General features: G+C 33.2%; 7 protein-coding genes, 2 long non-coding RNA genes and 4 pseudogenes across 11 annotated transcripts; 12 read left to right on the plus strand and 1 right to left on the minus strand.

Moving 5' to 3' along the window:
• Positions 1–6152: 6152 nt before the first annotated feature.
• Positions 6153–7954, plus strand: LOC125419820 (UDP-glucose flavonoid 3-O-glucosyltransferase 7). The gene has a single exon (XM_048466323.2). It carries the CDS (start codon positions 6251–6253, stop codon positions 7706–7708), a length of 1458 nt encoding a protein of 485 aa, XP_048322280.2. The 5' UTR covers positions 6153–6250; the 3' UTR covers positions 7709–7954.
• A 1134-nt stretch (positions 7955–9088) lies between these two features.
• On the plus strand, positions 9089–10114 carry LOC132799389 (UDP-glycosyltransferase 73B5-like; annotated as a pseudogene).
• A 1342-nt stretch (positions 10115–11456) lies between these two features.
• Positions 11457–13221, plus strand: LOC107427038 (probable UDP-glucosyl transferase 73B6). Its single transcript, XM_016037372.4, has one exon. It carries the CDS (start codon positions 11617–11619, stop codon positions 13075–13077), a length of 1461 nt encoding a protein of 486 aa, XP_015892858.3. The 5' UTR covers positions 11457–11616; the 3' UTR covers positions 13078–13221.
• A 1729-nt stretch (positions 13222–14950) lies between these two features.
• Positions 14951–24056, plus strand: LOC107427032 (scopoletin glucosyltransferase-like; annotated as a pseudogene).
• Positions 24057–24538: 482 nt separating this feature from the next.
• On the plus strand, positions 24539–26015 carry LOC125419822 (scopoletin glucosyltransferase-like; annotated as a pseudogene).
• A 10335-nt stretch (positions 26016–36350) lies between these two features.
• LOC125419821 (UDP-glucose flavonoid 3-O-glucosyltransferase 7) lies at positions 36351–44853 on the plus strand. The gene is made up of 2 exons (XM_048466324.2): positions 36351–36810; positions 43843–44853. The coding sequence occupies exons 1-2, from the start codon at positions 36351–36353 to the stop codon at positions 44712–44714; spliced, it is 1332 nt and encodes a 443-aa protein (XP_048322281.2). The 3' UTR covers positions 44715–44853.
• Positions 44854–45431: 578 nt separating this feature from the next.
• Positions 45432–47097, plus strand: LOC132799482 (uncharacterized). The gene is made up of 2 exons (XR_009634130.1): positions 45432–46025; positions 46139–47097. It is a non-coding gene; the product is annotated as an uncharacterized LOC132799482 (long non-coding RNA).
• Positions 47098–55301: 8204 nt separating this feature from the next.
• LOC107403293 (UDP-glucose flavonoid 3-O-glucosyltransferase 7) lies at positions 55302–57211 on the plus strand. The gene has a single exon (XM_016010164.4). The coding sequence runs from the start codon at positions 55443–55445 to the stop codon at positions 56919–56921; it is 1479 nt and encodes a 492-aa protein (XP_015865650.3). The 5' UTR covers positions 55302–55442; the 3' UTR covers positions 56922–57211.
• A 588-nt stretch (positions 57212–57799) lies between these two features.
• Positions 57800–58666, plus strand: LOC125424318 (uncharacterized). Its single transcript, XR_007243131.2, has 2 exons — positions 57800–58060; positions 58390–58666. It is a non-coding gene; the product is annotated as an uncharacterized LOC125424318 (long non-coding RNA).
• A 12550-nt stretch (positions 58667–71216) lies between these two features.
• Positions 71217–73130, minus strand: LOC107403290 (alcohol acyl transferase 1 allele RGa-like; annotated as a pseudogene).
• A 33352-nt stretch (positions 73131–106482) lies between these two features.
• LOC107403296 (UDP-glucose flavonoid 3-O-glucosyltransferase 7-like) lies at positions 106483–108913 on the plus strand. The gene has a single exon (XM_016010169.4). It carries the CDS (start codon positions 107022–107024, stop codon positions 108483–108485), a length of 1464 nt encoding a protein of 487 aa, XP_015865655.2. The 5' UTR covers positions 106483–107021; the 3' UTR covers positions 108486–108913.
• A 1165-nt stretch (positions 108914–110078) lies between these two features.
• Positions 110079–112179, plus strand: LOC107403294 (scopoletin glucosyltransferase-like). Of its 3 annotated transcripts, none has more exons than XM_016010168.4 (2): positions 110079–110210; positions 110478–112179. In XM_016010168.4, the coding sequence occupies exon 2, from the start codon at positions 110484–110486 to the stop codon at positions 111942–111944; it is 1461 nt and encodes a 486-aa protein (XP_015865654.3). In that variant the 5' UTR covers positions 110079–110210; positions 110478–110483; the 3' UTR covers positions 111945–112179. The 3 variants fall into 3 exon arrangements, with proteins under 3 accessions (XP_015865654.3, XP_015865653.3, XP_015865652.3); XM_016010167.4 differs by lacking the exon at positions 110079–110210 and adding an exon at positions 110226–110383; XM_016010166.4 differs by lacking the exon at positions 110079–110210 and adding an exon at positions 110240–110394.
• Positions 112180–116295: 4116 nt separating this feature from the next.
• LOC107426971 (scopoletin glucosyltransferase) lies at positions 116296–118544 on the plus strand. The gene has a single exon (XM_016037295.4). The coding sequence runs from the start codon at positions 116994–116996 to the stop codon at positions 118452–118454; it is 1461 nt and encodes a 486-aa protein (XP_015892781.3). The 5' UTR covers positions 116296–116993; the 3' UTR covers positions 118455–118544.
• Positions 118545–144179: the final 25635 nt, after the last annotated feature.

The raw sequence follows: 144179 nt of genomic DNA on the forward strand, positions 1-144179 counted from the left end.
TGAATGTGGTGACTCATTAATTGTTGTTTATTTATTAATAATTATTATGTGCTTTATTACTTTAATTTTTTTTTTGAGGTGTTATAATCTTGTAGAAAATTTGCGTAGTAAGGAGAAGGAATAAAATGGTTATACATTTGAAGTGTGTTTTTTGTGCATAGATTTCTAGAACAAGTTCTATTATAAAAGAAGATACTGGTAAATTTTCTATATAACTTTCAGAGTTTTTACTAATCAGAGCTAACCTAGGATTCTAATAAGGTTCCACGGAGAGGTCTGAGAGCTTATCTTACAAGCACTAGGGGTCTTTTTATTTATTTATTTAGGACTTAAAGAGTAGCTAAACATGGAGTCAGGTGCTTTTTTTTCTTCTTTTTATTTTATTTTATTTTTTTAATTTTACCGTGACAACATTTATTGGGGCTTCAAAAATGCCACGAAACACTCTCTAAATCATTTTGTTCATCATTTTGAACTTACCGGTTCCTGAGACAGAGCATTGGTGCTTTTCATAAACTGGTACTATCCATTTCATATGTTTCTCTTTTATCTTTCAAATTATAATTAAATCATTCACCACTAAGAATAGGAGGCAAAAAAAAGTATGCATACATAGTGGTTCTCTTTTTCTTTTTTTTAATCTTTTTGGAAAAACATGGTTTAATAAGCGTGGTAAGTGACCATTTTGAGGTTTAATGTAGAGTATATGCTCAAAACATTTAGCTAGATTTTTTTTTTCCCCCGTTCCTTGGACAGCACTTATTTGAAGTTAAAAAATGCTACCAAACACGCTCTAACTCATTTTGCTCATTGTTCTAAGATAGAAAAGTTGTGCTTTTCATGAAGGGGACTATATATTCCTATGTTTCTCTGTATTTTTCAAATTATAATTAAAGCATTTCCCATTAAAAACAAGGGGCCCAAAAAAAAAAAAAGTATGTGGACATGGTGCTTTTCTTTATTTTTGTTGGGAAAACATCACTTGATAACTATGATAGATGACCATTTTGAGGCTTAATACATAGTATATGCTCAAATGATGCTTGGGTGAATAAAAATTGATACCTAAACTATGCTAGTATGCCCGTGTATGTTTAAAGAGTTTTAATAATAAGTATAATAGTTAAAAGAAATGTTTTATAATGTCTGAGATTTATGGTTGAACGATTTCATAATTATTGTTGAAATGTTTTAATAGTAATTATGATGGAAAAATGTTTGTAACAATCGAAAAAAGTCAAAACGTATTTTTTTTTTTAATGTTTATAGTTAATCATTTTTAGGTTAATTATTGAACATTTTGGAATTAATGGCCTACTGTCTTGGGTCTATATTTTCCAACGCTCCCGTGGGACACTTAGCACCTCTTTTGCTAAGTAAGTCTTGTCCAGAAGCTAACACAATGTGGAAGCTAAAAATAGTAAAGTAGAATATGAAGTAGGAGAGCTTGAAAGAGTTTGAGAGAGTTTGAGGAATGTAGAGAATGCTTGTATTACGGGAAGTTTGGTTACATGATTGATTACAAATGAGGGGCCAACCCTTTATATAGAGGGCTTGGCACGTATCACAAGAATACAACATTTTAGATGATATACACATGACACGATCCTAAATAAGGTTCTAGATAATTCTCCTAGATATTTATGTAGACTATTCTAGAAAACTACCTTACTACATAATCCTAGAATATTCTAGAAAGGCTTGTTACTACATAAGTCTAGGTTGTTCTCCAATGTTCTTGAACCTTCCTAAGCTTAGGTTGTTTTCCATGGTTCTAGAACCTTTTGGACCCATCTTGAATGAAAAGTGTAGAATTTTCTATCTAAGCCTCGAGAAAGCCTTTTTTTTGTGCATGGTTCATGACATTGCGGTGAAATTGTTTTCTACACAAAGTCTATAAGTTCGCTTCATTTTTTCAATTGAGATACAGCAATAAATCAAATTCTTTTATTTGTTTATTTATGTTTTCATTTCTTCATAATTTTCTTAAAAGCTTTATGCTTTCTAGTGTCATAGAGTTCATGCAAATTTTCAAGCTCAACGTAGAAAAGCTTCAAATGTGCATACCATTTGCTTTTAATCATCCTTTGTATTTTAAAAAATAATGTTATTAGTTAATCTGTTTTAAAAATATTATATAAAACACATCTTAGATCCTAAGACATTAATATGTAATTTTTGATTTATTTTTCTAGATTGTTATTTTGTTAATTGTAATATATTTTTTAAATTATTATTTTTTATTAGAGTTGGTGATTCGAATTCTTATTGACCTCAACCTAAAAAGTTCATGGTGTGACTTGTTTGGTAAAATTGATTTTGTGAGAAAATTTGGTGCTTTGTGGTGGTAGCGGGGGTCGAGGGCTGATAAACCTTAGACCGTAGCTCATCATTGAACTCGACAGGGATGCGGGGGCAGTGCCCCGCGGTATGGACCTGTACAGTTTTAAGGTTTATTCCGTACAATATATTTTTATGTTTTTGGGGGGTTTTCGGATATATTGAGTTTTAGCCGTTTTATTTGCTCATCTTTTTTACCAATCTTGATCAATAACATTTTATTTTATTTTTTGTCCATGGTTTTTTTTTATCAAACATTTTCCACATAAATCTGTATGTTTTGTTTCCATTCTCTTTTTTCTATTGCTATTGTTTTGTCTTATTTTAATAACATTTTTAAATGTTGCCAAAGATAAACGTGTAAACTTCGAAAATGCAACAAATCTTATAAAAATAATTCTTCTTGCATTTCTAGAAGCAAAATTACGAAATAAACTCCTATAATCAATACTTATCTAGAAAATTTATTTTTAGAAGTGTTTCCCAATAAAAAAAAAAAAAATCTCTTATAGGACCATTTCCTACTAAAAAATCTCTAGATTTTATATTAAGATTATCTCAAATTCTTGAACCACAAATATTAGAGGGAATGGACCTACAATCAATTCAATCATTTAAGTTTTCAATTTTATTATTTTCATGACGCACAACATCAACATCTTCATCTGTATCATTTTAAAGAAGTCCTAAATTTTTTTTTTTTTTTTTTGGTAATCTAGTTGATGGTCATTATTAAATCTTCTATTGAATTTTCAGCTATAGACTAAATTTTAGGTTTTTTAGCTCCTTGCACTATGCTATTTTTATAAAAAAAAAATTATTTTATTTATTTATGGACAAAATGATAGAAAATAAAAAATAAAAAAAAAGCTATCGACCACTTGATAATCATAAAGAGATATAAAAGAAAAAAAAAATATATATATATATATATATATTATGATGTGAATTGTTCATATATACAGATCGTATAAAAAAATCAACACATTTTAAAAAAATAAACATCAATCAATTTTGTAACATACATATATATATATATATATATATATATAAAAGTACACAATAAAATTAATATTTTTTTTAAAAAACTATATATATATACATAATCTACGATTTTTTAGACGATTTCAGTATTATGAAGAAATTACGGAGAAAGGGGAAGATAAATTGCACGGACTCTGACATTGATTAAGACTTGATATGATGGATAGATGGGTGGTATGACACATGCCACGTGGATGGGTAAAAGAAAAGCTATATTTTTAGTTTTTATTTTTTATTTTTCTATGTTTTTGCCTCAAAGCTAGAATTTTTATTTATTTATTTTTTGATACAAGGCTTGGAAACGCAAAATTCCCTTCTTCCTACCTTTTTTATTTTTTATTTTTTTTTTTCAATTGTTGGTAAAGGCACCGTTTGCGCTCTAAGCCTAAGTTTAGGTTTATTTCCTTTGTACTTTAAAGTATTTATTTCAAATTCAAAATTGAAATGGGTTAATTATACTATATATATTTTAAGATTTTTTTAATTACAATCAGATATTTTTAATATTTTTATAATTATATTATATATTTTTAAAAAAAATTTTAATTACAATCAGATATTTTTATAATTTTATTGCATGCTTTTGAGATTTTTTTTTTAATTATAATCAGATATTTTCATGTTTCTATAATTACATCTTTTTCCCTTCTAATAAAATTTTATCCATAAAAAATATACTCTTTTTTTTATGTGACAGTTAAAATTTTATTAATTGTCCATTGTATATATTAATTAAATGTGGATTTTGATTGATTTGAAAAATAAAATTTTTTTAATATAAAAAGGTTGAAGTTTAACGGATAGTAAGTATAAGAATAATTACCAATTTTTAACGGTACCCTTTGGAATGTTTAAAACATAATTTTTATGTTTTCTCATTTTTATCTTTTTTTTTTAATTTGTTTTCAAAGCTTGTTTTTGAAAATGAATGGTCAAACAAATTTGGTCATTCTTGTTTGGCCAAATTTAAATCGTCCTTTGGAGTTGTTCATGGAAAAATTTTAGGAAATTAGCCAAATATGAAAAGATAATACTAACATGTATTTTGCAATAAATGGATGTGGGATTTTAGGACTAAGATCCTTAATTATACATATATATATATATATAAAGTTTCTTTTCTGTATATAACTATTAAAAGTTACGCATGCTATCCATGACTATAGAATAAAAATGTTTCTTGTACTTTACGATATTTAATATCATATATAACCAGTTCTACCAAAAAACAATTAAAGGAAAAAAAAAAAAACAGCTACAAGCTAGAATCACCAGGAAATACATAATTTATAAAAATATATAATATTACCAAGATAACCCCTGTTGTAGTTGTTGAAAACATGAAGTCCACCAATCCCCCAGTGCACATATCACAAGTTTGGCCATTCATTTTCAAAAACAAGTTTTGAAAACAAATTTAAAAAAAAAAAATTAGAAAACGTACAAATTATATTTTAAACATTCTAGAGGATGCTATTAAAAATTGATAGTTATTCTTGTACTTACTATCCTTTGGGCTTCAACCTTTTCAAATTAAAAAAAAAAAACTTTATTTTTCAAATCAATCAAAATCCACGTTTAATTAATATATACAAGGGATAATTAATAAAATTTTAATTGCTACATAAGAAAAAGAGTACATTTTTATTGATAAAATTTTGTCAGAAGGAAAGTAGATATAATTATGAAAACATAAAAGTACCCTATTGTAATCAGGAAAAAAATTCGAGAATGTGCAATATAATTATAGAAACATAAATATATGTGATTGTAATTAAGGAAAACTTCGAGAATGTGCAATATAATTATAGAAACATAAATATATCTGATTGTAATTAAGGAAAACTTCGAAGATGTGCAATGTAATTATGGAAACATTGAAGGTATCTAATTATAATTAAGAGAAACCTCGAAGATGCACAGTATAATAACCCAAATTGAAATATACCAAAATTTTTTCACACATTAAAATTTATAAAATATATTATAAATACAAAAAATTTTATCATATTTATTAAATTTCAATATCATACATGTTACAAATATACATCATTTACTATATTTTTTTTTTCTTGTTTACGTGCTATCTAATCAATATTATTATCCTAATTGTAATTTTGATGATTAATTTTTACCATTTTAAACATTTCAAATACAAGTTTCTATATTTTTAATAAAATATATAATTTTTTTTTTCAAAATTTCTGTTGGTATGAATATTTTTGTAGTTCCAGATTTTTAATATTCTATCAATGTCATATTGTTTTCCTTAAGCAAAACCAACAACACAATATTAAAAATCTCAAATCCAAGCTAAAAAAAAAGAAAACCAATAAAAAATCTTGGCCCATAATTACATTTAACAAAATCAGCATGATTCCATTAATTTTCAAACTCTGAAAACCTGTATCAAACCTGGATTTAATCCATAGAAACAAAATAACATTTCCATTTCATTTCCTTCTTCCCATTAGCTGTTCATCACTACACCAGCTGCGCATAAATAAAATCAATAATATTACTCGAATAATTTATTTAGTTATCTTTGTTATTGTTATTTTGTTCTATCCTATTGCTTACAATTTGTTAGAAGAAATAATGGCTTCCTCCCTTAATTTAACAGCAGAGAATATTATGTTTGTAAAGGCATATGCAAAAATTATCTATAAATTTAAAAAAAAAAAAAAAAAATTAGAAACCAGTAGTATATCATTATACCATTATTAAAGTGAGATGCCAGTTTGTCAGTAACAGAAGTAAAACAAGAAAGGTCCACCACAGTTTGACCACGATTCAAACCTCTGGTGGCCTGCAAGCCTGAAATTACACCTCCTTCATTGATTGGCAAAGTTTTGCAAAACACCAAATGGAAAAAACCCAACAGCTTCACATTTTCTTCTTTCCTTTCATGGCTCAAGGCCATATCATACCCACCATAGACATGGTCAAGCTTTTTGCTTCTCGAGGTCACAAAGCAACCATTATCACCACCCCTTACTATGTTCTTCTTCTCTCCAAAACCATCCAAAAAACCAGCGTTTATGGTTCTTTGATCAATGTTCTAACGTTGGAATTTCCTTGTGCCGAGAACGGATTGCCACAATGGTGTCAAAGCCTTGACATGGCTTCCACACCTGATCTGCTATCCAAATTCTTCAAAGCTACTACAACTCTTGGCACAAAACTTGACCAGCTCTTACAACAACACCGTCCCGATTGCCTTGTAGCTGACATGCTCTTTCCCTGGGCTACAGATGTCGCAGCACGGTATGGGATTCCGAGGTTGATCTTCCACGGAACCTGTTTCTTCGCTCTGTGTGCTACCGTGTGTGTGTATCGTTATGCACCTCACAAGGATGTTACTTCTGATTGTGATCCTTTCCTCATTCCTAATTTACCTGGTGAGATTAGCTTAACTAGAAGCCAATTACCAGATTTTGATACGGATGATGTGGAAACCCAATTTGTGAAATTGTTCAGAGAAATTAATGAAACAAACGAGAGGAGCTATGGGGTCCTGGTTAATAGCTTCTACGAGCTCGAACGGGTTTATGCTGATCATTACAGGAAGGGATTGGGATTTAAGTCATGGCACATTGGCCCGCTGTTCTTATACAATAAGATGGATGAAGAAGACAGAGCGAACAGGGGAATGGAACCCTCCATTGATGAACACGAATGCATGAATTGGCTTAATTCCAAGAAACCAAATTCAGTTATTTATGTATGTTTTGGAAGCTTGGCAGATTTCGACGATGCTCAGCTACTGGAGATTGCACATGGTCTTGAAGCTTCAGGGCAGGAATTCATTTGGGTTGTGAAGAAAGGAAAGCATGAAGGTGTTAAAGCAGAGTGGTTGCCCGTAGGATTTGAGAAGAGAATGGAAGGAAAGGGACTGATTATAAGAGGTTGGGCACCCCAAATGCTGATCCTTCAACATGAAGCTATGGGTGGATTTGTAACACATTGTGGATGGAACTCAACGCTGGAAGGTATTTGTGCAGGGTTGCCAATGGTCACATGGCCAGTCTTGGCCGACCAGTTTTACAATGAGAAGCTGATCACTCAAATACTTGGAATCGGTGTCAGTATCGATAATCGGCGATGGAGTATGTTTATGGTTGACTGTATGAAGAGGGAAGCCACAGAGAATGCTGTGAGTCGTCTTATGGTAGGTGAGGAAGCAGAGGAAATGAGAAGCAGAGCTAGGGCCCTTGGGGAAATGGCAAAAGGGGCTGTTGAAGAAGGTGGGTCTTCTTGCTCAGACTTAAATGCCTTAATTGAAGAATTAAAACAACGTAAGATGGTCCCTGATTCAAGCTAGACTATATGTATGTGTGCTTTCAATGTTTTTTCTTTTGGAATTTTATGTGCTTTCAAGGCAGTTTTATAAGAAATTAGAGGTTTGTTTGGTTGGAGGAATAACCTGGAACAATAACATTAAAATGCCTCTAATTTCTAATTTTATTTCATGTGGTAACAATATTGGAAACAGTATATATTGTCGAACAATGCTGGTTGCTCAACATTATAAACCTAAATTATAAGAGATTTGGATTGGGAGTTTTTATCTAATATCCATTTTAACTGGGACACATGCTCGTGTTGGGTACCAATGTCATTTATCCAACCAAAAAAAAAAAAAAAAAATATTTATCTTTTGTTTTTGCTTTTAAAAAAATTTCTAATTTTTGTTTTATCATTCTTATTCATTTCTAATTCAATATGAAAAACAATATTGAATAAGAAAAAATATAGCAATCAACACATAAAGTCTATTCTAAAAACTTTTCATATTCTATTTAGCTGCTTGAATTTTCAAGTAACCCAAGGAGAAAGTAGCTGCATTGAAGAAGCTATGGATACGGGATTTAGGTTTGTGGGTTTTACCCTTTAAAATGTGGGTTTTACCCTTTAAAATTTATGTATGTTACTAATACAGTTCAAAATTACCATTTTAATTGAAAGGTATAATATCAATATGATCCATGTTTGTTTGGTTTTATTATTATTATTTTTTTTTCAGATATTGGGTGGAGGATTCTTGTCACTGTAGGCTGTCACAGTACCAATATAAATATTAATTCAGAAACCAAAAAGTAATTACTATAGACAGTAAGATGTCAAAAAACAAAAAATAAAAAATAAAATAAGAAAAAAAGGTCCACACTCCATAGCATTTACAAAGCTTTTGGGAGACCTGCAATTTTGCTACTGCTTCACCTTCGTTGAGTAGCAACTTCAGAAAGAGACAAAATGGAAAGTAGAACACATCACTTTCAATATTCTTCTTCCCCTTCATGGCTCAAGGCCATGTCATACGCACCATAGACATGGTCAAGCTATTCGCTTCTTGAGGTTTGAAAGCAACCATTACTACTACTCCTTGCCATGTCCCTCTTTTCTCCAAAACATCGGCGTTTAAGATTCTTTCATCAATGTTCTAACGTTCGAATTTCCATGCGTGGAGAACGGATTGCATGCGAGAGCCTTCACATGGCCCTCTTCCCCTGATCTGCAATCCAAATTCTACAAGGCTACTGCCATGCTTGCTCCACAACTTGAACGGCTTCTACAACAACACCGTCCCGACTGCCTTGTGGCCGACATGCTCTTTCCTTAGGATACCCACGTTGCGGCTCGACATGGGATTCCTGGGTTGATTTTCCATACAACCTGTTTTTTTCTCTATGTGTGTTTCCTTATGCTTGTATCTTTTCAAAAGACCGTCTCTTCTGATTCAAATTCGTCCCTCATTCTCTGTTTGCCAGGTGATAACATCACGTTCACAAAAACCCAATCACCAGAAATTCTTAGAGAGGACAATGAGGAATCGGAATTGTTAAAACTCTACAACGAAATTCCAGAAGTGGTGAAGAGAAGCTAAGGAATTCTGATTAACAGCTTCTACGTGCTCGAACCGGTTTATGCTGATCATTACAGGGAGGAATTGGGAATTAAGGCATGGCACATTGGGCCTCTGTTATTATGCAATAACCTTGCCGGAGCAAACGGGGGAATAGAACCCTCCATTGATGAACAAGAATTCATGAATTGGCTTGATTTGAAGAAACCCAATTTAAGTTGTTTATGTTTGTTTTGGAAGTTTGGCAGATTTTGACGATGCTTAGCTATTGGAGATTGCATTTAGTCCTGAAGCTTCAGGGCAGGAATTCATTTGGGTTGTGAAGAAAGAAGAGCAAGGAGGTGTTAAAGCAGACTGGTTGCCTGAATGAAGGAAAGGGACTGATCATAAGAGGTTGGGCACTTGCGCAGGGTTGCCAATGGTCACATGGCCAGTCTGGGCTGAGCAATTTTACAATGAGAAGCTGATCACTCAAAATACTTGGAATGGGGTTCGGTGTCGGTAACCAGCGGAAGAGTATAATTATGGGGGACTTGTGAAGAGGGAAGCCATAGAGAAAGCTGTGAGGCCATTTATGGAGAGTGAGGAAGCAGAGCCAGAGTTCTTGGGGAAATGGCAAGAAAGGCTGTCGAAGAAGGTGGGTCTTCAGAATGACTTGAGCGCCTTAATTGAAGAATTGAAACTACGTAGGATGGTCCGTCATTCAAGTTAGAAGAGTTCTGTTATTTTATTGACTAGGCTTGCTTTTCTATATATATATTGTTTCGTTCTGAGTTTTACAAGTCAATTCCACTGAAAAGGTCGTTTTAACAATGTCATGAAATGATTGTGGGTTGAAGAAGGTCTTTGGTGACTTTTCTAATATTTTATTTATTCATATACCTTCATATTTGTAATGCAAATGTTTGAGCATAGTTTAGAGATTAATTGTGCCACAAATCCCCAAGAAAAAGTATGAAATTATGGTTTTTTTTTTTTTTTTTTTTTGGTAATTAGCGGCATTGCCGCTCGGTTACATTCGAACCTCGACATGGATAGGAAAGCAAGCATGGCACTTGCCAGCATTGCTGCGACTTCAGCCGCGTATAAAAAATACGAATGAGATATGTATAATTTATAGTTTAATAATCATTCAATTATTATATGTAATTTGAGAATTTTTTTTTTAAAATAATTACACTTTAGTATCATTTAAAATCCTTTTATTTTGTTTTGAGGCTTTAAAATCAATTTCATTATAATGGTATCCCGATTTTCAAAATATTTACAATTGATCCAATTCTATTAAAATATTTACAATTGATCCAATTCTATAAATAATATTTTTCTATTTATGAGAGCATGTGAACTGCTCTTGGTGAGTTGAAAAGAAAAAAGAGGTTAAAAAGAAGACCGAAAACAGGGCCTGTTCTTTCAGGTTTTTTCAAGAACAGGGCTGTGTGTTTATGCTTGTAATAATCTTCTTTATCAATAAAAATTGGCCGTTGGATGCAGATTCTCATTGTGATAATCGAACAACGCTACATCTTTGTGTTTTGCTAGCTTCTTTTCATAATATATCTGTTGATATATGTTGATGGTTTCTTTGATACACTGCTGGATATGGTTTTATATTGTCTATCACGTTTGTTAGCTAGTGGAAGAGCAGATCTGATTTTCATCTATATATGCTAGTATTTGCTTGTAGTTGTTGCTGGTTTGGTGATTTTATTCAATTAGAATCAAATTTGTTCACGTCAATAAATTACTTGAAGCTTAACAAATTTTAAATTAATGATGAAATTCTTACTAATTTAGCTCAGGTTGAGGGTCAAACAAGCAATGAAGCCATTCCTTGTCCCTTAAGAAAGTAGAGTTAATAAAATAAGTGATTAGGAATTTAAAATGCTGAACAGAAGAAATGTCTTCGACCACGTTGATTGACTTGGTTAATAGCATTTTGGGTTTTGGAAAACTGATCCATATGTACTGGAATTAAAATTTTTTGTATAACTTTGATTTAGGCATGTCAGTCTATGAATTGATGGATTATATAAATAAATACATAATAGAGGTTGTGATATTATTTTTTATTGAAGGGTGCTCGTTATTAATAAAACCTATAAATAGACAAATGATCAAGTTGTTAAGCCTTAAGGTTCTATCCGAGAAGGTAGTATCTAAAGTGGTTGAGTAAGAGGCCTATTAAATCCATTTTGGTGACATTAGCCTAGCAACGAAGAAAATGCAAGAAAGATCTTAAATTAAAATTTATTTAATATGTGCCTTGCCTCCCAAGTAACAAGGTAATCCTTATATGTCATATTTTCTTTGAGCTTCATGTTCCATCCAATCAAGCATTAGAAATTTGTTTCTTTCTCATTAATATGGATATCCGGCCTCACATATTTTTCTTCCCATTTATGGGACATGGCCACACGATTCCTATCATAGAAATGGCCAACCAATTTGCTTCTCGAGGTTGTAGAGCAACCATAATATCCACCCCTGCAAACGCGCCTGATGCCATCAAATCAATTGAAACAAGACAATTGGGATTGGAGATTGGAGTTGTTCTTATCAAATTTCCCTCCAAGGAGGTTGGATTGCCTGAAGGATGTGAGAACACCAACTCTCTAACTACAAAACATATGATACAGAAGTTCTTAGTCGCCACCACCATGCTTGATCAACCACTCGAACAGCTCCTTTCTGAACATCGTCCAACTTGCCTTGTTGCCAGTGCTTTCTTCCCATGGGCTAATAAAATTGCAGCAAAATATGGTATTCCCAGGATTGTATTCCATGGAACAAGCTCTTTTGCTCTGTGTGCTTATGCAAGTTTGTTTCGGGAACAACCTCACAAGAAGGTATCGTCAGATTCAGAACCATTTATCATTCCTAATTTACCAGACGAGATCAAAATTACCAGACAGCAACTTCAAGATCACCTAAAGGAAGAATCAGAGGTTACAGATTTCGCTAGAAAAGTCGAAGAATCAGACCTTACTAGCTTTGGTGTCATTGTGAATAGCTACTACGAACTTGAAGCTGCTTATGCTGATCATTACAGAAACTTCTTCGGAATGAAAGCTTGGCATATCGGCCCAACTTTTCTATGCAGCCAAGGCAAAGAAAACAAGGCACTGAGAGGAAAAGAATCCTCCATTAATGAATACGAGTGCTTGAAGTGGCTTGATGCTAAGAAACCCAATTCGGTTGTCTATGTATGTTTTGGAAGTGTGGCGAAATTCGACGATGCTCAGCTAAAGGAGATAGCGATTGGTCTTGAGGCCTCTGGGAAGCAATTCATTTGGGTTGTAAAGAAAGATAAGCATGAAGAAGGGAAAGAAGAAGATTGGCTGCCTGAAGGATTTGAGAAGAGAATGGAAGGAAACGGACTGATCATAACGGGTTGGGCACCCCAATTGCTGATCCTTCAACATGAAGCAGTGGGAGGATTTGTGACCCATTGTGGTTGGAATTCGACTCTGGAAGGAGTATGTGCAGGATTGCCAATGGTCACATGGCCAGTTGCCGCCGAGCAGTTTTACAATGAGAAGTTGGTGACTCAAATACTTAGAATTGGGGTTGGTGTTGGAGTTGAGAAATGGGCTAGATTGACAGGGGACAGTGTAAAGAGGGAAGCTATAGTGAAGGCTGTGAATAAAATTATGGAAGGTGAAGAAGCAGAGGAAATGAGAAGCAGAGCCAAGGCACTTGGGGTATTGGCAGGTGAGGCAGTCAAGGAAGGTGGATCTTCTTATACTGATTTGAGTGCCTTAATTGAAGAATTGAAACTCCAGCGTGCTGGGTCTGGTTCAAACAGGAAAGACCAACTACCATGAGTATGCTTTTCCAGTTTCTAGGAAACAAATTTTCAGACACCGTACACACAATTAGCTATATGTATTCAATAAAGTGTCTTGTATGTAATGTTGTACTAAATATCTTGATTTTCATGCATATGAAAAAGGTTTTGACTTTGTCAACGACTCTGGTTGTTTGGTACGTTTTACAAATTGAATTCATTGGAGTATTTCCATTGGGAATGTAAAATACAATCTATATGGCACAACAATTGGAGGAACTTGTTGTCTATGCAGTAAGGATATCTTTATAATAGCCTGTTAATTTAAAAATAAGTCTTCAACGCTTCTATCTAATATTGATGTGTTTATTTATTTATTCCTTTTAAAAAATATTATATTCTTGATAATCTTTTTTTTTATTTTTTTTTAAATTTCATACTAATTCATGTTAGACTTTCTCAAAGTAGACAGTCATCGTAAAGGTATCTTCTTCTTTTTTTTTCTTTTTTTTCTTTTTTTTTGTGTCATGTTAACTTGATAGGGTCTTTAAACAGATCTATAGGAAAATATTTTTTTATGATTATTTATTTCTCTGATGTGATAAAAAATATATATATTAACAATCCATAAGCCAAGATGCTTCTTACCACCAGTAGGGATGCTATAGCTTTTGCTTTGGTTTTAAATTAATGTTCAAATTCTTACCACCAATTTAGCTCAGGTTGAGGGTCAAACAAGAACTGAAGCCATTCCTTGGCCCAAAAGAAACTTGAGTTAATAAAATAAGTTATTAGAAATTTAAAATACTGAACAGGAGTAATGCCACAGATCACGTTGATTGACTTTTTCATAAATACCACTTTTTTTTTTTTCTTCCGTTGAATTTGGTATGCATCATGTTGATTGACTTGGCCAATTTTATTTTGGGTTATGGAAAACTAATCCATATGTATGCTGGCGTTAAAATTTTTGTATAAGTTTTGTGTTTTAGTCATATGAATTTTTGTATTATAATGAAATGAGATTGAATTACTAATAAGCCCTTAACACTTTTGTCATAACACTGTGGATTTAAGACACCTCCCCATTCTTTTTACAATGGAAATTAGTGTAATTGAATTAAAAAAAAAAAAAGGCTATTTGTATCATATAATATAAATACATAATATGGGTTGTGATGTTTTTGTTTTTCATTCTTTATACATAATTAAAGTAGAGAGGATATTGATATAAAATCCATATATAGACAAAGGAGGAATTTCACTTAGACCCTCCGAAATATAGTCTTATTTTCAAATACACGTTTTATATTTCTAAAATTTCATGAAACTGCTTATTTTATTTTTTTATTTTTTTAAAGAATGTTTCATAAAATACTCAAGCGTTAATATCTATTACTGAAAATTAATATGATTTTCAAAATGCCGTTAATGACTCATAAATTTTAAACATTTGCGATTGTTATTTGAATTTTAATATATATTAAAAGAAAAATCAAATGACAGTTGGTGGCCAACGGTTATAAAATGCAATATAAATGCACAATCTATCAACAAATTTGGAAATTTTTCTTACAACCTTTTAGAAGCCGAGATCACACTCATCTTAAACGATCTGCTCAAATAGACAGAACTTTAGATGGATATGCCTCAACTACTGCATAATGCAACTTGGTTAGCCACTAGCCTATAACACATTTTACACCATACTCTCCCCAATAGCTAACCCTACCCATTTATTCAAAATTAACTTTTTATAAAAATTAATGAAACCAAATACAAAGAAGAACTTAAATTAAAATTTGTTTAATATGTTCCTTGCCTCCCAAGAAACAAGCTCCTCCTTTATATATCATTCTTTGGGCTTCATTTTCAAATGAAGCACTAAAAATCCATTTCTTTTTCTCATTAATATGGATATCCAGCCGCACATACTCTTCTTCCCATTTATGGCCCATGGCCACATGATTCCAACCATAGAAATAGCCAAAATATTTGCTTCTCGAGGCTGCAGAGCAACCATAATATCCACCCCTGTAAACGCACCCAACATCGTCAAATCCATTGAAAGAAGCAGACAATTGGATTTGGAGATCGGAGTTGTTCTTATTAAATTTCCCAGCAAGGAGGTTGGATTGCCTGAAGGATATGAGAACATCAATTCTCTAACAACAATAGAGATGATGGACAATCTTTTCGTTGCCACCACCATGCTTGAGCAACCACTCGAGCAGCTCCTTCTCAAACATCGTCCAACTTGCCTTGTTGCCGATGTTTTCTTCCCATGGGCTAATCAAATTGCAGCAAAATTTGGGATTCCCAGGCTTGTATTTCATGGAACAAGTTTTTTTGCTCTGTGTGCTGATACAAGTTTGTTTCGGGAAGAACCTCAGAAGAAGGTATCGTCAGATTCAGAACCATTTGTCATTCCAAATTTACCAGACGAGATCAAAATTACCAGACAAAAACTTCCGGATTTCCTGAAGGAAGAATCAGAGGTTAGTGGTTTTGCAAGAAAAGTTGAAGAATCTGAGCTTACTAGCTTTGGTATTATTGTGAATAGCTACTATGAACTTGAACCTGCTTATGCTGACCATTACAGAAACTTCCTTGGGATGAAAGCTTGGCATATTGGCCCAACTTTTCTATGCAGCCAAGGCAAAGAAGACAAGGCATCGAGAGGACAAGAATCCTCCATCGATGAACATGAGTGCTTGAAGTGGCTTGATTCTAAGCAACCCAATTCGGTTGTTTATGTATGTTTTGGAAGTGTGGCAAACTTTGATAATGCTCAGCTAATGGAGATTGCTATGGGTCTTGAGGCTTTCGGGAAGGAATTCATTTGGGTTGTGAAGAAAGAAAAGCATGAAGAGAAGAAAGAAAAAGATTGGTTGCCCGAAGGATTTGAGAAGAGAATGGAAGGAAAGGGCCTGATCATAAGGGGTTGGGCACCTTAAGTGGTGATCCTTCAACATGAAGCAGTTGGGGGATTTGTCACCCATTGTGGTTCGAATTCGACGTTGGAAGGAATATGCGCAGGGTTGGCAATGGTCACATGGCCAGTCGCTGCCGAGCAGTTTTACAATGAAAAGTTGGTAACTCAAATACTTAGAATTGGGGTTGGTGTTGGAGTTGAAAATTGGGCTAGATTGACAAGGGACTGTGTGAAGAGGGAAGCTATAGAGAAGGCTGTGAATGGGATTATGGAAGGTGAAGAAGCAGAGGAAATGAGAAGTAGAGCCAAGGCACTTCGTGTATTGGCAAGTGATGCAGTCCAGTGTTGTGGTTCTCTGACCACTTTAGAGAAGAAATATGATAAGAAAAATAAAAAAAATTCTATTACTCTCTTGGAAATAGAATACAAAAATAGAAAACTTCTCTCGTGGAGATTCTCACGTGGAACCTCTCTCTACACTGTCAAATTCTCTCTGGAATTGCTCACTCTTCTCTCAAGCTCTCTCTGGAACTTAAACACTCTCTCTCTCGGAGTTTTCTCTCAATATTCCTCGCTTGGGATAATATTGAGCTTGCTCTCTTGGCTTGGCTTGCATGCAACGGGATGGAGCCTATCTATAGGGTTACAAGGTCGGTTGCATGGCCACAATCTTCAACAGCTTCTGACAGTAGCCCACAATTGTTGAGCAAGTTGGAGTTCGGTGTTAAATGCAGCAACCATTGTCAATGATGGTGCCTGTGCAGTCTTCACACTGTCGATGCAGTGGTGGTGCGGCTGGACTTCACAATTCTCCCCCTCCAGCCGCATTTAAACTGATGGTCATCTGCCATCCATTCCGGCTATGTCTCTGCATAGCTTCAGCTTCTCTTGAGCAACAACTTTTGTTAGCATATCTGCTGGATTCTCTTTTATGTGGATCTTCATTAGTTTCAGCAACTGTTGATCTATTACTTCGCGTATCCAATGATAGCGGATGTCAATGTGCTTTGTACGGGAATGATACATTGAGTTTTTGCTCAAATCCATGGCACTTTGGTTATCATAATGTATCTTGTAGTCTTCTTGCTTGATGCCCAATTCTATGAGAAAACGCTTTAACCACAACATTTCCTTACCCGCTTCTGCTGCGGCTATGTACTCTGCTTCAATAGTGGATAAAGCAACACACTTCTGCAATCTTGACTGCCATGACACAGCTCCCCCCGCAAAAGTGTAGAGATAACCTGATGTAGACTTTCTATTATCAGGGTCTCCGGCCATATCTGCATTTGTATAGCCTTCTAAGATTGGATCACCTCCCCCGTAGCACAAGCACAGCTTCGATGTACCTTTAAGATACCTGAGAATCCATTTGACTGCTTCCCAGTGTTTCTTTCCAGGATTTGAAAGAAATCTGCTCACAACACCTACTGCGTGAGCAATGTCTGGTCTGGTACACACCATTGCATACATCAGACTTCCTACTGCTGAAGAATATGGTACTGAAGCCATCTCCTCTATCTCTTCTTTGGATGAGGGGCACAATCTCTTACTCAACTTGAAATGATTTGCAAGTGGAATGCTGACCAGTTTGGCTTTATCCATGTTGAATCTCTTTATCACCCGTTCAACATACTTCTCTTGAGATAGCCATAACCTTCTATTCTTCCTGTCTCGGATTATTTGCATTCCCAAAATTTGTTGAGCTGGTCCTAAGTCTTTCATATCAAAGGACTTAGCCAATTCTTTCTTCAGCCGACTAATCTTCATTGCATCTTGTCCAACGATCAACATGTCGTCCATATATAGCAAAAGTGCAATGAAGTTTCCACCTGAAAATTTTTGAATATAAACGCACTGGTCTGCTGCAGTCCTTTTATAGCCTTGACTCACCATAAACGAGTCAAACTTCTTGTACCATTGTCTTGGTGCTTGCTTGAGGCCATACAAGCTCTTCTTTAGCTTGCATACGAGGTTTTCTTTCCCTGAAACCTTAAATCCTTCTGGCTGCTCCATGTAGATTTCTTCATGTAAATCACCGTGAAGAAATGCTGTCTTCACATCCATCTGTTCAAGCTCTAGGTTTAGACTTGCTACTAAACCAAAAATGACTCGAATTGAAGTCATTTTTACCACTGGTGAAAAAATCTCATCAAAATCAATTCCTTTCTTCTGAAGAAATCCTTTGACCACCAATCGGGCTTTGTGTTTCACCACCTTTCCGCTGCCATCTTTCTTGAGCTTGAACACTCATTTATTCTTTAGTGCCTTCTTTCCTGTTGGAAGCTCAACCAACTCATAAGTATGATTTTTCTGCAAGGATTCCATCTTATCTTGCATTGCTTGCAGCCACTTTTCCTTTTCTTGATGAGAAACAGCTTCCTGGAAACTCTCTGGCTCCCCCTTTTCAGTAAGCAGAATATACTCAGATTCTGGAAATCTCTTTGATGGAATTCGGCCTCGCTCAGATCTCCGAACTTGTAAACCACTGGTTTCAAGAGATGTACCATCATCTGACCGCTGTGATGGCCCTGCAGCTGCTTGAGAGGATTGAGTCTCCCCCTGCTCAATATCCCCTTCTTCCTCCTGGTCTGCTTCTGGTATATCTTCATGCACCTCATTATCCTCTGTGGCTATTTGTGCTAGTGCTGGATTAGGACAAAAATTCTCGGCATTAGAACTACAATTAGGAGACATTCTAGGCTTTTCAATGTCTTCCATTGTCTGGTTTTCATGGAATACTACATCCCTGCTTCTAATAACCTTCTTTGTTTTCGGGTCCCATAACCTGTATCCGAATTCTTCATCTCCATATCCTATAAAGATACATGGAGTAGATCTTACATCGAGCTTCTATCTGAGCTCCTTGGATACATGTACATAAGCTAAACAACCAAACACTCTTAAATGAGAGTAGGAGGGAATCTTACTCGACCACACTTTCTCCGGAATTTCAAAATTCAACGGTACTGACGGTGATCTGTTGATTAAATAGCAGGCGGCACGAACAACTTCTCCCCAGAATGGCTTTGGCAGCTTAGCCATACTGATCATACTTCTGACCTTTTCCATAATGGTTCGGTTCATTCTTTCAGCTATTCCATTATGTTGTGGGGTGTGAGGGACCGTCTTCTCATGTCGAATGCCGTGTCTTCTGTAGTAGGCATCGAACTCCTTGGAAGTATACTCGCCTCCATTATCTGAGCGGAGACATTTCAGCTTCTTTCCTGTTTTACGCTCTACCATGGTATGAAACAGTTTGAAGTAATCCAATACCTAGTCCTTTGTCTTCAAGAAATATACCCACACCTTCCGAGAAGCATCATCAATGAAGGTCAGAAAATACTTGTTGCCACCTAATGATTCCACCTCCATGGGACCACAAACATCAGAGTGCACCAGACTAAGCAACTCTGATCTTCTTGATGTAGAGGAACTGAAGGAGACTCTATGTTGCTTACCAAACAAGCAGTGATTACAAGGATCTAGCGCAGCATCCTTGCAAACAGTGATAAGCTTCTTCCTTGTCAAAGTGGACAATCCTTTTTCACTCATGTGACCGAGTCTCTGGTGCCACAGATTTTGAGACGCCTCTCCTTCTGCAATATTGAGGCTATCTGCACATATCTTCACATGAGTCTTGTACAGCGTTCCACAAATATGTCCTCGGGCGACAACTATGGCACCTTTCGTCATTTTCCATGTGCCTTTACTGAAGTAGTTGTCATAGCCTTGCTTGTCTAAGGCTGCTCCCGAAAGTAGATTAAGCCGAAGGTCTGGAACATGACGGACATCCTTCAAAGTGATTGTACAACCAACATTCGTTTTTACCTGAATATCACCAGTTCCCATAATCTTTGCGAAACTGGAATTTCCCATCTTTACCGTACCAAAGTCTCCTGCTTTGTACATTTTGAAGAAATCTCTGTGTGGAGTGACATGGTAGGATGCTGCAGTATCGACTACCCACTCAACATCTTGGGTTGATATATGAAGCCATGTCTCTTCTTCGGTGGAGCAGAGTGCCACTTCTCCTGTAACAGTGACTAGTGTCTCTCCATCCTTCTTCGGCTGATTACCTTGGAGTTTCTGCTCTCTTAACAACTTTCTGCAGTTCTTCTTCATGTGACCCTCCAGGCCACAATGATAGCACTTATATGATGATTTTCTACCGTCTGTAGATCTGCCTCTACTCTTGCTCCTGCCTCTCCCCCTATCTCGACCACCTCTTTGCTGTCTTCCTCTCTTTGCGACGAGGGCATGTGACTGATCCATGCCAATGTCCTTTCTCCTGGCCTCTTCATTAAATAGGGCATCCTTAACCATAGACATAGTAAGTTTGCCATTCGGGGTCGAATTGCTGAGAGAGACTACCAATGTCTCCCAACTGTCTGGAAGAGAGCTTAGAAGTAGGAGGGCCTGATCCCCATCCCCTAGTTGGTAATCCACAGTAGATAGTTGATTTACCAAGCCTTGGAACTCACTGGTATGCTCGGCTACAGAAGTTCCACTCTGTAATTTTAGATTTACCAATCGCTTAAGCAACAGGGATTTGTTCCGAGCAGTCTTGGCCTGGTACATGTCCTCCAATTTTGTCCAGAGGGCATATGCATCCGTTTCCTTCGCTACATGATGGAAGACACTGTGATCGATCCATTACCTGATCTGACCGATCATTTTCTTGTTTAATTTCTTCCATTCTGCTTCTTTGCTGGGATCGGGGTTTTCTCCTTTAACTTCTATAGGATCAAACAGATCCTCACAATTGAGGAGATCTTCCATCCGAGGTCTCCAAAGTGTATAATTTGTGGCAGTGAGCTTAACCATAGCTCCCGAAGATGATTCTTCAATTGACATTATGGCTTGACCAAAAACGGAGCTGAATTTGGCAAAACAGAGTTAACCGTTACGTCCGGAACGGCCGAAAATGGTGGACTTAACTCTTCCGGGGTCAAAATATAATTACCAGAAATTTTGGGGCAAAAATGTAATTTCACAAAAATTCTGGATCAACTTGTAAATACAGAAACTACAGGGGTCAATCTGTAATTTCCAACAATTCTGGGGCTGTTCCGTAATTTCAGAAACTTCTGATGACGTGGCAGATTGTGTTGATGACATGGCGATTGCGTGGCTGACGACGTGTCGGATGGCGTGGCAGATGACGTGGCTGGGTGCGCTGACGTGTCTGCTGGCGTGGTCGTCTTCAACCTCCAGACAGCTCGTGCGGCGCGTGAACTGCTGCAAAAAATTTCAGACGGCCCATGCGGGCGCGTGAGACGCTTTCTTTCTCTCCGGCGAACTTGTGTGTTCTCGTCTCGTCGACTACTTTCACTTGGTATTGTCAAATTAATTATTTGAGCTACTTTTCGAAACACCAACTTGAAGAGCAGAGGCTCTGTTTCTTCAAATTTTGAACCCAAGCTCTCGACCTGGAGGTCTGATACCACTTGTTGTGGTTCTCTGACCACTTTAGAGAAGAAATATGATAAGAAAAATAAAAAAAATTCTATTACTCTCTTGGAAATAGAATACAAAAATAAAAAACTTCTCTCGTGGAGATTCTCACGTGGAACCTCTCTCTACACTGTCAAATTCTCTCTGGAATTGCTCACTCTTCTCTCAAGCTCTCTCTGGAACTTAAACACTCTCTCTCTCGGAGTTTTCTCTCAATATTCCTCGCTTGGGATAATATTGAGCTTGCTCTCTTGGCTTGGCTTGCATGCAACGGGATGGAGCCTATTTATAGGGTTACAAGGTCGGTTGCATGGCCACAATCTTCAACAGCTTCTGACAGTAGCCCACAATTGTTGAGCAAGTTGGAGTTCGGTGTTAAAGGCAGCAACCATTGTCAAAGATGGTGGCTGTGCAGTCTTCACACTGTCGGTGCAGTGGTGGTGCGGCTGGACTTCACATCCAGGAAGGTGGATCTTCTTTTACAAATCTGACTTCTTTGATTGAAGAATTGAAGGTCCAGAGCACTGCTTCTGGTTCAAATAAGGACTAACTACCATAAAATATGCTTTTTCAAGTTTCTTTGAATAATTGTTTGATCCACGTTTCTTCATTGTGATGCTGTGCAATTGACTATGTAATAAATAGTTTCTCTTTTATGTAATATTTCATAAGTATATTGGCATACATATAGTCATTTTCTACTGGGTGATGTCGGACTTCTTATATCCTAATTAGTGTGTAATTGAATTTAATTTATGGGATATTTCATCCTTGATTATATGATAATTGGACAACATAAATTATCAAGCGTTGTCCAGTCAAATATTCTCCGACAATGAAAAGGTATTGACTTTCTAATAGACTCTTGTAGTTTAGCAGGTTTTTAAAATACTACTTGTACCAAATGAAGATATTTACTTATTTTTAAATTGAGTTCTTATTCGATATAAATCAAATCAATCGTTGATTCATGGATGTTTTGGCTGTTGCTTCACTTTTACATTAATATTAAGATTAATACCAATTCAATTCTGGTTGAGGGTCAAACAAGAATGAAGCCGTTCCTTGGCCCTAAAGAAAGTTTAATTTTAAAATAAGTGATTAGGAATTTATTACGCTGCTTAACAGAAAAAATTTCTTGTTTGACCATATTAGTTCACTACTAGCTAATATTATTTTGGGTTTTGGAAAACTAATCATAAGCGTACAGGGGTTAAAATTTTTGTATCAGTTTTGCTTCTTTTTATTTTATTTTTTTGTTTTTTGATGAAAAGTTTTTTTTCTTTGTTTTAGTGATATGAATTTATATATATACATACATATATATGTATATATTTTGGCGAATTATGAATTTATATATCACATAAGTCATGATATGGTTATGATATTATATACATATGCGAATTAGAACATGTTGGTTATTGATATAAAATTTGTATGTAGAAAAAGCAAGTTAATTAAATCTTGAATTTTTAGTCTAAGATGCTACTTGTTAACCTCTTCAGTTTTCTTTTTTGCCCTTGCTTTTCCCACCAAATTGTGTTTGCTTTGCTTATTTAAATTGTTTGTTAGTATTAGTGGTAGTTAGAACTTGTTAGACGTGTCAATTAACCAACAAAGTGAATAAAGAAATTAAAAAAAAAAAAAACTACAGACCAAACACAATTTCCAATTGTGTTTTATTTTATGTTTATTTATTTAATTTTCCTCGTTAGGTTTGTTGTTTGTTTAAATGTTTAACAAATTTTTACTATCATTAATTAGTATTAACACTAACAAACAGTTAAAATATGCAAGCTACATACAATTTAGTAAGAAAAAACAAAAATTGAACTTGGTTAACATGCATAAAAAATTTACCACTTTCGAGTCCAATATTCATATATATCCTTTAAAATTCAAATTTAGGCAACATGGAAACACCAATAACAAAAAGTATGCCTGAATATGTGGATATTTGACTTTATAATAGTGCCAGGATATCAAATTGTCGATCGAATTTATTTACAATTCAATTGCGAGGGGCATATATTAAGTTGCCAACCTCTCTCATTCAAATAAGGTTCAAAATTGAATTCCCATTTACTTAGAATAGAAATTTGTTGTGAGTGAGGACTGTTAAATCCATTTGGTGAAACTAACCTAGCCATGAAGGAAATTATAGATATACATATAAGTTTGAAATTCTGTTAAAAAACGCACTAATTCCCCATTGTGTGGGATGCACAATCAAAATTTATTGTCAATACTAAACTAATAGTGCATTTTTTATAATGCAGAACTGGCGCGTACTATAAAACTTATGCAATATATATGCGATTTTTAATTTTTATTTATTTATTTATTTATTTTGAACTTGATTACCATTTTTTTTTTTTTTTAGGACTTGATAGGGAATTATCAAGTTGATAAATGAAAATCAGGACTGAATTGCTTAGGTTGTCAATGGCACGATAATCCATCCTAATGTTTCTCTGTTAGTGCAATTAATACATTTTCTAGTGGAAATGAAAAATTATAAGAACAACTGGAATTACATCAACGGCCACGAAGGCACATCCACCACCCAAACTCTAGCATCAGTACAAGATAACGAAAAGTTTGCAATTATATGTGCAGCGTGATTAGCTGTCCTAAATTTAAAAGCAAATATAATGTTAACCTAGTTACCTTCTTAACATGTGTGAATTCTTAATTAGTAATATCTATCCTGACCGACTATTAAAGAATATTCAACAGCAAAATGTTCAGACATCAAAAATTTTTTACATCTTTTTGAACAAATAAAGTCTGTTATTATATATAATTATGTTTAAACTCTTATTTTTTATTTTTTATTTTATTTTGGATAAATTACGTTTTAACGCTAAAAGTGGAATGATATAATGATATAGCTATTTTTTGTGACGGACTTAATAGTTATTTGATATGTCAAATCATAATTATGAATTAGAAGAACATCGACCAAACTAAGACATTATCAAGTTTCGTGGATGTCATTAATTTTTTCGCATTATCTCCGTTTATTAATTCCTGTATCTTAGCCTGACCCTCTGTGCTCTTCTTCTTCTTCTTCTTCTTCTTCTTCTTCTTCTCCATCATCGTATACTTGTAGAGACCAAAATGGAAAGCAAAACCAATCAGCTCCACATATTCTTCTTCCCCTTTATGGGTCAAGGCCATATCATACCCACCATTGACATGGCTAAGCCTTTTGCTTCTCGAGGCTCCAAAGCAACCAATGTCACCACCCCTTATCATGTCCCTCTTTTCTCCAAATCCTTCCAGAAAAACAGAGTTTCTGGAACCCAAATCGATATTCTTACTATCGAATTTCCTTGTGTGGAGAACGGACTGCCACAGGGATGCGAGAGCTTTCACATGGCTTCTTCTAATGATATGCTACCAAAATTCTATAAAGCAACCACCATGCTCGATTCACAACTTGACCAGCTTCTACAACAACACTGTCCACACTGCCTTGTGGCTGACATGTTCTTCCCCTGGGCTACCGGTGTCTCTGCTCGATATAGGATTCCTAGGCTGATTTTCCATGGAACCTGTTATTTCTCTCTCTGTGGTTCCCTTTGCATATATCGTTATTCACCTCACAAGAATGTCTCTTCTGATATAGATCCGTTTTTCATTCCAAATTTACCAGGTGATATTGAATTCACAAGGAACCAACTATCTGATTTTCAAAGAATGAAGGGGAAACAGAATTCGCAAAATTGTTTAAAACAACTAAAGAAGCAGAGGAGAATAGCTATGGAGTTCTGGTTAACAGTTTTTATGAGCTTGAACCTGTATATGCTGATCATTATACAAAATGTTTGGGGATTAAGGCCTGGCACATTGGCCCTCTTTTCTTATAAAATAAGCTGGCTGACGACAGAGCAAACAGGGGAATTGAACCTTCCATAGATGCATTCCAGTGCTTGAAATGGCTTGATTCAAAGAAACCCAATTCAGTCATTTACATATGTTTTGGAAGTTTGGCAGATTTCACTGATGCTTAGCTGATGGAGATTGCAATGGGTCTTGAAGCTTCTGGGCAGGAATTCATTTGGGTTGTGAAGAAAGAAAAGCATGAAGAAAGGGTTGTAGAAGAATGGTTGCCAAAAGGATTTGAGAAGAAAATGGAAGGGCAAGAACTAATTGTGAGAGGTTGGGCACCCCAATTGCTAATTCTTGATCATGAAGCAGTTGGGGGATTTGTGACTCATTGTGGTTGGAACTCAACGCTGGAAGGGGTTTGTGCAGGGGTGCCAATGGTGACATGGCCTGTGTCGGCCGAGCAGTTTTACAATGAGAAGTTGGTGACTCAAATACTTGGAATTGGTGTTAGGGTAGGCACTCGGAAATGTTGTAGATTACTCGAGGACAGTGTGAAGAGGGAAGCCATAGAGAAGGCTCTGAGTAGGATTATGGAGGGTGAAGAAGCAAAAGAAATGAGAAGCAGAGCCATAGCATTTAAGGAAATGGCAAGAAGGGCTATGGATGAAGGTGGGTCCTCTTACTTGGATTTGGATGCGTTTATTGAAGAAATGAGGCTGATTAGCAATGGTTGTGGTTCAAAATGACAAGGCTAGTTACTTCCATAAATGAGCACTTTGATACACATGTTCCACCTAAATTTCCCAGCCGACATAGCTGTGTTCATACAATTTATCAATTTTTTATCTAGAGTAAGGGGGGTTTGAATCCTAGATCATCATTTGAGAACATATTTACCATTGGACAATTATTCCAATTACATGTACTAATGTATGTTAAATTTAAAACCCATAAAAAATAAAATAAGTAGGTGTCCCATAGTTTTAACCCTTAAATTTATTTTTTAAAAACTCCTAATCAGTATTATGGTGTTAACCCCCATATGTAATATACATTTATTAAACTGCAAATAATATTGGCAAATATGCAAGTATTTCTAATTTTACAAACTTACGTGATAAAGAATATCTGTTATTTTTTAGATCTCTATGTACGCGATGTAACAGGTTAAATAGTTTAAGTAAAGAGACACACAAGTTTATGGAAGCGCTCACTTTATTCATGAGTAAAGACCAGCATAAATACAAGTATAATAACAATCGGCTACTATAGATAAGTGCCCTTTAACAATAAAACTAAATCAAACTTACAACTTAAACTAATTTACAAGTGTTGATAAGGATATATAATGTAACAATAACTGCACTAATCTTTATCACAGCCCCTTCAAGCTAATGGGATTAAAAATCACACCTAGCTTGGACTGTAACAATTGAAGATATTGCCTTGACAATGGCTTGGTGAGAGTATCTGTGAGATCCCACATCGGTTGGAAAGGGGAACGAAGCATGGCTTATAAGCGTGTGGATACCTTTCTCTTGTAGATGCGTTCCCATGAGGGAAAGTAAAACCGTGAGGGGTAGGATTGGGCTCACTACTTAGCTTCCAAAGCGGACAATATCTCGGATGGGCCTAGGAGGCCCAGGGCAGTGGGACTGGCAGGTAGGGGTTGGAAGAGGATTCCCCCTAACCACTAAGATGCGTTTTAAACCCTTGAGGGCTGGGTTGTAAGAAGATTCCCCAGGCAATATCTATATGCAGATGGTCTGGACTGTCACAGATGATATCAGAGCCGGACCCGGATCGATGTGGCAGCGAGAATGCTGGACCCCAAGGGGGGAGGATTGTGAGATCCCACATCGGTTGGAAAGGGGAACGAAGCATGGCTTATAAGTGTGTGGATACCTTTTTCTTGTAGATGCATTCCTATGAGGGAAAGTAAAACCGTGAGGGGTAGGATTGGGCTCACCACCTAGCTTCCAAAGCAGACAATATCTTGGTTGGGCCTGGGAGGCCCGGACCAGTGGGACTGGCAGGTAGGGGTTGGAAGAGGATTCCCCCTAACCACTGAGACGCTTTTTAAACCCGTGAAGGCTGGGTTGTAAGAGAATTCCTTAGGTCCAAAGCGGACAATATCTACATGCGGGTGGTTTGGGCTGTCACAGTATCAACTAGCTGCTCTTGACTGGAAACATGACAAACCTGAAGTTCACCACATGCCACTTTTGTTAGATTTATTAGAAGAGATAATTGAATTATATGGAAAATAAGACAACATGCCTAGATAAAAAAACATTAATCATTGACAATATTGCAACATTAATAACCACTTTGATTTTTCATATAACCTAGGAAAAGATAAGGCTTGGAATTTGACTCTAATTTATGCATGTTATATGGTTTTGTCCAAGGATAATAGAGACACCAAAACATTTTAAAATTGCTACGATTGGGAGATTTTTGAAAAAGCATTTGGTAAGATGATTTTAGATTCGAAATAGGTGCTAGAAGCCTATTTATTAAATAAACACCAGCACTAAGACTATAAGTTCAATATTTTTTAAATACACCAACATGAGATGGCAAAGCTATACCTGTTTCTCTAGTATAACAATGACGACGTTCTGCATAACCGTTGTGTTCAAGTGTGGGAAGTGATAGAAAATAAGTGATTACATTTGTTTCAAAATAAGATTTCAGTGCAAAGAATTTTCTTCCATTATCAGAGTAAAATGAAATAATTTGTTTTTGAAAATATTGTTGAACGTTGTTTTTAAATTTAATAAAAACAGAGTATAAAATTGATTTCTATTCCATTGAGAACACTAAATATATTTTGTATAATGATCAACAAATATTTTGTTGATGTAATATTTGTAACCATCCATAAAAGTTATTGGTGTAGGACCCCATACATCTAAATATTTCAGCTGTAATGGTGTAGAACTAGTCATAGAAGATTAAAAGAAAGTTTATGACTTTTGTAGCATTGACAAGAATTACAACAAAATTGATTGGATGAGCAAACTATAAGAGAATAACAAGAAATTAAATATCTTAAAATTTTATTGGAGCCATATCCTAATTAACTGTACCAATCTTGATTAAAAGTTATATATTGGAGAATGCAAACAATGGTGGATGAATTTTTAGATGATGGCCATTCATAAGTACCACCTTCATTGGTCCTTGGAGTAGGATCGATCCCGTTGCCAAATCCTTCCCAACAAAAAACATTTGATGAGAATTCAACTTTGACATTATTAGTTGTGCAAAATTTAGAGATAAAAAAACTAAATTGTTTTATATATGTGGTACACACTAATTAGATAATAAGAAGGAACGATTTTTTGCATAAATATGTATAGAATCAACATCGGTTATATTAAGACCTTCACCATTACCAATTACGATATCATCTATTCCAACATAGTCAAAGCGACCAGAAATATTATGAAGGTCATTAGCCACATGATGAGAAGCTCCAAAATCTAAATGGTGATTGGGAAAAATACTGTGAAGATGCCGAAATTGATTGAGGGCTTGAACAATAGGCATGCGGCAAAGGGGTTGTTAATGGAGTTGGAGAAGCCCTTGTTGGGTGGTATAGCACCATTGTTGTTATATATATATATATATATAGAGAGAGAGAGAGAGAGAGATATTTCTTTGATCAATTATTTTTGGTAAAAGCTGTGAGTTTCATAAATGCGTTTTAAATTAATTAAATATTTTTTTATGGGTTTGGAAAGTTGTTAACACCAGGTCAAAGTTTATCAATATAGTATTGTGATAAATTTGTAAATTTCTACTATTTTAAGATGCACCATACAATATTAGTATTATGTTCTGTCATATTTATTGGTTAGCATGTAAGTATTATTTGGTCATTCTACAAGAGCTAAGTGAGAGAGGTTAATACGTACTTTGCATATTGAGCATTAACTGTCCTTTCTTTAGCAGTAAGATGATAGGTTGTAAGCACCGACCCTTAGGAAGGCCAAGATGTTTGATTGCAGATATCTCTCCTTATCTCCTTGTTAAGCGGTGCTTGAGATGCCAAATTCCACTTGGTACCACTTGATTTATGGTGTTGTGCATAAAGTAAACACCTGATACATTTTTTAGAAATAATTTTAGGAAATGTTTATTTATTTAAACTATGGATATAAATTGTTTAGTTGCTCATTTATTAAATATATTTAATTGTTTAATATAATACCATATTATTTTATTTTTCCTTTAATTTTACTCATTTATTTCAAACAAATATTTTTGGGATATTTATCTATTGTAATCTTATTTAAATTTTATTTTATTTCACCTTATCTTATTTTATTTTTATTTTTATTTCTCATAAAAATATTTAAATGTTCGGGGATACAAAATTATGAGTTTTTTGTAAAAAATAATTTTTAAATAGAGAATCTTTCAAATTAAGTGAGCAAGTACAAATTTTGAGAGAAAATCATATTTCAAAATATTTTCTTAAATTCCTTAATTTACCTTGGCCGTCATTAAATTCTTAATTTCCTAGTTATTGATTGAGTGATTTATTTATTTTTTTCAATTTTATTTATTTATTTATTTATTTGTTTGTTTGTTTACCTAATATTATTGTTAGTAATTAAATTTATGCTATTCATTGAGATAATTAACATCTCATTAATTTTTCCATATTTTCCAATCTATTCCCTATATTTAAATAATAAATAAATTGACTGTCCAGTTGCAAGTTTGTCTGACTATCTATTTTCGCTGCTGCAACTAAATTAGAATTCTTTTTCTTTTTTCTTTTTTCTTTTTTTTTCTCTATCTCTTTATTATTATTGCTCCTATATCTGTTATACTTTTACTTCTTAAAATAATTTCTAAAATGGTTTGGTACTGAATTGTGAATGTGGTGACTCATTAATTGTTGTTTATTTATTAATAATTATTATGTGCTTTATTACTTTAATTTTTTTTTGAGGTGTTATAATCTTGTAGAAAATTTGCGTAGTAAGGAGAAGGAATAAAATGGTTATACATTTGAAGTGTGTTTTTTGTGCATAGATTTCTAGAACAAGTTCTATTATAAAAGAAGATACTGGTAAATTTTCTATATAACTTTCAGAGGTTTTTACTAATCAGAGCTAACCTAGGATTCTAATAAGGTTCCACGGAGAGGTCTGAGAGCTTATCTTACAAGCACTAGGGGTCTTTTTATTTATTTATTTTAAAAAGGACTTAAAGAGTAGCTAAACATGGAGTTAGGTGCTTTTTTTTCTTCTTTTTTCTTTTTTTTTTCCTAATTTTACAGGTGACAACATTTATTAGGGCTTCAAAAATGCCACGAAACACTCTCTAAATCATTTTGTTCATCGTTTTGAACTTACCGGTTCCTGAGACAGAGCATTGGTGCTTTTCATAAACTGGTACTATCCATTTCATATGTTTCTCTTTTATCTTTCAAATTATAATTAAATCATTCACCATTAAGAACAGGGGGCAAAAAAAAGTATGCATACATAGTGGTTCTCTTTTTCTTTTTTTTTAATCTTTTTGGAAAAACATGGTTTAATAAGCGTGGTAAGTGACCATTTTGAGGTTTAATGTAGAGTATATGCTCAAAACATTTAGCTAGATTTTTTTTTTTCCCCTATTCCTTGGACAGCACTTATTTGAAGTTAAAAAATGCTACCAAACACGCTCTAACTCATTTTGCTCATTGTTCTAAGATAGAAAAGTTGTGCTTTTCATGAAGGGGACTATATATTCCTATGTTTCTCTGTATTTTTCAAATTATAATTAAAGCATTTCCCATTAAAAACAAGGGGCCCAAAAAAAAAAAGTATGTGGACATGGTGCTTTTCTTTATTTTTGTTGGGAAAACATCACTTGATAACTATGATAGATGACCATTTTGAGGCTTAATACATATTATATGCTCAAATGATGCTTGGGTGAATAAAAATTGATACCTAAACTATGCTAGTATGCCCGTGTATATTTAAAGAGTTTTAATAATAAGTATAATAGTTAAAAGAAATGTTTTATAACGTCCGAGATTTATGGTTGAACGATTTCATAATTATTGTTGAAACGTTTTAATAGTAATTATGATGGAAAAATGTTTGTAACAGTCTAAAAAAGTCAAAACGTATTTTTTCTTTATGTTTATAGTTAATCATTTTTAGGTTAATTATTGAACATTTTGGAATTAATGGCCTACTGTCTTGGGTCTATATTTTACAACGCTCCCATGGGACACTTAGCACCTTTTTTGCTAAGTAAGCCTTGCCCACAAGCTAACACAATGTGGAAGCTAAAAATAGTAAAGTAGAATTGAAGTAGGAGAGCTTTAAAGAGTTTGAGAGAGTATGGGGAATGTAGAGAATGCTTGTATTACGGGAAGCTTGGTTACATGGTTGATTACAAATGAGTGGGCCAACCCTTTATATAGAGGGCTTGGCACGTATCATAAGAATACAACATTTTAGATGACATACACATGACATGATCCTAAATAAGGTTCTAGATAATTCTCCTAGATATTTATGTAGACTATTCTAGAAAGCTACCTTACTACATAATCCTAGAATATTCTAGAAAGGCTTGTTACTACATAAGTCTAGGTTGTTCTCCAATGTTCTTGAACCTTCCTAAGCTTAGGTTGTTTTCCATGATTCTAGAACCTTTTGGACCCATCTTGAATGAAAAGTGTAGAATTTTCCAGCTAAGCCTCGAGAAAGCCTTTTTTTTGTGCATGGTTCATGACATTGCGGTGAAATTGTTTTCTACACAAAGTCTATAAGTTCGCTTCATTTTTTCAATTGAGATACAGCAATAAATCAAATTCTTTTATTTGTTTATTTATTTTTTCATTTCTCCATAATTTTCTTAAAAGCTTTATGCTTTCTAGTGTAATAGAGTTCATGCAAATTTTCAAGCTCAATGTAGAAAACCTTCAAATGTGCATACCATTTGCTTTTAATCATCCTTTGTATTTTAAAAAATAATGTTATTAGTTAATCTGTTTTAAAAATATTATATAAAACACATCTTAGATCCTAAGACATTAAGATGTAATTTTTGATTTATTTTTCTAGATTGTTATTTTGTTAATTGTAATATATTTTTTAAATTATTATTTTTGATTAGAGTTGGTGATTCGAATTCTTATTGACCTCAACCTAAAAAGTTCACGGTGTGACTTGTTTGGTAAAATTTATTTTATGAGAAAAGTTGGTGCTTTGTGGTGGTAGCGGAGGTTGAGGGCTGATAGACCTTAGACTGTAGCTCATCATTGAACTCGACAGAGATGCGGGGGCAGTGCCCCTGTGGTACGGACCTGTACAGTTTTAAGGTTTATTCCGTACAATATATTTTTATGTTTTGGGGGGGTTTTCGGATATATTGAGTTTTAGCTGTTTTATTTGCTCATCTTTTTTACCAATCTTGATCAATAAAATTTTATTTCTTTTTGTCCATGGTTTTTTTTCATCAAGCATTTTCCACATAAATCTGTATGTTTTGTTTCCATTCTCGTTTTTCTATTGCTATTGTTTTGTCTTATTTTAATAATATTTTTAAATGTTGCCAAAGATAAACGTGTAAACTTCGAAAATGCAACAAATCTTATAAAAATAATTCTTCTTGCATTTCTAGAAGCAAAATTACGAAATAAACTCCTATAATCAATACTTATCTAGAAAATTTATTTTTAGAAGTGTTTCCCAATAAAAAAAAAAAAATCTCTTATAGGACCATTTCCTACTAAAAAATCTCTAGATTTTATATTAAGATTATCTCAAATTCTTGAACCACAAATATTAGAGGGAATGGACCTACAATCAATTCAATCATTTAAGTTTTCAATTTTATTATTTTCATGATGCACAACATCAACATCTTCATCTGTATCATTTTAAAGAAGTCCTAAATTTTTTTTTTTTTTTTTGGTAATCTAGTTGATGGTCATTATTAAATCTTCTATTGAATTTTCAGCTATAGACTAAATTTTAGGTTTTTTAGCTCCTTGCACTATGCTATTTTTATAAAAAAAAAAATTATTTTATTTATTTATGGACAAAATGATAGAAAATAAAAAATAAAAAAAAAGCAATCGACCACTTCGATAATCATAAAGAGATATAAAAGAAAATATATATATATATATATATTATGATGTGAATTGTTCATATATACAGATCGTATAAAAAAATCAACACATTTTAAAAAAATAAACATCAATCAATTTTGTAACATACATATATATAAGTACACAATAAAATTAATATTTTTTTAAAAAAACTATATATATATACATAATCTACGATTTTCTAGACGATTTCAGTATTATGAAGAAATTACGGAGAAAGGGGAAGATAAATTGCACGGACTCTGACATTGATTAAGACTTGATATGATGGATAGATGGGTGGTATGACACATGCCACGTGGATGGGTAAAAGAAAAGCTAGATTTTTAGTTTTTATTTTTTATTTTTCTATGTTTTTGCCTAAAAGCTAGAATTTTTATCTATTTATTTTTATCTAGTTTTTTTTTTTTTTTCAATTGTTGGTAAAGGCACCGTTTGCGCTCTAGGCCTAAGTTTAGGTTTATTTCCTTTGTACTTTAAAATATTTATTTCAAATTCAAATGAGTTAATTATACTATATATTTTTTAAGATTCTCTTAATTACAATAAGATATTTTTAATATTTTTATAATTATATTATATATTTTTAAAATTTTTTTTAATTACAACCAGATATTTTTATATTTTTATAATTTCATTGCATATTTTCGAGATTTTTTCCTTAATTATAATTAGATATTTTCATATTTCTATAATTACATCCTTCTCCCTTCTAACAAAATTTCATCTATAAAAAATATACGCTTTTTTTTATGTGACAGTTAAAATTTTATTAATTGTCCATTGTATATATTAATTAAATGTAGATTTTGATTGATTTGAAAAATAAAATTTTTTTAATATAAAAGGGTTGAAGTTTAACGAATAGTAAGTACAAGAATAATTATCAATTTTTAACGGTACCCTCTGGAATGTTTAAAACATAATTTTTATGTTTTCTCATTTTTATCTTCTTTTTTAATTTGTTTTCAAAGCTTGTTTTTGAAAATGAATGGCCAAACAAATTTGGCCATTCTTGTTTGGCCAAATTTGAGTCGTCCTTTGGAGTTGTTCATGGAAAAATTTTAGGAAATTAGCCAAATATGAAAAGATAATACTAACATGTATTTTGCAATAAATGGATGTGGGATTTTAGGACTAAGATCCTTAATTATACATATATATATATAAAGTTTCTTTTCTGTATATAACTATTAAAAATTACGCAGGCTATCCATGACTATAGAATAAAAATGTTTCTTGTACTTTACGATATTTAATATCATACATAACCAGTTCTACCAAGAAAAAAAAAATTAAGGAAAAAAAAATAGCTATAAGCTAGAATCACCAGGAAATACATAATTTATAAAAATATATAATATTACCAAGATAACCCCTGTTGTAGTTGTTGAAAACATGAAGTCCACCAATCCCCCCAGTGCACATATCACAAGTTTGGCTATTCATTTTCAAAAACAAGTTTTGAAAACAAATTTTAAAAAAAAAAAATTAGAAAACGTAAAAATTATGTTTTAAACATTCTAGAGGATGCCATTAAAAATTGATAGTTATTCTTGTACTTACTATCCTTTGTGCTTCAACCTTTTCAAATTAAAAAAAAAAAAACTTTATTTTTCAAATCAATCAAAATCCATGTTTAATTAATATACACAAGGGACAATTAATAAAATTTTAATTACTACATAAGAAAAAGAGCACATTTTTATTGATAAAATTTTGTCAGAAGGAAGACAGATGTAATTATGAAAACATAAAGGTACCCTATTGTAATCAAGAAAAAAACTTCGAGAATGTGCAATATAATTATAGAAACATAAATGTATCTGATTGTAATTAAGGAAAACTTTGAAGGTGTGCAATGTAATTATAGAAACATTGAAGGTAGATATAATTAAGGGAAACCTCGAGGATGCACAATGTAATTAACCCAAATTGAAATATACCAAAAAATTTTCACACATTAAAATTTATAAAATATATTATAAATACAAAAAATTTTATCATATTTATTAAATTTCAATATCATACATGTTACAAATATACATCATTTGCTATATTTTTTTTTCTTGTTTACGTGCTATCTAATCAATATTATTATCCTAATTGTAATTTTGATGATTAATTTTTACCATTTTAAACATTTCAAATACAAGTTTCTATATTTTTAATAAAATATATAAATTTTTTTTTCAAAATTTCTGTTGGTTTGAATATTTTTGTAGTTCCAGATTTTTAATATTTCTATCAATGTTATATTGTTTTCCTTAAGCAAAACCAACAACACAATATTAAAAATCTCAAATCCAAGCTAAAAAAAAAGAAAACCAATAAAAAATCTTGGCCCATAATTACATTTAACAAAATCAGCATGATTCCATCAATTTTCAAACTCTGAAAACCTGTATCAAACCTGGATTTAATCCATAGAAACAAAATAACATTTCCATTTCATTTCCTTCTTCCCATTAGCTGTTCATCACTACACCAGCTGCGCATAAATAAAATTAATAATATTACTCGAATAATTTATTTAGTTATCTTTGTTATTGTTATTTTGTTCTATCATATTGCTTACAATTTGTTAGAAGAAATAATGGCTTCCTCCCTTAATTTAACAGCAGAGAATATTATGTTTGTAAAGGCATATGCAAAAATTATCTATAAATTTTTTTCAAAAAAAAAAAATTAGAAACCAGTAGTATATCATTATACCATTATTAAAGTGAGATGTCAGTTTGTCAGTAATAGAAGTAAAACAAGAAAGGTCCACCACAGTTTGACCACGATTCAAACCTCTGGTGGCCTGCAAGCCTGAAATTACACCTCCTTCATTGATTGGCAAAGTTTTGCAAAACACCAAATGGAAAAAACCCATCAGCTTCACATTTTCTTCTTTCCTTTCATGGCTCAAGGCCATATCATACCCACCATAGACATGGTCAAGCTTTTTGCTTCTCGAGGTCACAAAGCAACCATTATCACCACCCCTTACTATGTTCATCTTCTCTCCAAAACCATCCAAAAAACCAGCGTTTATGGTTCTTTGATCAATGTTCTAACGTTGGAATTTCCTTGTGCCGAGAACGGATTGCCACAAGGGTGTCAAAGCCTTGACATGGCTTCCACACCTGATCTGCTATCCAAATTCTTCAAAGCTACTACAACTCTTGGCACAAAACTTGACCAGCTCTTACAACAATACCGTCTCGATTGCCTTGTAGCTGACATGCTCTTTCCCTGGGCTACAGATGTCGCAGCACGGTATGGGATTCCGAGGTTGATCTTCCACGGAACCTGTTTCTTCGCCCTGTGTGCTACCGTGTGTGTGTATCGTTATGCACCTCACAAGGATGTTACTTCTGATTGTGATCCTTTCCTCATTCCTAATTTACCTGGTGAGATTAGCTTAACTAGAAGCCAATTACCAGATTTTGATACGGATGATGAGGATGTTAGAATTTTATGGATCTAAATATGCATAATAAATTCCATAAATCATAAATTACTAACCTCCAAACGCAGCCATTGGTAAATTAGATCTTTAATCCTGCAAAATAGAAAACAATGTAAAGTAGTGCCTATTGACACACTACTCTCAAACCACTCTCAAATCTCTGAAAACCCTAATATCAAAATACCGTATATCCTCAATTGTTTGCTTGCCCTAGACCTTTAAATAGTCTCTGCAAGTCAGACTTATCCATTAATTTTGACACACATAAAATAATAATAATTTGATAATATAATTATACTAGGAAAAATATGGATAAGTCATTGTGCTTATAAAGAGAGTTGGTCCTCCAGTCCAATGGGCCAACTAGAGTCTTATAGAGAGTGTGTGACCAAGGGCCCTACTACAAAATAATAAAATAAGCCAGTCCCATTAATGGCATAAATAGGCCCTGTAAGTGAGTAATTGATTATGCCAAGTCCACAAATATTAATTTAATTCAACATTCTCCCACTTGGACTGCATAATCATCATCATATAATCGAAACTCACTTACTATAGAATCTCCCGAACCATAATGCCATTTCATCCAAATATATAGTATACCGACAGGGCACAACAATATACTAGACTAGGCAGTAGAGATTCTCTCAGTAAATCTCCCAAAACATGTTACCATTTCAACTGAGCACTTTGCATGCCATAAACTCAGTCTAGGTAGTAGAGATTTACCTAACCATGTGCAATCCCCCAACACACAAAACCATTTCATTCAAGTACATTGCGTATCGATAGGATACAAGAATATACCCAAACTAGGTAGTAGGGATTCACCATGGCACCTGTGGATCAACATACACATATACATAGACTAATAGTCTCAACAGGCCTGTAAATATAAGGAGCAATAATATGTGTAATAAATCATCTCATAAATAAATAATGATCCACATACATCAATGTATTAAAATATTCAAAGAAATAAATAATTCTCAACATGGATATTACTACAGAAAACATAACAAACTCCCACTGACCCACAGCAGTCTCAATTGCTTAACAATCCCATACGGGACACATGCTCCTCAAATATGCCTACCGGTAAAGCCTTGGTCAGTGGATCTGCCACCATGCTATAAGTCGGCGTGTGAACAACAGTAATGAGGCCCTCTTCAACTTTCTCCTTTACCACAAAATATTTCACATCAATGTACTTCGCACCAGGAGTACCTTTTAAATTATTGGAGAAAGACACCGCTGCAGTATTATCACAATACATCATAATAGGCCTCTCAATGGAGTCAACCACTCCTAAATCACGGATAAAATTCCGTAGCCAAACTGCATGACGGGTAGCCTCATAACACGCCACATATTCTGCCTCCATAGTCGAGGATGCTGTCACTGACTGCTTGGCACTCCGCCAAGACACAGCACCTCCTGCCATGATAAATATATAACCAGTGGTAGATTTCTTATCATCCACACAACCTTTATAGTCTGCATCACTATAACCCACTACTTCAAGAGAGTTGGTGCGACGATATGTCAACATATGATCTTTAGTACCCTGAAGATACCTAAAGACCTTCTTAACTGCTTGGTAATGAATAGGACCAGGATTGCTCATAAATCTACCAAGCACACCCACAGCAAAGGCTATATCAGGCCGTGTACATACTTAAGCATACATCAAACTACCTACTGCTGAAGAATAGCGAACATTCTTCATTGTCATCCTTTCTCTATCATTCTTGGGACACTGATCTTTAGAAAACTTTTCACCTTTCGTAACCGGTACACTTCCAGGAGAACAATTATGCATATCAAATCTCTTAAGAATTCTATCAATATAAGCTCTCTGAGACAATTGCACTACATAATTAGTCCTATCTCGAACAATCTTGATGCCCAAAACAAAAGAAGCCTCACCAAGATCTTTCATATCAAAATGGTTGCACAACATCTGCTTTGTCTCAGCTAATAGGTCAGTGTTATTAGTAGCCAAAAGTATGTCATCAACATACAACACCAGAACTATAAAACTGCTCCCACTGACCTTCATATATATGCATCTATCAACAACATTCTCCTTAAAGCCATTTTGGATGACAACCTCATCAAACTTAAGATACCATTGTCTTGAAGCTTGCTTAAGACCATAAATAGATTTCTTAAGCTTACAAACCAAATTACCATTCCCCGTTTGTTGGAAACCAACTGGTTGAACCATAAATACATCCTCATATAAATCACCATTCAGAAAAGCAGTTCTGACATCCATCTGATGCAACTCCAGGTCATAATGCGCCACAATCGCCATAATAATTCTAAAAGAATCCTTTGTGGATACAGGAGAGAAAGTCTCTGTATAATCAATTCCTTCCTTCTGGCTAAACCCTTTAGCTACAAGTCTAGCCTTATACCTCTCCACTTGACCATTGGAGTCCTTTTTAGTCTTAAAGACCCATTTGCACCCAATAGGCTTGCTACCCTCTGGTAACTCAACCAAATCCCATACTCCATTTGACTCCATGGATTTCATTTCATCTTCCATTGCATCCAACCAAAATTTTGAATTTGAACTGCTTATGGCTTCCTCATAAGTGACTAGATCTGAATCATCACTTATGTCAAACTCATGCTCCTGCAAGTAAACCTCATAGTCATCAGGAATAGCTGATCTCCTAGTCCTTTGTGACCTCCTCAAGGGTACATTAGCATCTGCAATAGCTGGAATATCCTGCTCTTCAACAATAAGTTCATTCTGACCAACTACTGGTTCATCAACTACTGGATCAACAATATCTCTATTAGGAACAACTATACTGGGAATGAAAACACTTTCTTCTCTAAATTGAGATTCCTTTGGACCATTACTATCACCAAACCCAAAATCATCTTCAAAATAAATGGCCCTGTCTGATTCCACGATCCTAGTGGTGTGAGAAGGACAAAAGAATCTTGAACCCCTAGATCCTATACAATAGCCAACAAAATATCCACTAATGGTTTTAGGATCCAACTTCTGAATTTGAGGATTATAAATCCTTACTTCAGCTTTGCAACCCCATATTCGAAAATGATGCAAATTAGGCTTTCTTCCTGACCACAACTCAAAAGGTGTCTTAGGAACGGACTTACTTGGAACTTGATTCAAAATATAAGCTGTCGTCCTTAAAGCCTCTCCCAACAAATAATCTGGCAACCTAGAATTTGCCAACATAGACCGCACCATATCCAACAAAGTTCTATTCCTTCTATCAGCTATGCCATTTTGCTGAGGTGTACCAGGCATCGTATATTGCGCATCTATGCCACACTCACACAAATAAATAGCGAAAGGCCCTGGGTTCCTTCCAGTTTCATCATACCTACCATAAAACTCACCACCTTTATCAGACCTTACAGCTTTTATTTTCTTATTCTTTTGAAGCTCCATCTTTACCTTAAACTCTTTAAAGGCAACTAAAGAATCTGACTTCTCACGAATAAGCTCAACATGTCCATAACGCGAGTAATCGTCAATGAAGGTAATAAAATATCTATAACCACCCAAAGCAATTGGTGTAAAAGGTCCACATATGTCAGTGTGGATTAACTCCAAAACATCTCCACACCTAGCTAACTTATCCTTTCTTACCTTGGCAGTTAACTTCCCTTTCACACATTCAACACAAGTCAACAGATCAGAGAAATCAAGATTAGGAAGTATCCCATCCTTCACTAACCTTTCCATCCTGTGCCTAGAAATATGTCCCAAACGTTTATGCCATAACATTGAGGAATTGTCATTAACTCTTGGGCGTTTGGAAGCAACAATAGAATTAACAGAGAAATTGAGACCATTATTAAATAAATCAAGCTTATATAAATTGCCACATAAAGTTCCAAAACCAACAACTTTACCATCCTTAAATAATTCAACTTTGTTATTTCCAAACAAAAAACTATAACCTTGACTATCCAAAACAGAAATAGATAACAAGTTTCTTCTTATTGAAGGTACATAAGAAACTTCTTGCAACTCCAAAGCATATCCAGTGGAAAGCTTCAACTTGATTGTTCCCACAATGTCCACCTTCACTCTTGAGCTATCTCCCATATAAACATGCTGCTCAAGATTGGTTGGGCCCCTTCGGCTTATCATCCCCTGCAATGAATTAGTAACATGAAATGTAGCTCCAGTATCTAACCACCAAGAATTCATAGGCACATCGATAATATTGGTCTCAATCATTAAAATATTACCTTTCTTCTCTTGCTTTCCCTTTAAGGTCCAACAGTCTATCTTCTTGTGTCCAACTTTATTGCAGTATCCACATCTTCCATTAAAGTACTCTTTCCTTTCTCTAATCTGAAAACCACCATCCCTAGGTCCTTTAGGCTTTATACCAGAAAACTTCTTCCTATTGGGGTTAAAACCCTGCCCAGGCTTGAAACCTTGTCCTAGCTTGAATCCTTGTCCCTTCTTTTGGAAAAACTTCTTGGACTTATCTACCTGATGTGAAACCATAGCAACAGACCTAGACTTACTTAATTTAATATCATCCTCTTCCTTGACAAGGATAGTAGTCAATTCCTCCAAACTACAACATTCTTTCTTAGTATTCAAACTCGACCTGATATTATCAAACTGGGATGGAAGACTCCTCATTATAGAATAGGTCAAGAACTCCTCTCCAATGTCCATCTTAAGATCCTTCAGCTTATTATAATAAGAAGAAAGTAGCATAATATGGTCCCTTACTCCTTTAATACCATCATACTTGGTATTGTTCAATAGGTCCAAATAATGATGCTTCTCATTCATATCAAACTTGATAAACTTCTTTCCTATCTCCTCAAGAAGTCCCTTTGCGGTATCCACTTTAGGAATACTAGCATATATGGCCTCATCCATGTAATTCTCCATCATCATCATACAGCACTTATTAGAGTGCTTCCAATCCTCATAAAGCTTCTTAGCTGCTACAGTACTTTCATCAGTCGGAATCTCTGGTGGATCTATCTCCAAAGCCAAATCCAATTTCATGAAGGTCAAATTCATAACTAAGGTTTTCTTCCATTTCTGATAATTTGTCCCATCCAATTTCATCATGGCAGTCATAGGCATAAGATTTGGGGTGCTACTAGCTGTGAAAATAGTAAACAACAAGACATTTAAAAAATTTAAGACAATTCAATTACTATTTTCCAGCCCCTCAACACAAAAAACACAAACATAAATATCGCTTAGGGTCTTTGTAGCACTGAAGATACCCTTACGCGGGCCAGGGACAGTCAACCAAATAACCACAATCAAATGCATTGAACTGAATCACCGACAGGGCAACTCAGAACCTGCAATACATGGCATTTAATTAACTTCCATTGCCATTCCAGGCGTCATACAAAGCAACTAGAACTACCGACAGGGTAGCTTAATTACCCATATAGACCCTGGTTAATAAGTGGGAGAAAAATAACATATTGGCAATTTCATGAAATAGGCAAATATAAAACATCCCATCCACTATGCCCATATATATTACATTGGTACACATAATGCAGATAAAATAAGTCTCACAACAGGTGAGTACCTAAAATCCCACACTACTATACCAACTAGGCACAAAGCCTCTTTGGGTAAGCTCACACAATCCAATTTTCCAATAATAAATATTTGATTTAATTTAATAAAATTGAAATGTGATAATTAAACAAATAAACAAACAATAAATAAATAAATTGAACAATTGAATCACTAAATTAATTAATAAATAAACAAAAATAAATCAATAAAAATAAATAAGTTTTTTTTTTTTTTTGGCCTGCTGACGTCAGCAAACGACGTGTCGTGCTGACGTCAGCAGATGACGTCAGCACTACCCCGAAACTACACGTCGTTTCTCTCATCTTCTTCAGCCAACCGGGTTCCAGTCCAAACGGGTCACGCGACCCGCTATGCTTACCCGGCCAAAACTCACCGTTCCGGCCACCTTTTCCGACGATTCTGGCGGCGTTAGTTTCGTCTTCCCTTGGGCAACGTTTCCCATAAACAAATTTGATTCAAAATCAACTCAAAATAAACATCCAAGCTAGGTTTATTTTCGGCCAAAACACAAACAAAAAACCCATGGAAACACAAGAAATTCGAGCAAATTTTAGGCAAAATTGATGTTGTTTGTTTCGTGTATTCTTGGGAAACTTTTCCCCAAATCAATTTGGTCCAAAACCCAGAAAATCAGTATGTGAAATTCATGGCCGAAAACCCAGTTTTTTTTTTTTTTTTTTTTGAACAAGCCCGATATTTACAAATAATTTTTTTTTTTTATTTAAGAACAAACAAAAACGACCATGAGTATATATTTATATATCTAGAACACTAATAATAATGGCAAAAACACAGATCAATATTCACATGCTAACTGCAATAAACTCCAAAGAAATTTACTATGCATATTAACCATGTGCTCTGATACCAATTGTTAGAATTTTTATGGATCTAAATATGCATAATAAATTCCATAAATCATAAATTACTAACCTCCAAACGCAGCCATTGGTAAATTAGATCTTTAATCCTGCAAAATAGAAAACAATGTAAAGTAGTGCCTATGGACACACTACTCTCAAACCACTCTCAAATCTCTGAAAACCCTAATATCAAAATACCGTATATCCTCAATTGTTTGCTTGCCCTAAACCTTTAAATAGTCTCTGCAAGTCAGACTTATCCATTAATTTTGACACACATAAAATAATAATAATTTGATAATATAATTATACTAGGAAAAATATGGATAAGTCATTGGGCTTATAAAGAGAGTTGGTCCTCCAGTCCAATGGGCCAACTAGAGTCTTATAGAGAGTGTGTGACCAAGGGCCCTACTACAAAATAATAAAATAAGCCAGTCCCATTAATGGCATAAATAGGCCCTGTAAGTGAGTAATTGATTATGCCAAGTCCACAAATATTAATTTAATTCAACAGAGGAAACCCAATTTGTGAAATTGTTCAGAGAAATTAATGAAACAAACGAGAGGAGCTATGGGGTCCTGGTTAATAGCTTGTACGAGCTCGAACGGGTTTATGCTGATCATTACAGGAAGGGATTGGGATTTAAGTCATGGCACATTGGCCCGCTGTTCTTATACAATAAGATGGATGAAGAAGACAGAGCGAACAGGGGAATGGAACCCTCCATTGATGAACACGAATGCATGAATTGGCTTAATTCCAAGAAACCAAATTCAGTTATTTATGTATGTTTTGGAAGCTTGGCAGATTTCGACGATGCTCAGCTACTGGAGATTGCACATGGTCTTGAAGCTTCAGGGCAGGAATTCATTTGGGTTGTGAAGAAAGGAAAGCATGAAGGTGTTAAAGCAGAGTGGTTGCCCGTAGGATTTGAGAAGAGAATGGAAGGAAAGGGACTGATTATAAGAGGTTGGGCAACCCAAATGCTGATCCTTCAACATGAAGCTATGGGTGGATTTGTAACACATTGTGGATGGAACTCAACGCTGGAAGGTATTTGTGCAGGGTTGCCAATGGTCACATGGCCAGTCTTGGCCGACCAGTTTTACAATGAGAAGCTGATCACTCAAATACTTGGAATCGGTGTCAGTATCGATAATCGGCGATGGAGTATGTTTATGGTTGACTGTATGAAGAGGGAAGCCATAGAGAATGCTGTGAGTCGTATTATGGTAGGTGAGGAAGCAGAGGAAATGAGAAGCAGAGCTAGGGCCCTTGGGGAAATGGCAAAAGGGGCTGTTGAAGAAGGTGGGTCTTCTTGCTCAGACTTAAATGCCTTAATTGAAGAATTAAAACAACGTAAGATGGTCCCTGATTCAAGCTAGACTATATGTATGTGTGCTTTCAATGTTTTTTCTTTTGGAATTTTATGTGCTTTCAAGGCAGTTTTATAAGAAATTAGAGGTTTGTTTGGTTGGAGGAATAACCTGGAACAACAACATTAAAATGCCTCTAATTTCTAATTTTATTTCATGTGGTAACAATATTGGAAACAGTATATATTGTCGAACAATGCTGGTTGCTCAACATTATAAACCTAAATTATAAGAGATTTGGATTGGGAGTTTTTATCTAATATCCATTTTAACTGGGACACATGCTAGTGTTGGGTACCAATGTCATTTAACCAACCAAAAAAAAAAAAAAAAGATTTATCTTTTGTTTTTGCTTTTAAAAAAATTTCTAATTTTTGTTTTATCATTCTTATTCATTTCTAATTCAATATGAAAAACAATATTGAATAAGAAAAAATATATCAATCAACACATAAAGTCTAATCTAAAAACTTTTCATATTCTATTTAGCTGCTTGAATTTTCAAGTAACCCAAGGAGAAAGTAGCTGCATTGAAGAAGCTATGGATACGGGATTTAGGTTTGTGGGTTTTACCCTTTAAAATTTATGTATTTTACTAATACAGTTCAAAATTACCATTTTAATTGAAAGGTATAATATCAATATGATCCATGTTTGTTTGGTTTTATTATTATTATTTTTTTTTTCAGATATTGGGTGGAGGATTCTTGTCACTGTAGGCTGTCACAGTACCAATATAAATATTAATTCAGAAACCAAAAAGTAATTACTATAGACAGTAAGATGTCAAAAAACAAAAAATAAAAAATAAAATAAGAAAAAAGGGTCCACACTCCATAGCATTTACAAAGCTTTTGGGAGACCTGCAATTTTGCTACTGCTTCACCTTCGTTGAGTAGCAACTTCAGAAAGAGCCAAAATGGAAAGTAGAACACATCACTTTCAATATTCTTCTTCCCCTTCATGGCTCAAGGCCATATCATACGCACCATAGACATGGTCAAGCTATTCGCTTCTCGAGGTTTGAAAGCAACCATTACTACCACTCCTTGCCATGTCCCTCTTTTCTCCAAAACATCGGCGTTTAAGATTCTTTCATCAATGTTTTAACGTTCGAATTTCCATGCGTGGAGAACGGATTGCATGCGAGAGCGTTCACATAGCCTCTTCCCCTGATCTGCAATCCAAATTCTACAAGGCTACTGCCATGCTTGCTCCACAACTTGAACGGCTTCTACAACAACACCGTCCCGACTGCCTTGTGGCCGACATTCTCTTTCCTTAGGATACCCACGTTGCGGCTCGACATGGGATTCCTGGGTTGATTTTCCATACAACCTGTTTTTTTCTCTATGTGTGTTTCCTTATGCTTGTATCTTTTCAAAAGACCGTCTCTTCTGATTCAAATTCGTCCCTCATTCTCTGTTTGCCAGGTGATAACATCACGTTCACAAAAACCCAATCACCAGAAATTCTTAGAGAGGACAATGAGGAATCGGAATTGTTAAAACTCTACAACGAAATTCCAGAAGTGGTGAAGAGAAGCTAAGGAATTCTGATTAACAGCTTCTACGTGCTCGAACCGGTTTATGCTGATCATTACAGGGAGGAATTGGGAATTAAGGCATGGCACATCGGGCCTCTGTTATTATGCAATAACCTTGCCGGAGCAAACGGGGGAATAGAACCCTCCATTGATGTACAAGAATTCATGAATTGGCTTGATTTGAAGAAACCCAATTTAAGTTGTTTATGTTTGTTTTGGAAGTTTGGCAGATTTTGACGATGCTTAGCTATTGGAGATTGCATTTAGTCCTGAAGCTTCAGGGCAGGAATTCATTTGGGTTGTGAAGAAAGAAGAGCAAGGAGGTGTTAAAGCAGACTGGTTGCCTGAATGAAGGAAAGGGACTGATCATAAGAGGTTGGGCACTTGCGCAGGGTTGCCAATGGTCACATGGCCAGTCTGGGCTGAGCAATTTTACAATGAGAAGCTGATCACTCAAAATACTTGGAATGGGGTTCGGTGTCGGTAACCAGCGGAAGAGTATAATTATGGGGGACTTGTGAAGAGGGAAGCCATAGAGAAAGCTGTGAGGCCATTTATGGAGAGTGAGGAAGCAGAGCCAGAGTTCTTGGGGAAATGGCAAGAAAGGCTGTCGAAGAAGGTGGGTCTTCAGAATGACTTGAGCGCCTTAATTGAAGAATTGAAACTACGTAGGATGGTCCGTCATTCAAGTTAGAAGAGTTCTGTTATTTTATTGACTAGGCTTGCTTTTCTATATATATATTGTTTCGTTCTGAGTTTTACAAGTCAATTCCACTGAAAAGGTCGTTTTAACAATGTCATGAAATGATTGTGGGTTGAAGAAGGTCTTTGGTGACTTTTCTAATATTTTATTTATTCATATACCTTCATATTTGTAATGCAAATGTTTGAGCATAGTTTAGAGATTAATTGTGCCACAAATCCCCAAGAAAAAGTATGAAATTATGGTTTTTTTTTTTTTTTTTTTTTGGTAATTAGCGGCATTGCCGCTCGGTTACATTCGAACCTCGACATGGATAGGAAAGCAAGCATGGCACTTGCCAGCATTGCTGCGACTTCAGCCGCGTATAAAAAATACGAATGAGATATGTATAATTTATAGTTTAATAATCATTCAATTATTATATGTAATTTGAGAATTTTTTTTTTAAAATAATTACACTTTAGTATCATTTAAAATCCTTTTATTTTGTTTTGAGGCTTTAAAATCAATTTCATTATAATGGTATCCCGATTTTCAAAATATTTACAATTGATCCAATTCTATTAAAACGGACCGGAACCACTAAATTGGGCATGTGCCACTCATGTGATCCCAAATATGATTTTTAAAATTTTTTTTTCAATTTTTTTTCCAATTTTTCCATTTAAAAAATTCAAAAAAATTTTGAAAGCCCAAAAAATATCAGATGCTCAGAAAAATCCGAAAGTTTAAGAAAAATACTAGATGTTTAAAAAGAATTCCTAGTGCTCAAAAAAATACTAGATGATAAAAAAAAACTTTAGGGCTTAAAAAAATACAAGATGTTAAAAAAAAATCCGAAACCCCAAAACAATATCAATAGTATAAAAATATTAGATGGTAAAAAATTTCTGAGAGTCTAAAAAAATATCAAATGATTAGAACAAATTTCGATGATAGTTCAACCAAAAATGAGAAGTTTAAAAGAAATTTCGAGTGTTTGAAAAATTATAAGATGTTTAAAAAAAATTCTAAAAATCCAAAAAATACCAGATGTTAACATAAATATGAGAGTTCAAAAAAAATATTAGATGGTAAACAAATTTTAAAAATCACAATAAAAATATGTTAAAATAAAAAAGTTTTGAGAACCTAAAAAAATATTAAATGTTTAAAAATATCTGAGAGAATAAAAAATATTATATGGTTAAAAAAACATTTAAAAACCTGATAAAAGTACCAGATATTTAAACTATTTTGAAAGCGCAAATACAATATCAGCTGGTTAAAAAACAATTCTAAGGATCCAAAAAACATCAACTATTTAAAACAATTCTAAGAATTTTAAAAAATACTATATATTCAAAAAAAATTGAGAGCTCCAAAAAAATATTAAGTGGTGAAATAAATTTCAAGAGCATGATAAAAATACTGTAACATAAAAAACATTTTGAAGACTTGAAAAAAGGAAATAGTTAAAAAACAATTGACTACCCTCCAAAAATAAATAAATAGTAAACAAAATTTGTTCAAAGTTTGATAAAAATATTAAATGTTTTTCGTGCTTTTGATTTTTTTTTTTTTTAACAGCACTCAATTTTTTTTTAATCCATCTAGGAATCTTTTTTATGCTCTCAAAATTTGTTTTGATCATTTGATATTTTTTCAAGCTCTTAGAATTATATTTTACTATTTGATTTTTTGGGGGCACCCATAATTTTTTTAACCACCTAGTTATTTTTCCAGCTTTTAGGATTTTTTTTTTAACATTTTGTATTTTTTTGAGCTTTTTTTTTTTTTTTTTTTTTTTTTTTTTTTACCATTTGCTATTTTGTTCAGGCAATCAAAAAATTTTTTTTTAACCACCTTATATTTTTTTGGATTTTAGAAAATGCTTTTTGAACATCTGGTATTTATTTGACCTAATTTTTTTATGAATGTCTAATATTTTTCTCCTCTCAAAATTTTTAAAGCATTTAATATTTTTTCAGGCTTTTTATTTTTCTAACATTTGATATTTTTTTAGCTTTCAATTTTTTTTTAAGCATCTAGTTTTTTTTTTATGCTTTTGAAATTTTTTTGAATATTAGATTTTTTTTTTTTTTGAGCTTTCCGAGTTTTTTAAAATTTTTAAATGGAAAAGTTAGGAAAAAAAACTTGAGAAATAAATAATAAAAAATCATATTTGAGGGTCACATGTGCATCACATGTATTCTTATATACAACTATTTATACTAATTTTAATCAAATTAAATCAATTGGTAAATATTTTGAAAATAAAAGTATAAATTGATTTTAGAATTCAAAATCAAAATTAAATAATTTTAAAAGATATTAAAATATAATTATTCTTTTTTATTTATTTTTCTAATGAGAATTAATATCTATGTCATGATGGCAGATTCAACTGCATGCAAGTGCTTACAGATGCTTATATGGGCTGTTTTTGGATAATAATGCTTACATGGGCTTCAATTCTGCCAAACTTATAGAGAAAGATGGGTGTCCAAGCCCATCATAGCAGTACCATACCTTGTGGTACAAACGAATGAAAAGAAAGGCAGTTGAAGATACAAGACTGGTACACATCGGCATTATGTGTCAGCATTATGAGTTAAAAATATCAGAATGCCATCTCAGCTTTCTGTTTTAGAGTTTGTTATATCACGCAGACTAATATAAAAGTCTTTGTAATTTCAGATTTTATCAATACAATCGGATTTAAAAAATTTTCTACGGTTTTCTTTTTCACTTTTTTCTTACAATCTTATATGAGGTCGTAGAGTGGTACAATCAGTGCATGTCGTTTGTAGGTAGAATAATGTAATTAATTTATATATTGTCATATATGCAATCATACCACTTTGTATTTGTACTAATTTATAATGTAATAATTTCCTTTTTTTTAATTTTATTGTTCAACTTAGAATAGTAATACTTTAAAAATTTATTTGGCGACAATTCAAATTACAATGATATCCAATTTGTAATTTTAATATTTGAATTTGACGAGGCTTAGCTAAAAATATCCTCTCCATAAATTTAACATATATGTATATATATATATATAAATTGTGTAATTAATTTACTTCATGTACAAGTTCATATACGGTTATAGAACATTCATTTAATGACTCTTGGCATTAGAAATCTTATTTCCGTAATCTATGAGGATGGCATTGTAAAGATCTCAATTACTTGTTGCAGAACATTGTTCTATCTTTGATTCTTCCTTTTTTTAGCCAAGTAATCCACCTCATATCATTATCTCTTTCACTAAAGATTGATGATGCTATGATTATGATTCAATTGAGAGGCTAAAATAAAAATTAATAGTTATTATATATATATATATATATATGTAGGAGGATTCTATGATTTGGACCATCCGGATGGAGTTGCATACGGACCAGAAGCAAAGCCGATACAAAATCGATGTTTTTTAGAAAAGCTGATATTTTTTTCTTATATAGCATCTACTTTTCGCTGATCCGCATGCAACTCTATCCAGACGTCGTTATAGTTAAAAGTGTTAGACAAGATGTTTAAGTGGAGCTGTGCGCTTTGGAGCTAACTCAGTAAGAATCAGTATTTTCTTTTTGGAAGCTTATAAAAGAGGAATGACAGCAAAAACAGAGGAGATGTAATAAAAGCCATAAGTTTACTTCAAAGACCTATTCTTCTTCTTTTTTCCCTTTCTTCTTGTAACCTCTCGTTCATCATTTTTCTCTTTTTCTTAATACTGCTAAGGATTATTTTGGGTGAGTGATTTGCAAGGAAAAGTTAGGATGGAAAAGGGGTTTCTAAGTTTAAAGAATCTATATAAACCAAAAGGAAATGCTTTAATAATGTATTGATCTTTGTATATAGTGCAAGAACTTCTTGGATGGAGTTCACCGAGGGTGTAAGCCATTTTTGGACTGAACTTCGTAAAATTTATGTGTTCTTCCTCGTAAAATTTGTGTGTTCTTTCTTCCTTTATTCCTGTTGTGAGTTATATTAGTACTGAATTAAGTTTCAATAGTGGTATTAAAGCATTCCTATGTACTTAATTCACAAGAAAGAAGTTTTTGCCAACTGTCCGTTTTATCTATTAGAATATTAGATGAAATATCTTGGTATAACATTTTGGGACATAGAAATTAGCTTTTCAATTTGCTACCTCTAATCAAGGTCTTGGCAGTTCTGGCACTACACATGCCAATATGATTAATTCTAGTGCTAATTCTTTTGGCTCAATTGGAAACTTTCAAAATACTTATCATCCAGTGCCAATTCTTGATAATGTGAGTGTCAATTTGTCATCATTCGATGAAGGACTTGAACAAGGATTGGGGAACAAAAGTAGCCTAAGTAATCGAGGGAAGAATAGCTTTAAAAACTATAATAGTGATAAGAACAGACAAAATAACTATTATGAGCATCAAAGCAGACCCGATTATAATAGGTAGTATTCTTTTCGAGGAAGAGTAAGAGGTGGTAAAGGAAGACCTCAGTGTCAACTTTGTCAAAGAATGGGACATACAGCTACGTTTGTCACTACGTAATAGGCAATCCAAAAAGCCAATGCTATTTATCCGACGTCTGGCTATCAACACTCACACATGCTAGGTTTTTCTAATATTCAGTTATCAGGGATGGCACATATATCTTATCTTCCTAATCCTCATGGCCTACTCTTATAAAAACAGTACATAATATGCCTGGTTTTCAACAGTTTACTTAAACCATGATGCCATATTGCTATCTATTTGGTATTCCAGGATGTGGATATTTGAATATCAACTCGAACACAAGTCCAATACCACAAGTTACAAGCTATAATCAGTTTGCTAATTCTGCTTTAAGTATGAAACAAGGAGGTCAACCAACTATGTTTTCTCCAAATCAGGCATTTATAATTGGCATGCAATCTATTGTACCTTTTGGAATGCCATATATTGGTCAAGATTCTGAAGGATATTCAACATTGACTTAGATTTCTAGAATTCTCTATTATGTTTGATATACATGGACAGCAAGTAAAGCTTTGGAATTGGTGAAGAAAATATTTAAGATTGCAATGTGGAGCACCAATGTTGTGGAGAAATCTAGAAGCCTTGAGAATGTCAACAACCGACATGGACAAGCTATATAAAGGGAAGATGACTGCCATGTAATGTGAGCTACTCAAGTGGATAGAGTAGGCTCCTAGAGTGAGAGAGCTCTCATGTTAGAGTCAGTAAAGTATGTTAGAGTCATTAAAGTATATCGGGTGTTTTAAGTGTTAAAGAGTCCCAAGTGTTATTATGTATGTGTCTATGTAGTTGTGTTGTAAATGTCTTTAATATAATAGAAGCTATTTATTTTCCCTCAACAGATTCTTCTGCTGTGATTAATGTTACTACATCAATTAGTGCAAAAGATCCAAATTGGTACCTTAATAGTGGAGCTACAAATCATGTTGTTGGAGATGGTACCAATTCACTTCAACACTTGGATAATGGTAAGAATCAACTTTTAGTATGTAAAGGACAAGGTCTTAAAATACTTGGTGTTGGATACACTTTAATTCCTTATTATGGGGCTTGTTCTTTTGTCTTGCAAAATGTGTTGATTCTACCGTATATAGCTAAGAAGCTGATTAGCATTTCTATCCTAACAAAAGATAACCATGTTTATGTGGAATTCCAATCTTAACTATTGCTTGATTAAGGACAAAAAGCTGGGAGTAGCTATTCATGGATCGATGATGTTCAAGACAAAGTAAATAAATCAAGCAGTACTTATGATTTAATACAAGAGATGGTATTCAAATTGAGGGAATGATGTTGGTTTTGTGCTAAGGAGATAAACAAGTACCAATTTGTGTTTTGGCACATTCATGAGTAGAACTTAAAAATTTATTTAAAAAAAATAATAAAAATAAGCCTCATTAATGATAACTTACTGCCAGACCTGTAGAGGAGTTTGTCAAAGAATTTTTTGTATGTTTTAGATATAAATTATGATTAATTTTCCACTGTAGAGTAAATCCAATATGTAATTTGGTCCTTTTTTTCTTTTTCATACTGTTCATGGCGTACAATTATTTAAGCGCTTTAGACAGAAGTATAAGTTGGTTGTTTCATAACCAGTAACAGAAAGTGGAGTGGTGTTTTAAGAAACTCACTTTTTGCTTATGGTTTTCCAAGAAGCTGCAGAGGAAGAATACACTGATATCTCGGAAACTAATTTGGCGTCGATCTGGTGGAAGGGCTGCATGAGGCAGAGTGTGACAACAAGAAGGCAGTAGAGGAGGGTGGTGAGGGTCATGGAGCCCACAAGGCTGAGGGGATGTTGGGGGCGGGGTTCTTGGTTTCTTCGGCCATGGTGGCCACGATGTCGAAGCCGCCTTTGAGAATGTAGAACGTAGAACTTGAAAATGATACCATAATATAGGATTTCTATATGTTGACAGAGAGATTGGAATATCAATGAAAAAAGGGTAGAAATTGAAAACCCTAAGTAGAGGAAATTAAGACTTCGCCTAAGATAATGTAGATCTAGTGATTGGTGTGGACGAGAAAAGATCAAATATGGAGGGAATAACGTGAAGATCTGAGAACAGAGGACAGAGGATTTCTATTTTTTTGAGCAGAAAAAATGGCGTGGAGCTAAACGAAGGTGTAAGAAGAGCAAAAAGAAATTAAAAAAAAAAAAAAAAAAAAAAAAAAAGAGAGGAAAAGGGATAACGGAGGGTTAACGGGGTTAGCAATATAAAAAAGGTGAAGTGGATTTTTTAAATGACTATGTTATATATGGTATTTTTTTATTGGTCATATGTATCAACAAAGATTCCACCTTGGTACATATTGTGTACAAAAAAAATTCTCATGTATTAGTTTGCTGTGATGTTTGTTAAGCTGAGAATACTTATGTGTTAGCTTTATATAATAAGCTAATCAGCTTAGATTATTAGCAATCAAGAATTCTGGAAAATTCCAAGAAAATTACATACGGCAAATTCTCTGTAGTTTCCTTTTGCGTTTGCTTTATTTTCCCCTTTTTTTTTCTTTCTTTATGATTTTCTGTAACTTTCTCTAGAAAAATCAAGTTTCATAATCGCACAAGAAGAATTGGCAAGGCAAGCTCTCTAATAATTTACACGGAAAAGAATATGTTAGTTGATGTTTTTGCTTCTCTCAGCATAAATTTTAGAGTTTGGGTGCTCACTTGCTTAATGACCCTTTATAGTTCTATTTTTCATATTTTAGGTGAGGATTGCTCTGGGATTGCCAGACCTCGCAATATATTAGCTTAGTGGGTTTTTTCTTTTCTTTTTTTTTTTTTTTTTTTTTTGGGTTTCATTTACCAACAAAAAATAGCTCAGTTTTTTTATTTTTGTCTGTTTGGGATCTTTTGACCCCTTTTCCTTGTAAAATTAAATAAATAAATATAAATAAAAAATAGTCAATTTCATTATGGACAATGCGATCATGGTTGAGCAACCGAGGTACTGTTCATCTTTAGAACAACAAAGCAAGTACACAGCTAACTATGTGGAGCGGACATGCAACCCTAATCCGACTATAAGTTTTCAGAACCTTGTAAGCCTCAAACAACATATCACAATTAACTCGAATGAAATGATCGAGATCAAAGTAATTGCCTCCGAAGTAATTGCATTGTATTTCGTGGGTTTTTTTTTCTTTTTTTTTTGGTACTGAAATGGGGGGTTTAAATTCTGGATTAATGTTAGAGGAAAACAATGACTGTGTCACTTGCACCGTTAATCAAGTCTACATACCTCTATTTCTAATTTTGTTTCATGTAGAAATATTATAAACAATATATATATACTAAAATAATCCTTATAGCTCAACAATAGATATGTGACATGGATACCAATCCGTATACGGTTAAGAAAATAATGCTAATTCTTGAATATATTTAAAATTTCAACTTTCAATAATGATGCTCTTTTATCTAATCTGCTTTTCTTAATGTGAAAAGTCATAGATGTACAAAATCTGTTGAAATTTATTTATTTATTTATTTTTATTTCAATGCGGTCCATAAAGTACATGGACATAGACTCGCGTGGAATAATGGTTAGAGCACCACAGCCCCGGCCAGTGGATGCTGGGTCCAGTCTTTTGTGGGGGGGGGGGGTTGTTTTTGGCTGGGGACCTAACAAAATAAATAAATAAATAAATACATGTCCATATGCAGCACATGCCCTCTGTACCTTTGATTCTTTTCAGCAAGGCAGCATTACAAATCTAAAAAACTTAAATAAATTACCTTTGCCAAACACACAAAATAATAATAATAATAAAAGTAAAAGTCCACTCAGTTCTTAATCAATTCAACAAATCAAACAAATAATAAAAAGAGCTCCTCTCCACATAAAATCAAAAGCATACCTTATCATTTTGCCTTTATTTTTAATAATAAGATTAAATACCCAAAATTAAACAAACCCCATATCCGCAGCCTCTTCACTTCAGCTACTTCTCCTTCATCTACTTGAAAATTCAAGGCCAAAATGGAAAGCGAAAAAACAGATGATCAGCTTCACATATTCTTCTTCCCCTTAATGGCTCAAGGCCATTTGATACCCATCATAGACATGGCCATGCTATTTGCTTCTCGAGGTTTAAAAGCAACCATCATCACCACCCCTTTCCATGCCCCTCTTGTTTCCAAGACCCTCCAAAGCACCCAACTTTCTGGTAATTCCCACATCAATGTTAACGTTCTTACCATCAAATTTCCTTGTGTGGAGAATGGATTACCTGAAGGATGCGAGAGCGTTAACATGGCTCTTTCCCATGGTCTGCAGCAGCAATTCGCTAGAGCTACCACCAAGCTTGGTCCACAACTTTCACAGCTTCTGCAACAACATCGTCCCGACTGCCTTGTAGCCGACATGCTCTTTCCTTGGGCTACTGATGTCGCAGCTCGACATGGGATTCCCAGGCTGATTTTCCATGGAACCTGTTATTTTTCTCTTTGTGCTTCCCTATGTGTGCATCGTTATGAGCCTCAGAAGATAGTCTCTTCGGATTCAGATCGATTCCAGATTCCAAATTTGCCAGGGGATATGAAGTTCACAATAAATCAGTTACCCGATGTTATGGAAGATGTCAATACTGAGTTCGAGAAATTGTACAAAACAAGTAAAGAAGTGGAGGGGCGGAGCTATGGGGTTCTGGTTAACAGCTTTTATGAGCTCGAACCTGTTTATGCTGATCATTACAAGAAGGTTTTGGGGATTAAGGCATGGAATATTGGCCCGCTCTTCCTATGCAACAAGCTATCTGAACAGAAAACAAACAGGGGAGTGGAACAGGAATGTTCCACTGATCAACGTGAGTGCTTGAATTGGCTTAGTTCAAGAAAACCCAATTCGGTTGTTTATGTATGTTTTGGAAGCTTGCCATATGTCAGTGATGCTCAGCTAATGGAAATTGCATTGGGTCTTGAAGCTTCAGGGCATTCATTCATTTGGGTCGTGAATGAAGGCAACCATGTTCAAGGGGTAAAAGAAGAGTGGTTGCCTGAAGGATTTGAGAAGAGAATGGAAGGGAAAGGTTTGATCATAAGAGGTTGGGTACCCCAAGTGCTGATCCTTCAACACGAAGCAGTGGGAGGATTTGTGACGCATTGTGGTTGGAATTCCATAATGGAAGGAGTTTGTGCAGGGTTGCCAATGGTCACCTGGCCGGCTTTCGCCGAGCAGTTTTTCAATGAGAAGTTGGTGACCCAAATACTTGGAATTGGAGTTGGGGTTGGAGCTGAAAAATGGGCTAGGTTGACATTGGTTGGAGTGAAGAGGGAAGCCATAGAGAAGGCTGTGAGTAGGATTATGGAGGGTGAAGAAGCAGAGGAAATGAGAAACAGAGCCAAGGCTCTTGGGGAAATGGCAAGGATGGCCATCAGGGAAGGAGGGTCTTCATACTTGGATTTGAATGCTTTCATTGAAGGGTTGAAACTGCACAAAATCTCATGTGATGCAAGCTAGAAGAGACACTAGGATTATTCAGTGAAGTGAAGAAACTCGATAGCTGGTTTATCTCTTTCTTACAAAAATAAAGTAAAATAAAAATTTGGCGACAGAGGCCAGTTACACTTCTTGATTATTTATTAATAGAACGGGATTTGTCCTCCGTGCTGCTTACCGTTATGCGTACCAAAAGAATGGACTTGTTTTTGTCCAGACCAGCATCTTGCTTGGAAATGTAGAATAATGGTGCCCAATGTATATGTAATGTTTTGAGATAATATTTGTGAAGGGGAAGAATGTTTTTTTTTTTTTTTTGTTTGTTTACATACACATAAGGGAGAAATGAAAGTATTAATTGGGGAAGAGAGAGAGAGAGAGAGAGAGCGCTAATCTCACTGTGCAAGATGAAACAAATTGAAGCCACGATAGACCACCTTATGATTCCCATTTTGAATTAATTATTATTGGGTTCATTAATTAATTTGTATGTATTGAAGCTTTTCTTTCAATTTTAATTAATTTAACGTTAAAAATCATACCGATTTAGTCTTATTCAAGGGACGTCAGACAAGAAATGAAAGTTTCTTCGTGGCCCCAAAGACTTCGTATTTTTTATTTTGACCGCAAAGTTGCAGCGGTCATTAATTGTAGGCATGTACATAGAAATTTAACACCACGTTGATTGACTTGTAACATTTAGACAGCGGTCATTAATTGCGGGCATGTACATGGAAATTGACCACCACGTTGATTGACTTGTAACATTTAAAATTTTAGTTTTTGTAAATTCAGCGAAAATTTGTTTTTAATCAGAAAAAGAAAAGAAGAATGATCCAATATAAAATATGAAGGATATTCAACATTGATTTGGTTTCTAGAATTATCTAGTATATTTGATATACATGCACAAAAAGTTTTGGAATTGGTGGAAAAAAATATCCAAAGTTGCAGTGTGGCGCACCGACTTTAAGGAGAAAGCCAGAAGCTTTGAGTAAGTTGTTAAACCGACATGGACAAGCTATATAAACAAAAAATTAGGCTGCCAGGTAATCTGAGCTACTCAATAGAGTAGAGTAGGCTCTGGAGAAAGAGCTATTATGTTAGAGTCAGTAAAGAATAAAGAGTGGTGTTGAAGAGTTTAAATTGCTATTATGCGTGTGGGTACCCTTGAATATATGAATGTTTTACTTTTGCATTTGTTTTGTGTTAGTAATTAATATAAGTGTAGTGATTGATCTACCCTCAACAAAATAAACAATCAGAAGAAATGATAGATGCGGGTAATCCCCTAACGACTGTGGGATTTGTAATTCTGCCTTCTTGGTTGGAGTAAAAGTTGCTTATTAGCCCATCAGTTTAATCAGACCGGCGTTATTGCCACGGGAGTTTTCTTCCTTTCCATGCTAATTTCAACTTTTGGTTATATGCTTCTCATCTTACCCCTTTTAAAACTTAAAACCTGAAAATGTTTTTTTTTCTTTTCTAGATTTATTCTCTCTCCTTCTTTTTGGGTCTCTCAGCTCTTTCCCTCCTCAGCCCAAGGATCGCCACTTCCTGTACACTGAAGCCGACGGCCAACACCATGTCGACTATAAGAGATGTAGATGTCGTAAAAGGCTCAGCCATTGTAGATGAATAAAACCAAAATAAATATAAGGAGAGTATTTGATTGTAGTTACAGCAGTTGTAAGTAATCAAGTCCACCTCGAATAGGCTATGTATAAGTGATAAAAGAGAAAGTATTACAACAATATTAGTTACAATACGCTATTATAACCTATAACAATTGAGGGTCTTAGAAAAACTCCAACCTTGGAGCGAAGAGTAAGGAATCGTTGTCTAGGAAATTGCTTGATAAGAGCATCAGCAATCAGATCTCGACATGAGACGTGCGATACACGAACAGAACCAGCAGACACTGTTGGAGACAGACCACTAAACAAAAAATCGACTTCCGTTAACTGATAGAAAATTAGTACATACACAAGCGTGCAACTCACACTAACTAATATAAAAAATAAAAAAAAATTCACATGAATGAACACTCACTTGACTTTTAATGGCTCACATTAAGACACGATTGCTTACGGACACAAACCCACTTACTAACATTCTTCTTACTTAAGACAGCACGCTTACGATCATTCACTTTTTTCTTTTTTCTTTTTTAATTGGATAAGTATCCAAAAAAAACTCAGAGATAATCCTTTTATGCTTATGAGAATCGGTTTCTTTCACCAATTTGGATGATTCTAGATTTAATATTTTAATTATAGAATTTTTCTCATCAATTTCTAGACCTCAGCTGCTATTGTTAGGAAAAATCAAGATAGTTGTGGATTATTAGAGAGAGCAGAGAGGTCTAACTAGAGGTGGCAGTGATATTTATCAATATTCTCTTTTGATGTTGACTTTTTCAATTGATTTTCTGTTTGCATGAAACATTACAAGTTGAGAAATAATTTTAAATTTGAATTTTTGTTCAACTTTGATTAAAAGTTATTAGGGTTGATCAAGTGAATTTTATAGATGATTTTTTTTTTTTTTTTTATTGTGAAAGGAAACTTGTGTTGATCGAGGTATTATAGTAAAGTATTCGTTCATATAAGTTCGTAAATTAGTAGTATGTTAAAATTAAAATTAAAAATAGAAAGTTATGATCAAAATAATTTATGATTTGGATTTATTGGTGAGTTTAAAATTGATTTTTTATCTATATGAATTTCGATGTTGATTTATAAATTATATAATAGTGTTCATCGATATAAGTCCGTAGAACGGTCGGAAGTTTATTTTAAATCGACGATCGAAAAGTTATGAGTTCGTAAAATCATGTTTATATTTTCTACAACTCACTTTACGGAGTAATGGAATATTTAAAAAAGTTTATTATCTATACCACATGTCATCTATTGGAAGATGTCACATATGAATGTTTGAAAATGACATATGTTATGATGGGAGAGTACGGCATGTCATGCTGGAAGAGTGCTATATGTTATCTTTAATAAAAAAAAACAACTTTTTTGTTGGAATGTGTCACATATCAATGTTTAAAAATACCATATGTCATGATGGAAGAGTACCGTGATGAAGAGTGCCATCTGTCATTTTTAATTAAAGAATATAACTTTTTTTTAATTAAAGAGTACGGCAGTCCTATTCTTATATATACACATATATAGATATATATAGATATATATATACACATACATAATTATATGGTGAGTACTCTTTTGGCACACACACACACACACACATATATATATATATAGAACTGTGGATATATATATATATATGAATATCTATTGTGGATATATATATATATATATACAGTCCGTCTATGGTGCGGACGGTCCTCATGCGGACCACAGTATTGGTGACGGTTTTTCATAGTATTGGTGGCGATTTTCTAAAAAACAGTCGTTAATACTATAAAAGACCGTAACTAATACTGCGGTCCTCATGTGGACCGTCCTCACCATAGAATTTCCATATATATACATATATATATATATATATATATATCTATGAATATCTATGTATATGTCTGAACATATATGATTATGTAAAGGTATATCTGAGCATATATGAATATTCATTATATATATATATATATATTTATATGAGCCTGTATATGCTAGCTGAAAAGATTGTGTTTATGACTAGATACATTCATGTATGAATATATATGCATGTATATAGATGAATGTATATATATATATATATATATTGTATTATTAGAAATTTTGAAAAAAAATTATTACGTATATTTAAAAATTTAAGAAAATTGGTTATTTAATTTTATTGTGTAGAATTTATGTAATTTAAATGTATTTGTTGCATAAAATGATATTTATGGTTTTAAAAAAATTATTATGCTAAATTATGTTTAGATTTATTTTTATGTCCTATAATTAAATTTATTATGTAAAATAAAATATATTTATGTGCATTTATTTTTGTGAGAAATTTCATGTGATTTAATATGATTTTGCATAAATTAATTTTAAGGATTTAAGAAAGATAATAATTTTTAGTGTATAAAAATATATTTGTTTATTTGAATAATTGTAAAATTGAAATTATGGTAGAAGTAATTAATTTTCTAAAATCATTGGATTTATGCAGTTGTTTAAAAGGAAATATGAAATTTTATAGATTCAGTAAAAGTGTATAATCCCGATTGTATTTTATCAAATTTCGATATTTATGATATTGTAAACTTTTATAGTTTTTAGATACATCATACAGTACTAGTATTTTGTACTGTATTATTCATAAGCGCGCAAGTATGCATGGTCATCTTGTGAGAGCAATGGATATAAAGATAGACAAGTGTAATGCAGAGTGAGCATTAGTCGCCCCCCTCGTTGGTCATAAGATGGTTGATTATTATATTATGGTCATCTTGTGGAAGCCATGGACTGAAAGGTTAGTAAGTATATTTGCATAGTAAGCATCACCCACTCCCCTCCTTGGCCACAAGATAGCTGATTATTATGTTATGATCAACACGTAAGTTATTTTCATGGTCGTCCTTTATGAGCTGTGGTGAGAGAGGATAGGTAAGAAAAATGGTTATCTTGGGCAGAATACTATTATAATACTAGCTGGTATTCAACAATACAAAAGACATCTTTTGAAGTAGTGTATTGAAGAAGACCTCCAAGATTGTTGGATTACATTTTAGGTACAACTCAGGTGGGAGTTGTTGAAGAAAAGCTCGTAAAACAGGATCACATGTTGGCAAAGGCACGTGATCATATATATTGGGCTCAAGCAAGGATCAAGAAACTTCATGACTCAAAACATAGAGAAAGAGAGTTTAATGTAGAAGACATGGTGTTTCTAATATTACAACCCTATAGACAATCATCACTTGCTATAAGAAAAAATAAGTTATCAGCTCTGTTTTTCGGATCATTTAAAGTTTTGGAAAAATTAGGAAGGTAGCTTATAAACTTAATTTACCATCTACCTCTCGATTACATCCTATATTTCATGTTTCAGTACTTAAAAATCAAATTAGTGATAAGCAAACAGTGTTAGAATCACTTCCAGAGTTAGATCAAGATGACTTGCTTGTGCCTACACCTCATGTTGTTTTGGACCAAAGAAAAAGGAATGGAAAAAATGAAGTTCTTGTACACTGATAGGGGCTATTTCCACATCAATCTACTTGGGAGATCATGGAGACAATTCAAGAATGTTTTGTAGAATTTGCCCTTGAGGACAAGGGTGCTCCTTAAGGGGGAAAGAGTTGTTACACCAATATTCCTGAAGAGTTCAAGCACAAGGAACAGGTATTGGGGTTAATCAGTTATTCTATTGTTACTTTGACTTTAATTTGATTTGCTTAATTTGTTAGTTTCCTATTTCTTTGCTATTAGTTAGATGTTTTTTACATTGTAATGTTAGGTTATTCCTTTAAAAGCATGTAAGCTGTTGAATAAGGGATTATGAAAGAAACCATTTTATTCACTTATGAGTATTGAGAGGAGTTGATCCCTCAAAGTACCAAAATATTTTCTCTTTGTTTTTATTCCTAAGTAGAAGTTTTAGATAACATATCATTTTCGTTCGGCTGTGGGCAAAGCAGGTGTTGGTGTAGTTGTTCAGAATATGGATGGTGATTTAATGGATGTAGTAGCAAGCCATTTGATAAGACATGGGATGATCTCGTTGTTCTAAATATGGTTTCTACTACAAAATATATAAACACCAGATGCACATATAAGAAGAAAATGATAGAAAAACCTGATAATTTTAGTCGAGGCAAAAATATGATTCGTTAGCCTTAAGACAATTTTCGCCCCACAACGGTACTCAAGGGTCTAAAATATGGAGAATATTTTCCACAATACAACGACTACTTTCTAGTATTACTCCAAATTCTCAAAAATAACGAACAACTGTTGTGTGTTTTCTTTTTCTATTTTATATGAATGAATGATAAAATAAAATAACAAATATTTCTTTCTATTCTTATATTTCAGTTGTAGAAATCATTGTTATTTATAGGAAAGATTGCATCTATCATGAAGAAACTCAATGCTTCAGAATATGAAGCATTAAAAGTTGCTTCGTTTCTAATAAGAGACACATTTCCATTATGAAGTCATGTTCTTTCATTAAAACATTGTTTCTTATTATTTATTTTTTTAAATAAAATTCCAATATTTTAAGTATTTTGGTAACAAAATAAATAAATAATATTTATAATTTCTATTCACAAAAGTCCTATAGTTCTTTCTGCTGAATTATTAACTATTTGTGAATCTTTGTTTTTAGTATGGCAACTAGTTTTTTTGGAGGTGTGGTTTTATCAGATTGTCAAATGGTTAGCTGTTCATAATTTATTTAATGAGTCTGGTCATAGTTTGGGTCCTAATTGTTATCTTATTGATGAGATCCATTATTTCCTCAATTTCATGTTCATTTGAGTGTGCTTATGTTCCTAGTATTGACAATCAAATTGATCTCCATATTGCTCAACATGCAATTGGGTTAGATTCTTATGATTCCTAGCTTGAAATGGGTCTTGTGTGGCTCACCTCTATTCTTCAAGCTGATTCTTGTAACTTTTGGTTTATCATCAATGATAATGGTTCAGGTTTTATTTACCAAAAAAAAAAAGTCAACTTCTTTCCCACATAACGACCTATTGTGATTTATTATCCACTTTTTCTCCGGTCTAGGAAATTCTAAACAAAATTTATGAATTCACATCCTATTTTCCATAGTGAAAGGCACTCTATTCATAAATAGAATGAATACTAGACAAACATGTAGAACTTAAATTTTGCGACTTAGTGTACGAAGTAGATAAAATGATGGATTTGAAGTTGAGACGAAATGTATATTGAGACAAGTAAATTAAAAAAGGAAGAGCAATAAGATAGGATATCGAACAATTAGTTAAAGAACAATTTAAGATAATAAGAAAATGATGATTTCCATGAGAGTGGTTCCTATCACTACGTGCTGGAGCATTTTTCCACCAAAAATGCATTGTAAAGAAAATGAAAGTGAGAGGTCGTTGTTGTTGTTATTATTATTATTATTAGTTTTAGTAAAGAAAATGGGTAATATTATTATACAAACTAGTATTTTCCACAATACTATTAATATTGGTGTATTATTTTAAAAAAGTTGTTTCAAGAAGGAAATGATCTTGTCCATCATGGACATGGCCTCTTTAGAATTTGGATTTAATAAATAAAAGGCATGATCGCTGGCTTCAGTCTCCATAATTGCCACCACTCCATCCCACCCACTCTTCCTCAATGCCTCATAACTCCAACCCCAATCCTTTAATTGATAATCCTTGGACACCAATATTAGCATGTTACTGCATCCCCAGCTTGTCGGTTTCAAATCCTTCAACTAGGTTCAACGACATGTCTTCCGGGCCACTACTCTATGGAAAGATGATTACCGGTAACTTAAAAGGCACGCCATTTGTAAAATAGAGTTAAAATAGGACAATCCCACGAATTCTCACCACCCCATTGTTGCTGTTGTTTAGCTCATCGACCATGATGTTGTGGGCAATATTGGCCCCAAAGCTAACCTAAGAGACCAAAACTGATACGAACCTAGGTCTACCTGTGCCTAAACCCATATTATATTAGTCCGGATCTAATTATGTTCAAGTTCTAATGGTGACCTTAACCCCTAACCAACCTGTGATTAGAAATCTTGGTATAATGAAGACGCCTCAATAGGTGATGGATATCCTATTGATAAGTCAAGCTAAAACATTCATTCACGAATGGTATTTTAGGTGTTCAAAGAAAACAAAGAGAATTCAATCTCACAAATAATTTTCTGTATGAATAATGTACTAAATATTATTAATAAAACAAACCTTTAAATAGGTTGGAAAATTTACAAAATAAAACTCTGGAAACTAAGACAAAATCGGCCAGCATTAGGAAACTAAAGTGTTGGCCAAAATTTGCAACTTTTCCTAATCTTAATTTGATTAATTAATTCCTTTATTTTAAATTAGGAATTAATTAATTTACAACCAAAATAATAAAGTTTTAACTTTTCTAAAGTTATTTTTGCAGCAAATAAAGGATACTAAAATACTATCTTTATAACTAAGTTGACGTTGACCAATATTTGATCAATTTAAGCTCCAAATCAGCTTCCATATGATTTTTAGGATTCCAAATAGGATTATCATGGAGTCCCACACGTTTTCCTTGCTTGGATAAAAGAGAAAAAGCCAACTCAGCGAAATACAGCAAAGCCAGCAAATAATACAGCAAAATCGGCCAATTTCCTCTCTCATACGCACAAGCCCTAAATGACCAGCTTAGCTTTGGTATTGATCAGTTTCCATGACTTTCTAATGATATCAAGTGAATTCAAGAATATTTGAACCCATTTCCCATTGCCCAGAATCCATAAATGCACCAAAACCGCTACCCGTGTTCGTATCGGCTTCCACCACTTGAATGCTCAAAACAGAACTTGTATGTTCGGGTATGGACAAGCCCTTTTTGAGAATGGATGTATAAAGGCAGCCAAGTTGTCTTTAAACTTCTTAGCTTGAGCCGTAGTGATTGGCCCGAGCTTCATCTGTATCGGGTCAGCCACCCAGCGGGCTATCGAATGCAGGGGCTTGAGCGGATTCTCATCATTCCCCTCCTCTTAAAAAGAATTTGTCCTCAAATCAAAGTCATTACCTAAAGAAAAGGAGATAAGTCAGCAACATTAAATGTGGCACTAACATGGTACTCACCTGTTAAATCAAGTTTGTAGGCATTCTCGTTAATCCGCTCCAAAACTTGAAAAGGCCTATCCACACGCGGCATAAGCTTTGACTTTCTTTGTTTTGGAAACCTTTCTATTTGTAAGTGAAACCAAACCAAATCTCCTGGATCAAACACTATCACAACAAAATCTATAAATAGATACTCATTATGAAAAAAATTACACTTTTTAAAGTTAGCAAATAATATTTTCCAAAGTTTCAAATTTCCACATAGCAAAGCTCTCAATAATGCAGATAAAGTTCTATACAACAAAAGCATCTTTATAATTCATGATCAGGAATGGTTTCTTACTCAAGATGGCTTTATTAACATCACCAAAGCTAAGATGAAAAAAATTATTTTTCTTTTCTTTTCTTTCTTTTTCTTTCCCACTTACAGAACCACTTTTTCCACTCTCACTCTCGGGTTTTGCTCTCTCTTTCTCTCTCTCGGCTTTCTCTCTTTAATCTTTTCGACTATACTAGTCCTTACTTTTAGCTTTTCGGCCTCCCTCCTTTATTACATTTAAAGTTGATCTCTAAATACTTCCTTTGGAGTTAATGGCTCAAACTTAATCTTTTTCCCTTTAAATTTAAATACAACGGAATTCTCTTTCCCATAATGTATGGCATACTTATCAAATTGCCATGATTTACCCAACAAAATATGACCCGCATGCATAGGAACAACATCACATAATACAACATCCACATATTTATCAATGTCAAATTTTACTTTGGCTTGTTTATTTATTTTCATCTCACCATTATCATTAAGCCATTGTAATCTATAAGATTTGGGATGTTTAATTGTTGCTAAGCCTAATCTATCAACCACAATATTACTAATTACATTTGTACAACTTCCACTATTAATTATCATACTACATACATTACCTTAAATTTCATGTTGGGAATGGAAGATGTTTTCTCTTTGAACTCAATCCTCATCCTTGTATACACTCAACACTCTCCTAGAAACCAAATTTAATTCGGTATTGGGTGCAAGTAGGGTTTCAGCTTCATCCTCAAAGTCTTCCTCTTCTTGCTTGGTTTCATCTCCACTTTCCAATTCTAGCTCACCATTACCCTTTAACACCACAATTTTTTGATTTGGGCATTGGTTGGCAATATGTTTGTACACTCGTGTTTGTACACTAATTTCAGTTTTTACCCTATTTTAAGCTCACACTCTCTTGTCTTTTTCTACTCAAAGAATTATCTCAAAGTTCTAATTAAAATACCCACAAAACAGCATTTAGATCACCAATATGTTTTAATTAAACTTATCAACAAAACAGTAGCAAAAGGCAAACAATACCGAGTGAATTTTTAAACACCTAATTCTCGGCTTTTTCTAAACAAAAATAAGGCAATTTAACAAAGCAAACTTCGGAATAAAAAAGAACTGGACTACATGGTAAGAAATTAAGTATTCAAGAATAAAAATTTAGAAAAAAAAAATTCAAACATGAACAAGAATCAATTTGGACAAAAAAATTAAGGAATAGTTGTTGGTTGTTGTCCTTTGTAATTCAAGTTTTTGTATCAAATCCTTTAACTAATTTTAATCTAATATTTTTAGCACCCAAAATTCAGACATCCAGCAGCAAATAAATCTCCAGCAACTCCAAATATTGAATAAATAGTCAACAATTCAACAGTTCAAAAAAAATTCCAGCAAACACCAAATTCAACAAACCGATTTCTCTTTATTCATTTTCTTTTTTTCGGCTTTTCTTCTTCTTTTTTTTTTTTTTTTTTCATAGAAGGTAAAACAACTCCAGTAGCAAAGATCAACACCAAAAAGAGCAATTCCAACACCAAAAACTGCCAAACCCGTGACCAACAATGACAAAATGCAAATTTACAATTCTTTTGTAAAATTTATATGTTGCCGCAATTTCTCTTCCCTTTTTTTTTTTTTTTGGGACTATATGAATGCAAATACTTAAGATCAAAAACAGTAAAGAAAAATCAATAATAAACTAAATTACTAAGAACAAAGATGAAAACAACCAATAAACTAGGAAGTAAAAATAGGGTAAAATAAGGAAATCCTAACTTAACCAGGAATGAAATTATTATTATTTTTTTTTTAAAGATGCAGAACGTGTATGATGATAGAAGCAACCTTAACCTAATGCTAAAATTGTAAATTAACATAAAACAAAATAAAGCAAATAAAGATAGATCAGATATGTGATACCAAATAATACAAACCTAGGTCGACCGACACCTAAATCCGTATTATATTAACCTGGATCTAATTATGTTCAAGTTCTAATGGTCACCTTAACCCCTAGCCAACCTGCGATTAGAAATCTTGGTATAATGAAGATGCCACAATAGGTGATGGATATCCTATTGATAAGTCAAGCTAAAATACTCATTCTCTAATGGTGTTTTAGGTGTTCAAAAAGAACAAAGAGAATTCAATCTCACAAATAATTTTCTGTATGAATAATGTACTGAATATTATTGATAAAACAAACTTTTAAATAGAATGGAGAAGCTGTAAAATAAAACCCTAGAAACTAAGACAAAACCGGCTAGCATTAGGAAACTAAAGTGTTGGCCGAAATTTGCAACCTTTCCTAATCTTAATTTGATTAATTAATTCCTTTATTTTGAATTAGGAAGTAATTAATTTACAACCAAAATAATAAAATTCTAACTTTTCAAAAGTTATTTTTTCCAGCAAATAAACAAATAAAAACCAAAATTAAAAGTAATTTCCTAAAACAAAAAGTAGAAATCAAATTAGGAAACTAAAATACTATCTTTTTGACTAAGTTGACTTTAACCAATCTTTGACAAATTTAAGCTCCAAATAAGCTTCCATATGCTTTTTGGGATGCCAAATAGGATTATCGTGGAGTCCCACATATTGCCCTTGCTTGGATGAAAGAGAAAAAAGCCAACTCAGAGAAATACAGTAAAGTTAGCAAATAATACAGCAAAACCGGCCAATTTCCTCTCTCATGCACACAAGCCCTAAATGACCAGCTTAGCTTAGGTCTTGACTAGTTCCCATGACTTCTTAATGATACCAAGTGAATTCAAGGAGATTTGAACCCATTTCCTGTTGCCCAGAATCTGTAAATGCACCAAAACCGCTATTCGGTTCCATATCAGCTTCCACCACTTGAATGCTTAAAAAAAGCCTTGTATCTTCAGGTATGGATAAGCCCTTTTGAGAATGGATTATTCCCTGTATAAAGGCAGCCAGGTTGTCTTTAAATGTCTTGGCTTGAGCCATAGTGATTGATCCGATCTTCATCCGTATCGGGTCAGCACTTCAGCAGGTTGTTAGTTGTGCGGGCTCGGCAGATTCTCATAAAAAACCCCATTGAAAATCAGCATGGCCATAAAGCCACTCTTCTGGACCACTATTGGCAGAGTGGGAAATGGCCCACTGGAGGGCGTCCTAGGCGTCTTCATAGGTGATGGGGAATGTGTACTTCGATGCCCTACGAAAATGCAGGGACAAGGGATGGACATTGGATTTGGCTACAATGGAAGTCACATGGTTGTGGCAAACCGCACAGAAAAGGGTGGCGATGCAAGATGCACAACCTGAAATTTATTGGTGTAAAGTAACTATGAGCATCATTCATTCTTGTTTTGTGTAGCAGGTCCTTAATATACTTTGTCTGTGATTAGTACATACCATGTTCAGTTCTTAATACTTCTATATCCAAAAAATAGTGTAGATTTCAAGATCTTTTAAAGAAAATTCTTTGTTGAGATCTTGAATCAAATTTGAGATATATAAGTAAGGCTTGAAACTGTGATAATTATATCGTCAACATAGACAAGTAATATAGCATACACACTTTCAGTTTTCAATATGAATAAAAAGGAATCAGCAACTGTATTTACAAATCCTCCTTGAAAGAGAGCTCCTTTTAATTTGTCAAACTAAGCTTTAGGAGCTTGTTTCAGTCCATAAAATGCTTTATAAAGCTTGCACACATGATTAGGATAAAGAGAACTTACACAGACCTTTGGACGCTCCATGAACACATCTTCTAGAAGAGCCACCATGGATGAACACGAGTTATGGAAGTTTGCAGTTATGGGTGGAGGAGAAGTCTGTAGTTTGGGGGAGGAAGAGGCTAGCCGATAGTCAAGTTTCCAGAGAATGACAACGTCTTTGGATAGGATGCCGTTGGATTCGGCATTGGGGATTGAAGGGACAATATCTTCGCCGAGGAATCTATCAATGCGGCCATCTTTGCAGATCCGGACTGGCCTAAGAACTCAAACGCTACTTCCTCTTGCTCCTCCTTGATCGCCGTTATTGTATCCATTGCAAAACGAAAAATGTACTCTCCTGTCTGTTTTAGGAGATGGAAATGAAATACTTGCACAGATAAAGCTTTGAGCTTGTCGGGATATATACAGCAGAGAGAATGACTCAATTGGTAAACAGCAATAAATTAATAGAAATAAACAAGAAAACTCAAAACAATCCAGATATTTTATTCATTCTTCTCTCTCCAATCCTGTCCGCCGGAGCTATTTCAGTTAAAAACATTAGTATGTGTGAGATTCTACATCTCTACATCTTTTGATGATGTGATGTGAGACCTACATCTTTATATCTTTTTCATATTGTATTATTTTAAAGCAATATGAATATTTTTAACATATAAATATTTTATAATATATTTTTTATTAGATTTAATCAATACCTTTTATATATATATATATATATTATTGTTTGAAATTTTTTATTAAACTTAAAACACTCATAGAGATATATTAATACAAAAAAAAAAATTAAATATGAAAACTGATAGAAAATGAATATGAATTCCTTAAATAAAAAAAATGAGAACTTTTTATGAGTTTTTCTTACTCAAAATTGATATCATTGAAAATATATTCCAGTTCATTTTAGAAAATATGATGATGTGGAGATTAAAAAATGAAACATTGATTAATTCTTTTGATTTTACAAGTTAATCTTTTTGGAAAAATTATTTTTATTAATACCCTTCTAAATATAAGAATTAAAATTTTTAATATATACTTCATCATATCTTCTAAAATAATTTGTGAGATGGTTATATTTATTAATAGATATTTTTATGGTTAACCTTTGGAAAAATTTTCTAGCTCAAAGCCTACTCATCTGTGGCATCGATGGGGAATAAAAAAGCGCCTGTTATTTTATATGGGGAAAGGAAGTCTGGAGTTTTTTGGGTTTATATAGAGAAGAGAATGGATTGGTTGGGAATAAAGAAGATAAAAAAAGTCCAATAAAAAATCTAAATGTGGAAAAGATGCCCTTTATTTTAAAAGTAAATGCTAGTCCATGACTTTTTCTTCTATTGTAAATGTCAAAAATTGAGAATTCTAAGTCTAGTAAACATAAAACGCACATAGGATTTGTCAAAGATCAAATCTACAATCTCAGACTCGCAAAATGATGAAATTCAACATGTAGCTTCCTTTCATTTGCTCCACCTCTTTGTGTGTAAATGAGGCATAGTTAATTTGTTAATGATTGACAGATTAATTATGTAACTTGAAAAAGGACCAAATAAAATAATACCTAATTATTTGTTGCCTTTTTATAATCTTTTGAGAATAAGCTTACAGCACTACAGTAAAATACTTCTAAATTAACTAAAATCTCGCTTGATTTCCCAATAAAAAGAACATGGAGCTAGTTCAGCTTGATATTAGTAAATATTCTTCAAAAAAGAGTAGGGAATATTCAATTAACGACAAAAATTACATAAACGACGTCCCCCACCTTATTTCCAAGAATCAGAAAGGGACTATCAATGTGATCCTCCCAAAAACCAACACATGAGTATCACTTACTATATGGCTTTTAAATATGGAATCAAAGAAAGTAGCTAGCTTGCCGTTTACAGCATGGATTTAATGTTAACAGGTTGGAGTGTTTGGCACGTATTAGAGCCCTCAATCGTTTCCTTCAGCTCTTTTTGAAACCTTTCCATAGCTGTCAATGGCAAGCATATTGGCACCAAAATCCCATCATCATCATCATCGGTTTTGCTTCTGTACTTGATATAATAGCAATTGAAAGGGTATGACCGGGGAGGTCCAGCATATTCTGGATACCCCCACCCAAAGTCTATTTCTCCGAATCCAATCCTTGTTAAGTCTGAAACAAAATAGTTCCCTTCGATATAAACTGCAGGCCGTCCTTTAATTAACATGAGATCTACGGCGGACTCAGCTGTGTGCTTGACAGTATTCATTTCAGACTTAGCCTTCTTCACTAACTCCACCGCGTATCCGAGCGGATTTTTGCATAAAACTCCAGCCTTTGAAGCCGCAGCTGGAAAGGCAACTGCATTACCATAATACCCTAATGGTAGACTTAAACCAAAGCTCTTGCCCCGTCCACTGAATACGCAAGTAACTTGAACAACCTCTTCGGGATCTAGATTCAGTGCAAGCGTTCTACATCTCCATATACAAGCTGTTAGCAACTCAAATTGAGAACAAGAAGCAGCAAGGTGTGGAGGAAGATGTTTCCGAATTGCTCTTATTTGTTTGGGACTAAAAATGAATGAGTGTTGAACCATACCAGTTTGATCCTTCCGCAGATCAATACCGGTATTTTCTTTTTTGCATTCATGATTTATACAAGCAGAAGCTGAATTCCGTAGGGGATTTCGGGCATCTAAGAGCTCCCTCTGCCACACGGGTGGAACAGAGAGGTGCTGTGCACCTCGTGACATCTCTGCTACCGCGTTCATGAATTGACAAGTGCCAAATGCGTCGGACATTGTGTGGTTTAAACGTACTCCCAAAATAAAACTTCTACATTTGAGACGAGTCACCTACACACACACACACACACACATATATATATATATATATATATAAACAAAGGAAGACTTTGCTCAATGAAAGAGATATATATATATATATATATGCGGAAAAAAAATAATATTAATGATGCATTAAGCATTACTTAATTACCTGAATCAACAATAAAGGACAGTCAGTAATGCCATCAGAACCTGGAACATTATACAAAACCTCATCAAGAAATGGGAATGGGGGTTGAATTGAGGGGCCCAATTGTTCAAACGTGACATCTGCATTAGCCTCTATGAACAAGATCCCTTGGCCATTGCAATTCACCATAAGCTTCCTGTCGCTGCCTTCCAGCAAATGGGTAGTAATACACCAATGCTCTACCAAGTGCTTCCCTAATCACCTCGACTGGGTCTTTCCTTTCCATTGATGGATCAATATTGTTATTCTTGTAGAAACAGAGCATACGAGTCAGATTTGACCTCATGCCTTCCTGATTATCAACGTCTGAGAGTTTCTTAACTTCACGAGGTGTTGGCTTTGCAGGAACAACTAGTTCTGGTTCACAGCGTTTCACCTGAAAGACTCGGTGGGCGCTTGCTGATGCCATTTTCGTTTTCTCCAGTAGAAACACGATATGCACAAAGGAAATAGGAGGCTAAAGACTGGTTTTTATTTAGGAAGATGCGTGTGAGACTGATTAATCTTAACCTGCATAACGACTCGAACACAATAACTAAATCAGTACGACAAGTAATGTTGGTCAAAGTAGCATTCTTCCCTCACAATTATACTTCTAGATGGTGCATTGGAGTCATATTTCCTTCATTTAGAATTGTATGATAATTCTAACAATATATAATATATGATCTCCCTAATGTGGACTGTACATGTTCATGTTCACGGTCGGTAAGTTTAGCCTAGCTAGCAAGGACTAATTTTCCACGCACCATTTCCAGGCCGCACATTTTTACTTTTTTATTTTAATTTCTCTACCCAAACATGACAGATATATCTCTCTGAATTTAATAAATAAAAAACTTGAATATATTAACAAATTAGTTTCCAACAGCAAATTTCATCTGATAAACAATTTAATATCTGTATTACTATTGATTTTATTGTAACATGTACAATATAATTTACCAAAATTTGATCAGGTAATTAATTTTGAAATAAAAGTCATATAAATTTAATTTCTTTAATTTCCAAAACATGACAGCTATATCACTCTAAATTATAAATTAAATTATTAATGGAACTTTGTAATTATGGTAAAATCATAATTAATATATTAATAGAACTTTGTAAATATGATCAAAATCATGAACAGATTTGCAATCTTATTAATCGAATTATTTAATACCATGCTTCGCATTGTATATTGACCAAAAACATAATTATTGGTGAGCTTTTCCCTAAATATTAATGTATAAAATCTTCTTCGGTCTACCTTTAAAAAAAAAAAAAAGTATAAAAGCTTCTTGAAATTCTTGAGCTTCCTATTATTAATACAATTCATTTAAATACAACTCATGTTATCAAAAAAAAAAACAAAAAAAAAAAGTGTCATGTAAACTACATATGCTAAGCCTCCTCCAGAATGAATCACATGCAAGATAAGATAAACATGCCGAGGGCTCGGGGTCACATAACCCCTCAATTTTTTTTTTCTTTTTTATATTTTGGATTATTCTATTAACAATATATATATATATATATATAGTCCTTCTATGGTCAGGATCGATCGGACAAAAATGGTGCAGTCCAAAAACGGAAGAAATTACTTAGCCATCGGATTACAAGGACTCTCGTGAACGACTCAGATTACTTTTTGTCACATATGAGAAATAATTGCTGAAAATTTTACATTCCTTTAACATTCCAGCTATTCATTTCCTGCCTTGTGCGCACCATCTTTTCACACAGATCTCGCCGTTTAAAATCTCCCACCCATCATTATAAATTTTTCACCAAACGGTGTAGCCGAGAGGCCCGAGTTGAACATTTCAAAAATGTGTTGACCATTTTAAAAATCCCAAATCCTTTCGAATTAGCCATCGTTCCGAACACTGCACCATCGCCGTCAGTACCATACTCGGGGTTAAAGGTTAGTATTTCATTTCCTGTATCGTAATCATGAAGTATAATCCGATTAGATTTACAGATAAAAATTTTAAATTCTGACAATGTGTATTAATGAATTTCTTTTTGTTTCCGATTTAGGAAAAAAAAGAGGGAAAGAAGCATAGAGAGAGGATAAGAGGAAGCTCCAATTGCGGGAAGCCAAGGTTTCACCTGTTTTATACATGTTCATCTATTAATTTTGATTGCTTCCATCCCTTCCTTGTGAGCTTCATTTTTGTAAACTCTATGCTTCCATCCCTTCCCTGTGGCATTAATGATTAATAGCATGTTATATAAATTATAAGTAGTCAGTAAGTGTGATTTGGAAGTGGATTGAAATGTATTATATGGAAATTAATAATGATCATATGTTGATTTTATTATCTTAGATGGCAACGTGAATGATTTACAGTATGAAGCAAATAATCATCATGCTGACGATGTAGAAATATCCTTGCTGTCATGCTCTAATGACGTTGATGATGTTTACATTCCCCATGTGTCGGAAAAGTTAAAACCAATGGTTGGACAAGAGTTTCTATTGATAGAGGCACATGAGTTTTACATTAAGCATTCAAAAAAGAGGTGGGATTTAGTGTTCATAGCAATTCCAGTAAGACGTAAAGGTACCGATGAAGTTATAAGGAAAGAATTCGTTTGTTATAAAGAAGGAGAATCTTTTGAAAATGGCGGTGAGAAAAAAAGGTGTCAGGGAATAACAAGAGATAATTGTAAGGTAAAATTAGCCGTAGTTATGTCCAAAATGGGGAAATATGTCATTAGTGTATTTGTTAAAGAGCACAGTCATCCATTATTAAGCCCTAAAAAAGTACATTTATTGAGGTCACATCGTAATGTGTCTGAAACCAAAAAATCACTAACACAGCAGTTTTCAGCAGCAAACATGCCAACTCACCAACAAATAAGTATTCTTGAATTTGAAGTTAGGGGTCTAGAGAATATTGGGTGTACAAAGAAGAATATTTATAACTACGAAGCTAAGTTGCATAATGAAATGTGGGGACAAGATGCAGAACTATTGAAGAAATATTTTCTAACAAAGCAAGAAAGGGATGCATCATTTATGTTTGAAATAAATGCAAATGATGAATGTAAATTGAAGCGTTGTTTTTAGGCTGATTTGGTTTGTAGAAGAGCTTATGGATGTTTTGGTGATATAGTGGTATTTGATACAACTTACAGCACTAATCAGTATGGTATGATATTTGCACCTTTGTTGGGGGTTAACAATCATGGTCAAACAGTGATATTTGCATATGCATTCTTAAGCGATGAAAGAACTAAATCTTTTGTTTGGTTATTTGAGCTATTAAAGAAGAGCATGCCTGCAAACACCCCAAAGATGATTATCACCGATCAAGATTTTACAATGACAAAGGCTGTAGCTCAGAGCGTACCGAATACATTCCATAGGTATTATAATTGGCACATACTTGAGAAGTTTTCTATATATTTAAATGCAATCACTTACAGGGATTTTTACAAAGAGTTCCAAGACTACATTTGAGAATCAGAATGTCCGGAAGAGTTTGAAAGAAAATGGGCTTCTATCATCAAAAAGGCGAACCTACATGACAATGAATGGTTAAAGTATATTAAAACTGCATTCAAGATGGGTGCCAGCATATGTTAATCATGTATTCTTAGCTGGAATGTCAAGTAGCCAACGTGCAGAAAGCTCTCATGCATTTTTCAAGAGGTACTTTTCGAAGAAAAATTTGTTGATAGATTTTATACTTCGATTAAATAGGACACTTGCACATCAACGTCACGAAGACTTAAGTGCTGATCATGTTGATATTAATGAGAAGCCTATTTTGAAACTGCCATTGGAAATGGAAAAGCAAATGGCTGAGATATATACATGCAAGATTTTTTATAAGTTTCAAGATGAGTTGTGGCATAGCTTAGTAACAATGCCACAAATTGTTAGTGAAAATGATACACATAAAATGTATACAGTCCAAAGTTGTCCAAATGGAAGTGTTTCAAGGGTTTGGGAAATTACTTATAATAAAGTTTTGGACTATGCATCGTATAGCTGTAAAATGTTTGAGAGTGACGGGATTCCATGTAGACATATTTTGGCATTTTCGCTACTCTTTGGTGATACTCCTCTGCCGAATCAATATATAATGAAAAGCTGGACTAGAGCTGCAAAATTTCAAATAATATATGACAAGGAAGGCTTAGAGATAATTGGAAAAGGTGGTTCAATGTTAACGTGACGAAGTAAACTATTCAAACATTTCTTAGAACTCATTGATAACATCATGTCAAATGAAGAGGCAGCTATAATTGTGAATGATGCTCTGCAAAGTGTGGTCCATAAGTTTAAATCCATAGCTGGTAGCACAAAGAGTGGAGGCATTTCTGAGAAAGGTAGTAATGTTAATGACACAGCTCTTAAAGACCCATCTCTGGTGAGAGCAAAGGGATGTGGAAGAAGATTAAAAGGGGGAAAGAGAAGGCAACAAATGATGCTAAGTATAGAGGTCGATGTTGCAATGGATGTGGAAAAATTGACCAAACACAGGACAAAAGAAACTGTTCAGTCCTTAGCAATCGGCAAGACAAAAAAGCTGTATTATTTACTGATTTTATGCAATTGGAACAATCACATCATGTACAAACTATTATGGTTTCTATGTAGGTCCTCACAACAAGAGAATATTTGTCAACAAGGATCAGAATTGGAACCTGACGCTGACCATTTTTAATTCTGCAGGTATAAAACTAGCTTATAACTGTTGTATGCCTATTAAATATCTTGTCCCTGATGCCTATTCGAAAGTAGTCCTTATAGTCTTCAACATTTTGTTATGCAAGGCTGCATTAGCAACTTAAGGGATGTGATACGAACCTAGGACGACCTGCTCCTAAAGCCGTATTATATTAGTCCGGATCTTAATTAAGTTCAAGTTCTAATGGAATTGACCTCAAACCCTAACCAACCTGTGGTTAGAAACCTTGATATAATGTAAACGCCACAATAGGGGATGGTAAACCTATTGATAAGTCAAGCTAAACAACCAATTCTCTAATAGTGTTTTAGGTATTCTCAATGAACAAAGAGATAATTAATCTCACAAGTATTTTCTCAATCAAATCAAAGTTGTTTTCTTATTGAAAAATAAGCCTTTAAATAGGCTTTGAAAGAAACAAAATAAACCCTAAAAACCCTAGGAAAAACCGGCCACACACATAAAGAAACCTAGTTGGCCGCAACTATACTTTCTTTCCTAATTTAAGTTTGATTAATTAATTCCTTTATATTAAATTAGGAATTAATTAATTTACAATAAAATAAAAACCTTCCTAAAGTTATTTGTCCGTAAAATAAATAAATAAAAACCCCAAAAAAAATAAAGTCAATCGCAAATTAGGTAACGAGTTAACTTTGACATCTAGGCTGAATTATGTCTTCAACCAAGCTAACTTATGTCTGCCTGATGTTCGAGCTAACTTATGGCCTATCCGAGCTAACTGATGTCTATCTGAGCTAACTTGTGTCTGGCCAAGCTAACTGATGTCTATCCGAGCTAACTTGTGTCTGGCCAAGCTAACTGATGTCTGTCCGAGCTAAGTTATATCTGGCCGAGCTAACTGATGTCTGTCCGAGCTAAGTTACATCCGATGTCTGAAGTCCGAGATCAGATGTCCGGGGCAAGGCTTCAATGTCCGAGGCAAGGGTGTCCGATATAAAATATCCGATGTATGGGTATCCGATGTATCAGCTTCCACCACTTGGATACTTAAAACAGGTCTTTTATCTTCAAGTATGAACAAGCCCTTTTGAGAATGAATTACTTTCTAGATAAAGGCAGCAAGATTGCCCTTGAACCTCTTAGCTTGAGCCCTAGTGATCGGTCCATTTTTCATCCGTACCGGATCAGTACCCCAGTGAGTTGTCAGTGGTGCAAGCGCGGCCGGGTTTGCATCATTCCCCTCCTCTTGAAAAGGATTTGTCCTCAAATCGAAGTTATCACCTGCAGCAAAAAGAGATAAATCAGCAACATTAAAGATGGCGCTAACACTATACTCACCCAGTAAATCAAGTTTGTAGGCATTGTCGTTTATCCTCTCTAAAACTTGAAAAGGTCCATCGCCCCCCGGCATGAGTTTGGATTTCTTTGTTCAGGAAACCTTTCTTTCCTTAAATGTAGCCACACCCAATCTCCAGTTTCAAACACCATTGATTTTCGGCCTTAATTAGCCACCTTTGCATATTGCTCGATCCTCCTCTCAATATTTGCTCGTGTCTTTTCATGAATCTGCTTTACAAATTCAGCTTTTTGTTTTCCATCTAAATTAGCACGCTCACTTAAAGGTAAATGTGTTAAATCTATTAGAGTCAAAGGATTAAAACCATAAACAATTTCAAATGGAGTAAATTTAGTTGCTGAATTTAAAAACCTATTATATGCAAATTCAACTTGTGGCAAACATTCTTCCCAAGTTCTTAAATTTCTTCTAATTAATGCTCTCAACAATGCAGACAAGTTTCTATTTACTACTTCGGTTTGTCCATCAGTTTGTGGATGACAAGTAGTTGAAAATAAAAGCTTAGAACCTAATTTAGCCCACAAAGTTTTCCAAAAATAGCTTAAAAACGTAGCATCCCTATCCAAAACAATAGTTCTTGGCATTCAATGCAATCTCACAATTTCCTTAAAAAATAAATTAGCAATATTGGATGCATCATCAGTTTTGTTACATGCAATAAAATGTGTCATCTTAGAAAACCTATCTACTATAACAAAAATTGAGTCCTTACCTGTCCTTGACCTAGGCAAACCAAGAATAAAATCCATAGATAAACCTACCTAAGGATAGGTAGGAATCGGCAAAGGCTTATACAATCCATGCGGTTTCAATGTTGATTTCGTTTTTCGGCACTTCAAGCATCTCTCACAAATTCTGTCAACATCTCTCCTCATGTTAGGCCAATAAAAATGTTTTTGCAGCAAAGATAAAGTTTTTAAAACACCAAAATGACCTATCAAACCACCCCCATGTCCTTCCCGAACCAATAATTCCTTAATACTACAATTAGGCACACAAAGTTTGTTCTCCTTAAACAAATATCCCTCAAAAATGTAAAATTTATTAAATCCATGTTTCAAACAGGTTCTAAAAATTTCTCCAAAGTCACTATCATGCTCATAAAGTTCTTTGAATTGTTCAATCCAAGCAATCTAGCATCTAAGGTAGAAAAGAGTACATACCTTCAGGATAATGCATCGGCAACCACATTTTCCTTACCCTTTTTGTAGCGTATCACATATGGAAAGGTTTCAATAAATTCAATCCACTTAGCATGCCTTCGGTTGAGCTTTCCTTGACCCTTGATATGCTTCAAAGACTCATGATCCGTATGAATCACAAACTCCTTTGGCATGAGATAATGCTGCCATGTCTCCAAAGCCCTCACCAAAGCATACATCTCATTGTCATAAGTCGGGTAGTTCAGGGCAGCTCCATTTAATTTTTCACTAAAATAGGCTATGGGTCTTCCTTGTTGCATTAAGACAGCTCCAATACCTACACCCGAAGCATCACACTCAATTTCAAAAGTCTGAGAAAAATTTGGCAAAACTAACTAAGGTGCATTACACAATTTTTCTTTCAACAAATTAAAAGATTTTTCTTGTACTTCCCCCCATTTGAAGACAACATTCTTCTTGACAACTTCATTCAATGGTGCTGCTATGGTACTAAAATCCTTGACAAATCTTCTATAAAATCTTGCCAAGCCATGAAAACTCCTCACTTGGGTGATAGAAGTAGGAACCGGCCACTCTTGAATTGCCTTCACCTTAGCTTGGTCAACTTTGATTCCTACAGCACTTACTACAAATCCTAGAAACACAAGCTCATCTTTGCAAAATTCACATTTTTTAATGTTAGCAAACAATCTTTCCTTTCTAAGAACTTGCAAAACTTGCCTAAGTTGATCCACATGGTAATCCAAATTTCGGCTATATATTAGAATGTCATCAAAATAAACAACCACAAATTTACCAATAAATGGACGCATTACATGATTCATAAGCCTCATGAAAGTACTAGGTGCATTGGATAATCCAAAAGGCATAACTAACCATTCAAACAGCCCATATTTAGTTTTGAATGCGGTTTTCCATTCATCACCTTCTTTCATCCTAATTTGGAGATAACCATTCCTAAGATCAATTTTTGTAAACATGCAAGCACCATGCAACTCATCAAGCATATCATTTAATCTAGGAATGGGATGCCTATATTTGATGGTAATGTTATTTATAGCCCTACAATCAACACACATTCTCCAAGAACCATCCTTTTTAGGTACCAACAAAACAGGAACAGCACATGGACTTAAACTCTCACGAATGTATCTTTTATCAAGCAAATCACTTACCTGTTTTTGCAGCTCCTTTGTTTCCTCGAGATTGCTCCTATAAGCTGGTTTATTTGGTATGACAGCCCCTGGAACAAAGTCAATTTGATGTTCTCAATCAAATCAAAGTTGTTTTCTTATTGAAAAATAAGCCGTTAAATAGGCTTTGAAAGAAACAAAATAAGCCCTAAAAATCCTAGGAAAAACCGGCCACACTCATAAAGAAATCTAGTCGACCGCAACTATACTTCATTTCCTAATCTAAGTTTGATTAATTAATTCCTTTATATTAAATTAGGAATTAATTAATTTACAATAAAATAAAACCCTTCCTAAAGTTATTTGTCCATAAAATAAATAAATAAAAACCCAAAAAAAAATAAAGTCAATCGCAAATTAGGTAACAAGTTGACTTTGACATCTAAGCTGAATTATGTCTTCAACCGAGCTAACTTATGTATGCCTGATGTATGAGCTAACTTATGGCCTATCCGAGCTAACCGATGTCTGTCCGAGCTAACTTGTGTCTGGCCGAGCTAACTGATGTCTGTCCGAGCTAACTTGTGTCTGGCCGAGCTAACAGATGTCTGTCTGTCCGAGCTAACTTGTGTCTGGCCGAGCTAACTGATGTCTGTCCGAGCTAAGTTATGTCTGGCCTAGCTAACTGATGTCTATCCGAGCTAAGTTACATCCGATGTCTGAAGTTCGAGATCAGATGTCCGAGGCAAGGCTCCGATGTCCGAGGCAAGGGTGTCCGATATAAAATGTCCGATGTATGGGTATCCGATGTATCAGCTTCCACCACTTGGATACTTAAAACTAGTCTTTTATCTTCAGGTATGGACAAGCCCTTTTGAGAATGAATTACTTTCTGGATAAAGGCAGCAAGATTGTCCTTAAACCTCTTAGTTTGAGCCCTAGTAATTGGTCCAGTCTTCATCCGTACCGGATCAGTACCCTAGTGAGTTGTCGGTGGTGCAAGCTCGGGCGGGTTTGCATCAGGATGACCTCTGCATGTGGACTACTAGGCCTACAAAACTGACACGGAAATAATTGCTTCCTTAGTTTGGTGCCATTGCCTTAGCGGTCAAACACCAAGAATTATAACAATTTTTTTGATATTGAAGAGGACTAAGCCGATGCTATTGACTTGTAGACAAAATAATTACATGAAAATTTCTTTTATTTCTTCTTTCCACTCAACATTGTAATTTCGTTTGATGCTTGTAAGTTTTTGAGCCGATTTTGATCAAAATATTTACTGAGTAATTTAAACAAACTTTGAAAAATCCTGTAAAAAATAAAGCAAGAACAAAAAGAAATATTATGTTTATTAAGGGACCAATGCCGACACTACGTTGATGCTTCATCGTCGTCTTATACGTCAACACCGACGCTACACTAAAGACCACTCATCGGCTTATGGACACAAATTTAGTATAATTTTTTTATTTTTCCTTTGTAATTTCATTTTATGCGTGTAAATTTCTCAACTGATTTTGGTCAAAATAAGTACACATAAATTTAAACAAAACTTTCAATCTCATTTAAAAAATAGGAAAATTATAAAATAATTCAAAATGTTTTAATGTGGAACAACGCCGACGTGAAGGTAACACTAGAACATCGGTTTATATACACGTCGATGCAACGTTAACGAGTCCACGTCACTTTGGTCTCCTTTTTGTTGTATGGTTATTTTCGCTTATTTATCTTTACCATTGTAATTTCGTTTGATTCTTATAAGTTTTTGCACCGATTTTGGACAAAATAGTTACTGAAGAATTGAAACAAACTTTGCAAAATCCTATAAAAAATAAAGCAAGAACAAAAGAAAATATTATGTTTATTAGGGGACCAACACCAATGCTGCATTGATGCATCATCGTCGTCTTATGTATCAACGCCGACGCTAGATTAACGACCACTCGTCGGCTTATGGCTACAAATTTAGGATAATTTTTTAAATGTCTTGCCTTTGTAATTTCGATCGATGCATGTAAATTTCTCGACTGATTTTGATAAAAATAAGTACACATAAATTTAAATAAAACTTTCAATCTCATTTAAAAAATGGATAAATTATAAAATAATTCAAAATGTTTTAATATGGAACAACGCCGACATGAAGGTAACACTAGCACATCGGTTTATATCCACGCCAACGGTATGTTAGCAAGTCCACGTCATTTTAGTACACTATTTATCGTATGGTTATTCTCGCTTATTTCCCCTCACCATTGTAATTTCGTTTGATGGTGGTAAGTTTTTGCATCGATTTTCGACGAAATAGTTACTGAGGAATTGAAACAAACTTTGCAAAATCCTATAAAAAAATAAAGCAAGAAAAAAAAATGTTATGTTTATTAGGGGACCAACGCTGACGCTACGTTGATGTTTCATCGTCGTCTTATGTAACAACGCCGATGCTAGATCAACAACCACTCATCGGCTTACGTCCACAAATTTAGGATAATTTTTTGATGGTATTGCCTTTGTAATTTTGTTTCATTCTTGTAAGCTTTTGCACCGATTTTGAACAAAATAGTTACTGAGAAATTGAAACAAACTTTGCAAAATCCTGTAAAAAATAAAGCTAGAAAAAAAAAAGATTTGTTAGGGGACCAATGCCGACACTACGTTGACGCTTCATCATCGTCTTATGTAACAACACTAATGCTAGATCAATGACCACTCGTCGGCTTATGGCCACAACATTGGATAATTTATTGACTGTATTGCCGTTGTAATTTCGTTTGATTCTTGTAAGTTTTTGCATTGATTTTGGTCAAATTAAGTACACATAAATTTAAACAAAACTTTCAATCTCATTTAAAAAATGGGAAAATTATAAAATAATTCAAAATGTTTTAATGTGGAACAACGCTGACATGAAGGTAACGCTATAACGTCGGTTTATATCCATGCCGATGCTACATTAGCAAGTCCACGTCGTTTTAGTACCCTGTTTGTCATATGGTTATTTTCGCTTATTTCCCTTCACCATTGTAATTTCATTTGATGGTAGTAAGTTTTTGCACCGATTTTGGACAAAATAGTTACTGAGGAATTTAAACAAACTTTGCAAAATCTTGTAAAAAATAAAGCTAGAACAAAAAGAGATGTTATATTTATTAGGGGACCAACGCCGATGCTACGTTGACGCTTCATCATCGTCTTATGTATCAACACTGACACTAGATCAATGACCACTCATTGGCTTACGACCACAAAATTAGAATAATATATTAACTGTATTGCCTTTGTAATTTCATTTGATTCTTGTAAGTTTTTGCACCGATTTTGGACAAAATAGTGACTGAAGAATTAAAATGAACTTTGCAAAATCCTGTAAAAGATAAAACAAGAAAGAAAAGAAATGTTATGTTTATTAGGGGACCAACACCGACGCTAAGTTGATGCTTCATCGTCGTCTTATATAATAATGCCGACGCTAGATCAACGACTACTCATCAGCTTATGTCCAAAAAATTGGGACAATTTATTCACTGTATTGCCTTTGTAGTTTCATTTGATTCTTGTAAGTTTTTGCATCGATTTTGGGTAAAATAGTTACTGAGTTGAAACAAACTTTACAAAATCCTGTAAAAAATAAAGCAAGAAAAAAAAGAAAAGAAATGTTATGTTTATTAGGGGACCAATGCCGATGCTACATTGACACTTCATCGTCGTCTTATGTGATAACGCCGATGCTAGATCAATGACCACTCGTCGGCTTACATCCACAAAATTACGATAATTTATTGACTGTATTGCCTTTGTAATTTCAGTTGATTCTTGTAAGTTTTTGCACCGATTTTGGACAAAATAGTTACTGAGGAATTTAAACAAACTTTGCAAAATCCTGCAAAAACTAAAGCAAGAACGAAAAGAAATTTTATGTTTATTAAGGGGCCAAATGCCGACACTACGTTTACAAGTCCATATCGTTTTAGTTTCCTATTTTTCTTTTGATTATTTTCTCTTACTTCCTATCACCATTGTAAACAAATGGTACACTATCATTAATAAACAAAGTAAAGAATAACATTCAACAAAGTTAATTATCTCAAAAGCTGACAGTACGGTCACTTAATAGCGATGGCTTTGGCATTTTGTTAATTAATTACTTTTATTAAGAATTTGTAATTTTTATGATTTTATAACGTTTGTTGAAATTCCTTTGTAATGGATGTATTCGTATTATTTTAAATGCTACACATAAATTATTCTAAAGACACAGCAGAAGCAATGCAATTAAATGATTTCGTTTATTCTCAGTAAAATATTCAAATGAACATACAAACCCCACGGCATTTGTAATATTCATATATAAAAAATATAGAATAAATTTTTTTGGGTCGACAGTTTTCACAGAAGACCTCTGACTCTATGTTCTTTCTCTGCAATGGAAGACCATTTCTTCTTCGACTCTCGTATTCTATCGGATGAGAAGGGCCCAACTCGGATACAAAGCTTTCATCTTCTGCGGGATGTCTCCACCTCCCTTTCTGCCAATATAGAAAGTGTGGATAACTTTGTTGATTTGGAAGCAAAAGTACCCACACTTCCCTCGGCCCACCCAATAAGATCGAAGACCCTGTTACGAGCCTTCAATCATAAAGATCAACATTGCTAGTACCCAATGACTGTCAACAAGAGAATAAGACCATCAGTGCTAGCATCCTCCAAACGTGTCCACTCTCTAGTGAAAACGTAGATGATACTGGCAATAATGATCTCATTGCCTAGCCGAGCCAAAGATAACCAAAGCAATGCCCCTTCTAACATCCAGAAAGTAGAAAGAGAATAAAATAAAGGAAGGAAACAGGCAATCGCCTGAACCGCTATGCCCTATGTATAGTACGGCAGCATAACTGCGTCGCCCTACTTTTATGCATCCATAAAGTCCACGGCTCAACACGCACCATGGGACTAGGGAAGCAAATCAGGCCCTACACGTTAGTAATACCCTTTCATGTTCTGATGTAATCACATCTTCTCGTATCTAGGTACTAATATCTATTGTCATAATTACCTGTTTTCACATGTTGCAACTTTTTTCCTTTGTTAATTAATTTGTATCTTTTGTATAATATCCATTATAACTTCTCAATAGATTTCTCGTTAGCCTTCCCACTTGTAACTTTCATGGATCTTGTAAATTTTGGTAATTGTTTTGACAACATACTGATAACGGATTTTAAACAAAATATATAAAATAAAATAAAATAAAAATTAAACTATTTTTACAAATTGAAAGATACACCTAAGCCGTCACTAGGGACATTTAACAGCGTCAGCCTACGCCCCTTTTTTAGGTTGATTTACTTTCAATCGTTTCTCCTAACCATTGTAATTTCGTTTGACACTTGTAAATATTTCTACTGATTTTGGACAAAATAATTACTTAGGAATTTAGACAAAGTCTTGCAAATCATATAAAAAACAAGGAAAATATAAAATGAAAATGACTATTTTTTAAAAAAGGTTCAATGATGATGCTATGCTCATAACCATACGTCGGCCTAGTCCCAATTTGCATGGATGATTTATTTTTGAATGTGTCCCCTCACCGTTGTAATTTCATTTGATGGTTGTAAGTATTTCTGCTAGGAAAATGGGGACGTGACGATCAAACAATGCGTCAGCTTAGGCATCAAGCTTGAACAGCTACGCATAATTTATGGTATGGTATCATAACTGCCTAACCCTACTTTTACGCATCCATAATTTATGGTATAGGCAGTTTTTCTGCTCTCTCATTTGCGCTTTTCAACTCCATCTCCTGTTAAACCTTATCTAAAAATCCCTTTATTTCTGTAACAAACAAATCTTCCTTCATTGTCTCTATTTTTGGCTTCATCTCCGTGCCTCTACCCTCCAGAATCCCTTCGACCCTATCGAAATCCTTGGTTCTAAAAGCTGTTCGAAGAATCATGATGAGATTGTCCTCAGAATCGATGCCTTGCCAAGGAGGATTCTCGACTTTCTTAAGAACCTCATTGGTGGCAATTCCAAAATGAAAATATAACCAAAGCTGGAATAATAAAAATAAAAAAGGAAAACAAAACAGCAGTAGGATTATTCTGAATGTAACAATGAACAAGTCATTTGAACTTTAATGTAGGTTGTATCATTATAACGAATAGTTGACACAGTGAAGTAGCAAACACAGCAAAAGAGAAGATTGTGGATCGAAAAACGTGCATAATAATAGTGCTGACCAGTGTCCTCGATTTGCACCGAAACCCAATTTGGTCAGATACAATTTGATATGTTGCATAAACATTTAGGGATTTCTGTTGAACATTTATTACTTAGATTTATTGATTTATTCGCTTTTCCAAAATTGGCAATAGCAAATCTCTTCACTGACTGGGTCAACAAGAAAGACAAAATGTTGGAAATTAGTCAAACATTTAAAAGTCGATCTGATAAACATTGACGTTAATGCAAACATTTAGCGTTGCCTTAGTAATGTATGATAGCGTCAACTTAGGACTTTGTGTTTTTTTTTTTAATATAATAGTCCTCCTTGTCCATCACTATTGTAATTAGAATTGATAATGAACAATTTTAGATAAGAATTCAAGATTTAGGAAAACATTCAAACTTTTGGAACATATAAACGCCAGCGTAACGAAACAACATAGCATCAACTTAGTGATTGTAAATTTTCTTTTTTAATGTAATAGTCCTTCTTATCCATCATTATTGTAATTATAATTGATATTGACCATATTTTTTAATGATTTTATAATAATTCAAAATTTACGAAAATATTCAATCTTTAAAAAAATGGAACATATAAACGCCAACGGTAATGGATGTATTAGCGTCGGCATTTCTTATTTGCTCAAAAAATATTGCCTACTTAATTATTCAAATATAAATAATTAAAGAAACCCTGGGATGGAAAACGTGTCCACTCCATCAATATTAATGACGCTTACTATTCTTCACCGATCGATGTCCCCAAAAGCGAAAAGAACTTGTCCCATCCATACGCATGTGGCTTGTAACATAACTATTAAGCTGTTAATTTTTTAGAAACCTTACCTGTTTAACCATTATGCAGAGTAATTCCTAACAAATACAAACAGAAAAAGAAAAAATAGCAAAGCCAATGCGGTTGACATGTGATAGGTCGTTTATGCCTCCTTAATTTTTATTTTCCTTGTTATATTTAATGATTTTAAAACCATCATGACGTTGTAAATATTTTTAAAATTTAAAAGAAAACTTCATTACAAAGGATTTTAAACAAGATATACAAAAGCATTGAAAAAATAAAACTCCATTCACATAGATAATCCATAAATTAAAACATGAACTAATGTCGACGCTATCATTGTGACATAGCATCAGTTTCACCTTTTTTATGTCTTGTAAGTTGCATTTAGCTTGCAAAGTTTGTTAATGATTTGAACAACATAATGACCTAGGATTTTACACAAAATGTACGCAGTCAGTAAAAATTATCAAATTATTCTAAAATTTACCAAATTAAAGACGCTGCTATAGGGATTAGGTAGCATCAGTAATTTTTTTTTTTTCAGAAATATTCTTTCCTGCTTATCCATTGGTATTTATTTATTTTTTATTTTTTTAAGAAATCATTTTTTAGTTATTTATTAGGCTCGTTTTAAACAACGTCTACAAAACATTAACAAAATTAGAACCGTATTCACAAAGATAATAAATGGGAATTACAACATGCACGTAAGCAGACGCTACATGCATTTACTAGCATCGGCTTTTGTCTTATTTTCATTTCGGAATTGACACCATGAGGTTATTAAGAAAGTTGAGAATCCTCCTCGTCCAAACATCGATTATGAGAAGAACAAGCTCATCATGATTCTCATAACAGCTTTTAGAACAGAGGAATTCGACATGGTCGAAGGGATTTCGGTGGATAGAGACGAAGAGTAAGAGTTAGAAATAAAGACAATGAAGGAAGATTTGTCTATTCTACTAAGCAAGGGATTTTCAAAGAAGGTCAACACGCACATGGAGTTGCAAGGCGCCAATGAGAGTAGACAAAACTTCTCTGAAAATCCCTTTCTTTCTATAACAGACAACTCTCATTCATTGTCTGTATTTCTGGCTTCAATTCCACATCTCTACGCACCAGAATCCCTTCGACCCTGTCGAAATCCTCGATTTTAAAATCTGTTCCAATAATCAGGATGAGCTTGTACTTCTCAGAACCAATGTCTGGATGAGGAAGCTTCTCAACTTCCTTAAACACCACATGGTGCCAATTCCAAAATGAAAATAACACCCAAAAAAAAAAAAAAAACCAAACAGCATTAGGATTATTATGAAAATAACAATGAACAATTCCTATGAACTTTAATATAAGTTGTACCATTATAACGCCTCAAGCAAACGTGCATCTCTATCCCAGGAACGATCATCTGGTAACTAGTGTATTTGGGATGAGAATGAAACCCTATGTTCTGTTCTTGGATTTTTTTTATATATGGATGGAACAATTTAAACGACATTAAAAGATTGTAATTTCCAATGGCGAAGGATAATAAGGAAAACAATTAAGTAAGAACAATTAAGTAAGAAACCTACAAAGCCGATGCAAGTATGTCCATAGCGTCGACTTTCGTTAAGATCGTATGTGATCATTAATTTCAAATCCCACGCGTTGGTGATTGAAATTGATATGTTGCTTAAAAATTTAGGTTTCTCTGTCAAAAGTTAATTACATAGATTTTTTCAATGTTCCAAGATTGGCAAGTTTAGACTCGTGTACTTGGATGGGACATGATATTCGTGTTCTGAGCAAATCTTTTAGCTGATTGTGTCCACAAATTATTCAACATTTATGAAAATATTCAAGCATTCAAAAGTAGATCAAGCTAAACAAAGCCATTGTCGTTGGCATGTTATAGCGTCGGCATAGGCCCATGTATTTTAATATTTTATTTTTCTTTTTATGCTTAATGGTTTTAAAACCCACATGATGTCAAATAAATTTTTCTAAAGATTGTAGATTACATAATTACAAAATGATTTTAAACAAATGTTAAGTAAATCATACAGGAAATATAACAACATTTTCCAACACAAGTAGAAAAAAAAATATACCAAAGCCAACGCCATTGGCATGTTATAATGTCAGCTTAGAAACATGTTTTCTAAATTTTAAATTTTCTTTTTATCCTTAATGATTTTAAAACCCACATGATATCAAATAAATTTTCCTAAATATTGTAGATTACCTTTAAAAATATTGACAAAATACAGAATACAAAAAAATTGACCAATGCCAACGCTATTTACATGTATTATCGTCGGCTTAGGTCTCATTTTATTTTTTATTTTAATATTCCTTGTTACCTGTATTTATCACAAAATGTTTTAAACAACATTTAGAAAAAATCAAACGCTTGAAGAACCAACCTACGTCTCTTCATATTGGATGTATTTATTTATTTATTTATTTTTAGACTCTTCTTCATCGTTTAGGTTTTTTAAAGGTACATAATATTGTGGAAGCAGATGCTAGGGTCGGCGTTGCCGTATGCTTTCTTAAATATTTGTTTTTTAAAATTGATTTATGCATGTATTTCAATCAACGATCTGATCCGTACCGTGTCCACTACTCTGGTTGCCGGAATAGAAATGTGGTTACTTCTGATGTTCTCGTTGCCATCTGTTGACGCCTCTACAATCATCATTCCTATTGTCTGCAGTACTTTAGTTATGGATCCATGTGCTAAAAATGGCCTCACCGCTACTGATGATGATAGAGCAGCCTCGAGTGAAATGGCCGGACCCAATCCTGCATCCAAATCACACAAAGGAAGAGGGCCTACAAGGATCGAAAGTATTACGACGGATGAGCCACCTTAATATAATGAGTTTGGAGTTGCAATAAATGGTGCAGCCATGCACATGAACAACTGGGAAGGTCGCTGGTTAGAAGTACAATACCAATTTCTATACATCAGTGGAGAGACGTGCTTGAAGACCTCAAGAACAGCCTATAGGAAGAGATAAAGGTAATACATGTGAAGTTTATTTCTAAATTAGTTATGAATTGGTATTGCTCATTCAATATGTATATGAAACCTAGAAGTGTTTTTTATTTTGTAATTTGCAGAAATCTTCCAATAAAGATGAGAGTTTGAAGAAACAAACTCGGATAGATTGTGCTATGAAATGGAGGAAATTCAAGAGTGATATGTATGTAAACTATGTCAGACCGTATTTGGGCATGCCTGAATTTTCGATGCACCGACCATAAGTATATGATTTTATAACCCAAGACGTTTGAGATGAGTTTGTAAGCCAAAGGTTGACCGACGACTACCAGGTATTTTTGTCTGCGTCAACCATTAATGTTTAGTTATGCTTATAAATCATAATGCACTTCAATTTTTACTGGCATATTTAGCTTATTGCATGTGTGTCAATTTTTTGTAGGAAATAAGTAAAAAAAATTTCCAAACGAAGACAATTAAACAAGTATCCACATCGAATGGGTGTATTAGGATATGCGAGATTGGAAGTGCTCATGGTATGAAAAATAATAATGTTAGTTTTGAAGTTCATGTATTATTTAATTTAATCACACATGAAATTCATATTTATTTTCAATATTCATAGCAAAAGGAAAGATGCACCCAAGATTACATAGGTCGAAAGGACCTATGGACTCGGGCACGAATGGCAAAGGATGGAAAATTCACAAATGAAGATGTTGAATGTGTAGTGGAAACAATTGTAAGTTATTTTATTCATGATACAATTGTCTGAAATTAATTACGTAAGCCTAAACGCTACACATTATTGTTTTTGACATCCAGTGAAATTATATTATTTTCTTGTAGGATGGCCTAAGGAACCAAGCCAATAAAGGGAAAATTGAGTCCTCCCCTCCGGATGATATCCTTAGCAAGCATTGGGGACCGAGAAGACTGAAGGTCGGCTTAGGGGTCGAGGCAAACATTATACCGTTAAAATTTTTTTCGAAATCCATAAGCCACGTCCCAAAAAAGTGGCTAAGTCCGACAAAATTAAGCACCTACAGTTGATGTTCTATGGTCTGTGGGAGGCCATCAAAGGGAATCCCAATGTTGACAAGCTCAATAAATTAGCAGATGCATGTGGTTTTACCCTCGAATCAAAGCCTCAAACACATGGGGAGCAATCATCTCCCAGTGAGGCACACGACGAGGGTGTGATACATGACCATGATGTTGGCAATTGCCCGACACCATCACATCATGGCCTTGATGCTCCTCCTGTCCATCCACCACAAAAGACAATTTCAGAGGTTTTTTAACAACTCACAAATAAGTCAACTTTAAATTTATCAATCATATATAATTTTTCTACTTTTATTTTCACTACTTAAAAATTATTGAACTTGTGTATCTTATTGTCACATCCATGTGAAGTGTACAATTAGATATGTACTACTTAGTTTGTAACATTGTTTGTTAGGCAAAGTGTTGAATGCCAGCTTGCCCAAGACAGTGTCCATAGTATTGTAGCATGTGGCACTATGGTCCTTTCTCTCCCAACGGACAGGTATGACGATGTTATGCTAGGTTTGCATCATTTGAAGGTCACTGTAAATGAGGTGTTCTAGCCATTTGTTCCCTTGCCTATTCCAACATCTAAATATATGCATGTCGGAGAAGCCGCATGTACATTACTTGCATGGCCTTCAAATCTTGTCATTATCCCAAATATAGAGGTACAATTTCATGGGATTATTTGTGATATTTGCATGTATTACTTTCATCAATGTAGGGTGGTACTGATATAATTAAATAATGTTCTATTGATATTTATAGGGAATGTCCAACCTACCATGTGTACCACCTGTAGAGGATACACATGTGGAGGAGACACACGTGGAGGAGACACATGTGGAGGAAGTTCCATATGGTTCTAACCCACCACCTGTGGAGGAGATATATGTACCACATGTGGAGGAGACATGTGTACCTCCCGGGGAGGAAACCCATGTCGAGGATGACCAATTTGGTGATCTCTTAGTTTTTACCCCATCCATCTGGGTGTTGCTAAGCCGGATCGAGGCCATGGATGTAAATCATATTTGGATGTTTGACATGGAGAAAGGAAGTATGGGAGATGTAGACTAGTTATGCACAACGAAGGCTGACATCCTTGTTTTTTGTAACATGCGGGAAATATCTGCAGAGTACATATTGTTCTACATTAGGTAACAAAACTACATCCATGTATAGAGTGTCTAATATTTCAATTCAATCAATTATAATTATCAATATCAAATTTTCTATTTACTTGTACATACTTCAAATGATTTTGGCAGACACTTATATACTGGATTGGAAACCACACATGGTGCATGAAAGTTTTACTTTGTTCATCCCGCATAAACTGCACCGGTTGGTTATGCAAACCCAAACGCTAGAACTAAAAATATTGTGGGTAGATGGAGATCTGCAATTCGCAACCAATTATGGTTCTTTCCATACTGTTTAAGGTATGTGGTGTTAAGTTCCAATAATTAGTTATCCAAGTAATTTAATAGTTATGCACGTATTAACTAATAATTTATTATTGATTTGTAGCAATCATTGGATGTTAGGGGTTGTTAACCCATTCTACGCAATAGCTTGGTTTTTTGATTCTTTGGTAAGTCATAACGATAAAATCCATAAGGACTTTAGGAAGATGATCGACAAGTAAGTTCAATAGAAACTTAATTTTAATAATTTATATGTAATGAAATTTACAAAAATTTTACAATATTATAATAATGCTACAATGTATGTGTTGATATAGTGCATTCATTGCATGGAAAAAAGAGACCAGGAGCGTAACCACCAAAAAAATTGACTGGCAAACACATACACAGGTAAATTAGGATGGTTTAAATTGAGAAATATTGTTGTTAGTTTACATACTTATCAAACACGTATAGTATTTCTTACATAATATGACGTTAACATTTATGGTGGCAAACGTAGACTCTTAAGCAGCCTGGTAGTACGGAATGTGGTTACTACATAATGATGATAATGCGGGACATCATTAGGGAACAAATACCTCACAAAAACTTAAACTCACATGTGAGAACCACCAATTTGCCTGTACTTAAAAAAAAAAAAAAAAAAGAAACAAATGCCAACACTACAATATCTAAATAGCGTCGGCATTAGTGTACATTTTGATTTTTTTATTTGTTTGATTTTATTTTTTTAACAATTTTCTATATTTTTTTTACAATTATATGTCATTTTTTTTTTTGGGTCTAAAATCATGTTGCAATTTAACAAGATCATCAAAATTACAACATTGAGATATAACAAGAAAATTTTTATTCTAAAGCCGATGCTTGTTTGTTTACGTTGCGTCGACGGTGGTCCATTTTTTAATTTCATTTTTGTTGTAACTTCTTTTCTTTCTAATGATTTTTTTTTTTATTTTGCTTAGAATCCTTTGTGATTATTTTGTCTAAAATCATTCAAACAATTTACAAGATCAATGGAAATTAGAGTGGTGAAAGATACCATTCATAAACAAGTAATAAAATGAAGGGGTAAGCTTTTACATGTCAAAAGCACAGCTTTGCTGATTGATTTAATCTTAGGAACTTTTGTAAATTTTGAGGTTTGTTAACAATTTTTGTAAAACATTTACAAGCATCAATGGAAATTTCAATAGTGAAAGATAACGAGAAAAAAATACTTAAAATAACAGAGTCGAAAATAGCCGACACTATTATTTATAAATAACGTCTGTGTTGGTGTACATTTTAATGTTTTGATTTTGTTCAGGATTTTATTTTTTTTATTGATTTTGTATATTTTGTTTTAAATTATTTGTGATTATTTTGTATAAAATCATTAGAAAATTTACAAGTATCAATGGAAATTACAATAGTGAAGAATAACAACAAAACAAAATTTAAAAAAAAAAAAAAGTAATACGCCGATGCTTTTACATGTATGTAACATCGGCTTTGGTTCAAGTTTATGAATTTTGATTTGTTTTTTAATTTTTTTTAAATGATCTTATAACTTTTGTTTCAAAACCTTTATCATTATTTTGTCTAAAATCATTACAAAAATTTAGCACCATTGATGATTAGACACAATATATTTACATTTAGGTTAGACAAGATTTATTATGCTAAACAAGTAAAGTTGAATGAGTGACAAGATGTTAAAACAATGTATTGTATGGCACATTTTAAATGTAAAATTTATCAATATAGTGTGCAACATTAACTAAATAGTCAATCTAGCTCAGACATCGGCTTTAATCTTTCCATGGAAAAAAAAAACATTTTGATGTTTTACTTCGACTTGCTAAAATTAGTATACTTGAATGAGTAACAAGATTTTAAACCATCTTGAATGAGTAACTTGCCCCCTCCATTGTGCCAGACAATCCATTTGTCTTGGTGGACCCCATAGAAGTTGAACAATTGCTTTGCAGTTGCACTGAACTTTACCAAGTGTATCCATTAGTACCATTTTATATGATTCATTTAGAATCAACAACAAATAGAAAAATGCCATTTAATTAACGAAGTCATATTGCATAGATAAATTTAACAGAGTTTCAACAAAATAAGTCAATTTTTTTTGGGATACATATGCTTCTTAACAAGGACACAGCATAATTTAATACATAATTAGTTTACCAACACACACATATATTGTCACTTGATCAATAGCCAAACATTTTAAACAAACAAAATAAAATTACCGCAACTATAACGGTCTTAAGGTCATATTAGTAGCTCTTCTTAGTATTCTTCTGCATTGCTTCAAGAATATTATTAGATTTCTCCACTTGCACAGACAAACGATGAATTTCACTGATAAGTATATCCCTTTTGTCAACCTTAAACTCTCCTTCTTTTGCCCAAATGAATTTACCACATCCTTTTTCCTGTGTCAATTGAATTTATAAAACGAAAACAAAATGAAAATTTAATTAATTTATGAGCAAAAACAAATGACAATTCAACACATTCACAATTCTGTACGACCTGTTCTCCATCTAAGCATTTCCAAAATTAACGATTTGGGTTCTTATCTATCCTTGACGTTTTTAAATGCATATATTGTCCACATAAGCACATTCAGATTGGTTGAAATTCACTACTACTAGTTGACATGCTTACACAATTAATCTCCAACTGTGACTTCTGAATAAGACAATGGAAGATTTTAATAAGCCATTGGCTCACATAAAATAAAATAAAACAGAGGCTCACAATTACTAACCTTTGGGATTGTCGAGGAGAAGGCCTGGACGATGGAAACAAAGAATATCTAGGGCTTGGAGCGGAAGATAGCGGATTTTATTTGGGAACTTCAAAACAGTGGGAGATGGTGGATTTGAATGGGAATTTTGAAACAGCTGGAGATGGTGGATTTTATTAAAAATTTTGAAATTTTGAAACGGTGAGAGATGGATTTCAAAATTTTGAAATGATGAGGTCCGTGAACAATGGTGCAGCGCGAGAAAGGAAATGGGAAAGGAAATGATTTTTTATTGTGAGATGGTTGCAATTTTCTCACGTGTGACAGGGAGGTATCCAAGCTGTTCATTAGATAAGTTAAAATCCAATGGCTGGCCATTTCCTCATGTTTTTTAACCATACCCATTATGGTCAGGACCGTCCTGACCATAGAATCTCTATATATATATATATATAAAGATTCTATGGTCAGGTCCGACCTGATAAAAAATGATGTGGTCCAAAAACATGAAAAAATGACCAGCTACTAGATTTTAACTTATTCAATGAACGGCTCAGATATTTTTTTGTCACACGTGAGAAAATTGCAACTTCAAAAAAATTTCCTTCAACCTTCGCACTTCAAAATATCATTTCCTTTCCTGTTCGCACCACTATTTCACACAAACTTTACTATTTCAAAATTTCCAAATAAAATCCACTATCTCCACCATTCCAATCCCAGATATCCTTCTATTGCTTCCACCGCCCGAGTCTTCTCCTCGACAATCCAAAATCCATTTAGAGCTTGGTTTAAAGGTTAGTATTTTTGAGCCATTAGCCTTTTTTTTTTTTAGAGCCTTTGGTGTTTTTTTTTTTTTCCTTTTTTTATAAGTGTGAATAAAAAACCAAAAAAAAAATAAAAAAATGACATTGATAACCTGCAAAACGCCACCGGCTTATGTACCAAACAAGTGGACATTTTCCTTCAGATTAAAAGCTGCTCTTTCTCAGTGGTCTAGAGTAGTCTCGACTTGGCTAAGAGCGAAGTCGCCGTGGTGATTGCATCGCTGTCCCAAATAGAAAGGGCATCTATGGCCTTGATAATCGAGTCTCGTTTGACGGGTTTGAGTTTTAAGGCCCCAATCTTAATCGAATATGAGGTTGAGGACTTCCTACTTTGAGAGTTTTGATTAAGCTGTGAGGGATGAGCATGCGATCAAAGAGGAGTTAGAATGGTGGGGTTTCAAAGAATAAGAATTGAAATGGTCGTGTTGTGGGTTGAATTGAATATTGGAAAGAATGATGTTGAGGACGTAGAGTTCTAGAAATTTTCTTTTTTTAATTCCTTTGTAACTTTTTTTGTATTTTTGCAAGTATCATTCAAATAATAAAATTCAAATTTAATAAAAAAATTTGAGAACCAATTGAAAATTACAAAATTGAAAAGACAATAAAAAAAATTGAGGGACCAAAACCAACGCTATTACATCCCAGCAGCCTTGGCTTTGGTATCTCAATTTTTTAAAATTTTTTATTATTTTGTTTATTACTTTCTTTTTTAATTCCTTTGTAATTTTTTTATATTTTTGTAAGTATTATTCAAAATAATAAAATTCAAACTTAATAAAAAAAATTGAAAATGAATTGAAAATTACAAAACTGAAGAGACAATAAAAAAAATTGGAGGACCAAAGCCAACGCTATTACGTCCCAGCAGCGATGGCTTTGGTCACCTAATTTTTAAATTTTTTTATTATTATTATTTTTTTTAATTCCTTTGAAATTTTTTTATATTTTTGCAATCACCATTTAAAATAATAAAATTTAAACTTAACAAAAAATTTTGAGAACCAATTAAAAATTACAAAATTAAAAAATAACAAAAATAAAATTTGGGGATCAAAGCCAATGCTTTTACATCCTAAAAAGCCTTGGCTTTGGTCTTCCAATTTTTTATTATTTTCTTTCTTTTAATTTCTTTGATGAAAATATGATAATGAACCAAAACAAAAAAAAACAAAAAAAGGAAGTTTGTGTTTAAAGTTGGACCCAAAAAAAGAGGAAAAAAACTTTTAATGAAAATATAATAATCAAAAAAAAAAAAAGGGGTTTGTTTTCAAAATTGGACCCAAAAAAAGAGGAAATTTTTTTTTGACGAAAATATGATAATGAAAAAAAAAAGAGGGTTTATATTTAAAATTGGACTAGAAAAGAAGAAAAAATGGGAAGAAAAAAAACTGTCACAAAATAAAGCAAAGCCGACACTATTTTCTTAACAAGCGTCGGCATTGTATAGGATTGAGCGATACTATTTTAAAATTGCATCACTAAAAACCAAATATATACTTGGTTTGTAAAATTTATATACTTGGTTTTTAGCGATGCAATTTTAAACTAGCATCGCTAAAGCCTGTACAAAGCCGATACTTGTTAAGAAAATAGCATCTGCTTTGCTTCTTTTTGTGACATTTTTTTTCTTCCCATTTTTTCTTCATTTCTAGTCCAATTTTAAACACAAGCCCTCTTTTTTTTTTTTTTCATTATCATATTTTCATCAAAAAGAATTTTCTCTTTTTTGGGTCCAATTTTAAAGAGAAGCCCTCTTTTTTTTTTTGCCCTCCTTTTTTTTTTTTTTTTGTTCATTATCCTATTTTCATCAAAAGTTTTTTTCCCTTTTTGTTTGGTTCAATTTTCATCGAAGGAATTAAAAAAAGAAACAAAAAAGAAAATAATAAAAAAAATTTTAAAATTGGGGGACTAAAGTTAAGGCTTTTAGGATGTAAAAGCGTTGGCTTTGGTTCCTAATTTTTTTTTGTTATCTTTTCAATTGATCCTCAATTTTTTTGTTAAGTTTGAATTTTATTATTTTGAATGATACTTGTAAAAATATAAAAACAAATTACAAAAAAATTTAAAATATAATAATTTTTTTTTTTAAAATTAGGGGATTAAAGCTATCGCTGCTGGGATGTAATAGCGTCGGCTTTGGTCTTCCAATTTTTTTTAATTATCTTTTCAATTTTGTAATTTTCAATTGGTTCTCAATTTTTTTGTTAAGTTTGAATTTTATTATTTTGAATGATATTTGCAAAAATATAAAAAAAAAGTACAAAAGAATTAAAAAATGAAAAAAAAAGAAAATAGTAAAAAATTGGGAGACAAAAGTCAACGCTGCTGGGATGTAATAGCGTTGGCTTTGGTCCCTCAATTTTTTTTTATTATCTTTTTAATTTTGTAATTTTCAATTGGTCTTCAATTTTTTTTGTAAAGTTTGAATTTTATTATTTTGAATGATGTTTACAAAAATATAAAAAAAATTACAAAGGAATTAATAATAATAAAAATTTGAAAATTGAGGATCAAAGCCAACTCTGCTGGAATGTAATAGCATTGACTTTAGTCCCCCAATTTTTTTTGGTTAAATTTGAATTTTATTATTTCGAATGATACTTACAAAAGTATAAAAACATTATAAAGGAATTAAAAAATGAAAATAATAAAAAAAATTGAAAATTGAGGGACCAAAGCCAACGCTGCTGCAATGTAATAGCGTTGGCTTTGGTCCCTCAAATTTTTTTTTATTATCTTTTCAATTTAGTAATTTTCAATTAGTTCTCAATTTTTTTTTTGTTAAGTTTGAATTTTATTATTTTGAATGATACTTGCAAAAATATAAAAAAATTACAAAGGAATTAAAAAAATATATATTTTCCAGAACTTTACTTTCTCAAATATCTTTCTTTCCAATATTCAATTCAACCCATAACACCACCATTTCAATTCCTGTTCTCTGAAACCCCATCATTCTAACTCCTCTATGATCTCCTGCTCATTCCTCACAGCTCAATCGAAACTCTCCAAATAGGAACTTCTCAGCCTCATATCTGATCAAGATCGGGGCCTCAAGACTCAAAAGAACCCAACCAAACGAGACTTAATGATCAAGGCCGTAGGCGCCCTTTCTGCTCTGGGTAGCGATACAGTCACCATCGGAGCTTCGCTCTCGGCCACGTCAAGACTACTTTGGACCACCAAGAAAGAGCAGCCCTTAATTTAGAGGAAAATGCCCACTTGTTTGGTACCTAAGCCGGTGACATTTTGCAGGTCATCGATGTCATTGTTTTTTTTTTTTTTTTTTGATTTTTTGTTCACACTTAAAAAACAAAAAAAATTGGCTAAAGAAAAAAATGGCTCACAAATACTAATATTTAACCGAAGCTCTAAATGGATTTTGGATTGTCGAGAAGAAGGCCCAAGCGATGGAAGCAATAGAAAAATATCTAGGGCTGAAACAATGGATTTTATTTGGGAATTTTGAAATGGTTAGAGATGGAGGATTTTATTTGAAAATTTTAAAATGGTAAAGTTTGTGTGAAGCAATGGTGCTAGTGGGAAAGAAAATGATATTTTGAAGCGGAAAGGTTGAAGGAAATTTTTTTAAAGTTGTAATCTTCTCACATGTGACAGGGAAATATCTGAGTCGTTCACTGGATAAGTTGAAATCTAATAGCTGATCATTTTTTTCACGTTTTTGGACCGTATCATTTTCGTCAAATCGGTCCTGACCATAGAAGGTCTATATATATATATATATATATGTGGAATCGCTAAGGTTAGGATCACCCTGACCGTGTATCATCCTGACTAATGGCAAATTTTGTAATAAAATAGAAAATTATGTCTATTTTAGTGTAGCCTACTAGGTATAGAACGAATGACGAGAAAAAAAAGATAGGCATCATGGGGAAGAGAATAGAGAAAAGTATTCACCTGCCAAGTTGTTTAATGAGATTTGCAAAATTCAAGATAGTATATATATATATATATATATATGTGGAATCGCTAAGGTTAGGATCACCCTGACCGTGTATCATCCTGACTAATGGCAAATTTTGTAATAAAATAGAAAATTATGTCTATTTTAGTGTAGCCTACTAGGTATAGAACGAATGACGAGAAAAAAAAGATAGGCATCATGGGGAAGAGAATAGAGAAAAGTATTCACCTGCCAAGTTGTTTAATGAGATTTGCAAAATTCAAGATAGAAAAAAAAAAAAAAATGGCTGACGCAGAGAAAGAAGTGCTTTTGGTGAGTGTAAGTAGTCTTTGCATATGATGCAAAAGTTACAACCATTGTTTGATGTTGGGTTTTACTTTTATGAATGGTTCACCTTGAAATTGTGAATTTTTTTTTTTTTTTTTCACACAAAGTAACTTAAACATTCTAAAGGCTTCTTATTTTTATTTTTTTATTCAACTTTTCTTTTGGATGTGTAATTAGATGCATAAAAAAATATTAAATAATTTTGAAGTTATTGTTCTTAAAGAATTGGGCAATAAATCCTTGGCAAGCTCAGGTGGATTCAACATAATAAAGCTTTTATTATTGGAACTTCATGACACAACGGAATCAATTGATCATCTACCATCTCATGTGTCTTCGTAAGGAAAGGAGGCAGCAAATTGGAGTTGCCCTGAGCTTCATCCATCCTAATTACAAAATCCCTAAATCACAAACCTAAACCCCTAAATTAATAAACCCACAATTGAAACATCAATCACTTTGCAGAATCCCCATTGGCATCCTCAAAATCCCAATAAAAAACATATTTTCTTCTCAGTTAGGCTTTTTTTTTTTCCCCTTGAACTTTTGCGTTTTCTGGTTTTCTGTGAGAAAGAGAAGAAGAAAACAAGAGAAAACAGAGAGAGAGAGAGAGAGAGGAAGAAAGAGTTAAGAAAAAAAAGAAGAATTAAAATGGTGGCATTGAAGTAAGGAAGAGAGGTGGTGGAGGAAGAGTGAAGACAGAAGAAGAAGAAGAAGAAGATGAAGAAGACAGAGAGAGAAGAAGCGAGAGAAAGAGAGAGGAAAAAGTCCCGACTGGTCAAAAAAAAAAACTGGACCATTCGTTCAATCGAACAGCCAACAGAGTTTCTCACAAAAAATCACGTTTTTTGTCCCCATGCAATTTGATCAAGACGTCCTAGGCATAGAACTCCTCTATATATATATTTACTTATATTTACTTTTATTTTTGCTCCATATACTTAATAAAACTTGCCTAGTTTATCCTTAAAAAAATAACATTAAACTCATACAGCACATATATTCCTTATGAAAACACGAACTTTTTCAATTGTTTTTTTGGAGAAAAACATTATTCACACAGCAGTGCAGTTGTACGAAATATTTGTTGAAGATTTTATTTTCTAATCCAATCCAAAATATTTTTAGTTTCTATTCTCTAGTTTTGCCAGTTTGGATTCAAAAGCAGGTGATTTTCTTGTCCTTCCACGTATCTTTAACTTCTGTGAAGCAAAATAATAATAATAATAATAATAATAATAATAATTGTATTTTTTTTTGGGCTCGAGAACACATAGCCCAAAAGCAGAGAACACAAAGCCTAAATGCAAAACCAAAAGCCCCTCATCTATACCTCAGTCCCTTCTACCGTCATAATCACTCTCATCGGAACTAGCCATTGTTCAGCGCCATTACTATTGCTTCAATAGCAGTGTAGTGGATACCATTTGGTTATAGATTTTTTCAATTGGAAAAACCTTTTTTAGTTTCTATTTTTCTTGAAATTCTTCTTCTTATTTGGTTTTTCTTTCCTTTTTGGCCTCGTGAGTTATATCAAAATTAGTTTGGAATGTAATCTATTGTATTATTTAATTTTTTATTTAATTAAGAATGTTTTACTTTTTATAAATTGATAATTGGACTATAAAGATATTATTAAAACCATAGTGTGGGTAGCTAAAACTGTAGTGTTAATAAAATTACCATTATATTTTTAGTAATTTGATTTTTCAATTTACAATTTTATCCCCAGAAGTATAATGTTGCCTCCTTGCCCCCACCCCCAAAAAATAAATAAATAAATAAAATAAAATTCTGTTCCTTACAAGTCTTTTTGCATTTTTTTTCCCTTTTCTTTAACATTTACTTTGGTTTTAATTTATTTCCAAATTGTTTACCATTTTTTATTCATTTATCATTTATTTGTAATCAAATTGTAGCAATATAATTAATTTAATTACTTTCTTTAATATAATATTTATCTGCAAACTAAAATTATTTAATACAAAAAATCTTTTAGTACAATTATTAAATGTAATTAAAAAATAAAATTACTTATTTATACTGATTTTTGTTTTAATTAGAGAGATGTTAAGCTACAATTATCTTTCCACTTTTAATTGCATTTATTTATAATGAATTTTTTAAAAAAAAAAACTCACAAATCATTTTTTTTTCTTTCCTTTTGTCTCAAGGAGTATATTTATTTTTTAATAAAAATAATTTTATAAAAAAATTAGAAATACAAATTAGTTTGTAAGTATTCTAATTAGCGATGTAGAAGATGTTAATAAAATAAAAATAGCGCTCTATCTTTCAAAAACATTCAATCCAGTAAGCTATCTTTTCCAAAACTTGGTGCTCAAATTTATATGGTTTTTACTAAACAAAAGAAAGGTGGTGGATCTACAGTAAACAAGCTGACTTTATTACATGTTTTTCTACCAAAACGTTGCATTTAAACCTAACATAAAGAACTAAAACGATGCAGTATTAAAGCTGGTAGGTGTGGCTCCCTTGGTACATGTTTCCCAATCGTCACAATAATTTGAATTTGGTTCCATTATTCATTACTGTAGCACTCTGTTTCACTCTATTTTTGGTACTGCTACTACTACTGCTGTTGTTGCTACTATTTTTCCTGTTACTGCTATTTATGTTGCCATTTCTACCGCTATTTCGGCTGCTGCTTTTGTTGCCATTGTTACTGGTTTTGTTGTAGTTATTGCTGCTGTTCCTCCATCAACTCCTCCTCAATGTCAGGAAACTTACCCTAGAGTTGTAAATAGAGAGTAGGTGGGTTATCTGGTGGAAGGTATGGGCTGAGGTAATAAACATTAAACACAGGAGAGATGTGAAGATCACTGGGCAATTCAATATGATAGGCATTGTCTTCCACATGTTTGGTAATGGGCAAAGGACCTAACCTGCTGGGTTGTAACTTACCATAGGTACCAACTGGGAAATGTTCTTTTTCTCAAGTAAACCATAACGAGATCACCCTCTTTATATGTTTTATGTCGACAATGAGCATCTGCAGCAGCTTTGTACCTAAGGTTGGCCTGTTCAGTTCGTTTTTTAGCATCTTTATGACATTGAGCATAGTTTTCTGCAAATGTAGTAGCTCCTTGGTGATAGGAAAGTGGGAGAGAGACAAGATTAATGGTGTTATTAGGCACCTTTGTGTAGGAACGGTTAACCATATTGTTATAAGCAAATTCCACCTGTAGTAACATGGAATCCCATTATTTTGGTTTGTCCGATGCTAGACTGCAAAGCATGTTTCAAGTGGGCGGTTGATGACCTTAGTTTGGTCATCAATCTGGGGGTGATAAGGATTGCTATATTGAAGCTTCATGGCAAATTTCTTTCATAGAACCCTCCAGAAATGGCTGACAAATTTAACATCACAGTCAAAGGTGATTTTTTTTTAATGCTTGCAAACGGCCCACTTCACGAAAGAACAAGTAGGGCAACATAAGTTGCATTAGATGCTTTCTTACAAGGAAGCAAGTGAGCCATTTTGGAGAAACAGTCGACCATAACAAAGATGGAGTCATCTCAGCCGACTGTCATGGGAAGGCTCAGGACAAAATCACAGTCAAAGGTGATTTTTTTTTTTAATGCTTGCAAACGGCCTACTTCACGAAAGAACAAGTAGGGCAACATAAGTTGCATTAGATGCTTTCTTACAAGGAAGAAAGTAAGCCATTTTGGAGAAAGAGTCGACCATAACAAAGATGGAGTCATCTCATCCGACCATCATGGGAAGGCTCAGGACAAAATTCATGGAGAGATCTTCCCAAATGGTGGCAGAGGCTCGCAAAAGAGTGCACAGACCTACATTTTGAGATTGTCCATTAGCAATTTGACACACAGGTCAACATACAGCAAAGGAAGCAATTTAAGCTTTCATGTTAGGCTAAAAGAAATGTTCAGTGACAGCTGAAGTTGTTTTGTCACAACTGGCATAGGCAGCTAAACCTCCAAAATGAAGGTTATGTATGATGAAGTCACAAAGCGAAGTTTTGGGAATGCAAAGTTGGTCTCCCTTAAAGAGGAACCCCTAGGTGATGTGGTAATCCTCCGTTGCATTATATAATTGACATTGTTTACAGATGAAAGAAAAATCTTCATCTTCTGCATACAAGTCTTTAAGACGTGCAAAATCTTCCAAGTTGAACTTGAGGACAATGAGCAATATATATTTACGACTAAAAGCATCAGTAACTACGTTTCAATGGCCTGCTTTATGATAGAAAGCATAGTAGAATATTTGAAGAAACTCAAGCCAATGGGCATCAAACCCTCATCTCCAACTACGATTTGAATATTTTTATATAAAATTATTATATGGATAATATGAAGTAATCAATCACTAGTCATCAAATATGTAATAATATTTATATGATTTAATAAGATTGATTCAATTGATAAATAATTTATATCTATATTTAAAAGTTGTGAATTCAAAATACAAAAATAAAATGGAAAATTGTAATAAATAATTAAAAAGGAAAAAATAACATTTACTAAGATCTATATAAAACTAATTTCGAGTAGGGGAATCTTGTCTTTCTTGGTGCTGCTCATTTCAAATCCAAGAACGTGGTTGCTTTCTTTGACACCAACTTTGGAAACAAAATTGAGGCTTGGATTAATTTGAATGAGGAAGACATGGCTAAGCTTGAAGCAGACAAAGACTTCCTCTCCTATGTTTTGTCGAGATAATAAAACCAAAATCTTATATCTATCTAGATGATAAATATTAACGGCCATGGTGTCTTTATTTAATTACAGACATATAGTACAAATAGCTTCATTTCTTATGCAGAATTTTAGTATTAAAAAATTCATAGAAATGTGATACCATCCTACACAAATAGATCTCTTGTATAAGATAACACATATTTAATTTAATAATACTATAAATGTTAAAAGTTTCAAAATAGTTTCTATATGATACAGATAATATACCATTATATTATTGATTAACAAATATATATATATATATATATTATTTATAAATAAATTCTTTTAAAAAATAAAGGTGACTGACTACTCAAAAAAATAATTTAATAAATTAATTATAAAATTTTTGTCTATGGTATTATTATATTTAACTTCATTATTTAAGAGATAATGGTAACCGGGAAAAAAATATCATACTTTGCAGGAGCACAACTCCCACCTCTTACAAAGAGACATGTGGGGCCCTGTGAGAGGAGGAGCTTATAAAGATTTCACATCTTCATTATTATCTAAATAAATCAAGAAAAATAAATAAAAGAAAAACTAATTCCAAACCAAAATTAAAACCTTGTTCGAGTCCAGTTTTTTTTTTCTTTCTTTTTTTTCCTTGGTTGTGTTGTTTATCCAATGTGAGATCCTCCTTAATAAACGGGTCTTCTTCAGTTAGAACTTTAATTCTTTACCCCAAAAAAATAAAAATTATACATGTCAAATACTTCATACAAAAGGAAAAAGCACACAAAGGCAAAAATAAATTTGGAATAAATAAAAAACAAATTGTACTTCTCAGGCCAATAAAAGTTAGTTACTCATACCAGTTCAAAAAAATTCCTCCAAAGAGGACAGACAGGTCTATTGACAATTAATTACACATATAATTTCGCAGTGAAGGCCATAGCCTTTGATCTGCAGCTACTTCTCTTTGGTTAATTTGCGGAGGCCAAATGGAAAGCGGAACCCTTGATGAGCTTCGCATATTCTTCTTCCCCTTCATGGCTCAAGGCCATATCATACCCACCATAGACATGGCCATGGTTTTTGCTTCCCGAGGTTCCAAAGCCACCATCATCACCACCCCTTTTCATGCCCCACTTTTCTCCAAGACCATTCAAAAAACTAATTTTTCTGGTACCCACATAAACATTCTTACCTTCAAATTCCCTTCTGTGGAGAATGGATTGCCCGAAGGATGCGAGAGCCTTCACATGGCGAATTCCCCTGAACTGCAACCCAAATTCTTTAAAGCTATTACCACGCTCGGCCCACAGCTTGATCAGCTTTTAGAGCAACACCGTCCGGATTGCCTTGTGGCGGACACGTTCTTTCCTTGGGCTACCGATATTGCAGCTCGATATGAAATTCCCAGGTTGATTTTCCATGGAACTTGCTATTTCTCTCTATGTGCTTCACTATGCGTCTTTCGTTATAAGCCCTACAAGAGCGTCTTTTCCGAAACAGAGCCATTCATCATTCCCAATTTACCAGGTGAGATAAAGTTTACAAGAAACCAGTTACCGGATTTTGTAAAGAATGATGAAGAAACTGAATTTACAGAAGTGTACAAAGCGGCTAAAGAGGTGGAGAGTAGGAGCTATGGGGTTCTGGTTAACAGCTTTTATGAGCTCGAACCGGTTTATGCTGATCATTACAGTAAAGGTTTGGGGTTTAAGGCATGGCATATTGGCCCGCTTTTCTTATACAAAAAGGTGTTTGAAGAAAAAGCTAAGAGGGAAATGGAAGAATCCTCCCTTGACGAACACGAGTGTTTGAAATGGCTTAGTTCTAAGAAACGCAATTCGGTTGTTTATATATGTTTTGGAAGTTTGACAGATTTCATTGATGCTCAGCTAATGGAGATTGCAGCGGGTCTTGAAGCTTCTGGGAAGGAATTCATTTGGGTTGTGAAGAAAGGAAAAAATGAAGGTGTTAAAGAAGAGTGGCTACCGGAAGGATATGAGAAGAGAATGGAAGGAAAGGGGCTAATTGTGAGAGGTTGGGCACCTCAAGTGCAAATCCTTGATCATGAAGCAGTGGGAGGATTTGTGACCCATTGTGGGTGGAACTCAACAATGGAGGGGATATGTGCCGGGGTGCCAGTGGTAGCATGGCCAGTTTCTGCAGAACAGTTTTACAATGAGAAGTTGGTGACTCAAATACTTGGTATTGGTGTGTGTGTTGGGAACCAAAAATGGGCTAGACTGGTGGGGGACTTCGTGAAGAGGGAAACCATAGCAAAGGCTGTGAATCAGATAATGGAGGGTGAAGAAGCAGAGAAAATGAGAAGCAAAGTCAAGGCATTAGGGGACATGGCAAGAAGGGCTATAGAGGAAGGTGGATCTTCTTACTTGGACTTCAATGCCTTCATTGAAGAATTGAAACTGCGTAGGATGGAGCGTAATTCAAGCTAGAAGAAACGTTTCCTTAACATGCACTGAGAACTTTGTCAGTGTAAGAAATTAATTCCTAGAGTGGAGGACCATTTGGCATTTGTCCAAGTCCTCTCTTTTTTTTACTATATATGTACATATATATATATATATATATAGATGTGTATGTATGTATGTATTTATTTTTTCCCTCTACCAAATGGAACACCTAATAACGCATGATAATAAATATCCATGGAAATTGGGTGGAGAAAGACTTAAAGATGGTTTGGAATTTGCTTGCCAATGTCTTATGGAGTAGGTATTGGCATCTTCAACAAAGATTTTGTGTGAGGTAAAGAGGTCCACGTCTACCATTGTAAGAAGTTTCCGTAGTTAGAAAGTGAAATTGTAAGAGAACTATGAGTTATTTGAGAAAGAAATTCAATAGAGGGAACAATAATTTATCATCTCTTTGTTTGCTTGTCTATTTAATTATTTGGATTGGTTGTTTGGTAAATGGCATGAAACTGAGGTATATACCTACCTTTCTTTGTTTCTTTTCTTTCAGCAACATAGTAATTTTTTTTTTTTTTTGGGTGAAAATTTCTTTCTTTTTTGTATTGCTTGGTTTGGTAGAAGAAAAAGGACTAAACTATTTGAGCAATGAAAATGACTACACAGTGATATTTACCCAAAAAAAATAAAAAACAAATGAGGGCTGAGATCGTGACAGTGGAGAGAGTAGAATGTTTTCAGAAAGCTATTTGATTTTTACAATTTTTTGTCAAGACCTACCAATATCTAATTCAAATGGAGGTTGAACAGTTCAGAACAAAATGGTTCAGTGAGTTTTGGAGGTATTTCCTCCGACGTTAAAGCGTTGTTTTCAATTATAAATATATGAATCTATCAGTTTGAAAATTCCATGTATTAAGATTTTAAGTTGTCCCTATAATAGGGTGTAAAGTGAACCACATTAAAAAATGATAAATTAGTAAGACTCGCACTGGCGACAGAGCGATACAATCACGCCCATTAGTGCGGGGAACGCCTGTTCATGCGGGGATCGAGTATTGAAGGGAAGGGGCTCTGGGCCTAGCCACACCAGAAAAAATAATAATAATAATAAAATAAAATAAAATAAATCAGCAAAAAATTATATTTGATAGAATATTTTGCTGAGAGATTTGATTTTGAGTCAAAGTTTCTTGACTTCCAGAAAGTGTACGTCGGTGTTTGCCTACAAATTCTGTCAAAGCCACAATATTTGATAATTTATTACAATGTATCATTGACCATTGATACTAGAGGACAAAATCTATTACGTCGATGATGACGATTATTCAACTACCATTTGTCACATCAATATTCAAAACAATAATATATAATTTTCTACAAGGAACAGAACTTTGAGACAGGCACATTAAAAAAAAAAAAAAAAAAAAGACTATATTAATATATAAGACTTTTTAATCATCAGTTATATTGAAAAATTCGCTTTCTCTTGGTACAAAATTAACCACATATGCATAATTATTATTTTTTAAATCAGTTATGCACCATTTAGCATGCAAGACCAAAACTACCAAACCTTATTAACTGGGAGTGACAATTTTTTACTTTTAAGATAAGTGAGAGTGACTTAAGAGGGATTCATATAGTGTACCAAAAGAGCTTGGCTTAGTAGAGTAGGTATCCTTCACGCTTACAGTCCATTCGAGATGCGCCCTCTTTTTAAATTGGAAATTTTGATGATGATAAAAGGTATATATGTTAATACACCACTATTGTCTTGCAAGATATTTTAAAGCCTCAACCTTTAATAATATGGAATAAAAGTCCTGGCCGAAGAAAGATACTTTAGAATAAAAGAACTTTGGGAATCCAAAAGAGCATTTCAAGAAATAATAAGCAAATAAGAAATAAAGCATGGGCCTGTAGGGTCATAGTAAAGCTCTATTTCTTTTTTCTTGCTTTCTTGCTCTATTTATTGCTTTCTTGCTTTCTTATGTGGTATTTTTCTTGTTGCAGAGCATCATGGCCACCGAAACCGATCCTGTCCATGTCCTCTTCTTCCCTCTAATGGCTCAAGGCCACATATTACCCACCATAGACATGTCCAAACTCTTTGCTCAGAGAGGCGTCAAGACCACCATTACCACAACCCCACTAAACGCCCCACTTTTCACCAAAACAATCGAGAAATCCCACAACTCCAACCTCCAGATCAGCCTCAAAGTCATCGAATTTCCAGCCAAAGAGGCCGGTTTGCCTGAAGGCGTTGAGAATCTTGATTTGGTCACGAACATGGAATCTACCTGGAAATTCTTCAACGCCATTTCTTTGCTCCAACACACTTTGGATCATCTTCTTCAAGAGTTACGCCCTCAAGGCCTCGTTGCCGACATGTTCTTCCCATGGGCTACTGATATTGCTTCCAAATATGGAATTCCTAGGATTGTTTTCCATGGTACAAGCTTCTTCTCTATGTGTGCCACAGACAGTTTAGTACGACACCAACCGCACAAGAATGTTTCATCGGAGACCGACCCATTTGTCTTGCCTGGTTTGCCCGACCGAATCGAGCTGGTAAAAACCCAAATCCCAGATAATGCTCGAGGTGGATCCGAAGACGACAATTTCAAGAAATTGCTACAAAGTGCTAAAGAAGCCGAAAAGCGAAGCTTTGGAATACTTGTTAATAGTTTCTACGAGCTTGAACCCGCCTATGCCGATCACTACAGGAATGTTCCGGGGAAAAAAGCATGGCATATTGGTCCTGTCTCACTCTGCAACAAGAACGTTGAAGATAAAGCACAGAGAGGGAAAACATCCTCCATTGATGAGCATACTTGCTTGAAATGGCTCAATTCCAAGAAACCCAAATCGGTTGCCTATGTGTGCTTTGGAACTATGTCTAATTTTTCAGCTTCTCAACTGCATGAAATTGCAATGGGTCTTGAGGCATCTGGGCAGGAATTCATCTGGGTTGTGAAGAAGCAAAAAGGTGACGAAGATGAAAAGGAAACTTGGGTACCAGAAGGATTCGAGAAAAGGATAGGAAATAAGGGATTAATCATAAGAGGTTGGGCACCCCAAGTTCTGATTCTTGATCATGAAGCTGTGGGAGGGTTTGTGACTCACTGTGGTTGGAACTCGGCGCTTGAAGGTATCAGTGCTGGGCTTCCAATGGTGACATGGCCGATATTCGCTGACCAATTCAACAACGAGAAACTGATTACTGATGTTTTCAGAATTGGGGTTGGTGTTGGTGCTCGGAAATGGATTAGGCTGGTGGGGGATTTTGTGAAAAGGGAACAGATTGAGAAGGCGGTTAAGGAGATAATGGTTGGTAAGAGAGCAGAGGAAATGAGAAGCAGAGCAAATAAGCTTGGTGAAATGGCAAGGAAAGCTGTTGAAGAAGGAGGCTCATCTTACTCAGACATGGGCAACTTCATTGAAGAATTAAAAGGGTCCCAAATGAGGAAGCAGGACTGATATTTACCATTTTTATTTTTATTTTTATTTGTGGGTAGCTAAAACATAGAAGTGTTCACGCTAATTTTATTCTATTGTAAGTCCTATTATCGGCAAAACAATGCAGATGTCCATGCCCTTAAGAAAAGGATTGGCTCTTTAACACCTTCATTATTGATGTTAAGTTGAAACACAACATGAATCATAAACAGGAAATTCTAAAATAAAAAGAAAACAAAATAAAAATCCTTGGATTTGTGGCTGTTCCCTTTTTCTTAGGTTGAGCGAGAAATTCAAATTTTTTTTTTAAAATTTTTTTTATTATTATTATTATAGTTTTTTAATAAGAGGTTGAAAATGTATGTTCAAGTAACCACCATCTCTGTTTGGGACTTACAATAATTGAATAAAATGTAATGATAATGTTTGGGACCTAATATACAAAAAGTTAAAAAGAAAATATTGTTTTAAAAAAAAAATCTAATACTTTTAGAGAGGGATGATAGGAAATCAGAGAAATACTAGGCATAGGGGAGACAAGGGTTTTGTAGGCATGTTAAAGTCCCACGCGAGACAATGACAAGATACAAATTGCAATTCGAATATATTTGTATTTGTATCACGTAATAAATTAACAAATTTTAATAAATAAAATATTAAATAAATTTATTAAGTTAATTAAAAATATATATTTTTATTATTATATAGGGTATAATTTAAAAAAATATTTAATTTATTATATAAATATGTATTGATTTTTTTAATGTAATTATTTTGGAAATATCAAACAAATATGTATTTTTTGTAAGATGTAATAAAAAATTATTTTATTTCAAAGATATGCTAGATTTTTTTAATTTTTAATTTATATATGTATTTAACGGGTTAATAGATTAGTGACATGTTATCTGATTATTTAATAAATGGATATTAATATTTAACGATCATATTCAGATAAATTAAATTTTCCATAATAGGATAGAAATACAAATAGAATATACCACGAAATGCTGGTCAATTTAGGGTTTTTCAGATTTGAGGTGGAAAGCAAATTATATGGCAAAGCTCAAATCCCGCATGGTGTGGGACTCATGCCTAGCCATAACACGGAAAGGTCCAAAAGCCCCAGCATATGAGAAAATCATTATTGTACTCAAAATTTAAAATATTCAAAATTTCTTTGAAACTTTTATTTTTTTAAGAGATTAAAATAAAATTTAGATTATAAATGAAAACGGATAAAATTTTTATAATATCCATCGAAATTTTTAAAATTTTATTAAAATTTTTTGAAAATTTTCATCAAAATATCTATATTATATTCTTAACAATTTGGTTAAAAAAATATATAATATCCATTGAAATTTTAAAAATTTGTATGTAAAATTTCAAAAATTTTCATGGAAATTTTGAAAATATCTATAAAAATATTTGAAATTTTTTTTATAAAAAATTCAAAAATATTATCAATTTTTAGTAAATTATTTTACCAAATTAACTTTAGTGATAGTTTTTTTAACCCTTTAATTATTTTTTAAGTATTTAATGATATAAACGAAGTGAATTGAATTCAATAATCTTAATAAGTTTTATTCATTAATAAAATATATATATACTTGCTATGTATTTTGTATAAGATGGATTCATTAGAATCCATAATTATAAGTCAATAATTGATTATATAAGAATGAAAAATAATAAAATAAAATAATAATATAGAAATACAATATTATATAGAATTGATATTGATAGCATTTAAATTAATAACATTAAGCAAATAAAAAAAAAATAATAGAATATATTATACTAAACATCAATGATAACTATATTGAATACAAAATTTTTATAGTAGACATATTAATAATTACATGAAAAATTATTAATAATAATTATTTCTCACATTTCACATCTCAAAATGAAAACGAGAAATATATTAATAATTTTCAATTATCTAAAAGTTCTATGAGTATTGAGATGATATTTATGAAATATAATGTAATCATAATGATTGTTTTATCTTAACTAATAAACAAATTATCAAAAATATGTTTTTTTGTACATATTTTTATCAATAATAGTTTATTTGATAATTGATTGTTTAAGTAAGCTAATGCTAAAGTTTCAACAAAAATTTTCATTTTTTCAAATAAATTTCCTTCATTTTTTGTAAACTTTTTTCAATATTCAATACTTTCTGATATTGTTATAGAAATTTTTATATTTTGAACTTTCAATAATTCTACCGATATCGAAATTTTGAATCTTGATTATACTTAGGTTCTTTTTTAGGACTCTTTTCTATTCTTGTTGCATTTTATTTAAATTTATAAGAATATCTCACTCCATTTAAGATAAAATATTTAATTTTATATTAGCAAATTATTAGGTGTTTAATAGATTATAGTTGCACATTGTTAAGTATGTTCATAAGGGGGTTTTCATATCAAAAGGAATGCAGATGGCACTGTTGAGCGGTATTAAGCAAAGGCTAATAGCAAAGGGCTTTCACCAACATTTTGATTTTAATGAGACTTTTAGTCTAGTTATAAAGCTTACAACTATCAAGTTAGTTCTCAATCTTGTTGTTGCCCAAGGATGAAAAGTAGAAGAGTTGGATTATCTTTCACAAACTCAAGGACATGAAGATAAACAATTTTCTTCTCATGTATTTAAGCTTCATAAAGCTTTATATGGATTAAAATAAGCTCGAAGAGCTAGGTATGATAAGTTGAAGAAAGCTCTGCTGGACAAAGGTTTTACTCATTCTATTTCAGATTCCTCTTTGTTTGTTTTGAATACAAAATCTGCCTAAACTTTGGTACTCGTATATGTGCATGACATTATTGTGACAGGCTCTAACAGTGCAGTTATTAAGAAATTGATTTCAGATTTAAACTCACAGTTCTCTCTAAAAAATTTGGGAGATTTAAGCTTATTTTTGGGAACTGAGCTTAAACGCAATTCCAAAGGTATGCTTCTTACTCAAATCTAAAGTACACTTATGATCTTTTGAAGAAAATTAAGATGGACGGACCTCGAGCTTCACCTTCTCTAATGGTTGTGAGTAAACCTTTTTCCTTATATGAAGGAGACATTATGACAAATCCTGAGATATATGGAAGCATTATTGGAGCTTAGTCTCTTCGAGTTCTAAAAAGCAGGCTGTAGTTGCTCGATCGAGCACTGAGATAGAATACAGAGCTCTTGCTCATATAAATTCAGAGTTATGTTGGTTGCAAAATTTGATTAGGGAACTGCAGCTTCAGTTACCTAGACCTCTTATATGGACAGATAGCCTAAGTGCTGCAGCTCTTGCTTTAAAGCCAGTGCTTCATTAAAGGACAAAGCATATCGAAATCGAGACAAGGTGTTGGACAAGTCAGTTGAAATTCGTTATGTTCCAACCGAGGAGCAAGTTGCTTGTTTTTAACAAAAGCTCTGGGTACTGGCAGATATTTGTACTTGAAGTCTAAACTACTTGAAATCTAAACTAAGAGTAGTGAATGTTGTTTGAAGATGTCCAAGGTTGTCTGTTTTCGAGGGGGAATTTCTATGTTCAGACTATTCTTTTTCTGATTTCTCAATCAGGTAAAATCGAGTTTGAGGGGTAATGTTTGTATGACATGCCACCTCATCTGTTTGTTTAATAGAAAGCTGATATGGCAGATTTAGTTGAAAAGTCTTAACTGACTTGGTTAGGAGACTTAACTGATTTGGTTAGCTGTTATGTAAGGGTGTGCAGCTTATCTTTGTATAAATATTGTCTATTATTGAAAGGAAAAGAAAAATACCAAGTTTCTAGGAAAACTCCCAGACTCATTCTCTACTTTTTCTCTTCCTTTCTTTCTTTCCTCTCTGTATTTTGGGTTTCTTTTTTTTTATTTTGTTTATTTTTTATTTCCATCAGTTTGATAGAAGAAAAAGGACTTAGCTATTTGGTTATGAATATGATTACACAAATGAGGGTTGGGATATATTTACCGAAAGACAATTGGGGGTTGAGATCGTGACAGTGGAGAGAGTTGAATGTTTTTCAGAAAGCTGTTTGATTTTTTACAATTTTGGTAGTATTTCCTCTGACGTTAAAAATGTTATTTTCAATGATAAATCTATGAATCTATCAGTTTGAAAATTCCATAGATTAGGATTGTGGGTTGTCCCGATAATAGGGTGTAAAGTGAACCACATTAAGGAATGGTAAATTAATAAAACAAAAAAAAACTATTTGATAGAATACTTTGCTGAGATATTTGATTTTGAGTCAAAGTTTATAACGCAAGAAAGTCTGCTCAGTGTTGGTCTACAAATTGTGTCCAAGCCACAAATATCAGATCATCTATTATAATAAAGTACAATATATCATTGACCATTGATACAAGAGATACGTCGATGATGACGAATTTTTAACGACCATTTGCCACATCCATGTTCAAAAACAATAAAATAAAATTTTCTAAGAGGAAGAGACAGGCACAGAAAAGATAGACTAATGAATATATGGCACCTTTTGACCAACAATTATATTGAAAAATTCGATTTTCTCTGTACAAAATGAACCACAAATGCATCATTTTTTATTTTTCATTTCTTTTGGAATCACATATGCATCATTTAGCATGTAAACTAAAACTACCGAACCTTATTGAACTGGAGTGACATTTTTTTTTTAGGATAACTAAGATTGACTTATGAGGGATTCACATAGTACATCAAAAGACATTGGCTCAGGCTCAGTTGCTTGTTGAAGATACGCCCTACATTTGTTATGATCATAATATAAATATATATAATACACAAATATTGTCTTTGAATGCCTCAACCTTCAATGATATAGAATGAAAGAACTTGCCAACGTTACCCAAAAAAAAAAAAAAAGACAAAGAACCAGTCAAAGAAAGATACTATAGAATTCAAGACCTTTGGGAATCCAAAAGAGCTTTTGAAGAAACAAAGAAGAAAGTAGGAGCTTGTAGGGTTAGAGTAAACCTCTATTTCTTTTTTCTTGCTTTCTAGCTCCATTTGTTGCTTTGTTGCTTTTCATATTCGGTATTGTTCTCATAGCAGAGCATCATGGCCACCGAAACCGATCCTGTCCATGTCCTCTTTTTCCCTATGATGGCTCAAGGCCACATGTTACCAACCATAGACATGGCCAAACTCTTTGCTCAGAGAGGCATCAAAACCACCATTATCACAACCCCACTAAACGCCCCACTTTTCACCAAAACAATCGAGAAATCCCACAACTCTACCCTCCAGATCAGCCTCAAAGTCATCAAATTTCCAGCCAAAGAGGCCGGTTTGCCTGAAGGCATTGAGAATATTGATTCGATCACGAACGAGGATTCTAACTGGAAATTCTTCCACGCCATTTCTTTGCTCCAACACCCTTTGGATCATCTTCTTCAAGAGCTACGCCCTCAAGGCCTAGTTGCCGACATGTTCTTCCCCTGGGCTACTGATATTGCTTCCAAACACGGAATTCCTAGGATTAGTTTCCATGGTACGAGCTTCTTCGCTGCGTGTGCCATGGACAGCTTAGCACGACACCAACCGCACAAGAATGTTTCATCGGAGACTGACCCTTTTGTCTTGCCTGGTTTGCCCGACCGAATCGAGCTGGTAAAATCCCAAATCCCAGATAGTGTTCGAGATGGATCCCAAGACGACGACTTCACGAAATTACAACGAAGTGCTAAAGAAGCCGAAAAGCGAAGCTTTGGAATACTTGTTAATAGTTTCTACGAGCTTGAACCCGCCTATGCCGATCACTACAGGAACGTTTTGGGGAAAAAAGCATGGCATATTGGCCCTGTCTCACTCTGCAACAAGAACATTGAAGATAAATCACAGAGAGGGAAAACATCCTCCATTGATGAGCATACTTGCTTGAAATGGCTCAATTCCAAAAAACCCAATTCGGTTGTCTATCTGTGCTTTGGAACTACCTCTAATTTTTCAGCTTCTCAACTCCATGAAATTGCAATGGGTCTTGAGGCAGCTGAGCAGGAATTCATCTGGGTTGTGAAGAAGCAAAAAGGTGAAGAAGATGAAAAGGAAGATTGGGTACCAGAAGGATTCGAGAAAAGGATAGGAAATAAGGGATTAATCGTAACAGGTTGGGCACCCCAAGTTCTGATTCTTGATCATGAATCTGTGGGAGGATTTGTGACTCACTGTGGTTGGAACTCGGTGCTTGAAGGTATCAGTGCCGGGCTTCCAATGGTGACATGGCCGGTATTCGCTGACCAATTCTACAACGAGAAACTGATCACTGATGTTTTGAGAATTGGAGTTGGTGTTGGTGCTCGGAAATGGGTTATGATGGTAGGGGATTTTGTGAAAAGGGAACAGATTGAGAAGGCGGTAAAGGAGATAATGATTGGTGAAAAAGCAGAGCAAATAAGAAGCAGAGCAAATAAACTTGGTGAAATGGCAAGGAAAGCTGTTGAAGAAGGAGGCTCATCTTACTCAGATTTGAGCAACTTCATCGAAGAACTGAAAGGGTCCCAATTGAGAAAGCAGCACTGATACTTTACCTTCTTTTTTTTATTTTTATTTGTTGTTGTTGTTGTTGTTGTGCTGGTAACCAAACAAGTAAGCATTCACGCTAATTTTATCTATTGTGCGTCTTACTTTCAGTAATATTATGCAGATGTCCATGCACCCTTGGAAAAGGATTGGTACTAACACTCTATTATTCAGGTTAAGTTGAAACACAACATCAATTATAAAATAGGAAATTTTAAAAGAAAAATAAAACAAAATAAAATCCTCGGATTTTTGGCTGTTCTCTTTTTCTTAGGTTGAACGATAAATCAAAGTTTTTATTTTTTTATTTTTATTTTTATTATTATTATAATTTTTCTTTTCTTTTTTATTAAGAGGTTGAAAAAATGTGTGTTCAACTAACCACCATCTCTGTTTGGACTTGCAAGCTATGATTTATTGTCTAAGCAAATAAAAGTTTGCATGGTTTAGGATACTTGGATACCATAATTGAATAAAATGTAATGGAGTAAGACCTAATATACAAGAAATTAAAAAGAAAATATTTTTCAAAAAAATCAAATACTTGTAGAGAGGGATTATAGGAGATTAGAGAAATGCCAGGCGTAGGGGAGACAAGCGTTTGTAGGCATGTTAAAGTCCCACACAACACAATGGCGCCAACTTGCACCATAATTTATAAAATCGGACAGATTTGTAATTTGTCAACCAATATAAGTACTGGGTATTAATGGGTTAAATACCACTAAATCTAGTATTTTTGTAATTATATAGGCATAATATTTATAAAAATATTTAATTTATTATTTAAACATGTTTTGATTTTTACTGATATATTTATTTTAGAAATATCAAATAAACTTAAATTTTATGCAAGATCAAAAAAACTATTTTATTATTTGAAAGATATGTCAAAATTTAAATTTTTAAATTTATATATATATATATATACATATATATATTTATTATTTAAACATGTATTAATTTTTTTCTAATTTAATTATTTTAGGAATATCAAAAAAACATATACTTTATTAACCGCAAATCTCAACAATCTCCCAATGTTTATTAACCCATATATCCATATACTTTAAATTCAATTCCCATGACCAATCCTGACAGGACCCGTCCCGGGAACCCTCCCAGAATCTTTCGAGTGGTCCCGCCTAGTGAAGTTCCACAGGACAATCCCTAGAGAATATCCAATGGAACCTCACCTAAAAACATGGACAACCGAACTCATATATTAACAATAATACCTCATTATATAAATATAAACCACAACAGCATAAAAGTCCACAATCGGCCTATTGTACTATAGGCCATAACTATACATGTATATATAGTAGGATCTCTACTGAGTCCAAAACATAGATCTGAGCATTCTAAAAGTAGCTGTAAGGTTTAGAAGTACAAGTAAATAATAAATGAGTTCAGAAAGGTAAGGATAAAATAAAGAAAAGATAAGTACAGCTGCTGTCGTGGAAGGAACGAAATAACAAGCGGTACACGAGGTAGACTACTACTAACTGCCTGGACCTAGGAGAATGGATTTAAAACAATAAAATGTGAGATAAAGAAATCTCAGTGAGTAGCATAGTATAATAGAAAAAAATAATAATTTACCGTAAAAATATTTCTCTCAAGACCTCTCGTTCCACTTGTTTGAAAAGTTCCCCATTTAAAAATCATTTAACAAAATCCGAACTTGTATCCCAATTTAATATCATAAAACCGATGCTTAAAAATATAAAGTAAACGATCATTGTAATATTATAAAATGTATTAATGAAGATATAAATATTAAGTATAAAATCTTATAGATATATTTCCACGAAATAAATATGAAAATGCAGAAATAACCACAATGTTTAAAACCAACAATATATTCAAATGTATATCATGTACCATTCGATATACCAATCTGTAAACCTTGGGATACACCCACCTCAAGGTATCGCGGAAATAGTAAACCGTCGGGATGGTCCGTGGCAATAAATATCCTGTGGGCTGAACCTAACCTCACGGTACCGTGGCAATAATAACCTGTGGGATAAACTCAGCTTCACGACCCATGGCAATAATATCCTATGGGGTGAACCCAACCTCATGGTACCATGGCAAAATCCGCGCACTATAAGATAATATAATATAATATAATATAATATAATACTGATCAAAGATATTGGCACTACATGATACATCAATTTACAAATAAATGATACAGTATCCTTAAAACAACCTTGTAAAAGCATATGTATTTTTTTTCCAACCAATACTGTATCATAATTCATAATAAATATTCAAATCCAATCACTTATTTAAATATTTCAAAAAAAATTCAAATCATCATTTCATGCGAAAATAAAAAATACCCTATGAAATATATTCAGCAATAAACCAATTTTAAGCACTTAAAAATTATAAAATATTTAAACATGCTTAAAATCATATAAGTTTTCAATATGCTCCTCAGATCAAATATTTTCTAAAATGATCTAAAATCTCAATTCAAATACCAGAATATTTAATTAACAAAATTCTCAAGTTCACTATGAACTCATCAAAATTAGAAATCATTAAAAATCTTATTAGAATCCACATAAAATGATAACTCGTATAAGTGAAAGTAGATATTTTATATGCATAAAACAACCATTTCAATCAATTTATATATACGTAAAATATCCAAAACACACATATATATTATTTTATATACCCAAAACATTTTAAAAATTTTAACCACTCACAGAATTGCAGATGCTCACTCCTGCTTCCCTGCAGGACCACCTTCAGACTTAACACGAGTGTCCATAATATAATAAAGTATTTCTCAGGCTTCAATAACTAAACCAAAGACACTTGTATGACCCAAAAGTCTTCAAATATTTTATACCACTCTAAAATTATGTAAATTGGACACCGAACGGTCCAATTATACTGTGTACCCTTAGGATCTGGTACCCAAAATTGGGGATTTTCACCCGAAACCTAATCTTTTGGAATTGAACCTTCTAATGGATCCTAATAATATCTAATTTCACTAATTAAACCTCAATTTTTTTCCAATTTGACCAATTTTGTCCAAACACAGTCCGAATTTATCCAAAAGTTAACTAATTGACCAAAAAATGGAAAAATTATCAAACGATCTCCAAAATTCACAAACTTTATATCAACGGAAAGTCAAGAGACAAGGAATCCATCAGTATGCTCACCTCGATCCAAAGGTTCCTCCGATGGCCCAAAAACTTGGTTGAAGCTTCAGCTGAACTTCACGTTGTATCTCCCAAACGGTGAGCAATCAGGGTAAAAGAACCATGAAAATGAGTTCATAAGGCCCAAAAATAGTGGGAAAGGTCTATGGATTGGCCTTAAACGGCATAAAAATGTGAAAATCTGGCAACCCACTTTGTCAGCCGCTGCCCACTTCACCGGCCACTGCCGCCTTCGTCGGCCAGATCCTAGCTAGTCCGGCCACCGTTCACTTTGAAATTTCACAACCGAGCTCTCCTCCATGTGGGCTTCCTTTCTAGCTAGCGCATGTAATAGGTTGGTGGCCAGAATGGACAAAAACAGCGATGACCCGGTTCAATGTTAAACGGGTCGAAACGATCCAAATCGGACCCATAGGTATGGGGGAGAATTTCTTTGGTTTTAGAGATGAAATGGGTATTTTGGGCTTTGGTTTCCTGTTTGGCATGCTTATCGAGGCTCATATAGCGCCTTAAATCACTAACAGACAAAACATGGGGACTAGTTTGGACACTGATACAAAACTTATGCTTAAAACTTCTTAGAACCATAACTTTTTATCCGTATCGACTATATCTACACAATGGTATCTCAGTCAAACAAAAAATATTGACCATTGAAAAAGTCAACTTGATTCCACATATTGTTCACTTGGTCAAACTCAATCAAACTTTGTCAAACTTGTTAAAACATGTGTATTTTGGTACGGGTTGTTACAATCTACCCCCTTAAAGAAATTTCGTGCATGAAATTCGTATCTTAGTTTCAAAAGAGGTGAGGATACTCACTCTGCATATGATCCTCTCGCTCCCCAGTCACCTCCTCGACTAGGTTATCTCTCCAAAGAACCTTCAATAAGAGTATGGTCTCGTTGCAAAGCTTTTTCTCTTCCCTACTTAGAATCTACATTGGCTGCTCCTTATAAGACAAGTCATCCCTCAACTCAATCTTTGGTGTCTCCAACACATGTGATGGATCCGAGATATACTTGTGGAGCATAAATATGGAAAATACATCATAGACTTGAGAAAGCTCCTGCAGTAAGACTAACCAGCAAGCCACTGGACCTATCCTCTCAACTATCTCGTACGGTCTAATGTAGTGAAGACCTAGTTTTCTCAGCTTTCTAAAGCATACTACGCCTTTCCAAGGATAGTTTCAGGAATTTTCGATCACCAACCTCGAACTCTAGATCCTTCCTACGAAGGTCTGTATAGCTCTTTTGCTTGTTGTATGCTACTTTCAACCTGGCCCGTATAATATTAACCTTGTCCACTATCGCTTGAACAATCTCAGGGCCTAGAAGTTTTCTTTCATTTGTCTCATTCCAACGTAATGGTGTCTGACATTGTTTCCCATACAATGCCTCATAAGGTGACATCTGAATGATTGAGTGATAACTATTGTTGTAAGTGAACTCTGCCAAAGGTAGATACTCATTCCAATTTCCCTTTAAACTATATTACACCTAACCTTAACATGTCCTTTTTGGTCTAAATAGTCCTTTTAGATTGTCCATCGGTTTAAGGGTGAAAAGCGATACTCAAATCAACTTAACACTTAGCTTCTTCATTACTCTCTGCCAAAACCTCGAAGTAAACAGTGGGTTTCTGTTAGATACAATCGATACTGGCACCCCCCATGCAAATTCACTATATGATTCATAAAAAGTTCCATCATGTCTCTAAACTGTGGGAGGAAGCTTGAATATAAAATCCATTGTAATGCACTCCCATTTCCATTCTGGGATGGGTAAAGGCTGTAGAAGTCCAGAAGGCTTTGTCTCTCTATCTTCACTTGTTGGCAAATGAAACACTTGGATATATATTCAACAACTTCTCTTTTCATCCCTTTTTAGCTATTCATTAGCTAGAAAACAATACCTAGAACCAATTTCCAAGGCTACATTGCTCTAATATCCAAATTTGACTTTCCCCCTTGTTTAACTTTCCTTCTCACACTCATCAAGTAAGGGTTTTCAAATTGGGCCTCAAGAATACAATCCAAAAGTATCAGTCGTAATCAGAAGCTAGTAAAAAGTTCTCATGAGGTATGCATCCACCAAGTAACAAAGACTATTGCAACTCAAACATCAAAGGAATTGTGCAATCATAGTCCTTGATCAACCTCATCCATCTCCTTTGCTTTAAGTTCAACTCCTTTTGAGTAAACAAATACTTAAAGCTCTTATGATTGGTAAAGGTCCAACAGCAGCTCCATACAAGTAGTGCTTCCAAGCCTTCAATATAAAGATCGTCGCAGCGAGTCCTAAATCATGAGTTGGATAATTCAACTCGTGTTTCTTCAACTGCCTAGAAGCATAAGTAACAACTCATAATTTTCTCAAAATCTATTCAACAAAGCTAAAAGAAAGTTTAGAATTTAAATCTAATTTCCTCGAACCAAATACTAGCATCACAAAGTTAAAACTAAGATTGTTCTTTTTGCCTCAGATTACATTTCTAGAAGTTGCAATTATAAGATCTAGGTTCTTCATTGATTATCCAATTTTCTTAACCTCGCTAAATGTCTTTCTTTTAACCAACTTCATCAAATTCATAAAGTAATAATTTTCGTACTTATTCTAATGGAAGGCTTTGGATTGCTTATAAAGCCTAAAAGAAATTCTCAAGATTTTCAACATCAAAGAATATGAAACCAAAAGATCAAGTTCAAGTTCTCTCGTCATCTCAAATATCATCCTTAAAGAAACCTCAATTTTTTCTCCAATTTCAAATAAACTCCAAGAATACATACCTCAATCAATAAAGAGATTGAAATCTTAATTCTAATATCACAACCAAGTACTAAGAACTAGTTACTAGATCCTCAAACCATAAGAAAACACTTATCACTTTCTTATATTCTAGCTATGTCCAAAAATCATATTCTTTAGGAGATTAAGTTATCATCAAGAATATCAACCACCTTAGATCCATAAAACATTGTTGGCATAAAGCCCTAAATCTCTAAGAAAACAAAATATCAAAACCAAGATCTAAAATCATCATCCAAAAGTAGATGCCACAAAACGAACTTATGAGATTTATAGCTTAGTTCTCAACAAGTTGTCCCACATCAGATCACCGAAATGCATCAACCAAATTTTATTTATACCAGATCCTAATATTAAGAATCTTGATTTCCATAAAATGAAAACAACTATCCTTGAAAATTGGACTAAGTCAAATGATCCCTCTTGTGGAAGCGGAAATTTCAAAATGACATCCAAATGGAACTGAAGTCATCCCAACTTATGTAACATATTCACGTAAAACAAAAGAGCGTATGGTCCTTCAGCCAATAATTATATCTATCACTACCAAGCATAGATAATGTATTTGTCACAACATCGGGGTGATATGTGCCTCCTAACTAATCATAGCATATACCTTACTTCTGGTTAGTTGTCATCCCTTTTAACCTCTGCCTTTGATTGTGGATGAAGACTATTGTCCAGCTTTGGTAGAATCTCCTAAAGTCTGGCCTGTTTATGTATCATGCACTTTGTACCCATTCATCTGCTGCAATTGTGCACCAGATCTTAAAGCTCTAGCATGACCATGTCTTCAATAGGGTTAATCCTTTTTAAAGTGTTCCAACTGCCTGTAATGAATGCATGATCCATCCCACTGGCACTACCCACCATGAAACTTGCCACATAAGCTACCTAAGACTTTAAATCTTTAAAAATGGCTGCTACCGTAGTTCACTGTCTATTGTCCTGAACCTTGAGTGGGTATCTCAACTTTAACCTCTTAATCTTAACAAAAGTTGGAGGACAAAACTCGATCTGAAATACAGTCTAAACTATGTCTAAGTGTGACGTCTCCTAGTTCTTTCATACGTCCACCACTTCCTCGCAGTTTCCCTCTAGTATAAAGCTAATTAAAGAGATCTTATTCTCGTCCAACATTGCTTAGGATTCGTGGAGCCATTACAACCCACTGTTCCAAGTCTACGAGTCTAATTAATAGAATAAGTAGTAAATCCACTCTTTTTGAGTGATCGAGCCAGCGTTCGACAAGATGCACCTTATAAGTGGACACATCTGTACTTCCAGATGTAGCATGCAAGCAACCACGTCTACCTCCTTGCGATATCAAGAAAAAAAAAAGTTCTATATGATGGAATCAGTCAAAATATAATTAACACCAACAAAAGGGTAGGTATGGAAGGTGCAACACATGATGAGTCATACAGCAATGCACAACCCTAAGGAATTTAGAACCTAAATCTTTGATACTAAGCTGATAGAACTCGCCTTGACAACCCTTCCAGGATCTCCGGGTTGGTCCCGCCTAGTGAAGTTCCACCGGCCAATCCCTAGAGAATATCCAATGGAACATCACCTAAAAACGTGGACAACCAAACTCAAGCATTAACAATAATACCTCATTATATAAATATAAACCACAATAGCATAAAAATCCACAACCGGCCTATTATACTACAGACCATAACTACACATGTATATATAGTTAGATCTCTACTGAGTCCAAAATATAGATCAGAGCATTCTAAGAGTAGTTGTAAGGTTTAGAAGTACAAGTAAATAATAAATGAGTCTAAAAAGGTAAGGATAAAATAAAGAAAAGATAAGTACTGCTGCTGTCGTGGAAGGAACGAAGTAACAGGCGGTGCGCGAGGTAGACTGCTACTAACTGCCTTGACCTAAGGGGAACGGATTTAAAACAATAAAACGTGAGATAAAAAAATCTCAGTGAGTGGCATACTATAATAAAAAAAAATATTAATTTATCGTAAAAATATTTCTCTTAAGACCTCTCATTCCACTCCTTTGAAAAGTTCCCCGTTTAAAAATCATTTCACAAAATCCGAACTTGTACCCCAATTTAATATCATAAAATCAATGCTTAAAGTATAAAATGAATGATCATTGTAACATTATAAAATGTCTTAATGAAGATATAAATATTAAGCATAAAATCTTATAGATATATTTCCGTAAAATAAATATGAAAATGCATAAATAACCACAATGTTTGAAGCCAACAACATATTCAAACGTACACCATGTACTATTTGATGTACCAATCTGTAAACTGTGGGATACACCACCTCATGATCTTTAATATCCGAAAGGTATCGTGGAAATAGTAAACCGCTAGGACGTATCCAACCTCACGGTCTGTGGTAATAAATATCTTGTGGGTTGAATCCAACCTTACGGTATCGTGGCAATAATAACCTATGGGATAAACCCAACCTCATGATCCGTGGTAATAGTACCTTGTGGGCTGAACCCAACCTCACGGTACCATGGCAATAATAACCTATGGGATAAATCCAACTTCACGGTCCATGGCAATAATATCTTGTGGGCTAAACCTAACCTCACAGTACCGTGGCAAAATCCGCGCATATAATATTGATCAAAGATATTGGCACTACTTGATACATTAATTTACAAATAAATGATACAGTATCCTTAAAAAAACCTTGTAAAAGCATATGTATTTTTTCCAACCAATATTGTATCATAATTCATAATAAATATTCAAATTCAATCACTTATTCAAATATTTCAAAAAAAAATTCAAATCATAATTTCATGCAAAAACCAGAAATACCACAGTGACATATATTCAGCAATAAACCAATTTTTAAGCACTTAAAAATTATAAAATATTTAAACATGCTTAAAATCATATAAATTTTCAATCTGCTCCTCATATCAAATATTTTCTAAAATGATCTAAAATCTCAATTCAAATACCAAAATATTTAATTTAACATAATTCTCAAGTTCACTATGAACTCATCAAAATTAGAAATCATTAAAGATCTTATTAGAATCCACATAAAATGATAACTCGTGTAAGTGAAAGTAGATATTTTATATGCATAAAACAACCATTTCAATCAATTTATATATACGTAAAATATCCAAAACACACATATATATTATTCTATATACCCAAAACATTTTAAAAATTTTAACCACTCACAGAATTGCAGATGCTCACTCCTGCTCCCCTGCAGGACCGCCTTCAGACTCAACACGAGTGTCTGTAATATAATAAAGTATTTTTCAGACTCCAATAACTAAACCAAAGATACTTGTATGATCCAAAAGTCTTAAAATAATTTATACAACTCTAAAATTATGTAAATTGCACCCCGAATGGTCCAATTATACTGTGTACTCTTAGGATCCGGCACCCAAAATTGGGGATTTTCAACTGAAGCCTAATTTTTCGAAATTGAACCTTCTAATGAGTCCTAATAATGTCTAATTTCACTAATGCAACCCCAATTTTGTCCAAACACTATCCGAATTTTTCCGAAGGTTAACTAATTGACCCAAAAATGGAAAAATTATCAAACGATCTCCAAAATTCACAAACTTTATATCAATGGAAAGCCCAAGAGATAAGTAACCCATTAGTATGCTCACCTAGGTCCACAGGTTCCTCTGGTGGCTGAAAAACTTGGTTGAAGCTTCAATCAAACTTTCCGTCATCGTATCTCCCAAACAATGAGGAATCTGGGCAAAAGAACCACAGAAATGAGTTCAGAGGGCCAAAAATTATAGAAAAAGGTCTATGGGTTGGCCTGAAACTATCGAAAAACATGAAAATCTGACAACCCACCTCGCTGGTCACCGCCACCTTCACCAGCTAGATCTAAGTGCATCCGTCCACCGTTCGCTGTTAAATTTCACGGCCGAGCTCGCATCGATGTGGGCTTCCTTCCTGGCTGACACGTGTAATATGTTGGTGGTTGAAATGGGCAAAAGCAGCAATGACCCTGTTCGATGTTAAACGGGTCTAAATAACCCAATTCAGACCCATGGGTTTGGGGGAGAATTTCTTTGGTTTTGGAGATAAAATAGGTATTTTGGTCTTTGGTTTCTTGTTTGGCATGCTTATCGAGGCTTATATAGAGCCTTGGTTCACTAACATACAAAAACTGAGGACTGGTTTGGACACTGATATAAAATTTATGCTTAAAACTTATCAGAAACATAACTTTTTATCCGTAACTTAGAATTTAGCATGCCATCAGTCTGTGAACTCGTATTGACGATATCTACACAATGGTACATCAGTCAAACTAAAAAATATTGACCATTGAAAAAGTCAACTTGTCCCACATATTGTTCACATGGTCGAACTTGTTAAAACATGTGTATTTTGATACGAGTTGTTACAAATCCCCTCCCAAAATAAACAAAAACAAAAATTGTTGCTTTCAATTGCTTTCAGAAACCTTTTTTCTTTTTCTTTTTTTCCTTTCTATTTCTTGTGCGAAACAAAAAACATAAAAAAATAAAAAAATAAAAGAAGAAGATGAATATGAAGAAGAAGGAGGAGGAGGCTAAGTAAATATTTATAAACCACTTCTAAGATATTAATTGATAAGGGAAAAAAGAAAAAGACAATATATTAAGTGAAATACCCAAGTCACGGGAAAGGATGGCGACAATGTTGCTTTCATGGTAGACGTGAAGGGAAATGGGAAAGGAAGGGAAGGGAAGGGAAGGGAAGGGAAGGGAGGCATGTGGGAACACATTTTTGGGAGGAAAATTGACATTCTAATCTGAACCGTTAGTTTTTATCGAATGATCAATAATACGCTTACGTTTTTTATCTGGATAAAACACAATCAGGACCGTTTTGACCGTAGAATCATTATATATATATATATAACACGTTAAAATATTGGTAATAGATTACACAATTATTAACTGAATGAATTTGAATTTATTTAATGTCAAACAAGATTTAATAAATCATGTTTGAGTCACAGGGGTATGATACGATACAAATAGGATACACTATCACTTGATAAACATTTCTATAGTGATTGGATTATTTTATTAATTCAAATGCTTGATATCTCAAGTACTTTAATCCCATCTCGCATTAAGACATTGTTGACATGTTAATGCACGCTATTGATAGCTAGCATTATGCTTATGACAGACTACATGCAAGCTAAAACTTTCTAAAACCAATTAGCTAGTAGTGTACATGCATGACAATTTTAATCTAATGAGTCAGGACTCACGATTTCATTCTCCTTTAAAGAGGCTCTTCTCCCGTTTGCATATGGATCAAAATTTGACCAAAAGCATTTATCATTAATTATTAATATCATTGGTTATCATATTTATATCAATTAAATATATATATATATATATATGGATATATGGATAAAAAATAAATCAATTCCATATTGTTGCATTAATTATGTTACTTATAATATTTTTATAGATATTTTAATAACTTTAGTATTATTAAAATAAATTTTTATTAATTCAAATGATTGAGGCTCAAGCAACTTTGTTAATGCACCTCACTTATGCCTAGCACTAGCAATAGCGCATACGCTAATTTACCAAGAAAAAAAAAAAAAAATAGCACATACGCTAAGTCATGGGAAATATTACAAGCAAGCTAACACTTGTCTAAACCAATTAGCTAGATTTATACATACATGACAACTTTGATATAATGACTCACCATTTCACCATCCAAAAAAAAAACAATAAACTCGCCATTTCATCCCTCTTTAAAGAGACTGCTTCTCCAGTTTGCGTAAAATAAAATTAAAAAATAAAAATAAAAAATAAAAAGGCTAGAGGCAGATAGGTAAAACAATAAATAAGTGTTGTAAGGGTGTTAAGAGTATCAAAAATCAATACAATCTATTCTTTTCTAAAAAATCCAATTCTTTTATTTTATTTATTTTATGCTCAATTATTTTTGGAGATAAATCTATATTTCGAATATATATATATATATATGTATTTAATCCTTCACATCAGAATTAAAAGCCACAATGATATTAATAATTTCCTGAATGGCTCCTGACTGATCCATATGATGTAGCTTCTGCACCTTCCCACCTGATGTAAGATATATATATCTATATATATATGTTATATTCATGATGATCATGTAATCTCTTAGATATTGTCACTTGAATATGGCTTCAATGCGTCCTAAACTATATATATTTTGCATCTTTGAACCTTTTTTTTTTTTTTTTTCCTTTTCTTTTTTGGCCTTTTACGCGACTTCACTTCTTTTTTTTTTAGACTATTACATCCTTCTTCATTTGTTCACGTTAACTTTCAACATAGGGCAAAAAAAAAATAGAAAAGAAGGGATTAATCATAAGAGGTTGGGCGACCCAAGTTCTGATACTTGATAGTGAAGCTGTAGGAGGAATTCTGATTCACTGTGGCCTGAACTCGGCGCTTGAAGGTATCGGTGCTGGGGCTTCCAATGGTGACATGGCCGATCTTTGCCAAGCAATTGTACAACGAGAAATTGATTACTGATGTTTTGAGAATTGGAGTTGGCGTTGGTGCACGTAAATGGATTAGGATGATGGGGAATTTTGTGAAAAGGGAACAGATTAAGAAAGCGGTGAAGGAAAAAATGGGTTGGTGAGAAAGTATATGAAATGAGAAGCAGATCAAATGTACTTGGTGAAATGGCAAGGAAAGCTGTTGAAGGAGGCTTATCCTACTCTAATTTGGGTAACTTCATTGAAGGACTAAAAGGGTCCCAAATGAGAAAGCAAGATTGAATTATTATTATTTTCATGGGTAGTACAACCAAGCAAGTATTAATTAGACTGCTTCTTTATTCTTCATGTTAATCTATGAAATGAAAGGAATGCTTGGTAGAATTGAATGAATACAAAATTAAAGAAAGCAAAAGAAAATTAGAGGGGAAAATAATAATAATAAGAGAATCAATAAACAAGAGAGAGTGTGTAAAAACAAGAGACAGAGAGAAAATATGTTTGATCTATTTCCGTATGTTGATGAAACTTACAAAGAGTTTTTCTATTTATACAAAACATAGAAGCGTCTTTGAAGACTAACTAAAACGAATGATTGTAAGCCACATGGACAAGCTAAACCAAAAGCTATCCAGCTCAGCTAACTTTCTAACTAGCTATAATATGAATTATACATAGGAAACCGAATAAAAATCCTCAGATTTTTTGTTGTGGATTTTTTTTTATAAATAGCCACCCCATTAATCCATTTTTGAAAAATAGCAAAATATATATATATATTTTTTTAAATCTATCCAACTGTAAACAAAAATGTCCTTGGCTAAATTGAAAATTACGAAATAGTTTTTCTCTTATCCTTTTCTTTTTTCTTCTTTCTCAAATAGCTCGTTCATCTAAAAGAGAAAAAAATTCCGCATCTCATTTGCTCTCACCCCTTTTTTTTCTTGTATTTTCTCACTTTTGAAGCTAAACTTAGGTAAAAAGTTTCTCTTTTTTCATCTCATCTGCTCTCATTCTTGCATTTCATCTCATCTCTTTTTTCTTATTCTTGAATTTTTTCACTCTTGTTTTTTTTAAAAGTTTTTTAATATGGGTATGTAATAAATTAGTTTATGAGTTGTTATATTTGAGTTTAAAGGTACTTAGGTGACATATAATGTGAAAAGGGAAAAATTTATGTAGAACTGAAAAATAGCGAAAACCAGTAAAATGGAGGAAAATTGGCCAAAAAGATCAACTTTCGCCATTTTCCACCGTTTGTCAATTTTCGTTAGCTAATTTTTCACCAGTAGGAAAACGTAATATTTGGCAGAAAAAAAATAGAAGCGGTTTTTTGGGACAGTTAATAAGTTTATTTAGTATTATTCATATTTTTACATATTTATTAATTTAGTTTAACGTTATTTATTTAATTTTGTAATAAAATAGAAGATGATGATATTGTAATTACGGTTTTATACAATGGAACATTGGTACAAAATTATCGTGGTCATTGGGAGTATCAAAATGGTAAAAATATAATGGTTTTCGTCGACAAAAGATACACAAAATTAGAGTTAGATGATGAGATTTTCGGTTCTATTGAAATAGACTGAAATGAATATTTGCTAAAGCCAAAATAGATATATGGACGATATGTAGAAAATGTGGATCCTACAGAAATACACAGTGATAGGGATGTGAAATGCTTTCTTTAAGAAGTGAGGGATGACAATGATGCGACCTCCATTGTATGTTAAAATGATTTCGAAAGTTGAATATGTATCTAGAAATGTTCATCAAATAGCCTTTGCTTCGAATAGTAGAAGTAATCATCATTCTTTTACTCGTCCTCCAATTGGTGTTAATCTACCACAAGTTCCTGATTCTGAACCTATTGAGGCTACATTTTAAAGTTATAGTTCATGAAACTCAGTTTAGAGATCAAGTTGATGTTCGTGGGGCCTGGACTTCATTTAACATCCATAAAGGAGTTGATGTTGGAGGCAGTGAAGAAAATATCGATATCAATGGAAATGTGGAGGGTATGATTTTACGGAAATATCGATAGAAATGTCGATATCGATAGAAATATCGATAAAATAACAGAAACTGTAAATTTTTAATTTAGAATATAAATTTTTACATATGAGATAATTAATATAGTAAAAGAATATAAAAATACAATAATTAGAATACAATAATCATAAAAGATTCTATAAATATTACAAATTATTTATAAGTGAATAAAATATAAAGTTAATTAGTACCAAAATATAGAAAATTTAACAGATAATAGTAAGATACAAGAAATTCTCAAAATAATCCCTAATACATTATTAATACCAAAAAGAATTCCTTGGTTCTTCAAATTGATGATCATATCTCGATATTTTGCGAATATAACAATAGGCATTCCAACTCATCATATTAGATAAATTTTCCATGTAATTGTGGATGTGCCAAGTATATCTCTCTCTATCAATTCCAACCAACTGTCCAAGTAGAAGGTAATGTGGATTTATCCAATGAGGAGTATAACATTCACTTTGAGACATGGGATGATTGAAGATATCAACATCGTAATCACTGTGAGGATTATGTGATCTCATTTGACCAATTGGATACACAATTGGAATCTCAGAATTCTCATATTGAGAACTAACTTGTGTATTTAAACTCATTGCATCTAAAGAGTTAAAAAGTAATCTTCATCATGTTGATTCATCATGGAAATGCCATAGTGCCTTCTTGAACAAATGCCTGCTGTTCGAGACCCATGATCAAAATCCTGTGTTGCATGTGCATATTGATCTTCACCAGTAAATGGGCTTAATGGATGTTCGCTTGGTTCTCGATAATATGTTCCACTCCCACCTCCACCTATATTATATTCTCCTCCTCCATTGCCACCATAACCATTACCTCCATTATCATCATCATCATCATCATCATCATCAAGATCAACGACATCATCATCATCTTCGTCCTCGTATTCATTTGGTTCAGAATAACCGCTACAAAATGTTTCTAAACGAGGACTAAATCTCCTAGTTGAAGGCCTTTTTACTACTTCAAACGAATCATTTCCTCCACTATCACTGCTCATAACTTCTTCAGCAATAACATTGTCAATATTTATCCCTAGTTGTGAAGCATGCATTACGACTCGAGGATCTGGATTGCCTTCATCATCATCTAAGTGTGAATTCTTAACCCATTGGATAATAGGATTATCTTCATCTTCACCGGGATCAGCTCCAATTTAAAAAAGATCCAAATAATCTAAATCTAATTGTGGTTGACTTATTAATTCCATATCACGGATCCACAATTTCATATTCTAGTAGCAAAAAATCAATTTCTGAAATTTTTTATATGCGAGCTTATTTCATTATTTTGTGTGTATTAAAGCGAATGTGCTCCAATTACGCTCGCATGAGGATGATGATACAGTTTGTGACAAAATACACATTGCAGAATTTCCTGAGTGTTGGAGTGCTATTACCATACATTGTCCACCATTCAGCTATATATTTCAACATTATAAATCAAAATATATTAAATTTTTAAATATTAATAAAATTTTTAATATTTTGTACATGATTTTTTATAACAATTAATTGAAATGCACATACCAGGTATTATTTCCTCTCGGGCAGTAATTGTTGCACGATCACTAAACCCTTTTCGTGCATCTCTAAAACATATTATCTATATGTAATAACGAAAAAAATTATAAAAAAATGTTATTAATATGTTAGTTAAAAAAAATAATAAACAAAATCTTACTTCATTTCCAAATTGAGATATACGATCCGAATTTGGATCTAATGCTGCAACGACATCATGAACAGCTTGTATAAGATCTGAATCAATGTCAATTCCTTCTTTATACTAGAATCGTGGATTCAGAAAATATGCTACAAAATAATAATAAAAATTAAATCGAATCTATAAATTATAAGATAAAATAATAATTAATAATAAGTAATTGACATAAAATTACCAGCCATATGGAGAGGATGAGAAAGTGTATTGTTCCATCGAGAATCTATAATGTCTATAACCCACTAAGTTCCTCTTGGGTTTTTGATTACATATCTCATTTTTTGAAAACAAACATATAATATTGCCATCGTAGGTATGAACTCAGCATCAACAATTCGCAAAATATTATATAATGGCTCATATAAATTAACAACGTGAGTAACAAAATCTCAAAAATGATTATCAAGGATAAGTTTCTCCACTTCTTTACCTGCTTTTATTCAATTCAATTGATGTCCAGCCCATGCATCGCTGGTAAAGACTTGTTTTAGAGAAGCTTTCTTTTTAAGGAGATTATTTAAAGCAATATAGTTTGTTGCAAACTTTGTTGCTCCTGGTCAAACGATATCTCCTTTATATATCTCTCGCATTAAAGAAAGTAACCAATTATAATTATAAATATAATTGGTTATTATTCTTGCACGCTGAATGATCCTTACAATACTTTCATACTTTCCAATATCCTCAAATATAATATCAATACAGTGTGCACCACATAGTGTCAAATACAAGTTATACTATGTCATCAATTTCTTACCAGCCTTTACGAATGCAAAACCATTATCCGTGACTACTTGCACAACATTGTTCTTGCCTAATTCATGGATAACATTCTCCAAAAATTTATATATATACTTATAGTTGTTTATTTTATCTAAGGCATCAACTGACTTAAGAAACACTGATGACTCTTTGCAATAGACCATAAAATTCAATATGGACAGCTTAGTTGGTCCTGTCCATCCATCGCACATAATTGTACAACCATATGTTTTCCAACTTTCTTTGAACTTTTCAATATGCTGTTATATCTCTTTATATTCCATGTCTAGATATTTTTCCTTAATTTCATATGGAGATGGAATTTGAACTTCCATACCTGTTTGTTGAGCACCAACGATCATGTTTTTGAAATGATGCGATTTTGCCTTTGCAGGTGGGACATTATCATAAATAAAGAACTTTGCTACTAGTCTTCCCAATGTATCTTTCACACCACCTTTTTTCAATACATCTTTTATATTTTTTTGTTTTGCACTGGATAACTTATAAAATGAAGGTGCAGCTGGAGAAAATTGTTGAGATTGTTGTCTACGAATGGGCTCCCTTACACTTGTTGCAAGAACGGAATTGAGCACATGGTTGACTACCACCCTCTCGAGACGATCCTGATACTTGACCTCTAGGATTAAAAAAGTTTCTTCCTTATTCTTTTTCCCATCTGTCTTATTTAGATGCACGAACTACAGCTTTATATGAGTCTTTTTCATCATGATGCATATCAGCTACATATATACATATATCATCACCACCACCATCATCATCATCATCATAATTACTCCAAAACGGAGCTAATTTACCCTATAATTCATTATGAATATCTTCCTCCATTGTCTTTTTTTTCAATTTTGCATGTTCTTTCTTTCTCAAATAATGGTAAATCTCTTTCTTCACTTTTGGAGATACATTGGGGCACTTTTTGACATTACTTTTTGGATCAGAATGTGCTAAATGATACTTTAACCTTGTTATTCCACCACTTTGCATTTTATGATTATAATATTTGCAAATTGTATCATACTTGTTACCTTCAATTGGAATACAATGTGACCAATCTACATCTGCTTTTCCGCTACCACTTTCCGTTTTTCTTTTTAATAATCATAAATTATTATTAAGTTAATAATAATATTAAGAACAACAATAAGAATAAGAAAAATAACAATATTAATAACAAGAAAAAATAATAATAGCAATAATAATAATATCAATAATAATAACCATAAGAGTAATAACAACAATAATAATAATAATAATAATAATAATAATAATATTGACAATATTAATAATAATAATAACATCAACAATAATAACAATATTAATAACACTAATAATAATAACAACAATAATAACAACAATAATAGTAAGGATAATAAGGATAAAAAAAATAATAACAATAATAATAATAAGTAGAATAATAACAACAACAATAATAACAATAATAATAATAATAATAAGAGTAATAACAATAATAATATGTGCAAAATAATAAATACAACAATAATAACAACATTAATAATAATAATAAGAATAACAATAATAAGAATTAGAATAATAACAATATTAATATCCATAATAATAACAATAATCATAATAATAACAATAATAATAATAAAAAGAACATCATTAATAAGGATAATAAGGATAATAAAAATAATAACAATAATAATAATAAGTTGAATAATAACAACAACAATAATAAAAAATTAAAAATATTAATAATAATAAGAGTAGTAACAATAATAATAATAATAATATTGACAACATTAATAATAATAATAACATCAACAATAATAATAATATTAATGACAATAATAATAATAAAAACAATAATAATAACAACATTAATAATAATAACGATACTAAGGATAATAAAACTAATAACAATAATAATAACAACAACAACAACAACAATAATAATAATAAGAATAAGTGAGTAATAACAATAATAATATTACTAATAATAATAAAAACAACAATAATAACAAAATTAACAATATTAATAAGAATAGCAATTACAAAAATTACAATAATAACAATATTAATATCCATAATAATAACAATAATAATAATACAAAGAACAACATTAATAAGGATAATAAAGATAATAAAAATAATAACAATAATAATAATAAGTAGAATAATAACAAATTAACAATATTAATAATAATAAGAGCAGTAACAACAATAATAATAATAATAATAATAATAATAATAATAATAATAATATTGACAACATTAATAATAATAACAACAACAACAATAATAATAACAATAATAATAATAATAATAATAACAACATTAATAATAATAAGGATAATAACAATAATAATAATAAGTACAATAATAACAACAATAATAATAAGAGAGTAATAACAATAATAATATTACTAATAATAATAAAAACAACAATAATAACAACGTTAACAATATCAATAAAAATAACAATTATAAGAATTAAAATAATAACAATATTAATATCCATAATAATAACAATAATAATAAAAAAAGAACAACATTAATAAGGATAATAAAAATAATAATAATAATAATAAGTAGAATAATAACAACGAAAATAATAACAAATTAACAATATTAATAATAATAAGAGTAGTAACAATAATAATAATAATAATAATAATAATAATAACAATAATATTGACAACATTAATAATAATAATAACATCAACAATAATAACAATACTAATAACAATAATAATAATAATAATAATAATAATAATAACAACAATAATAACAATATTAATAATAATAAGGACAATAAAAATAATAACAATAATAATAATAAGTATAATAATATCAACAACAACAATAATAATAATAAGAGAGTAATAACAATAATAATATTACTAATAATAATAAAAATAACAATAATAACAATATTAACAATATTAATAAGAATAACAACAATACGAATTAGAATAATAACAATAATCATAATAATAACAATAATAATAATAAAAAGAACAACATTAATAAGGATAATAATAATAATAATAATAATAATAATAAGTAGAATAATAACAACATTAATATCCATAATAATAACAATAATCATAATAACAACAATAATAATAATAAAAAGAACAACATTAATAACAACACTAATAATAACATGAATAATAACGATAATTAAAATAACAATAACAATAATAATAACGGTAATACGGATAATAAAAATAATAATAATAATAAGTAGAATAATAACAACAACAATAATAACAAATTAACAATATTAATAATAATAAAAGTAGTAACAATAATAATAATAATAATAATATTGACAACAACAATAATAATAATAATAACATCAACAATAATAACAATATTAATAACAATAATAATAATAATAATAATAATAATAATAACAATAATAAGAATATTAATAAGAATAACAATAATATTAATATTAATAAAAAAATATTAATGACAACATTAATAATAATAATAATAATATTAATAACAATAATAATAATATTATTATTATTAATATTATTATTAATAATAAAAACAACAATAATAATGACATTAATAATGATAAGGATAATAAGGATAATAAAAATAAAAACAATAATAATAATAAGTAGAATAATAACAACAACAACAACAATAATAATAATAAGAGTAATAACAATAATAATATTGATAATAATAATAAAAATAACAATAATAACAACATTAATAATAATAAGGATAATAAAAGTAATAATAACAATAATAATAAGAATAATAAGGATCATAAAAATAATAACAATAAGAATAAGAATAACAATATTATTGAGAATAATAACAATAATATATTAATAATTGCATAATATATTACATTATAAAGCAAACTTAATTTTATATTAAATCAATTATTTGGTGTATATCTTATACATATAGTTAATTTTATATTAAATAATAAGCATAACTTAACAATATTTGTTATTAAAGTACCTATTTTTGAGGATCAAGAAATTGTGAATTGAGATTTTATTTCTAACATGGATCTTCCAAAAGCTCTTCCTTTTATGAATATAAATGTTGAATAAAGAAATAAAGGATATTGGAAACTAGTTGCATTCAGATAAAACTTTGCGTTCACTCCACTTCTTTTTATCAAACTTTTAAACTTACTCTCTCTATAATTTATACTAAGGAAGAAGGATGCAAAATATAAAAATATGGCTGAGCTGCTCTACACGTATTTTTATACTACACTCATTTCCTTACCTGCTCAGCATTACAAATCACTTAAACTCGTGAATATTTGTACTTTTCAAGTACACAACATATTCAAAATATTAAAAAAAAAAACAAAAAAGACGGCAAAGTCTTGTCTTGTAATAATTTTATTGTATTATTTTTCCCTCTCAATTCTTTCATGATTTTTTCAATCTGTATATACTGTTAACATGTAAATTACATTCACAACTGTAAAATTTCTTATCAAAATTCTAAAAAACTCTCTTTGAATAGATTCCTTCTGATCATTTCATTTCAAATTTTTGTTTCTTTCCCTTCGGTGTCCTACTCCTACTCCATTAACACTTTGAAAAAAATCCAAAAAAATCAATAATTTTTGCACATTCATTCACAATTTACACTTTCTTTAACATTTTTTTTTTCAGTTTCGACACTTTCATAATTTCATTCCTAGTTTACACTTTCATTCACATTTTTTTCTTTTTTAAAAAAATAATCAATACAGAAAAAAAAATTCCTATCTTCTCGATTCTTCTCGAGTTCGCTCTGCCTTTAACCAGCCATCACTTCCTCTTCTCTTTCCCGGCTTTCCCTTTAGTTCCGACCGGCCATTCAACCCTCTTCTCTCTTCTCAGCCTAAACACACAAACACACAAACACATAGACACATAGAACAGATCACATACACTGCACACAACACATAGACCATTTTCAGATCAGATCTCAAACACACAAACGCGCCGGTCGAGATCTCCCCGAAACTTCCACCAACAACCGATGACAAGCCGCTGATTTCTCCACCTTATTTCCACCGTATCCACCTAAAAAATGAAACTCCACCGACACCTGGAGATTCAGGCGATAGGCATCGATTTAGGTGACATTCCTCTGACAACCATGATAGAAACTCCCCCCCCCCCCCTCTTTCGGTGTTGGCGGTGGATGACAACCGATAGTATTGGTGACTTCTCAACCGTCTCGGCGACATTTGTTTCCCTGGTTGGAGGAGTATGAGCAGTTGTATAATATTGATCATTATGAGAATTACAATGCAGTAGGGGATGATGTTAGTATTCAGTCGGATGATGTTGATCATAATGATGTAGATTTTGAACATGAATTGCCCGATAATAATAATGATATACATTCTGAAATGAACAATGAAGGAGTTGATGATATTAGGGTTCAACGTGCTACAAGTGACCACTTATCATTGAGCAACAGAAGTGGTTCTATGGCCATATTTTCATCAACTTTCACTGGCTATGAAAGCATAGTAGTTGGACAGTTATTTTGAAACAAACGTGACTTACAGAATAAACTGAGTATCTATTGCACGCATGAAAATAAAGAGTTTAAGGTGACACAATCCACTACATAATGGTATGAGGTTGTATGTTTGGAAAATACTTGTAAATGGTGACTACGTGCGACTAAATTAAAAAATGGAGAAATATTTATTGTGAGAATTTTCGATAATGTACACAGTTGCTTGTTAGATATCGTATATCGAGAACATAAGCAGGCGAGTAGCTGGGTTATCGAGCAATGTATTAAATCTAAATATGAAGGGATTGCACATGTTTACAAACCCAAAGAAATTCAACATGACTTTCTACAAAAATATGGGGCGAATATAAGCTACAATAATTCATGGAAAGGTAAAGAGTATGCACTTAACAGTGTTATGGGATCTCCAGAGAAGAAGTTTGCTAAGTTTCCTGTCTACTGTTATGAGTTAGTATCGAAGAACCCTGGACTCATATACGTACCAAAACAGATGATGATAACAATTTTGTATATTTTTTTTATGGCAATTAGAGCATGCATTAGGGAATTTATATCCCACATAAGACCCATATTGGCTGTTGATGCGACTACTTTGAAAGGGAAATACAAATGATATATGTACATTCCAGCAGGCATGGATGGCAATAAGCAAATATATCCTTTGGCTTTCGGCATTGAAGATAGAGAAAACGAGCAAGCATATATATGGTTTTTCCAAAACCTCAAGGATGCCATTAGAGATTTCCCGGATTTGGTGTTTATGAGTGATAGACACCCAGCTATTGAAAAGGCAATATACAAAGTTTTTTCAAATGCATTCCATGAGCTGTGCACGTACCACATAAGTAGAAATATTAAAGCAAATGGACATGCGAAAGATGAGACAATAATACAATGTTTCATGCTCACAGCTAATGCATATTTGGTTGAAGATTTTGAGTTTTATATGGGATAAATTGAGGCAAAAGACAGTAGGGCTGCTCAGTACATCCGATCATGTGACCTTACAAGGTGGACACGTTCTCTTTCTCCATGTAGAAGGTACACTATCATGACCACCAATATTGCAGAAAGCTTGAATGGTATTTTGCTAGATGCTAGAGAGATGCCAATGGTAGCATTGATTGAGCACATACGGGATTTACTGCAAAGGTGGTTTTATGAACGACGTACCGCAGGTACAAAATTGACAAAGCCTGTGACTGACCACATGGAAGAACAACTCAAACTCTGCAATTTGGAGTCTATCGGACTACGTGTGAAGGCTGTTAATATGCATAAGTTTTTTGTGGAAGGTGGGAGTTTGAGGGGCACAATTAACCTCCAATCAAAAATATGCTCATACAAAGTGTTCGATCTTGATTAATATCCTTGTGATAATTATTTTGTATCATGGATATTATATTTTCTACTCGATGGTAATGTTTTATTTATGTTGTGATAATGGTGTAGTATGTATTTAGCAATTTTATTTTAAGAATTTAATCCAAATGAAAAGAAACATTTTGAAATTGATTTTGAATCTTTAGTTGACATCTTATTTTATGAAATGTCCAAATGATTTTGAAAAGAAAAACAAATATATATCATTTTTTCTTTTCTTGTAATGGGTTATTGATTTTAAAAGTCAATACATTTTTTGTTAAATACATCTTCATCTTATATAATATTTTGTCTCCACTCTCAATTTTTTTACCCCATTATTAATTTATTCACCTATTGGAAATTGATTTTCCAAGTGGAGGAAATTAGTTTCCAACTAGAAGTAAATATTTTGCGATATTTTCCGACATGAGGAAATGTTTTCCGATAGGAGGAAAATCATTTCTGCTTGGAGGAAAAAAATTTTAACATGCGGAAAATTTTCCAAAAGCTTGAATTGAGCTGCATATAAGGAGTTTGTGCAAAATGAAATTCTAATAAACATGCCACATTTTGTAGATAGTAAATTAGTTATTTTTACATCAAAACCCATCAGCATCTTCGATAAATGAACATCAAAATAATCCATCATTATCTTTACATTTAAAATGCTAATATAAGAAAAATGATGCATCTATAAACATAATGAAAGTAACAAAACAAAGAAGTAAAAATGATATTATGTTGTTCATGAATCAACAACCCAAACTCATATGCTTAGTTCCTTGTTGTAAGCCTCATGAGCAGACTTCCTCCTGAATAACAATATGTCATTTTGTGTGAAACTCAATGGTAATCCACCATGTAAAATCTCCATAAACTTAGGCAAAAAAATGTCACAGTCACCACTGCAACAAAACAATAACATAATTATGACCATATTCAATAGTTAAAATTTATTCAACAAATATATAAGTGTTAATGGGGCTTTACCTATTGGTTTGCTGAGGGAAATTTTTTGCCAATGCACAGGTAAATTCATAAACGAACTCTATAAGATCCATCCGCTCCTTATAAAAGCATGCAGCCAGCAATAAATAAAGCAACATTACGCATAATGACTTAAAATACGTATCTGCCCTATTTTGGTTACAAGCCTTATTAGAGTCATATATAATCATATGACACTATTTCAAGTCCACGTACCTTAGAAGCCAATGTTTGTTTTGCTTGTTCAATGGAATTAATAACTGTCAGTAAATTACAGGTATCCAGTTAAAACAATAAATATGTGTAAGATGAATTTTTTCATATTTCAAAAAAAAAGACTTTTTTCATATTTTGAAAAACGACTTTTTTTTTTCCCTAAAAAGGAGTAACAACAATGACATCTTTCATATTTCGGGAAAAAAAAAGAAAAAAAGAAAAAGAGTGACTTTTGTAACCATGCAGCAATCAAACTTAACATATTATACGTGTAAGATGTGCATGAGTGACTTTTTTAACCATGCATCAATCAAGCTTAGCATATTATATGTGTAAGATGTGCATAGGAGAGGCCACAGAATATTGGTTACCTAGCTAATGATAAGATGGAGCCTGGAGGTTCAAATAGGTAAATGTCTCCTTGTATATTCTTTTTTTCATTTTTATTCAAATGAACCACAACATATGAGAAATATGAAAATTTTCCACCGACAGAAATAAACCACAAGAACTACTAACAACTAAATAACTACAAAATAAAAAAAAAAAATT

This window comes from Ziziphus jujuba, chromosome 9 (assembly GCF_031755915.1).
Source record: "Ziziphus jujuba cultivar Dongzao chromosome 9, ASM3175591v1".
NCBI classification, from domain to species: domain Eukaryota; kingdom Viridiplantae; phylum Streptophyta; class Magnoliopsida; order Rosales; family Rhamnaceae; genus Ziziphus; species Ziziphus jujuba.

Excerpts from the sequence above, each read along its gene's own strand:
- LOC125419820 (XM_048466323.2), top strand. The coding sequence starts at position 6,251 with ATGGAAAAAACCCAACAGCTTCACATTTTCTTCTTTCCTTTCATGGCT.
- LOC107403296 (XM_016010169.4), top strand. The coding sequence starts at position 107,022 with ATGGAAAGCGGAACCCTTGATGAGCTTCGCATATTCTTCTTCCCCTTC.
- LOC107403293 (XM_016010164.4), top strand. The coding sequence starts at position 55,443 with ATGGAAAGCGAAAAAACAGATGATCAGCTTCACATATTCTTCTTCCCC.
- LOC125419821 (XM_048466324.2), top strand. The coding sequence starts at position 36,351 with ATGGTCAAGCTTTTTGCTTCTCGAGGTCACAAAGCAACCATTATCACC. Across the intron at positions 36,811-43,842 it reads CCTCATTCCTAATTTACCTG|AGGAAACCCAATTTGTGAAA; the intron begins GTGAGATTAGCT and ends TTAATTCAACAG.
- LOC107427038 (XM_016037372.4), top strand. The coding sequence starts at position 11,617 with ATGGATATCCGGCCTCACATATTTTTCTTCCCATTTATGGGACATGGC.
- LOC107403294 (XM_016010168.4), top strand. The coding sequence starts at position 110,484 with ATGGCCACCGAAACCGATCCTGTCCATGTCCTCTTCTTCCCTCTAATG.
- LOC107426971 (XM_016037295.4), top strand. The coding sequence starts at position 116,994 with ATGGCCACCGAAACCGATCCTGTCCATGTCCTCTTTTTCCCTATGATG.